We start from the raw sequence: 125,986 nt of genomic DNA, 5'->3' as shown, positions 1-125,986 counted from the left end.
CTGACAGAAGAACACCTAAGAGCCTTGGACCCTCTAGAGTGGTAAGTCCTTTTGTTGGCTAATGAGTTGACTTGTGGCTAAAAGCTCCCCTTCCTAGTAGTTCCAGGATGGGCAATGGCTGCCAGATGAACGAACCAGCGATGAGGGGGCTGAGGCTTCCAGATCTCCATGGAAAGGAGAAAGGCTAGAGATTGAGTTCAAACACCAATGACCAATGATTGAATCAATCATGTGTATCTAATGGAACTTCCATAAAAACTTTAACCAATAGGGCTTGGAAAGCTTCTTTGTCCATGTACCAATAAGATGGTGTACCTCAACTCCACAGCAGAAGCTCCTGTGCCAGGGACACTTTCATACCTTACCCCCACGTACCTCTTTGGCTGTTCCTTTATAATAAACTGTGTCTTTTATAATAAACTGGTAAATAAAGTGTTTTCCTGAGCGTCCCCTCCTCCCAGAGAATAGACTGGAAACTTACTCTCCAGACACAGAAAGAGCATGACCCTGCACTGAAGCTGGCCAGTCTTCTCTCCTGGCCAGAATGCTAGAAGCCAGGCTTTCTCCCTCTGTGAAAAGAAGGATCCTTCTCTGGGGGGCCTGACCATGCCAGGAGGATGTACTTGAGATTCTGACATTGGGGATTCTCTGATGAAACAACGCAGCCAGGTAGCCCTACAGGAAGCCCTTATCGAATAAGTCTGCTCATGGGCCACAGCTTCCACTTGATGTTTAGAAAATCAAGGATCAAGGGCTGGGGTCGTGGCTCAGTGATAGAGAGCTTGCCTGGTGTGTGTGGGGCCCTGGGCTTGATCCCTAGCACTGGGGGGTGGGGGGAAGCAAGAGGATCACTTAGCCCTAGCATTTCAAGACCAGCTTGGGCAATATAGCGAGATCCATCTAAAACAAAGAACAGGATGTGATAAGGCGTAAGTACTACAGAAGAACAAGGAAAAGAGCTCTTCAAGATGAAAGATACAGGCTGGGGCTGGGGTTGTGGCTCAGTGGTAGAGGGCTCACCTCGCACAGGTAAGGCACTGGGTTCGATCCTCAGAACCACATGAAAATAAATAAAGAAAAGAAAGGGAAGAAAGAAAAGAAAAAAGAAAAATACAGGCTGGGTGTGGTGACACATACCTGTATCCCAGTAGGTCAAGAGGATGGGATATGATTGAGAGTTCAAAGTCAGCCTCAGCAAAAACGAGGTGTTAGGGCTGGGGTTGCGGCTCAGTGGTAGAGCGCTTGCCTAGCAAGTGCAAGGTGCTGGGTTCAATCCTCAGCACCATATAAATATAGATAAATAAAACAAAAGTATTGTGTTCAACTACAACTAAAATATACACATATATATACATATACATATACATATACATACATATATATATATATATATATATATATATATTTTTTTTTTTTTTTTAAAGCAAGGCACTAAGCAACTCAGTGAGATCCTATCTCTCAATAAAACATAAAATAGGGCTGGGGATGTGGCTCAGTGTTTGGATTTCCCTGAGTTTAATTCCCAGTACCAAAAAAAAAAAAAAAAAAAAGATTAAAAATACAGGTGGAGCACCATGGCTCACGCACCTATAATCCCAGCTACTTGGGAGGCTAAGGCAAGAGCTTTTCAAGCTAAGGGGCCAGCCAGCTTTGGCAACTCAGTGAGAACCTGTCTCAAAAATTTAAAAAAAAAAAAAAAAAAAGAAGAAGAAGAAAGAAAGAAAGTGACCAGGGGACCAGGGATGTAGCTCAGTGGTAAATTACTCCTGGTTTTGATACACAATGCCACACCAAAAAAAAGGTAGATGCTAAACAGTTGAAAATGAAAGATATTTTTTAATATTCCAGAAAAGTAAACCACAAAGATGAGAGAGAAGGGAATTAAAGAACAATCTAGGAAGGTCAATTGCAGAGTTCCAGAAATAGAGAACAGAGAAAATTGAGTGAAACAATGATTCTGTAAAATTTCCAGAACTCCAGGACATACATTTTTATTTTATTTTTATTTATTTATTTATTTTTTTAAGAAGGGAGAGGTGTCCTCTTTCAAGGAAGGACATCTCTTTTTTTTTGTTTTTTAAAGAGAGAGAGAGAGAATTTTTTAATATTTATTTTTTTTTTTTTTTAGTTTTCAGTGGACACATCTTTGTTTGTATGTGATGCTGAGGATCCAACCCGGGCCGCATGCATGCCAGGCGAGCGCACTACCGCTTGAGCCACATCCCCAGCCCCAGGACATTCATTTTTAAACTGAAAAGGCCCAGTGAGTACCAAGGACAATATATGAAAATAATTTCACAGCAGAAACACATCACTGTGAAGTTTAAGAAAAATAAATACTAAAAGAAGATTCTGTAAATTTCCAGACAGAAGAAAAAAACAAGATAGATACAAAGAGGACAGAAGGAAAGTGACTTTAGACTTCTCCTCCTGCTCTTCATCTTCTTCTCCTTGTCCTTCCCCTTCTTCTTTTTTATACTGGGGCGAACACAGGAGTGCTTCTATTTTGAGACTAGGTCTCCTCGTGAAGTTGCTTAGGGTCACACTAAGTTGCTGAGGCTGGCTTTGAACTTTTTAAAAAAATTTTTTATTTGTTCTTTTTAGTTATACATGACAGTAGAATGTGTTTTGACATATTATACATATGTGGAGTATGACTTTCCATTTTTATGGTTGTACATGATGTGGAGTTACACTGGTCGTGAACATAGGAAAGTTTGGTCCAATTCATTCTACTGTCTTTCCCATTCCCATTACCCCTCCCTTCCCTTCATTCCCCCTGTACAATCTGGTGAACCCTCCCCCAGCCTATTGTGAGTCAGCATCCGTATATCAGAGAGAACATTCCCTCTTTGGGTTTTGGGATTGGCTTATTTCACTTAGCATGATAGTGTCTAGTCCAGTTCCATCCATTAACTGGCAAATGCCATAATTTCATTTTTCTTTATGGCTTAGTAATATTCTATTGTGTATATGTATTGCTTGGCTTTGAACTTTTGATCCTCTTGCCTCAGCCTCCTGACTTGCTAGGATTACAGGTGTGAACCACCACACCCAGCATAGACTTTTTAATTGTAATGCTGGAAACCAGATAATGAAGCAATGCCTTCAAAATCCTTTGGGAGCTGGGTACGGTAGCAGCTCATACCTTATAATCAGGAGGATCTCAAGTTCAAAGTCAGCCTCAGCAACAGCAAGGTGTTAAGCAACTCAGTGAGATCCTGTCTCTAAATAAAATATAAAATAAGGATGGGGATGTGTCTCAGTGTTCGAGTTTCCCTGAGTTCAATCCCTGGTACCAAAAATCCCTAGACACACACACACACACACACACACACACACAAAATTCTATGGGAAAATGATTTCCACCATAGAATTTTAGAATTTTCACTGAACCAAATTACTGAATATGTAGTATCATATTTTCAGCCATCCACTATCTAAAAAAATTCCTTCCATAACACTCTTCTTCAGAAGGCCTCCATGAAAAATGAGGAGTTCATCAAGAAAAAAGGAAGAGACAGGGTAATGGGAAACTAAAACTCAGCTAAAGAGAGGGAATGGGGATCCCAAGGGTTACTAACAAGGGGAAATCCAAGGAGTAAAGCAACAGATCTCAGTTGGATCAAGCCAAACAGTTCTGAGACACAATTCTTCAGTGAGAAAAATTGACAGCTATCTGGTATGTCTGAATGTATTGACAGGCCATTTAGGTCATTTTTTTTTAAATATGAGGTTGAATTATAATAAATTTGTAGAAAATGAAGCAAATGAAAAACCAAGACCACCACTAATCCCTAGGGAAACAGAAGTCATATAGGGAACGAGCAGTAGAAGCTAGTGTACTGTGTAGCTGACTTATGAATAGCATTCATATTGTCATGATATGGTAAGTGTTGAATGTTGATTTAACCAAACACATATTAGGGGCATATGGGAAGATGAGAAGACAGGAACAGGGACTTTGTGGCGTGAGAGTGGCAAGGGAGAAGGGAAAGCTAAATCTTTATCTTCCACAGTGGAAAACCAGATAATGTCAAAACTAGAAAAATCAGGAAGTAACAATACTGGAGTCATTCAGAGACTGAGAAATAAATATCTAAATCAGCTGAAATTTTTGAAAGTGATATAAAAAGGGGATTGAGGGTCCGCTGTTTTTCACAGCAAGCCTTGGAGAAGTATTTGATTCTTCAAACTATGTGAATTCATAACTTTGATACAAAGTAAAACTAAATTTAAAATGAAGAAAAAAATACATCAAAGCCAGTAGACTCTAAGCTGATTGTAATAAATGGGAGTCCAAAGCCTTTTTCCCTGTGAAGCAACTTTAGGATAGGACTGAGAGTGACCCCAAGGTCATCCTGTGCTCCTCCCAGGAGGCTATAGACTGATTCCAGCCAGAAAGGTAGGTCCCCACACTGAGTGCCCCAGGGTGAGCTGGATTAGTTCGCCCTCCCGTACTGTAGGTTATTGGTGCCAAGCTCTGCTTCCCTTCGTGTTGAAGTCTGAACATTAGAGAAGCACGCCGAGGCAAGCATATAAAGTAGGGTTAATTTAAAAAGGGGTAACATAGACTTCTCCCAGGAGGGAGAAGGGGGCCATAGCTGGTATCCTGGTATCCCCAGAAGTGAGGCCTTCTGCTCTTTTTGTCTTAGGCTTCCTTTACTCTCCTCCTCTCCTCCCCTTATGGCTCTCCTTCCTGAGTACGAGACTGGGCCCAGGAAGCTCAGTGGGCTGACCAAAATATGGGAAACTGGTGGACTGAAGGGGGAAGGGCAGGATGGTGCAGCCCGGGACACATTCATTAACAACCTTATAGCTCCCTGTAGGGAGGGGCAATTCATCCTTCAACAGGTAGGCCTGCCAAGCAGGCAGTCTCCTGGGACCTCTCTCCCCATTTCTTCCCCATGGTCCCTCAATTTCTGATGAGCAATGAACGGAATGCCAAGCGGCAGGCAGGCAGTGCCTGCCCAGCCTATCTACCATCCAACAAGACAGTAACTTCAGGTGCTTGGACAGGTTACCTTAGCAACAGATCAGGAGCGGGGCAGGTTCTAGACAATGGCAAAGGAAGGGCTCTGAAGGAATTAACATTTCAATCCCTCAGGGGACAGACTCCAGCTTCCTGGACTCCCTCAAATTGGCCTCCTTGATCAGACCTGACTCGATTTACCTATCTATACTGACTGCCTGTCCAATTTTGTCTTCACCTCCATCCCTCCTAACTGGGTAAGTTCCAGTTTCCTAGTTATTACACAGGCCCACTGCGTAGCCGAGAAGCCTTGTGTCACCCACCTCTGCCTGTATGGGGAGGGAGACAGAGTGACAGGAAGCAGAGGGACTTGGATGCCACACCTTATGGGGAGATGAGAAAGGTGGAATCCACCTCCCACATTGTTCATAGAAGAAAGTCTGACTCAGAGAGGGGAAGGGAACTGACCCACGGTCATACAGCAAGGTCACAGAGTCGAAAATGGCCCCTTGCAATACAGTGTGAGTGTTCAAAACGAAAGAATTCCCAAACAGCTCCAAAACAGCCAATTCCAAGGCTGAAGAAGGTGAATCTGAGTCATCTCCCCCTTCCCCACCACTCCAAACTCAAAGACTGCTGGGGTTTGTCAGAATGGCTCAGGAGCCGACTTGAAGGGTCAATTGCCACTCAAATACAGGTCAATGCCAGTCTTAAATAGAATCATTTATCTGCTCCTTTAGAGGAAACTGTAGTTCCAGTTGATGAGGAAACACTCTTTCCAGAACAATGGAAGTTTCTTGCATTGTTACAAAGGAAAAGGTAGAGTTTTAAAATTACCTTTTTTGTAACTCCTAGTGTAATAAGTGATCAGGAAAGGGTCATCAATGAAGGCCAAGGCCATGAAATGGAAACTTGGGGAGAACAGACTAGTCACTTACCAAAGTAGCAACCCAAAGCTCCTTGCTGCTTAAAAACAGGGAAAGGTGTTTTACAGTAGTATAAATAGTGCTGTTTTGCTATTGTCACTTTAAGCAGGTGGTCAAACAGCCTCATCAATGGCAGGACAACCTGACATGTGCCTCCAGATAGAATATGCTAATACCATTTAGCATCAGCTGGGTAATATTTTTGCCAAAGATTTAACCTGAATTTACCTTTAGGTCTGAGTTCCAATTTACAGTCAATACAGAGAGTAGAAGAACTTAAAATTTAAAAAATTGAATCATTGTAACATCGACACTGGTGGGGGGTGGGTTTCCTTACAGTATAGGCACAACATATGTTTAAACCACATTGAAATTTCTCAGCATCTATCAAAACTTGCCAGGGGTGGTGGTGCATACCTGTGATCCCAGTAACTTGGGAGACTGAGGCAGAAAGAGCTATTTTAAGGTCCATCTGTGTAACTTAGTAAGATCCTGTCTCAAAATAAAATAAAAAGGGCTGGGGATGTAGCTCGGTGGTAGAGTACCCCTAGGTTCAATTCTTAAGCTGAAAAACAAAACAATAAAATTGCCAAAAGTTTTCTTTTCTTTTTAATGCTATTAGGAATGAAACCCAGCAACTTGCATATGCTAGACAAATCCTGTACCATTAACAGTTGTCTTTCTTTTTGTGTGTGGTGCTGGGGCCTTGTGCATGCGAGGCAAGCACTCTACCAACTGAGTTATATCCCCAGCCCTTTTGATAGGGGAAAAAATTCCAGCTCTACCACTTACCATATATGTGATTGGCAAGTTATTTAATTTATCTGTATCTCAGTTTCCTTATCTGTAAAATTGGTATGCTAGTAAAACCTATCTCATCAGGTTATTCCAAAGATTAAATGAATACACACATGCCTGACACAGAAAAAGTGTGCAATAAATAAATAAAAGTTCAGTGATACAACTTTTTCTGCAAATTGTTAAATCTGAATCTAGGATCCTGCATACATGCAGAGGTTTGGAGCTGCCCAACAGAAACCAAGGGGACCTCATCCTCTCTGGACCTTTCTGGGAGTCTGGTCCCATGGTGTCCTCCCTACACTAGTCTAGGTGACTGCCTGAGCTCTAGGTCCCAGAAATATGGATTTCTTCCAGTTCATCCTGGGTGGGCCATGCAGGCAGTCTCCCGGGACCTCTCTCCCCAGTTCTTCTCCATGGTCCCTAAATTCCTGATGAGCAATGCCAAGCGGCAGGCAAGCAGTGCCTGCCAGCCTGTCTACCATCCAACAAGGCAGTAACTTCAGGTGTTGACTTCTTTATGGGGCCTTCTTGGACTCCAGTACACTTTGGTCATGAACAGGGACTGAAAAGCGGCTCTTTGCAGGGGTGGGGGAACAGGCCTGAGTTCCAGTCCTTTATTTGCTATACTTGTTCCAGGAAAATACACATCATTTCTCTTGGTCACTCATTCATTCATCCTTCAACAACTATTCATTGAGCATTTACTTGGTGCCAGGCACTATTCTAGGTGCTTGGGATACATAGCAACACATGGACATCCCTATCTATACAGAGTTACATCCTAGTGGCAGGAGACAAGCAAGTAATTTATATTGTGTTGGAGAATGTCAAGTGCTGTGGCAAAAAGAAAAAACACTGGTGGAGAAGGGGGCACCCGTATTTTATAGGGTGTTGGGTTGGACCTCACTGACAAGGTGAGATCTGAGTGCAGGCTTGAGGGGGTGAGTAGTTGACACATCCATGTCTGCAGGAAGAGTCCCCGACAGAAGGCAGGCCAGAGCTGTTCCTACGTGGGAACCTGCCTAGTTGTCTGAGGAGCAGTAAGGAGGCTGGGTGGCCACCAAGTGGTCTCTGATTTTACTCTGAGTGGAAGAGGGAGCCAGGGAAGGTTTTGAGCAAAGGAGAGCTGTTATCTGACTTGTGTATTTAAAGGATGGCTGGACTTGCTGCAATGAGAATCTGTTCAACTGGGGAAGATAATCCCCGGGGACTGCTGTGAAGGTCAGAGGGGAGACTGGCTGGGGAAACACTTTTTAAAAATGTATTTATTAGAGCTTTAGAGTTATACGTAGTAGTCGGGTTCATCCTGACAAACATGGAATTCCATTTCAATTCACCATTTCCCTTTTTCTCTCCCCTTTTCCCTCCATTCTCCCTCTCCTCCCCCCTCATTCTCCCCCCCCCCCGCTTTCCTTCCTCTATTCTGCTGAACATCCTTTCCTTGTCTATTTATATTTGATTGGTTCTTTTTACTTATACATAGAGGTATGAAATTCCCTGTGGTGTATTTATATATGCACCAGAACATGGTTTTTAAGAATTCATTGTGCACTGCCTCCCCTTTCCCAACCCTCTACCTCTGCACTACTGATCTGATCTTCTTTGTCTCTCTTTTTGATATTCTAGCCTTCCCTCCTTTTTTTTTTTTTTTTTTTTAGTACCAGGGATTGAACCCAGGGGCACTTAACTACTGAGCCACATACATCCCCAGCACTTCTTATGTTTTCTTTAGAGACAGGGTCTCACTGAGTTACTTAGGGCCCTGCTAAGTTGCTGAGGCTGGATTTGGACTTGCTCCATCCTCCTGCCTCAGCCTCCTGAGACACTGGGATTATAGGAGTGCGCCACACGCCAGGCTCCTCCTTTTTTATTTTATGCTGTCTTCTAGATATGGAAGAAAACATTCCACCTTTGAGTTTCTAAGTCTGGCTTTTTTCACTTAGCATCATGATGTTTTCCTTTTCCATCCATTTACTAGCAAATGCCATAAATTCATTCTTCTTTATGGCTGAGTACAACTCCATTGTGTATATATACCACAATTTCTTAATCCATTCATCTACTGACAAGCATCTTAGTTGATTCCATAATTTAGCTATTATGAATTGTGCTGCTGTAATACATATTGAAGTGCATTGCTAAAGTATGTTAATTTTAGTTCTTTTGGGAAAATACCAAGGAGTGGGATAGCTGGGTCATATAGTGGTTCTATGCCTCTTTTTCTTTTTCTTTCTTTCTTTTCTGTTCTTTTTTTTTTTTTTTTTTTTTGTGCTGGGGATTGAACCCAGGGTCTTGTGCATGCTAGGCAAGCACTCCACCAACTGAACTATATCCCCAGCCCTACCCCCTTGTTTTCTGAGGGATCTTTATACTGCTTGCCATGGTGGTTGGATCTACTAGTCTGAGGTCCCACCAACAATGTACAAGCGTACCTTTCCCCACTACCTTGCCAGTATTTTTTTTTTTGCCAGTATTTATTATTACTTGTATTCTTGATCATTGCCATTCTGACTAAAGTAAGATGAAATTTTAGTATAGTTTTGATTTGTATTTCCCTGTTTACTAGAGATGTTGAACATTTTTTTCACATATTTCTTGACCATTTGTGTCTTTCATTTTGTAGGCTTTCTCTTCACATTCTTAATTGGTTCCTTTGCTGTGCATAAGCTTTTTAATTTGATGGCAATCCATTTATTGACTCTTGGTTTTATTTTTTGAGGTTTAGGGGTCTTGTCAAGGAAGTCTATGCCTACACCTATGTGATGGAGTTAACCCTGTTTTTTTCTAGCAGTTGGAAGGTTTCTGGTCTAATTCCTAAGTCTTTGGTCCATTTCAATTTGACTTCTGTGCAGGGTGAGAGATAGGGATCTAGTATCATCTTTTGCTATCCAGTTTTGGGAAAGCACTTTGTAATAAAAGGCCCTATATGTAGTTACAATGTTCTGAGAAAAGAGGGGCTCTGCTCTTTCCCATCCTACTTAAGAGGCAATTGAGCTCCCGTTGAGTAGTACGGCTTTCACATCTGGGACTCCCCCAACTCTTCCCTAGGGTGAAGCACCATCTGGCAGGTAGGTAAAGGCATGGCTTTGGACAACTGCTGAGTGGGACTGAGTCCTGCCCCTGTGACTCATTCATTCAGCAATATTTATTAAGTAGCAGTTCAGTGTCAAGCAGGATCTGAACTGGGAGCTGGGGCAGAAGCATTTAGAGCCAGCCAGGGGTGGAGTGAGGATTGAGTCTGTGTGGGGATGGGGGTGGAGGTGTCAGATATTAGCTGAAGTGCAAGCTATCCATGGCTGGGGGAGGGGGTCAAGAGTCAAGCTGTGGCCAGGACAGGTTGCAACCTGAGGTGGCAGGCAGGGGGAGCAGCCTCCTGGCTGCAAGCTGGAAGGCCAGGCCTGATGGGGCTGCAGCCTTGAGTGTGGGGAAGAGGGAGGAAGAGTGAAAAGTCCAGAGGAAGAGTGGACACAGCTCAGCCCAACTGTACATGGAAAGAGGGCGGGACCAAGATGCCACTGAGACTTCACATGTGGGTGATGGAGAAGTGATGATGTTGTTCATAAAAACAGGAAGTTCTTGGCATATTTGAGGAACAGAAACAAGTACAGTGCGTTTGAGTGCAGCGAGCAAACAAGCGAGGGGAAGCCAGGAGAGGGGTTTCAAATATCACTGACGACACAGGCCTGGGCCAGACCATGCAGGCCTGGGCTTCTTGGGAATTATTCTAGACATGGTGGCCAGCCAGGGGAGGGCAGGGGGCAGGCAGATGCTGGCTCTGGCTCATTGAGGATTGATGTGAGGAAGGGTAGAGAATTAAGGGGGTCAGAGTGGGACTCTGGAAGTTAGTTAGGAGTCAAGGAGTTTAAAGAGTGGTGACTTCAGGTGGTGATGGAGATGGAGAGAAGGGGAAAGATTTGAAAGCTGTTTTGAAGGTGGAAATGTTAGGACTTGGAATGGGAGAGGGGAGAGAGAAGTAAAGATGGTACCCATGGTGGTGGCCACTGAGATGGGGAAGACTGTGAGAACACATCCTGAAATAGGTAGAACCCAGAGTTCTGTTCTGGCTGGGCTCTGCGGACGCCCACGTGCAGACATCAAGTAGACAGCTGAGGACACCACTCTGAAATTTAAAAAAAGCGAATATACATTTGCAAATGCTCAACAGGCAGACAGTATTTAAAGCCAGAAGATGAGGGCCATGCTCTGAGGAGCCTCTGTGTTTACAGATTGGTTGGAAGAGCCCTGAGCAGGGAGGATTCCATCTTCTACCTCAGTAAAGGCTTGGAGGAGGAAATGATCACCTGGGTCAAATACTGCTCAGAGGACAAGCCAAACAGGGAAATGCCCACTGCGCTTGGCCACATGGAGGTGATTGGCAACACTGACCAGAGTAGGTTTGCAAATTGATGTGGGGGGTGAGTGGAGCCGTATGTGAGGGGAGGCAGGGGCAGGGCAGCAGCTGGGAGGGGACATAGCACAGGCATGTGTGTGAGTGTGCTTGTCTGCCAGGGGAACAACACAGCAGGATGGAGAGGCCGATGAGGCTGCTGAGGGAAGGCACTAGGAGGGGTCCCTACACAGCCAGCCCTGTGAGCCCCACCGTAAACATGGGACAGAGGGAACAGGAATGGCTTCTGGCTAGGTCCTCTATTGCCTCTCTAAGAAGCCAAACCAACTGACACCCTCTGTTTTTCCTGCTCCCTAGGACTCAGACCATCCTCCTCGGCTTATTTCTTTCACTCTGTTACCACTTCCCCTACCCAGTGAGCTGGAGGGAGAGTGGAACTCCTGAATCACAGGCCTAGCTCCTGACTCTTGTGGGTCCTGGCAGAGCTCTAGTTACCTCCTCATTCATTCATTTATGTTTTTATTTGTTTGTTTGGTAGCAGGATTGAATCCAGGAGTGCTTAACCACTAAGCCACACCCCCAGTGCTTTTCTATTTTTTATTTTGAGGCAGGGTCTAATTTGCCCAGCCTGGCCTCAAACTTGAGATCCTCCTGCCTCAGCCTCCCAAGTAACTGAGATTAGAAGTGCTCATAGTTTTTTGATGGAGTGGAAATTATTCCCATGTGGTTTCTCACTTTTTTGTTGTGACAGCAACTAAGTGCTAGTAAGTAGTAACACTGGGATTTGAACCCAGGTCTGAGTGGCTGCAGAGCCCATTCTCTTAACTAAAATGCAGGTCACCTCCCACAGGTCCCTTACTTTGACCAGACTTAGTGAAGGTCATAGCTTTGGCAGCCTCTTCTGAAGGGGCTGGATCAGAAAGGCACTTGGGATTCCTTCCTAATCATTTTTCATATGGATAACGTTTTTTTTTTTTTTTTTTTTTTGGTACCAGGGATTGAACTCAGGAGTGCTTAATCACTGAGCCACATCCCCAACTTTATTTTTTAATGTTTCATTTTGAGATAGGCCCTCCCTAAATTACTGAGGCTGTCCTTGAACTTTCCATTCTCCTGCCTCAGCCTCCTGAGCTGCTGGGATTACAACTCATATGGATAACTTCTACCTCCATTACTCTCCAGACAGGCTTAATACAAATCCTACCCAGGATTGAAGGCTTTCGAGCATTTTCTTTTTTTTTTTTTTTTTTTTTTCGAGCATTTTCTCACATCTCTGATATTCTGCTTTCATGACTCTAGAGTCATGACTCTAGAGTCAGTATGCTTACTATTTCCATGAAGAAACCAAGGTAGTCAGTAGAACAGCAGAGCAGTTCAGTGCATGGATCTGATCCAAGTTGCTTTGGTTAAATTTTAACTCTGCTACCTACTAGCATCTTGTACCTCAGTTTCTTTATCTGCCAAATGGTAATAATAGCAGTATCTCCTTTTTTTTTTTTTTTATGCTGAGGATTGAACCCATGACCCATATCTCCAGCCCCAGCAACATCTTTTCCTAGTATGATTATGAGAATTAAATAAGATGCTACATTTTAGTTGCTTGGTGTTATGGTTTAAATCTGAAATGTCTCCAAAAGCCCATGCTCTGGGAGTATGGTCCCTAATGTATCAAGGTTTGGAGGTGGGGTTTTTAGGCAATGATTGAATCATGAGGGCTCTGACCTCATCAGTGGACTGATCCAATTGATGGATTAATACATGCATAGCTGGACTGACTACTAGGAACCTGTTTGGAGGACGTAGGCCACTGGGAGCATGCTCTGGAAGGGTTTATCTTCTCTCTGGCCCCCTCCTCTCATTCTTTGCTTCCTGGCTGCCATGAGCTGAGCAGTTTCCTCTGCAATGCCTCTCTGCCATGTTTCTGCCTTGGAGCCAGCTGATAATGGATTGAATCTTCTGAAACTATGAGGTATTTTGGTCACAGAGACAAAAGGCTAACACAGTAAAGGTTTAAAAAATTTACATCTACTAACATCATCAAAATCAATGTTATATTCCTGAGTAGAGCTATAACTTGCCTCCCATAACCATCACACTTTAAGTCTAGCCCACCCTCTCATTCACTTACCTGCAGGTTATTCTATTGTTCTGCATTTCTCAATTTTTGTTTTTTCCTGAAGCCAGGATTTTTAATCCAAGGTCAATTACTCATTGCACAAAGATGATTTTCCTAAGACCATTGTTTCTCCCTTACAGAGTCACTGATTGTTTCCCAAGCAGGCTCAGCTTTGTCAAACGCACAACTAGGGGTGGGAGCATGGTAGCTTTAAGGCCTGTGCTTCTGCCCTCACAGGCCTGTATATTGTATCCCCTAGATTTGGAATCTCTGTCAGTGGATCCCTTTGTTTATATACCCTAAGCATCTACTATTAGAGTAGGATTATATTATGATGAAGAGGCCAGCTTCTGGAGCCAAACAGCTAAGGTCAAATCCAGTGGTGTGATCTGGGCTGACAGTCTCCCAAAGCCTCAGTTTTCTCATCTGAAAAATGGGACTAACACTAATCTAGCCTATTTCATAGGGTACTGTGTGGAGTAAGAGAATGTGCGTAAAACACTCAGCATAGTACCTACCTCAATAAATATTTAGTATGAATATCTAGGGCTATGCTATTTAACATGGCAGCCATAGCCACATGTGGTGGTTGAGCTCTTTAATATATGGCTAGTCCAAACCAGACAATTTTTTTTTTTTTCAGTACTGGGGATTGAACCAGGGCCTTGCACATTCTGAATAAGTATTCTACACTGAGCTACAACACCAATCAGTTAGTCCAAATCAAGATACATGAAAGTATAAAATACACAGTGGATTTCAAATTTAGTACAAAAAGAGTAAAATATACTTATAATAGTTTCTTTATATTGATTACATGTCATAAAAATATTTTGGACATATTGGGTTAAATAAAATATTACTAAAATTAATGTTGTTTTTATGCTTTATTAATATGGCTACTACAAAATTTGAAATTACATATGTGGCTCATTTTGTGGCTTGCATTATATTTTTTTGGTGCTAATTCTAATGGGTTCTGCTGTTTTTCAGTAGGGGAGAAGAGAGATTTAAATTTTACTGATTGCAATTATCTGAGCTGCAAGGGCTCTTTGAATAGCATAGAGTCCAACCTCCTCTCTATAAAGTTAAGAAAAGGCCTAGAAGAAATGTGATATGCAAGCTGGACTTGGTGGTACATGTCTGTAATCCCAGTGAAATCAGAGGTTGAAGCAGGAGGATAGCAAGTGAAGTCCTCAGCAACTTAGCAAGACCCTGTCTCAAAAATGAAGCCATCCCTTCATTTTTGAAAAATGAAGAGGGCTGGGGACATGGTTCAGTGGTTAAGCACCCCTGGGTTCAATCTCCAGTCCCAAAACAACCACAACAACAACAAAAGAAATATGCAGGACTGGAGATATAGCTCAGTGGCAGAGCACTAGTCTAGCATGTGTGAGGGTTAGGATTCAATACCCAGCCCCCCCTCCCCCCCCCAAAAAAAGGAAACAGAATTAGAACCAATGCACCCACATGGCAGACAGTTCCTGCCACAACGATGCTGCCACCTCGTGGTCATCCATATATAATAGATGCAAACTCCCGTAGCAACTGGTCTCCCTTCAGATGCAGGACTCTGCTACCATCTACTTCTCAACCTCTGCAGACATGAGGACAGGAAAGGTCTGCCTCCTGTGACCCTTGGTAGCCTGACTGCTCTAGACAGTAGGGTGATTAAGAGCACAGTTTGTGGCTATAGGTGTGCACTGTTTCAGGTGCTGAGATACGTAGTGACCTCATTAGACAAGTCCAATAATTGCCCAGGCTAGGGCTCTAATGTGAGGTTTCTGGACCAATGTCAGCACTATTTGGGAACTTATTAGAAATGCAAATCTTCAAGCCTACATCAGAAACCATGGGATCTGAATCTGATGAGTGCTCGTGTTGGAGAAGCATTGGACTTGGTGATAAAGACATGTATCAGGTGGCATTAAGGGCTATAAATATAGCAGATTAAATGAATAACTGGAGAATGATGGCCAGAGGTGAGGGATGCTAATGATGGCCAGATCAGGGAAGATCTGGCTAATAAAATAACAAGTTCCAGCAAAGATCTGAAAGCGAATACCTGGAAGAAAGGGAAGAGGCAGGACATGATTCACTGCAAGATACTTCCTGTAAATCACACACACATACAACTCTGCCTACATCTCCTCACCTTACAGCCCAAAACTTAATCACATGAACCACTCCTAGTTGTCCAGGGAAGCTGAGAATTTGTAATTTTCTTTCTTTCTTTTTTTATTTTTAATTTTTTTTTCAGTACCAGGGATTGAACTCAGGGGCTCTTAACTACTGAGCCACATTCCAACCCTTTCTATTTCATTTTTTATTTTGAGATAGGGTCTCACTAAATTGCTGAGGCTGGCTTTGAACTTTTCAATCCTCTTGTCTCAGTCTCTTGGGCCACTGAGATTTCAGGAGTGAGCCACCATGCCTGACTGAGTATTGTAGTCTTTATTCTGATCAGTCATACATCCAGCTAAAAATTAAGATTCCTAATTACAATAGAAAATGAAGAGATTGTTTCTGCCACAAGGATTCTGGTGTAATCAGCTTAGGGGGGGATGTGGATCTTGTTTTTCATGTATATGCCTCCAATCATGGAGAGATTCCTACTCATGAAGTGGTTTTATTCTATTAGCAGCTGTTATAAAACTCTTCATTTGAGGCTCAATTCTATTTTTCACAACTCCTACCCACTGGCTGACTTCTATTCCTCCCTCCCTTTCCTTTCTTTTCCTTCCTCCCCTTCAGTACTGGGGACTAAACCCAGGGGCATTCTACCATTATTATATCCTCCTTTTTGTTTTGTTTTGTTTTTTTAAAGATAGGGTTTCATTAAGTTGCTCAGGCTGGCATCAAAATTGTGATCTTCCACCTCCATCTCCAAGTCACTGGGAGTAGAGGTGCATGCCACCGCACGCAGCAACTTCTACTACTTTAGAGCTATATCAACAAGTCTGCTGCCTCTTTCCCCAAGACACAACTTTGAGTCCCTCATATATCTTCTTTTTGGGCCACTTAAGGCCAACAATATTCCCCTGAATTTATATTTTGGAAAAGGTTTTACTGATCCTGCATAAAGAGACTGAATTGCGTCGATAGTACCTTCTCTGGGCAACAGGAGGCTACCACCCTGTGTACCTGGGTGAACATAGGTTCATTGGAAGACAGAAACATTCTAGTGAGGCTAATGTTCTCAGGAAGAATTCAGAGGAGGTCTTCCAGAAGTATATTTTGTTTCAGTCCTCTTGCAATTGTCTCTCTGTTCTGTAATTTCTTTAGATTTATTTTGGAGATCAGTAATTCTTCCTTCAGCTGCCATTTAACCTATCCACTGAGCATTTAATTTCAATAATTACATGTATTTTTCCAAGAAGTTTCTTTGGTCTTTTTCACATGTACTTAATTATTATTTATAGCTTTTGCCTGGTCTTTTTTTTTTATTCCACTGTGTATTTTCTTAAACATTTCATGCACAGTTGTTTTATATCTTAATACCTTAAGTCTTTAGGAGTATCTAAGTGTTTGATATTTCTCCTCTCTTGTTCTGGTAGCTTGTTTTCATGTGTACTGACTTCTTTGTAGTGGGAAACCGGAGGGCCTCAGTTGTGAATGGCTTTCAAAGATTGGCATTTGTTTCTGCCAAGAGTTTAGGAACACTACTCCTTGGGCCTACATTAGCCTAGAGATTCAGATTATTTCTGGCATCATGTGAATGTTGAGCTCCCTCACCTTGGTTTGGGGGTGTAGGGACAGAGCCTCAGCTCAACCCCCTGGCTAAGAAGCCCAATTTGCTCTCAGGGCTGGCTCAGCCTTCTTTGACTGAATCTTTCTGTTCCCTAATCCATTTCCATCTTGACATCCTGTATCTTTCTCATTTCTTTAAAGCCCTTGGAGATCTCCTTTGGAGCCCTGGAATACACATTTTGTTTTAATTTATCCAGGATCCAGAAAAGTCCTTCAAAGTACCACTTGGCTGAACCACAGAAGAGGGAAGTCTATTCATCCATCTTCCTACAATTCATCAATCTAACAATCTTTATTGAGCCCCTACTTTGTGCAAAATTGGCCAGGTGCTGGGTAGCAGACAATGAGCAAGGCATATTCCTTGCCCTCTCTGAGCCTATGTTAGTGGGAAAAAATAGGCTATTACACTAGAGGGTGGCCAATGGTGTCATGTGGGTATAGAGGTACTATGGGAATTCAGTGGAGGGGTATCCTGAGGGGCAGTGAGGAAAGAAACTCAGTGGGTGAGAAGAGCTGGTTCTCAGATGATCAGAAGACGACAATAAGGCTACATGAAAGTGAGTAAATGCCAAAGGAGACAAACTGAGGGTGGAGAGGCCAGGGAAGGACTGGGGAATTAGAAAAGGGAAAGGAACTGTTTGGCTTGGGCAGTGTGAGGGAAGGGTGAAGGGTGTGACCAGCTGGGACAGACAAAACACTGAGATTCCCTGAGGAGTCTGGATTCTATTCTGAATAGATCAGGGTGGGGCAGTGACTTAACAGAAGGGAACAGCAGTTAGCATTTACTTCCACAGTGCCCAGAATGGAAGCAGGGACCTCACGCTTGGCTCTACTGCAGAGCTTAGCCTCCCGCCCTGCAGTACGGCCCAAGGATAGGATGGGGCCAGAAAGAAGTCAGGAAGACTTGTAAGTGGTGGTGAAGTGGGGCCTGGTGGGGTTGCACTCATAGCCCTCACCTTCAGGTTATGTACTCAGGCTGGACTTTCAGGGTCTACAGGTTCAGTAGGCAACAGCCCCCGTCCAGTTCTTTCCCGCCTCAGCGGCTCATAGGCTGCCAAGTTCCAAACTGAGCTGCACCACAACTTACGAATTCTTGCAAACAAAACCCTGGCCCTGCTTCCAAAGACCTGGATGACTGCATTCCTGGTTACCAGGATACAGCAGAACAAGTTGCAATGTCCCATCACAGGAAATATAAAGAATGCTCCAGCAACTGCCAGCATTTTCCCACCAGGATTCCAGCCAGCTGTCCTTTATGCTGCTTGGCACAAGAACTGAAGAGGCATTAAGAATAGCAGCAGCTTCTTCAGTGCCAGGCACTGTGCTAAACACTTCCATCCTGTGATCCCCAGGCAGCCGTCATTGCAGGCGTTTTCACTAAATGGCTGACTCTGCCTAAGGTTGCAGGCTGAATCTGCGTACTAGGATTTTAATCCTTACATAGACACCTCTTGAGGGTCTCTGCCTGGGAAACAGACTGACAGGATGGAAGCACCCCATTGTTTCTCCTAACAATTTGATTTTGAAGAAATTTTTATATATCAAAAATTTACAAATGTACCACTCACCCGATTTCCTTACTGATAGCATCTTATCTGTATTTGTCAGAAGAAATAAATGTTGGTACTTTCTAAATTCCTTTGGTCTTTGTCCTTGATTTTCATGACTTGTGACAATTTAAGGAGTATCTTGTAGAATGTCTTCTAATCAGTTATGGGTCTTTAGGAAAAAACATCAGAGGTGAAATGCTCTTCCTACCATGTCAACCCAGAGGGCAAATATTGACATGATTTTTCACAAGTGATGCCAACTTTACTTTGGTTAAGTTAGTGTCAGTTTGCTCCCACAGTGAAGTTACTATTTTCCCTTTTTTTAATATTCTTTGGAAAGCGAGTCAACCAGTATCTACTTACATTTATTGGAATTCTAAGACTTATATCCCCTTAAAAATTTATTAAAATTTTTAAGATCAGTATGTGCCAGGTGCAGTGATGCACATCTATAATCTCAGTAACTCAAAGCTGAAGCAGAAGGATCCCAAGTTTGAACCCTAGTAACCTGAAACCCTTTCTAAAACAAACAAACACAAAAAGAACGGGGATGTAGCTCAGTAGTATAGTACCCCTGGGTCCAATTCCCAATAAAACACGAGAACAGATCAACCTGGAGTCACTATTTTATGTTTTATGCTTTGGGATTAACCACGTTTCATTTAAAAATGAAAAAAACAGATTTTTAGAATGATTTATTAAAACATCATGCCAAGGTTAACAAATTTAGAAGAGACCACATAATGTAGATTTCATTTATAGTGAGATCCTGTCTCAAAATAATAAAAAGGGCTGAGGATGTTGCTCAGTGGCTGAGTATCCTTGGGTTCAATCCCTGGTGCCAAAAACAAAACAAAAAAAACCAAACCACTGAATTGCATAAAGAGGTGATCTGTATGACTATTTCATAAGTGCAGCTTAAATCATTTTGGTGGTTCATACCTGTAATCCCACCAGTTCAGGAGACTGAGACAAGATGATTTCATCAGGCCAGCCTCAGGAAATTTGTCTCAAAATAAAAATGGCTGGATGTGGCCAGGCACGGTGGTACACACCTGTAATCCCAAAGGCTCAAGAGGCTGAAGAAGGAGAATCTAAGTTCAAAGGCAGCTTCAGCAAGACTATTTCTAAACAGAAAATATATGGGCCAGGGTTGTGGCTCACTGGTTAAAAATGCCCCCAGGTTCAGTTCCTAGTCAAAAAAAAAAAAAAAAAAAAAAATTGGGTGTACTTCCTATACTTATCTGGCATGCCTTAGGCCCTGGTACAGCAAAAACAAAAACAAAAAAGTGCAGCTCAGGAGTTTGACTTTTGCCAGGTTACTTTCTACACTGGTTTTTTTAGCAGTTATCATGGTTTTCCATCACTTTAGATCCAATGCTTAATTAAAATAGGGTCTGGCATGTAACTAATGTCCTTCCTCACAGTAATCCACTTGTGCCTCAGGTCAATCTTACTCCCTTTGCCTGAATGCATTGCTCAAAACATGCCATCAAGGGTAAACCCCAACAGCAGCATCTCATCAAGGTTTCCCCTCTTGCTGATCTCCTCATCCAGAACCACCTTGTGTTTTGGTATGCTCACCTCTCTAGTCCTGGACACAACATCCTCTCCTCTCCACTGGCCTGGCTAATCTCATTGCTTCATCAGTGGGCCCTGCCTCCCCAACACAGGGTCCCGTGGCAATCCCTTGCAGAACATTCAGCACCATCTGGTGCCACTGTGTCCTTGGAGCTGGAATCAAGCTTCCGGAAAAGCAAGAACTTTTCTTTTTATTGCTGATGAGAAAATAGGACTTGGTGTGTATTTGTGGGGTGGCTGAATCTTTATGTACTTTATGTACCGATGTGGAACAATCTCTAAGATCTGCCAAGTAAAGAAAAGCAAGGCACAGCAGAGTGAGCGGCGCATTTTGCACAGAAGGTGTGGGGGGAGATACACGCCCACTTGTGTTTATATATGGCTCAGGCCTGGAAGGCTCCTCTTCTGCTCAAGCTACACTTGGATCAACAGTTCCCACTCTGCTCTGGCTCTTTAAGAATTGGTTCATTTTTAGAACCAACATCTTCATTTTCAAAACAAGGTCTCCAAGGCCTTGATTTGCTTTAGGTGACTGAGGAAGCTTAACACCACAACAAGCAAGTATGGAAAAGACCCAAGTAAGCCCTAGTACCTCACCTCTTCCAGGAAGCCAGTGTGCAGAACCCAGGTTCACCTGTTCTACACCAAGGGCCCAAACAGTTCCACTTATGTTCCTGCATGATGTCTTTTACATCTTCTGAAGCAATATAATATTTTGTCACTGCCCCAAGAACCTCATGTCAGCTCATGCCCTCATCACACCTAGATAAGTGGAGGGAAATAAATACCCCCTGGGTGGCTCCTACACAAGAAAAGACTAGTGTTGAAATAGCTTACAAGGCATTTATTAACAGAAAATAATCTGAGGAGTCCTGTTCACAGACGGCGACCACGGCGACCCCCCTTCCTGCGGGTGCTGTCGGAGGGGATGGGGGTGACATCCTCTGTGGGGAGAAGAGAAAACATCAGTGCCTGGAGCTGGATGGGAAGAACCCCAGGCCTCCCTAGGCCAATGGTCTAACCATTCAGCAGTAGATCCTATTGTTCCCCAAATGTGTTCCTATTATCAACAGATGAATGGGGAATGGTCCCACCTTCCACATCCTCAAAATTCCCTGTCAATGTCTCAACCTCAAAATCAGGAAGACATTTAGAAATGACACTAGGCCATCCAAACGCAGATGGGAAGAACACCATGCAGCTCCTTTCAGCAAATGTAACTGCCAAGAGACACCAAACCAGGCTCTGTACAAAATAGGAGCGGTATATGATTTCTGGGATCAATAAATACCCCCTGGGTGGCTCCTACACAATAAGGTTTCATTACATTTCTTGGAATTCTGAGACTTATACCCCCTGGTCCCCATTTATTAAAAAAATTTAAGATCAGTAGGTGCCAGGTTAGTTTCAAAACTAACCTGTGTGTGTTTGTGAGGGGGAGACTTACCAATCCGCCCAATCTTCATTCCCGAACGAGCTAGGGCTCTGAGAGCTGACTGGGCCCCAGGTCCAGGGGTCTTGGTCCTAGGAAGTAGAAGTTCAAGTTAGACAAGTCAATGGTAATCTCCATAAGATCTCATAAATTTTCTAGTTCACAATTCTCTAATGACAAACCTCGTGTAAAGGGCCAGACAATAAATATTTTAGGCTTAGTGGGGTTACTATCACTTCTGTTGTATAGCCAACAAACAAAAATTCCTTTAACTATTATTAGAGTAATTTGTATAGACAGTACAAAAAAAGAACAGCAGGTCAACCTAGTCATAGGTCAGTTTGCCCTGCTCTGCCTGCAGCCAGGTAAAGCCCCCTCCCTTCATGCCACATGCTGTGACTCTTAAGTCTTCTTTGCTGCTCTGTCCAAGACACTACCACCTCTGCATGGGACCACTTGAACAGCTTTCTATCTGGTCTACACCCTACCTGGCAATCATTTATTCTAGCTTTCATGCCCAATAAAGCCCAAATTGTTGTCCTGTTCTATAAGACCAGCAAGGCTCCACCCCTACATCTCTCCAATCATACCTCATGATACTTTCCTCCTCATAGTTGCCCAAGCTCATCCTTACCCCAAGAACTTTTTCTTGCAACTGTATCTAGCTGGAATACCCTCCTTCTGTCTTGCTCTCTCTGAAAGACTTCTGGATATCATTTAGGCCTTAGTTGAAAATATGTTATCATACATTCTCTTCTTAGCGTTTGCCACAAATAGAGGTCACACATCCACTGCTGCTCTATTTGCTTAAAGTCTGACTCTCCTACAAGCCTAAGTTCCATACAAGGAGGTCAAAGTCATTATCTGCTTTCTTCCTTTACTTTTTTTCCCCTAGTTTTGGAAACATAGCGATTGGTATATAGTGGGCACTTGATAAGGGTGGGGTACATCCAGGAGCCAATTATATGTATATGCCTAAAATATCTTATTTCAGATTACAACAGAAAACCAAATCTCTCAAATCTAAGTGTTCTGGCACCTAAGTCCAGCTGTCTTACCACCACCCATCTCCAGCCTTATATACCTGTTTCCTCCTGTGGCCCGGAGTTTGATATGTAGGGCAGTGATGCCTAGCTCCTTGCACCTCTGGGCTACGTCCTGGGCAGCCAACATGGCAGCATATGGAGAAGATTCATCTCTGTCAGCCTTCACCTTCATCCCACCTGTCACACGACAGATGGTTTCCCTGGGGACAAAAGCAGAGTCATTCTTTTTCATCTCCCAACAATGATTCACTAAGTGATTATCATGTCTAACAAATAAAGACTGCCACAACTCAGGTATGGCAGAGCTTGAGTCAACTTGAGTATATATCCTGATCCTGGACAAGAGAGTCATGAGCTCTGACTTCATGGGGTTCAGTTTAGTGGGCTAAAAGACACAATACAGCTAAACTTTATATTTTACTTTTGCATTCAATCTTTAAAGATTAGTCTATGAGGTGTGTATTAATATCTTCATTTTATGTAGGAGAAAAATCAAAGAATGTCTCCTTTTAATTCCTAGAAAATTCTGCATTTTTGGACAAAACGAGCAAACACATTTCCTTACCTGGACAAAGCATTAATTCTTTAGACAGAACTTCCTAAACTAGGGACATTTCTTCCCTCAGCCTCTTGCCAGGTGGATTTTGTGCCTCTCCACCCAGGTACTCACTTGCCAGAAAGATCAGTGACGTGCACAAAGGTGTCATTGAAGGATGCAAAGATGTGGCAGACACCAAATACATTCTCTCCTTCAGCCACCTGAGGTCCAAGGCTGATGACCTGTTCTTCCTTCTTTTCCTTTCCCTTGCGAGGTGCCATTTCTGAATAAAAAGAACCTTAGTGTTAATGACAAGATTTCCATAGCTAGGTGTGATGGTGCATGCCTGAAATCTGAGCACAGCTCAGGGGGCTGAGGCAGAAGGATTATAAATTCAGGGCCAGCCTCAGAAACTTAGTGAGGCCCTGTCTCAAGATAAAAAAATGAAAAGGATCAGGGATATGGCTCAGCAATTAAGTGCCCTTGGGTTTAATCTCTGGCACGCAAGCAAGCGTGCACACGCACATACACGCACACAAACCAAACCACCCAGAATCTGCTGTTTGTAACTTTTAAAGAAATCCCAAATTTTGCTTCTTTTTGTCCCTGATTCCCTATACCTAGGACTATGGTGTACTTTCTCATCTGTGTCTCACTAAAACCCATTTTTTCCTGTACTTGGTTGATGTCAACTAGTGGCTAAAAAGCAATGTGCCATTAGGTAACCCTTCTCCAGAAACTACCAAAGCATAGCTACACAGAACCTTTAGGATAAGCCTACATTCTAGCAGCTGACCAAAAGTACCCCTAATTTCTACTCAAAATAAGGATAACACACGCTTAGGTCTCTGCAGACCCGAGTTCAACTGGCAATTTTATTTAACTGGGCGAATCAATTATGTTTTCAGAGGTACGAGGGATGGAACCCAAGGTCTTACACATGCTAGGCAAGTGCTCTACCACTGAGCTACATCCTCAGCTGGCAAATCAATTCTTTCTGACCCTTCTTGTTTCAAATATATTAAGATTAAAAAAAAAACCTTTTGTTTATTTATCCAGGGTAACATAGCAATTCAGTTGCAGAAATCAGAACCCGTTTAGATTAATTCTTGATCCACACACAGTACTGCTAGGAGTACTTCTAGGTTTCCTGGCCCTGGATACTATACACAGGCTAGACCCAAAGAAGCCTGAAATACTATATACTAAAAGGCAATGCCAAGGCTAATACCTATCTATGTATCAGCAATGGTGCTCCAAAGATTCTTTATTCAAATGGGGAAAATAAACTGGCCACATCTGAATTCTGAACCAATTCCTTAGCTTAGCATTCAGGGATCTTTTACCAATATGGCCCTCAACCCTCATTTCCTAATTCTATGCTCTACCTGTTCTCTCCCAAAGCCAATCTAAATCATCTTCGCCTACCAACTTATCTCCTTCTACTACTGCTTAGAACCAAGTCCTTAAACTTTACTAACACCAAATATTAAAGGCACTAAAACATGCCCACCAGAAAAAGACCCACTCCAGAAATCCAGTTGGTTCATGAAACCAAATAGCTCTAACCTGACATCGTCTATAATGTTAAGTGAAATCACAGGAACATAGGACTAGCAAAAAAGGCACACTGACAGGAAGATGAGGAGAATGGGCAAGGCTAGAAGGACTGCTTCCTGCCTAAAGCCCCAGGCCTTCTAACCCCTCTGAGGCTCAAACATCAGAACAATTTCTTAACGTTATCAGAAGACACCCAAACTATGAAGGGCTCAAATGAAATCAGGCTATAGCCTGCAGAAGGAGTTAAGACACCTAAGATCACCCCATTTCAGCCCTGTACTCTGGCCAGATCCTTCTACTTCACAATTACCCTAGATTTTAAAAGTCTGATTCCAGTGCTCCTGGATCTCTCTGGTGCCTTTCTTGTGTGCAAAACCACCTATTCCCACCTTCAAACTAGATAAACGAAATTGGTACTCAGTGGGTAAGTACTGTTAAGGAAGGTGCCACAGGAAATCTTACCTAAGCGAGTATTATATCCAGTGTCTACCTGCATTTCCCCTATCCTAAGGCCCTCAAGTGTTGAGGAAATGGTCACTCAGGGGTATTAACATACCTCAAACACTGATGTGCAGTTCCTACCATCAGCTTCTGAGTCGGGCCCCAAGGGCCCAGAACTAGCATCAAGAATCACCCTGATTCAGAAGCACCCAACACAGGCCCCGAGTCTTTCCTGCATCCTCTCCCTGAATTCTCACTACAACCGCACAGGACAGACGCTATTAGTCCTATTTTGCAAATCCTAACTTGAGATTAGACACGGGTCTGCAATCGCCCAGGAAGAAGCTAGCGGGGTAGGGTGGGAGGAGCCCACAGACCACGGTCTCTGGGTCCCGTAAGTCACGCTGTGCAGTCGCTGAAACGTGACTTAGTTCACGGCCAAGTCCTGGACTCGAGTTCGTGTCCACTTCACAGAAATAAGCCCCCCTCCCCCACTTTAAACCAGGCGACCTCCTTCCAAGACAAGGCGCGAAATTGATCCTAGACTGGCCGGGCTCGGAGTCTGCCGGTAGGGCGTCTCTTGCCCAGCACCTGACTTGGCTTCCGCGGAAAGACCCCACTACCACGTCCCGAGCCCCGCCGGGCCCTCTGGCCACAGGATGCCGCAAGATTATGGTGCCTGGGCCTCATACCTGCGCGTCGCCTCCAGACTCTGCCACCGGAAAGAGAGATTGGGAAGGGGCGGGGCGATGGGTCATTTCCGACTGCCGGAAGTATACCGCTGAGGTCACGGGGGCGAGGTCGGCTCCCGGAATTCGACGCTTTTATTGCTCACGAAAAGACTAAGACTCCGCCCTCGGGGAAGATAGTTTACTTAAGGGAGAGCGAAAAGAGGCACGGGGATGAGTGTTGCGCAAACGGGCTTGCCTACGGGACCGAACGAAGCGGATACACCCACGAGGTGAGGCGGGTTTATGTTCCAAGATGGCGGGGGGCCGCGACTAGATAGACTTCCGCCGTCCAAACCCGTAGCCTACCATCCTGGGAGTGGCAGCGCACCTAGTGTCACGGAGGGGAAGAACAACAAGAGACTTATTTTGTGCAGCTCCGAGCAAAATAAGAATGTTTATATGGCAGCCTGTGCTAAGCAATTTATATGCTTCATTTAATTCTCATATTTTCAAGCAGCCTTTTGGTTTCCCTTGTACAGATGAGGGATGTTAACAGAGACCACATAATTGTAGTGGATATGAGATTCTGATTTAAAACTTGTATGCTCAATAGCCATTTCCATATATCCCTTTAATAATAATATAGAAGGACCTTGAAGGACTGGAAGAATGTGTAGATGGAGATGTGGAAAGGGCCAATAAGTGTATCTAGCAGAACTGGGTAAACATGCATACATTGCATGCACAATATATATGAAATCTATATAATGAAATGTAGATATTGTGTATGTTGGAAAAAATGAGCTAGCATGAAGAATAGGATATGTCTGTATGAGCTGTTGACCACTTTGAAAGACTTCAGTTTATGTAGGCTTTTTTTTTTTGTACTCGGGATTGAACTCAGGGGCCATTATACTTGGCCAAAATTTTTCAAAAAATTTTCCACTTTATAAAAACAAGTAATTGCTGGGCATGGTTGTGCATGCCTGTAATCTCAGCAGCTCCAGAGGCTGAGGCAGGAGGATCATGAGTTCAAAGCCAGCCTCAGCAATTTAGTGAGGCCCTGAGTAACTCAGTGAGATCCTGCTTCTAAATAATATACAATAAAAAAAGAGATGGGGATGTGGCTCAGTGATTTAGTGCCCCTGGGTTCAATCCCTGGTATCAAAACAACAATAACAAAAGAAACAATTAATTACAGAAACATGAAAAGAACAAGAAAGAAAAAAGAAGTAACAGTCTTAATCACTGCTGTTCATAACTAGGCACATGTCCTTCCCAGGAATCACTTATGCATGTTCATACAGGAAAAGACTTTCTCCTTTTTAAATTTTTTTTTTGTAATTAGTTATACATGACAGTAGAATGCATTTTGACACATCATATATAAGTGGAATATAATTTCTCATTCTTCTGATTGTAAATGAGTGGAATCACACAGGTTGTGTAATCATATATGTACATAAGGTAATAATGTCAGATGGTTCCACTGTCCTTCCTACCCCCACTACCTAATCCAAAGTACCTCTCTTCCTCCCTAGCCCTGCCCCTTATTGTGTGTTAGTGTTGGAATATCAGAGAAAACATTTGGACTTAGGCTTTTGGGGATTGGCTTATTTCCCTAAGCATGATGTTCTCTAGCTCCATCCACTTACCAGCAAATGCCATAATTTCATTCTTCTTTAAGGCTGAAGGACTCTCTTTTTTAAGAAAAAAAAAAGAGCTTTACAATAATTTGCCTTTTATGGTTTAAAAAAAAAAGCTATGCTCATTATAAATAGTCCACACAATACAGAGAAGTATGTAGTAAAAAAGTAAAAATTGCCCCCCAAGTTTTCCTTTTAGAAATACACTATGACGAAATTAAAGTACGTCATTCCAGAAACATTTTATACCCACATGTATACCAATATCTTTAGTACATAATCTATAATTTTATGTAAAAGAAAATTATATTTTATTTGCTATTTTGCTTTTTTTCATCCAACATCATTGTAGATACCTTTCCATAACAACCAGTAGAAATCTGTGGCTTTTTATGTATTTATTTATTTCCTTGCTTGTTTATTTATTTAATTTTGCAGTACTGGGTATTAATCTAGGACCTCATGTACACTAAGCAATCACCCTACCACTGAGCTATATCCTTAGCCCTTTTGTTTCTAAATTTTATTTGAAACAGGGTCTCACTGAGTTGTCTAGGCTGATCTCAAACTTGAGATCCTCCTGCCTCAGCCTCCAGGGTAACTGGGATTACAGTTGTGAGCCACTATTCCTGGCCCTATAGCACTTTTTTAAAAAAATTTGTTTACTTTTTTTAGGTGTAGGTGGACACAACATCTTTATTTTATTTTTATGTTGTGCTGAGGATCGAACCCAGGGTCTCATGCATGCTAGATGAGCGCTCTACCTTTGAGCCATAACCCCAGCACCCTATAGCATTTTTAAAAGAAATATTTAATATTTGAATATAAAGTCATTCACAAACTTTTAAAAAAATATTTATTTTTTAGTTGTAGTTGGACATAATAGCTTTATTCTATTTATTTATGTGGTGCTGAGGATCAAATCCAGGGCCTTGCACGTGCTAGGCAAGTGCTCTAGTGCTGAGCCACAACCCCAGTCCCACACAAACATTTTTTTAAAGGTACCAAAAAGTATACCAAAGTCTCCCCCCAAAATTCATCTTTTCAACTGTGTTCCCAGAAATCCTCTTCCTTACTAGTTACCATATTGTGTCTTTTTAACTACTATTGGTATTACTTTGTATGGCTGTATAATTGCTTATTTAACCAGTTCTCTATCGATGGATGTTTAGATTAATCTCCAGAATTTTCAAATATAAAACTGTCAAGAACACACTTGTCCTGGATGTGGTGGCACAGCCTGTGGTGGTACCAGATGCCCAGGAGGCTGAGGCAGGAGGATTGCTTGAGCCCAGGAGTTTGGGGCCAGCCTGGGCAATGTAATGAGACCCCATTTCTTCAACCAAACAAAACAACAACAAAAATAACCCACTTCTGCTATCCCTTCCTCAAGGTAAATTGCTTGAAATCAAAGTGAACATGCATTTAAAAAAATTTTTTTTTTTGGTATCAGGGATTGAACCTAGGGGCATTTTACCAGTGAGCCATGTCTCCAGCCCTTTTTATTTTTGAGAAAGGCATTGCTATTCTTGCTTAGGGCCTCATGAAATTGCTGAGGCTGGCCTCAGACTTGTGATCCTCTTGCCTCAGCCTCCCGAATCACTGGGATTACAAACGTAATCCATTGTTTCTGGCATTAAACTTTGATATATGTTGTTAAATTTTTCTCCGAAAGTTTGTATCACTTCACTTCTATAAGCTGAGAAGCTAAGTACATCCTTGTTGCATCCCTTCTCTTCATGATTAGTGAAGTCAGACATCTTTCTGAATGTTTTGACCATTTACATCTCTTCTATTAATTGTCTCTCTGTGTTCTTTGAAGGCCAGGGCTTTTTGTTCCCAGGTAGTGTGTTCCCCAGCAGAGTCAGGATAGTGGTGGAGACTGGAGTATTGTGGGATGAGCTCCTGCTTTGAATCATCATTGTACTGAACAGAGACCTCTCCACCTGGCAGAGCGAAGGCTTTGTGGAGGGAGTGTGGCCAAAGGCAGCCCACACAGTTTCTTCAGGACAGATTTTTCCACAGAGAAATAAGAGAAGTCTTATTTCAGAAACTATAGTAGTTACTACTTCAAAACTCCTCTTGGATTATTTAATCAACACATTTGTGATTCTACAAATAGTTTTTAGCTGTGTATTCTTGAATAAAAATTAGAGCCTATCTAGGGATTAGTTTTCTCATATATAAAATGGTATAATAATAGTGCTTTTAAAAACATATTGATTCTAGGGCTGGGGATATAGCTCAGTTGGTAGAGTGCTTGCCTTGCATGCACAAGGCCCTGGGTTAGATCCCCAGCACCAAAAAACAAAACAAAACAAAAAAACATATTGATTCTGGCGTGGTGGCACATGCCTGTAATTCCAGTGACTTGGGAGGCTGAGACAGGAGGATTGCAAGTTTGAAGCCAGTCTCAGCAACTAAATGAGGCCCTGAGCAACTTAGACCTTGACTCAAAATAAAAAATAAGAAGGGCTGGGGATGTGGCTCAGTGGTAAAGTGCCTCTGGGTTCAATCCCTAGTACCAAAAAAAAAAAAAAAAAAAAAAAAAAATTGTTGAAAACATATATCTTTGTTGGACTCCTACTCTGTAGCCAAGCTCTAGAATACAATCATAATGGTGTTTAAACTAAGACTTGAAAGTAGAGTAGGGAAGCTGAAGCATGGAGTGGCACGTATCTGTAACCTCAGCTACTCCAGAGGCTAAGGCAGGAGGATCACAAGTTTGAAGCCAGCCTTGGAAACTTAGTAGGATCCTGTCTTAAAATAAAAATTAAGAAGGGCTGAGGTGGGCTGGGGTTGTGGCTCAGTGGTGAAGCGCTTGCCTTGCATGCATGAGGCCCTGGTTTTGAGCCTCATCACCACATAAAAATAAATAAATAAAAATGAAAATATTGTGTCCATCTACAACTAAAAAAAATATATTAAAAAAAAAAAAAAAGAAGGGCTGAGGATGTGGCTTACTGGTATAGTATCCCTGGGTTCAATACTCAGTAATGGAAAAATGAGTAAATATATGAAGTAGAAATTAGCTAAATTAAGACAGGAAGAATGGAAGAATGGTCTGAGTGTGGAGAATCATACGTGCAAAGGTCCTGAGGTAAGAATGTGTTTGGAGAGTTCAAATAATTAAAACTTAGCTGGTATGACTAGTGTACTGTGAAAAGGGGAGAGGGATGAGCGATCAGATTGGAGGAGCAGCAGAGCACTCCTGCAGTGTCTTGCCTCTTCTCTTTCTCATCCCACCCGACTCCATACACTGTCAGCACTGTGAGTACAGGAGTGTGCTCACCACTCACAGCTTAGTCATTCCATCAGTGAAGGCTGTGAGCATTGCGTATGTGTCTAGGTTCTTGACACTTGGGATACATTGATGACCAAATCAGACAATGATTCCCACCCTCTTAAAGTTGACATTCTGGAAGAAAGAGCAGCTGCAGCATCTGAGTAACTTTCCCATTATGTTAGTAGGCCGTCAGTCTAGGGAAGGAAGAAAAAGCCAGGCATGGAGACATGACCTTGCTTAGGAAGGGAAAGGGGTCGGGCAGGTGGCAGAATTCAATGCAGAAGGCGGGAGTCTGGAGGAGAGGTTTGAGCAGAGGCCTGAGGGAGATGCGGAAGGGAGTGTTGCCAGCATCTAGGGGAAGATCTTTTTGGGGCTCCTGGGCACGTGCGCATGCCCAAAGGCGGAAGTGGGGGGGCATATTCTGGGGGTGGTGGGAACCGGGGTGGTGGGAGCCAGTGTGGCTGGAATGGAGTGGCACTGGAGGGGGTGGTCAGAGAGGCAATGTAATGATCAGAGGTCATGTGGCCCCACAGGGCATTGTAAAGACTTTGGTTTTGCTCTGCGTGGAGCTGTTGAGGGTTTTGAGCAGAGGAGGGAGGTCTGGCTTGTTTTAATGGGTTCACTGTGGATGCTCTGTGCGGAGCCCACTCAGCCTCTGGAGGGGTGAGGGGCAGAAATAGAAGCAGGATCAGGGTTAAGAGGCTTTTGCAGTAAACCAAGTGAAATGTATTGATAGCCGAGACCAGGGGGGCCTCAGTGGAGGCAGAGAGAAGTGGTTCAAATCTGCCTGTAACTTTGAAAGTAGATCCAACAGGATTTCCTGCAGATGAGACGAGACATGGGCTGGAGGAAGAGCGCTGAGAGCCAACTCCCGCAGTCAGGGCTGGGGTACCTGAAGGGTGAAGCTGCAGCCGCCGGGCTGGGAGGCTGAGGGGGGTGAGGGCTCGGAGGGGAGACCCGAGTTGGTCTTAGGCCTGAGTTTGGGGTGTTATTACACACCAACTGGACATGTCCAGGAGGTTGTCAGGTTGGATGAACCTGGAATTGAGGAGTAGGCCTGGGCTGGTGTGTAAATCTGGGGTCTTGGACATAGGGGTGATATTTCAAATCGGGGACTGTGACAACTGAGGGCCGTGGTGTAGGTGGAAAAGAGCTCTAAGGATGGAGTGTCGAGAGCGTGGGGGGCTCTGTGGTGGAGTGCTTGCCTTGCGTGCACGGAGCCCTGGGATCCTTGCACATGTGCGGGTGCACGCGATGGAATAAGGAGGAGGCAGCGAGTGAGAAGGAAGTAGTGAGGGTGAGATTGGGGACTCCACGAAAGTGTTCCAGGAAGTCACATGAAGACACAGTCGGGAAGGGGAGTGGGCAGCTGTGTTGGGGCACTGAGAGGTCCGTAGGATGGGCGCCGAGAGTGACCACCAGGGACCATGATACGAGCAGGTTTCATGGGATGGGGGAGCTGGAGGAATGGCGAAAGCTTGAAGTGAGTATATTTAAGAGAGAAAGAGGGAGGTGTAGATAGCTTTTGAGTTTGTTGCAAAGGGGCAGATGGAGAATGGGGAAATTTCTTTCTTTCTTTCTTTTTTTTTTTTTTTTAATTGATATCAGGGATTGGGTGCTAAACCTCTGACCCACATCCCCAGCCCTTTTTATATTTTAGTTAAGAGACAGGGTCTTGCTCAGTTGCTTAGGGCCTCACTAAGTTGCTGAGGCTGGCTTTGAACTTGCAATCCTCTTTTGCCTCAGCCTCCCAAACCACTGGGACTATAGGCATGCGCCACTGTATCCAGCAGAAATTTCTTTTTTAGAGATTCTGTTCTTAGCAGATGTCTGTTTCGGGGTGGGATGGTCCAATAGAGAGTAGAAAGCTGGAGTGGAGACTTGACCTTGCTTGGGTGAGAAGTGAGGGGCTCTAGGGCTCAGGTGAGAGGATAGGCTTTGGTAGGAGAGAGAATGTGTCCTCAGTGCCATCAGCAGGAAGGTGGGAGGGTGGGCATGTGGCAGGAGGGCTTTGGGAGACTCTCTACAGGGAAGTGGCAGCAGCCAGCTCTAAGTTGAACGTGCTGGGTAGGAGAAGGCTTGACACCAAGGCTGGAGAAATCGAATGGAGTTCCTGAGCATCCTAGGGTCGGTCCTCTCGAGGTTAGTGTGGGGTGCTTTCTCCAGCCGGCATGGCTTCCCAGATGCAGGCACGGAGTGGGATTTAACTTGCAGAGCATTGGATTTAACCAGGGTTGTGATTTTGCCAAGAGAGGACAGCTTAAGAGAGGGCCAGGGGAGCCGAGGGTGAAAGGAAGTATGATGTGTCCACGTGTGGCGCTGAGGTGGATAGCTGGAGTAGTCAAGTGTCCACACTGGCAGGGACAGTGTGTACAGGGTGGAGCGAGGGACTAGAGGTCCCAGTGTAGTCAGGGATGACTGAAATCAACATGCCAGCTGGTGTCTTCAAGCTGATGATCAAGGACGAGGGGGCATTATGGAGATGATGGTTTAGGGAGGAGTCCCAGGTATTGGTCACAACCATGGGGACAAGTGGCAGAGATGGTCAGGAAGACAAGATGGTTAGATAAAAATATGTCGAGAGACTGGAGGCTAGAGTAGTAGAAGCATCATCCATGAGACCATTGAAATGCCAAGAATTGAGACACCGATTGACTGAGGGTGACCATGAGTCCAGGGCAGAGCATCCAAGATGGCAGGGTGGACACAGGGGCTGGGAGACCCTGTGCGAAGGTGGGCTGATGTTGGGTGCCTCTCAGGATGTGACGTGGAATTAAAGCTGGGTCTTTTGGGGAGGAAGGCATGAGAATAGCCTGGACGTGGCAGTGAGAAGCAGGAGTGTTCCCTGTCTTCTGCCCCCTCCTTCTCTCACTCCATAGGTTGTGGAAGGAAGAAGGAGAGCCCTCAAGAGGCCTGTGAGGGGCAGCAACCCCAGGGGAGTGCTGCATTTCCTAGGACAAAATGGGACTATGCAGAGAAAAGACTAGGGACCGAGGAGGTTCTGCTGCAGACCTTCTAGAATTCCTGGGGGCAGCAGAAGGCCTTGAGGAGGTGTGTAAGGAAGGGACTGAGGACAGGGACTAGAGGACCGTGGACAAGGCATGCCTGTGTGTATGTGGGTAGATAAGACCAAAATATGACTAGGACACAAGTGACTGACACTCCATTGTTCAGTGGTGATAATGGCCTTAATTGGACACTTGGAACATGCCAGGCTCTGTGCTCAGTGAGTTGAATGTCTCATGTCCTTGATTCCGCTCAATAACCATAGAAAGTAGAGAAACTGTATTCCCCTCACGCTGCAACCAAGGAAACAAGTTTTTATCTATAAGTGGGACACCAGGATTTGGGCCTAAGCAGTCTGATTGCAGAGCCCCAATATTTCTGACAACCAGTCTGGTTGTCTTCTAATTGTCTGTTGATTGGGTGAATGAAGAGTGGGTAATAGGCCTTGAGAAAGCAAACCTGGGCCCTTTCCTGGACCCCCAAGCCCAGCCTGGAAGACTCGCACTCCCTGCTCTTAGAAACAGTTTATACTTTAATTTGCCCATAGGCTCATCTTCTCCTCCCCCTGGAGAAGTTTTTCAAACGTGAGAGAGGAAGGGGTGGAGACAAGGCCCAGAGAGGGTAACTTAGTTCATCCTGACACACAGCTAGCAGTCAGACACCAACTACAGCCCTGGGACTTGGAAGGACCTTCACAAGTGTTGGTCCCTAGCTGGGCGTGGTGGTGGTGCATGTCTCCTCCCAGCAGCTCAGGAGGCTGAGGCAGGAGGATCGCAAGTTTAAAGCAACTTAGTGGGCCTGGGCAATTTAGTGATTTAGCAAAATAAAATATAAAAGGGCTGGGAATGTGGTTCAGTGGTAAAGCGCCCCTGGTTCAATCCCCGGTACAAAAAAAAAAAAGTGTCCTTCCCTGTGAAGCTGTCCTGATGTCACTGTGGTTCTGGGTTTGGTCTGAGCCCCAGAACCCACAGGAACTCTGGTCTCTGTCTGAGTGTGGGGAACAAGGTGAGGAGGGGGCTGTGTGAGCAGGGTCACGCCAGTGCACACCCTCCAGGGGGAGATGGCGCAGGCTGAGGCAATGTCAGGCCCCCTTTCTGGAGGTCTCACGGGCGGCCTCTCCTGCTCCGAAGCACACAGCACTGTCTGTGAGACACTGCAGTGTCTCATAGAGCTCCCTTGTGGGCCCAGGACCTCTCCCTCCTTACCACACCCACATGAATGTGCCAGGACCCCTGCTAAGGACTCTCTAATGAGTAATATGAACAAGAAACATGATATCCATGTGTGTGTGTGTGTGTGTGTGTGTGTGTGTGTGTGTGTGTGTATTGTGGGCCGGGTCAGCCAGACAGGGAGGAGGTGGTGGAGGAGAGTCCTGAAGCCCAACAGCCAGTGGAGGTCTGGAGTCATAGGGAACTTGGAGCTTTCAGATTTGGGAGAAGGGCTGTGTGGCTAAGGGGAGGGAGTTGGGGAGTTGAGATCAAAGATTGGGACTGGGCCTAAATGGCCCTGGGGTAGGACTTTAGTCTAGGGGGCTCAGAGGAAGCTCTGCCAGGTGGGGAAGTCAGGGCGGGTCCCAGGCAGCTGCCCTACAGACCGCGCGATTGCCTGCTTCTGCCGAAGGGCCCGCTAGATGGCGCCTGATCCTTGCTGCTCAGGGAAAGCCTTGGCTGTTGCCCACGTTCTTGTAGATTCTGAGTCCAGAAGTTGGTGTGTGTGTGTGTGTGTGTTTGTGTTTATCTGCACTTCAGACAAGACATTCTCCCTAGAACAGGGCTGTGATGCGACCAGGTCTTGGTGTGCACACTTCCTTTGTGCCTCAGCACACTGCAGGGGCTTGGATGATTATCCTTGTTTTACAGAGCAGGAGAAGAGAAGGTGACGCCCAGTCATTCGGGGGTTCAGGGAAAAATTGTGTCCAGCCTCTGGAGTGCCCCAGGCTGGCTTGTGAGGGCCTCCTCTGAGTTCCCTCATATGGAAAAACTGGACCCACTGACTTGGCACCACAGGGATAGATCCTGGGTCAGCAGACTGGTTGGTGCCTCGTATCTGCAGGTACTGGTGAGTGATGAAGCCGTGAATGAAGGCCAGGCACAGGGCTTGTACCCCAGCCACTTAGGAGGCTGAGGCAGGTGGATCACAATTTCAAATTGAGCCTGGGCAACTTAGCGAGACCCTGTTTCAAAATAAAAAGTAAAAAGGGCTAGGGATGGAGTTCAGTGGTAGAACACTCCTGGATTCAATCTTCAGCACCAAAGAAGGAAAAACAAAACAAAACCAAAAAACCAAAAACAGCACTGGATAAGGTAAGACTTGGGTCCTCTAATGTGGAAACAGGTAGACATTATACATGTAGACCAGCAATAACTTCATCATTGTGAGTGTGTGAAGGGAAAGGACTGACCTGTGTGGATTACAGGACTGGGTTCACTCTTAGAGGGCAAAAGCTGCCAAGGCCAGGAAGTTCCAAAGAACTGCAAGGAGGCAGGGATGACAGGGGAGGGTAATGCTGCGAGGTCACCCAGGAGGGCAGAGGGCCAGTGGAGTATATTCTCCATGTCACGGAAAGCCAGTGAAGAGCTTTAAATGGGGAGCAGAATGTTCTAATTGGTGTATTTTAAAGTCCACTCTGGCCAGGCGTGGTGGCACATGCCTGTAATCCCAGTGACCTGGGTGACTGAGGCAGGAGGGTAGCACATTAGAGGCCAGCCTAGGCAACTTAATAAGACCTTGTCTCAAAATAATATTGGCTGGGGCTGTAGCTCAGTGGTGGTGAAGTGCCTCTGGGTTCAGTCCTGGTACTGCAACAACAAAAAAAAAAAAAAAAAAGAAAGAAAAATCAACTCTGGTTTTGTTTGGAGGGTCAGTGGGAGGGGAGCAGGAGTGGAAACAGGAGTGGGGAAGATGGTTATATAAGTGATGGACAAGGGGGAGGTAGACCACGGTGGCAGCTATGAAGATGAAGAAATGCAGATGATGGAGAGACTTTGGAAGCAGAATCTGTAGCATTTTCAGATGAATTGGAACAGGGGTGAGGATGATTCTGGGTTCAGGCTTGAGACCCCTACCAAGAAGGGGAAGCTGGGGGATGTTATGCTTGCGTGGAAGATGGCAGTTAACAGGTAATCAGGCCCTGTTATATTTGGAATCACTTGTGTGATGTCCTAGTAAAGGTGGCACAAGCAGTTGGAGCTCATTGGAAAGACCAGGGCTTCTGACGTGACTCCAGGAGCCAAGAGACTGGATAAGGTCACTGCAAGCACCCGCCCTGCAAGTCTGAGCAGCTTGGCAGGTGGAGGTGGTGAGGGCCCCATCTCTGTGCAGGAGAGAGTGGTTGGTGTCAGCCACGGCTTTGAGAGGAGGCCTCTTTGAGGGAAGATAATATGATATAGAACCTGAGGATACCAGAGTCCACGGCCAGGGTGACCCTGGGGCAGTGAGGAGGAGCTGGCCTTGCTGACTCTGTCTCTTTGGTTAGATCCTCCTTTCCCAGGGGCGCCCTCCCCCTACTGCCATCTGGCAGGGCCCAGAGGCTCACGGTCCCTGGGGTAGAGTGGGGGTGGGGGGCAGCCTTGGGAATGGGGGCAGGGCTCCTGAGTTTCAACCACTTGGTGTAGGGTTCCTCTTTTTTGTCACCTCCCTTATGACTTTCTGGGCTGCCAGCCCCACCTGCCAACTGCAGTTCCTCGTGTTTTCTTCTGAGGAAGGCCAGGCCCAGAGAGCAGTGGCCTGTTGGTCCCACCTGGAAAGGCATTGAATCAGGTGACACAGCATGCTTAGGGTGAGGGGTAATTGGAGGGGCTACCAAGCTTAATTGGTGGTTAGGAAGCCCTGGAACCTGTGTGAGAGGCCCCCGGCCTTTCATGTTTGCAGCCTCCCGCCAGCCTGGATGAAAGGGCCAGGTATTAATAGTAATTATTAGTTTCACTAGTAAAGTAAGGAAATGGGATCATCACCAAGCTCAGCTTGTTGTCCCGACTCTGTCTACTTCTTTCCTTCTAGTTGGCTCCTTTCTCTTTCCTTCTTTTGCCCTGGGCCTTGCCACTGTGGTCTGTCCTTTAGGGCCTTGGGATCTGCTTTCCTCTCTTGGTGCCGTCCACCGGCTATCTGTATTGGCGTGCCCTGGGTGCCAGACTGTTTGGAGAACACCCTGTGCTAGTCTAGGGTGCAGGGTGAGAGAGGGGAGATGTAGTGGCAGGAGGGTGTGTGTTCTGGTGTGTGTCCACTCATTCATTCATTCACTTATTCACTCTTTTACGAAGTTATTGAACTCATTCTGTGCACCAAGCCCTGGGTTGGGCACTAGGGACTCAGTGACATGGGTCTTGTCCACGTAAGTTGACATTCTAGCAGGGAAGATGGACAATATATAGTAACCTGACAGACATGAAAGGTAACAGGGTGTGGTCCATATTATGAAGGGTGTAAATACAGTTCTGATGAAAGCTATGTGGATGGCTACTTTTGACTGGGGGGCCAGGCAGGTAATATTCAGGCAGATTCCTAAATGATGAGAAGAACCCAGTTTTGAGGGAGATTGGGAAAAGAGTTCTTGACAAGAAGAACAGCCCTTGCAAAAAAACCCCAGATGGGAAAGAACTTAGCATGTCTGTAAAAGAGGATGAAGTAGCAGGTGGGGGCACTGGAGGGAGGAGGAGGAGACAGGGTGGGGATGGAGCTGGTGGCATGGCTTGCAAGCTGTACAGTTGCACGGGTCCCCATGCTCTTTTGTCACTGTCCTGAAATTCTTAATTTTTGAACAAGGGCTTCTGCGTTTTCATTTTGCACTGCACCTTGCAAATTATATAGGTGGCTGGTCCTGGTTGGGGAGATTGGCAAAATAAGTGGATTTCTGTGTGTAGACATACAAGGGCCGTTTGGCTGGTATTGGTGAGTAAATGAGTTAGTGGCAAGTGACTCTGCCCACGTGGGGAGCTCGTCTTTGAGGTCATCAGAGGGTTACATTTGCCTAGATCAGGGGCTACTGCTATGTGGAGAGTGTTCACTCACAGATGTGGTCCCACACCCTGCAGTGCCTGATACATTGTCCACAGCATGCTGCTTGCAAGCTTCCCAGGAACTTTGAGCTGTTGGGTGGGGCCACACTTGTCCTGAGTCCTGCTTTGGGAAACAGTGAAGACTCTGTGCCAGGTTGGGGGTTGCCCTATCTTCCCTATGAGGCCTGAGACTTTGGAGCCAGACAGATGTGAGTTCATATTTGACTTTGACACTCTGACTAGTAGATGTGACTAAGTGGACTTTGTGCATGTGACTTGTTTCTTTGAGCCTCAGTTTGCTCATCTGTGAAATGGGACTCACAACTTAACAATTGTTGAGAGGATTAAATCAGGTAATGAAAGGAAAACTCTTGGCTGAGTTAGAGCTATTTGCAACAGTAACTATTTGCAGCAGTAGTAATTATCATAATTATTCCATAGACTCTGAAGCTTGGGGAGACATTGGCTGCTGCTCTTAAATGTCTGCATAGTCACGAGCATTATGATGCTTGTGGATCTTGGTTTTCACTTCTGTTAGATTCGAATTTTGGCAGTCTAACCCATCTCTAACCTGGATGGTCAGGAGGATCCAACATAGTCACTATGGAGAATCTTTATTAGTTGTGCACATGTGAGTTGCTTGCACACTCCCAATCCCTATCTTTCCCATCTAGGGTAGGTTTCCTCCAAATCTGTTCACTCAGAAAGAAAAGCATCCTCCATTCCTTGGCTATGTAGAGAACCCAGTCTCTGGATTCCCAGCCTTAACTTGTTGCTCTCATTTTGGAAAGTGTGTTTGGGAGTGAACTTCAAGTTCAAGGTCCATGGTCGGGTAAGAAAGAGGAAGATCCAGAAATCAGGGCAGGGAGTGGGAGGATGGGCTGAGGGAGGGCAAAGATGCTGGAGCCAGAATTCCTGGTGGCCTTGTTTCCTGCCTTACTTTGGAGCAGGAAGCAGCTGGAAAGCTGCAGAGAATTAGTCTCTGAAAAAGGGCCCACTTCATCTCCCACATGCACTCTCCAGTGGCTGATTTGCAGGAGCCTCCAAAACTCTTGGAAACCCGAGGATCACCACCTCAAGGAGGGGAGCCTCATCCCCCACAGTAGTCCTTTCTTGAGAAACCTGAAAAAGGAGGCTAAAAGGACCCTCAGTGCCATTCAGAGTGGAGAACATGAGCTCTGGGGTCAGCCGTTTAGTTCCAAGTGTAGGCTCAGCTCTAATGAGACCCTGGGACTACTTAGCCTCTCTGCATCTCAATTTCCTCACCTGGAATATGGGGATAATAATCATGCCTTGTCATAGCGCTGCTGGGAGAACTGAGTGCTCTCAAGTTATTAGCATGTCTGACAACGTAGTGGATGCTTTAAGAGGGTTCAATATTGTCATATTGTTTTCAAAACAAATCTGTCAGATCTCCTGATTGACTAGTTCAGTGCCTTCCCCTATATTTTGTTGCATTTTTGGCTGGCAGCATTCATTCATTCATTCATTCATTTTTTATTCAATAAATATTTATGGGGCATATAGCAGCAAAGAGTAGCAGATGAAACCAGACGGTTTCCCAGAGGCCATGTGAGTGAGAACTAGCACCTATGGGCTTGGCTACATGCACTCAGATCCTTACTTCCCTGGTTGTGAATGGGCATGTGCAGTTAACAGAAGGGAGCCCAGGTGGAGCCCAGACCCAAGATCACATGCCTCCCAAGGAGCATGTCTGGGTACTAGAATCCAGGCTCACTTCACTCCAGTGTTTGCACTTTTCCAAATCTAGATTCCAGGTCCACATTCCTGCTGGACCCCCATTTTCCTCCCCCAGCTCTGCTTTGGCAGAACCAGATCCCTAGAGGCCCAAGTTGCACTGTTTTCATTGCCTTCTGCAGCAGGATCTTTGTCATTTCCTCTTTGGTTCTGACCATGAGGAACAACCTTGGGGCTTTCCTCAGAGGGGAAACCCAGCCTGGAAGCAGCCCATGGAAAATGTGGCTGTGAGTGACTCCTGATGTTTGTCTCAGCTACAGGGCACCTGGATGTCTCAGGGCAGAGAGTGGTGAAGGTTTCCTTGATGGGTGCTGAGCCAGTGACTCCCAGAAGCCTAACCTCCTGGCTCTATAGACTGAGTCAAGTCATAGCTCTGCCCTCAAAGCTTCAGTGCTGGCCCTTTGTGTGATATTAAGGCAGTGAGTTATGTGCTCAAGGGGAGCCTGGGGCAAGGCTCTGTAATCAGGACATTTCTGGGCCTGGCATGAGTATTCTGCTATGATCTGAAGATTTATGTGTCACCAGCCAAGGGAGCCTGGCACCATGGCACAGTCCTGTAATCTCAGCAATTCTGGAGGCCGAGGCAGGAAGATCACAAGTTCAAAACCAGCTTCGGCAACTTAATGAGGTCCTGAGCAATTTAGTGAGGCCCTGTTTCAAAATAAAAAATCAAAAGGTCTGGGGATATGGCTCAGTGGTTCAATCCCTGGTACCAAAAAAAAAAAAAAAAAAAAAAAAAAAGTAGGCCAAGGGAACTCATTTGCCCCTTCTACCAGGAGGACACAGCAGTAAAGCACCTTCTAGGAAACAGTGGCCTTCATCAGATACAGAATCTGCTGGAGCCTTGATTGGACTTCTGTCCTCTAGAATTGAGAAAAACAAATTTCTGTGCTTTAGCCATCCATTCTATGATATTTTGTTATGGCAACCCAAATGCACTAAGATATATCCCAAAGTCAAGAAGGCAGCCACCCGGATGCAAACCCTTCCTGTGGCCTCCTTGACATTTTGCTCCTTGTTTTTTCCCGCAGATGGAGATGGGAAAGAGAACTGGGAAGCAGGAAAAGGAGACTTCTGGCTAACCAGAAGTTCCTTTTGGCAGAGTGTGACACTCACCTTGGTCCTAACTTGAGAAAGCCCTTCTGCTCTTGGTTCTCAGTTTCCCCCTCTGCACTATGAAGGCAGATGTGATACTCAGAGAGGCCTTTTGGCTCTCTAACCCCTGACTGAGGGCCTCTCACTTTTGCCCTCCCAGGTCTCTAGGCTCTAGCCTTGGGGGATTCTATCTGAGGTTTCAATTTTCCATGTCCATCTGTTGTAGCACCCCCACCCCATGTTGTCCAGAGTGGCTAGAAACTAGAGGGATGCAGGGCCACACCCCCTCCCCAGGAAGACTCAAAGGCAGGAGTCTCACTTCCAGGCTAGTGCACATGGATGGAGAGATGAGCTGGAAGGATGGTGGGGGAGGCAGCTCCACATGGAGAGTCATGCCTACCCCCTCTCCCACAGGCTGGCCAGGTGGTCGGGGCAGCCAAGGGGAGGGCTCTTAGTCTCCACCTTCCCCCTGGGCTCTGCACGGATACAGATTTGTTTCCATACAAAAGACATGTGGGGAAAAGCCTTCTCCACAGCAGACTTAGGGCTCATAAGACATTTTAATCTGGTGGAATCCCAGTTGTAGCATTAAAAAAACCGTAGTATGCTGCAGAATTCTAGAATCCAGAGGCCTAACATCCTGGAATGTTAGAAAAGTGAGTCATAGGATTTTTGGTTGTTAAATCATGCTCTCCAACACTATGGCTACTAGCCATGTGTGGTTTTGGAGCACTTAGAATGGGACTAGTTTGAATTGAGGTGTGCTAATGTACATTTTGAACACTTAGTAGATTTTTTTAGTTTGTGGTGATTTAAATATTTCTTTCTTTCTTTCTTTCTTTTTTTTTTTTTTTTTACACAGTAGATTTTGAACACTTAGTATGGAAGAAAGAATATAAGACATCTTATTGATGATTTCTTCATATTGATGAAGGAACTACCCTGGTGGCAGCTTTCCTGACCTTGAGTTCTGGAGGTCTGGACTCAGCCATCTGGCCCTGCTCTTGGGGACCTTGAAGCCTCTTGCTGAAAACAGTCACCTAGAAACCACCAGTGCATGGGAGTATTTTTCCCTTGTGTGCTAGTTGGTGCATCAGAATGAACTCAGAAATATGGGAAATTAACTGATTTCCATTAGTTTGCAATAACCATTATCTTCTCTGTGTGAGGAGTTTAAAGATGTTTCTCATTCTCTTTCCCAGTTATCTTGGGCATGTTAAACCCTCCAGGGACTTGTAAGAACTCTGAAGATCTGTGTTTAGCCCCAGGTTGGCTCTGTTGCATACTGAAGGGATCTCCTGCAGGTTAGCCAAACCTTCATTTTTTTAATTCTGAAAAATAGGGGTGAAAAATCTCCACCATGTCTACCTTTCAGGACTGCTGTGGGGTCCCCAGGAACTGGTGCACAGAATGGGAAAACGCTATGTAAAAACCAGAAAAAGTGCTACATGTGAATCTGAGGACCATTTTTTCCTTGGTGGCAGCTCCTGGGAGTGATAGTTGGTCTGGGGAAGACCTGACATGCATGCTTAGGCTCTGCCTGATACAGGGGACCTGGTCTCCCAAGATGGGACTGCTTTGGGAACCAGCTGGTACACTCTTCAAATAGTAGCTTGTTGCTGAAGGTGATGTATAACATTGAAGGGCTGAGGGGATGCCTCAGGAGTGAGGAAAGGAAACACTAAACCCAGTGGTCTTAGATGATTGAGGGGTTTATGAACGCTGGGCACTTCGGCATAAGTAGTGAAAAAGACTTAGTCTTTAGTTGAATGGCCCTAGACTTGAAGCCTCTTCTGCCATACCTGTCTGTGTGACCGTGGGGAAGTTACTTCATATCTCTGAGCTTCATGCTTTCTGGGTGGCCAGAAGTAGTAATAAAAGAGAAAGGGTGGCATGCATGAGTAATTAATTTGCTGTTAATTGCCCCCATCCCCTATCTCAGATACACTTTGCTTACCAGAAGGTTTTACATCTGTTGTCCATCTGAAGCACGGATAACTTCCCCTTTTTACAGATTGCCTCCCTTTATTGTTTAATGGAGGCTGGTAGATATAACTCAGTTGGTAGAGTACTTGCCTTGCATGTACAAAGCTCTGGATTTGATCCCCAGCACCAAAAAAAAAAAAAAAAAAAATGTTTGTTTAATGTATATCAAGCTGTATCTGTAAGCAAAAAGTCCTTGTCCCTAAAGAGCTCACTCTGTGTGTGTGTGTGTGTGTGTGTGTGTGTGTGTGTGAGAGAGAGAGAGAGAGGAAACTGTTACACTATGTGGTCAATGCTGTAATTATGGTGACCATGTTCTCCAAACCACAAATCAGATCACATGGTATGATAGAGACTATTTTCTGCCTCCACTGAAGTCCAAACATGAAATCACATGTAGTTATATATTCATTGAGAATCACTTTTTTTTTTTCCCCCAAAGAAGCAAATGACATGAAATCTGGATTATCCTTAACAAGTTCCACTGTATTCCCAGAAAATCACCAGAGTTGTGACTACCCATACAGACCTCTGCAAGCAAGGTCTCCTGGGCAGGTACTGCTTAAGTGAGGCTTTGAAGACTGAATAGGAGGTCTGCAAACAGAGAAGGAAGGGATGGTCTGAATGAACTTGGGATAGGATCTATTCTCCATGCTTTAAAGACAGCCCTGCTGGGCTGGGCGCAGTGGTGCATGCCTATAATTCCAGCAACTTTGGGGGCTGAGGCAGGAGGATAGTAAGTTAGAGGCCAGCCTCAGCAATTTAGCAAGACCCTCAGTGAGACCCAATTCTTTAAAAAAAGGATCAGGAATGTAGCTCAGTGGTAAAGTGTCCCTGGTTCAAGCCTCAGTACTAAAAAAGAAAAGAGACAGACTTGCTGGTAACTGGTGATGCTGGCAAAGAAGATAATAATGTTTTGGTTTTTCTTTTCCACTTTATTTTTATTGTTCCAAAGACTACCCTAGCCTCCCAGGCAGGGAAATGTTATAAACCATTAAAATAATATTGTTATATTGTATTGTATCTTCCTATGTATCCACATGTCTGTCTCTGCAGTACATTCCCCACAGGACCGCAGCTGTCTTGTTCAACCCTGTGTCCCACACCCCCCCAATCTCCAGAATGGTGTGAAGACTCTAGAAGTACTAATGTCAATGAGTGAATGAAGTACCATTGATGAGCATTTTTTTTTTTTTTAAACCATGCTGGGAATAGAACCCAGGTCCTTACACATGCTAGGCAAGTGCTCTGCCACTGAGCCACATCCCAGCCCTGATGGCTGATGGAGACATATATATATATATATATAAAATTTTATTTATTTATTTATTTATTTATTTGGTACCAGGGATTGAACTCAGGGGCACTTGGCCACTGAGCCACATCCCCAGCCCTATTTTTGTATTTTATTTAGAGACAGGGTCTCACTGTGTTGCTTACCACCTTGTCATTGCTGAGGCTGATTTTGAACTCGAGTTCCTTGTATCTCAGCCTCCCAAGTTGCTACGATTACAGGTGTGCGCCACTGCGCCCGGCTGATGGGCATTTTGTAGGTAGGCAGTGTCCTCTATTTTGTGATGAACCTAATCACTTTTATATTGTTTATACCACAAATGTATTCTGGTTGCCTGCTTGCCATGTGTTCAGTGGTGTCTGTGACAAACTCAGTCCTTCCACATAGAGTTTGCATTCTGGAAGAAGAGATGGGCAGCTGACAAGGAAGTACAAAGGCAGCGCTGAGGGAGAGGTGAAGTGTATTCCAGTAGGCTTTGTCTGTGCTAGGGGCTTAGGGAGAGCCTGGGAGGAAGTCAAGGTTGACCTGAGACCTACAGGATCACACTGTCTCACTTAACTAACTTTTACATAGTGCTTATATTGTTACAGATACTACACTAAGGGCTTTACTTATTTAACCTGTTTAATTCTCACAACAGCCCAGGGAAGTACAAACTATTATTACCATACTGGAGAGATGAGGAAACAGCACAGAAAGGCTGAGGAACTGAACAAGGTCACAGTTTAATGTGGCAGAGCCAGGATTCAAACCCAGGAAGTCTGGCTCAAGTCCACATCCTTGAAGAGGATAATGGGGAAGGTGGGGATTTATAAATGTTCACTTAGGACAAAGAATTGATGAAACTGGACACCAAGGCAGAGCACTTATCTTGGGTGCAATGAGAAGCCATTGGTGATTTTCAGTAAAAAATGGGCATGTTGAGGTTGCAATAAATGCTGAGAGAGAGGGGGGAGGAGGGGGGGAGGAGGGAGGGGCGGTGTAGGGAGAGGGTAGCAGTGAAGAGGCTGCAGAGCTGATGAGGGCTTAGTCCTGGAGGGTGGTGGAGAAGGAAAAATGGGATTGAGTGAGAGAAAAAAAAAAAAAACACACTGAAGTCAGAACCAATAGAATGGGCTCTTAGGTGGGGTGTTGGGGCAAAGAGGGTGTCAGGTCTCTTAACATGGGGATTGGGTACACAGGTGGGGAGAAACAGAAATGGACAGAAGACAGTAAGTTCAGCCTTTGTTTTTTTTGTGGGTTTTTTTTTTTTTGGTACTGGGGATTGAATTTAGGGACACTTGACCACTGAACCACATCCCCAGCCCTATTTTCTATTTTATTTAGAGACAAGGTCTCACTGAGTTGCTTAGGGCCTCACTTTTTGGTGAGGATGTTTTGTTTTTTTTTTTTGTTTTTGTTTTTAGTTATAGGTGGGCACAATATCTTTATTTTATTTTTATGTGGTGCTGAGGATGGAACCCAGTGCCTCACGCATGGTAGGTGAGCGCTCTACTTCTGAGCCACAACACCCCCCACCCCCCACCCCCACCCCCCACCCATCCCCAGGCTGGTTTTGAACTTGCAATCCTCCTGTCTTAGCCCCCAAGCCTATGGGATTACAAGAGTGTGCCATTGTACCTGATTGAGTTCAGCCTTTGACTTGTTGGGTTGAGCCTGACTTTGGGGCAGTCAAGTGAGCAGTGGGGTTATGTGGGTGTGAGGAGGGGACCTTATAGAGGTCCCCTAGGCATGAAGAAGGTCCCAAAGGAAGGAAGGAGCAGGGAAGCTCAAGGGCAGTGTTCCTCAAGACTTGGAGTGAGGTTAGAAGTGCAGGTCCTTCGTTTCATCTATATTTATGTGGCCCACTCCCTGGTTGGGGCCTGGGGCCTCGTTGTCAGACTCTTCAGGTGATAGCAAGCTGAAGGCTTCTGGTACTGCTCGTTAACAATAAGTGCATTTGAAGACTCCAGAAGAGCAAGAGTACTCTAGAAGACTAGACCTCAACTCACAGGCTGCTCCCACATGCTGAGGACGAGCTCCTTCAGAGGTGCTGGTCAAAGACTGGCTCTTGTTCAGTGTGCCTGGAGCATGGCTCCTTGACCTAACTGACTGCTTCACCTCTGACCCTTCCTCCCCTTCCATGCCTCTGCAGGTTACTCTGCTTGTAGCCCTCTCACTCTGCCAGGCCTCAGGATAAGTTTCAGTCCACGGAGTCACATAAGGTCACTCATCATCTGCTCCTGACCCCTGTTCAGTTTTCTTGCTCATTCTTTCCTTCCTGCTTCCTCCATTTACTTCCTAAGCAACACTCAGCTTTTCCTGAGCCCTTCCACATGGCCTTTGGACCGGTTGTTCTCTTTACTAGGACTGTCCATCTCCCCAACCCAATCCTACCCATTCTTCCTGGTCCTGTTCAGATACTGCCTCCCCTTAAAACTTCTCATTTTCTCCCCTCTTCCTGTGAATCATAGCACTTGTCCTGTACCTCCCCATCAGGCTCAATTTGGCCAGATTCTGGACACAAAGGAGGGACATGCAGGTCATCTCTGAACAAGTTTGGATATCCCCCCCACCCCCCAACCCTGGCCTGGTGCTTTTTTGGCACTGAGAATTTAACCCAGGGTGCTTTACCACTGAGCTATATCCCCAGCCCTCTTTAATTTATTTTTTGAGATAGAGGCTTGCTAAGTTGTTAAAGTTGGCCTCAAATTTGAAATCCTCCATTTTAGGTGTGTGTCACTGTACCCGGAAAGCCTGGACACTTTTTTTTTTTAAATGTTTTTTTTTAAGTTGTAGGTGGACACAATGCCTTTATTTTTATTTACTTATTTTTATGTGGTGCTGAGGATTGAATCCAGTGACTCACCTGCACTAGGCGAGCACTCTACCACTGAGCCATAACCCCATCCTAAGCCTGGACACTTCTTGAGAGAGTAGACCCTTGTCTCTCTCAAATTTCTGCATTTCCTTGCCAGAAATTCCTAGAACAGAGGAGATGCTCACAGGGCCACATGCAGATAGAAAGGTCTTTTAAAAGCAGAGGTTAACGTGAATAAGGTTCTAGGAACTTGTTCAACCTGTCCAAGACTTAGGCCATCTTTTAAGTATTCCAGGTTGCCTGCCTCAGGAACCCAGATCACCAAGAATTTGCTGGTCTATGCTGCTTCCCCTGGCTAATCTGGTGGTGCCTGGAGAGGTGCATTTTGGATTGTAGCCATCATCCTTAGGCCAAGGCCTATGTGAGAATATCCCACCCAGAGATATTACATAGGTACCTGTGAGAATCAGAAGCCTGGTCTCATTCATTCCCCTGCATCTCTCAGTGTTCAGGCCTCAACACTTTTCCCCATGGGAGATATGAAGAGGCTGACAGAAAGCCCCCTCCTCCCAGAACAAGGAGGCTACACTTAAGGGAAAACAGGACGGGTCTATCTGATCTTCACATGGCTACCTTGCCTTCTCTATGCTCATCTGTTTTGCTCTGATTGTGCTTATATTTTTTGAGCTTTGTTCCCACAGTTGATAATTTTGAGCCTCAGAAGGACCTTATGATCCTCCAATCCACTATTTTCCAAATTTGCCCCAGGCTTACCCAAGACCCACAGAATCAGAATCTCCAGGGGAGGAAAGTCTGGCAAAGGGCATTTTTAGCAAGGTCCTTAAGGGATTCACAGTCAACATTCCTGTCCCCATCCACCCCTCAGTTTACAAGATGGCTTATTAATGGCTGAAAGCTCTGGGCTGGGGAGCAGTTAGATGTCATTACCAACTTGGATTCTTAGCTACATAGACTCCTCCAAAATCTTATCTCTGGGCCTCAGTGTTTTCATATATTTAATGGGGACAACCATTGTCATCTTGCCTTACTTTCAGGGTCCTTGGGATGATGGAATAGCACTGGGGGTGGGAAATAGACTCATTGAGAGGAGAAATTTGTACAAGGTCATCAAGTTCTTCATCTGCCAGTTATATGCCAGATGAGATTCAGCTGAGAACAACTTGTTGAGGGAGATGACAGTCTCGTAAACAATGAAACCAGTAAGTGAAGCCAGTAATCATGGTAAAGGAAATAAAAGGGGTTTGCCAGTCAGGGCAAGAGTGTGAGTGTGCAGGGAGGGAAGGTCCTGCCCAGGAGGGGTCACTCCGGAGAGACCTGGTTGTCGGGAGCTGTTGGAGGAGGCCCTAGAGGGTTGTCACAAGCCCAGCAGTGGCAGAGCTAGGAGGACCCGTGGGCCAGCCCGGGCGTTCCTAAGGCCCTCCAAGGCGCGGCGGGCGCGGGTCTTTGTCTCCCTGGTTCTCTCTGCCGCCTTTCCCGACCCCCAGCGCTGTTCCCTCTCTGACCCCAAATAACTTGTTGGTTTCCCTTGGGCTTTGTTTCTCCGAGGTCATCGCCTCCGGGACCTTCGGCAGCCGCCCAGCTCTCGTGGGTCCCGCGTCTGACACCCCTCCTCTGGCCCCCGCCCCCTACCCGTTCCAAGACAGGGGTCAAAGGCAGCTCGCGTCACGTGGTCGCCGAGCAGCACCGAATCGGCCGGGAGAGCCGAGGGAGAATCCGGGTGGAAGCCGAGAAATCCAGCCCCGATAGCAGTGCCCGGTCCCGCCCCGGCCCCCGCCCCGGGGCGCTCGCCGCACGCCCGCCGGCTGCCCTGGCCTCTGCAGCGGATCTCCGACCCGCACCCACGCGCCACCGCCGGATCGAACCCCGCTCGCAGCGGCAGCGATTCGGGAAGGTAGGCGCGGGGCTGGAGCGCTTTAATGGGAGACGGGCCGGGGAGCCCTGGGCGCGCGGGGGAGTCCCCTTGTGCTCCTCGGGCCTGAGCGGGCGAGGCAGCGCGCCCCAACTTCCAGGCTTCAGGGAGAGTCCCCTCCCCACCGCGGGATCCAAGGCGGCTGCGAGCTGCCCCAGCGCAGTGCCGGGCCGGGACTGGGGGCTGGGCACCGGGAGGGAGGGGTGGGGAGGAGGGCAAGCGGGAGGCGGGGCGGGCGGCGGCGGCGGCGGCGGCTGCGGCGTGGAGCGGGGGTGGGAGCGGCGAGAGGCGGCCGCGAAGGGGTTAACCCGGCCCGGGCCGGAGCCCAGCGGCTCACGCACTGCCCGGGGGACCCGGCGCCCGGCGCCTGGCCAGGAGCGTCCCTTTCCCCGGCGGCGCCCCAGCCGTGGCAGGTAAGAGGCCGGGAGGGCCGGGTCTGGCCAGTCCCCTGTCGCCGAGCCGGCGGGGCCCGAACCGGGTTTGCAGGCCGCGCGGGGCCCAAGCTGCAGCCGGCGCAAGTTTGGTACGCGCGGGCGCCGTGCGGGCGGGTGGAGCCTGCGGGGCCCCGCGCGCGGGGGTGGGAGGACAAAGGGGTGGGGGGCCGCTCGGGGGCCGGGGGCAGGCCGGGGTGCGGGCGAGGGCAGCGCGGCAGCTGTAGGTCACGGATAATGTCACTCACGAGGAATGCCCCCTCCCCCTCCCCTGCTCCCGAACAGGGGAAACTTTTGTCTAGCAAGGGAGGGGGTTAGAGGCCGGGTCCCGGCTTCAGGGAAGGGTTAGGCGGCCAGACCGGTTTTCTCTGGGCTCTGAGCGGCCTGGTCTTTAACTTCCCTCCTCCCTGAGGTTCTGGGAGCGGGGAGTCCCCCGCCTTTGAACGCTGTCTTTAATGCCTTGGACAGAAGCGGGGAAGGGACGTCCGTAGGACGCTTGGGCTCTGGGATCTGCCAGGAATCGGAGGAATCGCCACCTGGCTCTTTAGTGCCAGAAACCGTGCCAGGATACATAGCACCACCCCGTCATGCCCCATTGTCTGTCCTCCCCATGCCTCCAGGAGAGCTTTCGGAATGTCCTGGGGCAGTTTTGCCCCTTGGTCTGTGGGTCTGACAGACCTGGGCGTTTGTGCCTTCAGCTGTGTGGCCTGTGCAGATTCCTTACTTTGACCTACCCGCAGTTTCCTCACCTATAAAATGGGAAAAATAAAGTTATCTTTGAAAGTGAGGATGTGAAATGAGTCTGGTCCCTCAGTAAATGTTGGCATGCTTATATTCAACAAGTATTTACTGCATGTTTACTCTGTGCCAGGCTCTGGGCTGATTAATTGTTTTACATACATCATCCAACTTATTTCTCCCACATTACTATTAGCTACATTTTACAGAGGCACAGAATGGTAAAGGTCACACAGGTAGGAAGTGCAGCTGGGGATTTGACCCCTTCTCCCAGCCCTATGTTTCACTATAGGTCTCTACAAGGTCTTGCTGTGACTGTGCTGTCAGTTTCATTTTCAGTTTAAATTATATGAACTCCTGCCCCTCCTCCCCCATCACCCTTACCCCCTGAGTGATGCTCCCTTCTGTCTGACACTTGCTGGGGTGAGATCTTGTGCCCTGGCTCATGTTAGTGTGGCCAGCTGGAACAGGAGGGAGGTCAGTTGGAGTCTTGGCCTGGAGCTCCCTAATGGTCCAAGTTCTGTTGCTGGCTGGGTTGGTAGCAGGAGTGATCTACCCATGTGGGTGGTGCAGGGAGGAGCTGGTCTCCTTGGCTCTGACTGGGGACAGCTGGGGCTTTGTCAACAGACCTTTCCTCAGCACCCAGGGGGCGGCAAAGTCTTTCATCTTGGTTCAGACCCTGTCACTTTGAGATCAGCAGGGGGCAGAGATAGAGCCCAGAAATGGAGCCCTTAAGGCAGATGAGAGACTTGAGGCCAAGGGATTTATATCCCAAGTGTATTCTTGTGTGACATGGCCCTTGTGATAGTAGGGTCTTCATTGCTAAGGAACAAGTCTCTGTGCTCCAGCCCTGATGGTCCTTGAGGCTAGTAATGGGGGGTGGGGGGACTATGAGCTAGTGTCAGGATTGCAGAATCCTAGTGGAAAATATATGTATTTACAGGTTCCTTTCCTAGCCAGCATAGTGTTGGGCCCCCTGTATGTCCTCAGGAAATCTTCCATAGAGTGAATGTGTGGGGTGACTCAGACTCCACTGGCTTTCCTACTCAGGACTGGCCCTATCTTTTGGTGGGGTGACATCTCATGACTACCAATCAGTCTCTGATAGGGGGCATTAATTATTTTAAAAATGGTGAGTAAATTGCCATTAGAACCTGGGACTGAGGGAGAGGTTAGGGTAGATGATGAAAGAAATTCTTGGGGGAGGAAAGTTTGTGCATTATACTCTACCAGCTCCAAGGGCTGAAGAGAGAGTGAAATTTGCACGTTTTGTAGGCTTTTTTTGGGGCCCTGGGAATAGGGAGCCCTCCTGGATGGACAGTTCACTTCCTGCTTGTAGGAATAGAAGTGGAAATTCCACTATTTAGCTGGATATTGAGAGGGCTCAGGCAACAAATTGAGTGATAGAGTGAAAGGGGTCCTGAGTGCTAGGGCTGTCCCTTGTCATGTGTCAGACTCTTCTTGTTAATGTGGGCAGAGCAGGAGGAGAGGCCTCTGGGAAAATCAACAGAAGAAGGGAGGGAGTCAGCAAGCAAGAAAAGATGGGTAGTAAACCTCTTGACACAAGGGCAACGGTTTTGCAATCATAGATTGAAGATGTGGTCAGGAATGAGAAATCATAGGCAGGGTTGGCTTAGGAGCCAACTGAGAAACTGCATCCGAGAAACTTAGAAATGGGCTGTGGTCTTAGCAGCCCAAAGCTCTCTCTGTCTCGGCTTGGGACTTGCTAGCCCATGCATTGGACCACGTGTCCATGCTTTGGGACCAAAGCCAGGCCTCCTAGTCTCTGGAGACTGGGCAGACTTCTACTGGATTGGAATTTGGTTTTGAGTATAGCTTGAAATATCTGGACTGTTTGGAGGACTTGGACATTCTTGACTTGAAATGGAACGTTAAGATAGTTTGTTAAATATGTATGGAAAATGCCTGTGACCAGGGTGACAGGGGACATGGAATGGGGTGAGGTGCTGCTAGATTTTGACTGGCGAGGCTCCTGATCTGATGGGGGAAGCTGGAGGATCCAAGTGATGACTTTCAGGCAGGAGTTGATTGTGATCAGTGATAGACAGGCTCTGTAATGCCGGTGGTACGGAAAGTTCTCTGGTTGTTAATGTCAGTGAGGCTTCCTGAAAGAGGACATGTTTGTGAGGCTGCAGACTGTGGGAAGGGGCAATGGGGACAAGATTGGATTGTGGGGAGCCTGCAGCGTCCTGCTCCGGAGTTTTATTTTGTAACTGACAGAGAGGACAGAGGGTTGTAAGCAGCTCGTTGAGTCGCTGCCTGTTACTGTGCCTTGTGTCAGGCACTATGCCAGGCTCTTTACAGACACCCCATTGAAGTCTCACAATACTCTGCAAAGTAGCTGCTGCTGCTGCTGGTAACCCCACCCCCACCCTAATTTCATATGGGGAAATGGAGGCTCGGAGGGGTGGAGTCACTTATAGAGCTGGAATTTGAACCCATGCCTGGTCTGTTTCCATCCTTTGTGCTGTTTTTCTCAGGGGTCATTTGGCCAAAGTTGGTTGGTGGGTTGATACCAGCCCAGAGATGCTCATCATGGACTAGCAGAGAGCTGACCAAAGTCTGACTCAGGCAGTGGGACTGAGAGGGAGGAAGGGGGACCACAGGACTTTGTAGCTGCTTTGGGAATTGGAGTCATCATATATGGCCTAAGGTTGGGGAAGGACCCTTAAGAAGCAGCATCACTGCTTTCAAATCTGTGACAGGCTCACTGTGGGCAAAGGGCATAGTCTTGTACTGTGGGGCTTTTAAGGACAGAGGCAGTACCAAAGTGACAGGCCCAGGGAATATCACTCAGGAACAAGCTGCTTGGGGTGGAGGTGTGGGCCCCATTGCTAAAGGAGTGTGGAGAGACTGGAGAGAGAGTAAGGGCGAGGGAGTGGGTATGGTAGGGTCGGGCCTGGGTGACTTCTCTCAGTTCCCTTTTTACCCAAGAATCTAGCATCTGGGTGGTGCTCGGCCCACTTCCAGCCCTTGCTTTTCTTATGGCTTTTGGAGCTGCCCTTCCTGTGCGACTTGGGAAGTTCCATACCCACCGGCCTGCAGAGCTCCGCCTGGGAAGAGTCCTGTGTCTTGGAATGCTCTCAGCCCCTCTAGGATGTCTGGAGCAGCGGCCAGGGCCTGGGCTGCGGAAGTCTGTGGTTTCACAGAGGACTTGAACCTCTGCTTTTGTGTCCCTGTGAAATGGGGTCTTTTTCTCTGTCCTCAACTATGAGTAGATAAGGCTGAATCATGAATTAGGCTGAAAGGTCAGTACAGGTTGGGGAAAACAGCTGGTGGGTTCAGGGGTGTGAAAATGAGAAGTGGGGGGTGGGATGACAGGGCTGCTTCCCTCCTTTCCTGTAGTAGAGGTGAAAGGAGGGTCTCCGTCTCCAGAGTTCACCAGCAAAGGTGTTTTTTCCTGCCTGTGGGGCCATTAACAAAGCTCAGCTCATCAATTTGAGTCTTGGAGGTCAGTGGAAGGGTGGACAGGTCTTGGAATGCATGTGCTGGGGAATAGAGTCAGGCTGCCGGCGAAGCTCTTTTCCAGGTGGAGGAGGCTTTGTGCTAAGTTGCCTCCTGGTTTTGTTTTTTTTTTTTTTTTTATGGTAACTGCCTTTTTTTTTTTTTTGGATATAGGTTGGATGAATTTAAACTTAAGTTGTGCTTGACAAATGAATGGTTGTTTATTTGAGGGCCAGGTTGTAGAAGTGGTCCGATATGTGATGGTGGCACCTAATGTCCTTTTCCCTCAACCCTTAAGCAGAGCCGGCTTCTTCCCCTCCCTGGCTGTGTCCTGTCTCCTCCTGCCTTTACATCTCTGCTCACGATGAGGAGGCCGTACCCCCTCACTTCCCCTCACCCACCCCAAATCCTCCTAGCTTTGCACAACTCTGGTGTCACTTCTTCCATGCAGTCACTCATAATTTTCCAGTGCTGGCATTGTCTGTGCTTTTCTTTACATGTGTAGTACCTGTTATGCAGAAGGGACCTCTCATGTGCTCTTCCACTCTTGGCTTTGAACTCGGAATCCTTCAAGTGCTATCTCTCATCTCTTCTAGGCTCTGTGATCCACAGGCAGGAGTTGCATGTGACTTACTTCTAGAGGAGGTTGGCAGCATTGCAGCGTGGAGTACAGAGTCCTGAGTTCAAGTCCCAGATCTGTCATTGTTAGCTGTGTGGTGTAGGGCAAAATACCTAAATCTCCTTGGGCATTGGTTTCCTCAGCTGTAAAATGGGGATAGTAATAGTCCTGTTTTGGCAGGGAGGTTGAACAGCTGGTGCCTGAGGCATGGTTAGAGTCTAGTATGTAGGAACTGTTTCCAGATACCAGTGGTTTCTGTTGTTTATGGCTAGGAAGTGATCTGTCCTTTTACGGAGAGAGGAAAGAATCTCTAGAATCTGAGGAAAATCTGGAGGCAGGGACAGAATCCAGGAATTCATTTATGATTAAGATGGGATAGGCCTGGGCATGGTGGCACATGCCTGTAATCCTAGCAACTCAGGAGGCTGAAGAAGGAGGATCACAGGTTTGAGGCCAGTCTCAGCAACTTAGTGGGACTCTGTCTCAGAATAAATAATAAAAAGAACAAGGGATGTAGCTCAGTGGTGGAGTGCCCCTGGTTCAAGACCTAGTACCAAAAAAAAAAAAAAAAAAAAAAAAAGTGGTAGGGACATGACAAATTATGAATTTTCTGCCCAATGGCCAGAGAAGTCTTGTGCTGATGAGGAAACTGAGGCCTGGAGAGAGAGGGGGCAGTTGCATGGCATGCAGTAGCTACTGGTCACATCCAGGCAGCCTGGCTAGAATTTCTCCCTTGTTATGCCTCAGTTAAGATGGTCCAGTTCTAAAGGTTTAATCTCCTTCCTGGTGGCCAGCGTGAGTGGTATCTAAGCTTTCACCAGATGAGTTGGGCTGGTAGCCTTGTGGCTACCCTCATCATCAGGGACCCATCCTCATATTGCATAGACTTTGGGCTGGAGCTTTGTGAATCCTTCTGCCCAGCCTCCCGTGCCTGGAAGGGACGAGTAGATGGTGTCAGGGAAAGGTGACCTGGAATTGATCTTGGGATAGTGAGTAGGAGATCTAGACAGAGCCAAGGATGGAAACGAGATTCAGAGCCAGACAGGCTGGGGTCATATCCCTCCTCGGACACTTTCTGCTTATAGGACTTTGGGCAAACAGTTTAGTTCTTCATCTGCACCAAAGGGATAATGATTGTCCCATTTTGCAGCATTTAGAAAGATAAGGCAGGGCAGAGCTTAGCTACAACCTCAGTTCAGGTTAGTTATGATTATTGTTGTGGCTGGCGTTTGTTGCTGTAGTTATTTTGTTTTTGTTTTTGTGGTGCTAGGGATAAACCCAGGGCCTCACACATTCTAAGCAAGCTCTCTACCACTGAGCTATTTCCCCAGCCTGGTATTGTTAGTCGTTGTCTTTTTTTTTTCCCCCAGGTATGATCTTTCATTGCAATTTTAACATACTTCTGAATTCATTTCCAACTGTCTTATCAGAATTATAATCAAGATTGCATATAGAGAGTTATAGGTCTACGTGTTTCCTTCTAATGCTGTTAGTGTTGGTTAAGGAGCTCGTGTAACCCTCACAGCAGCAGTAGGAGATATGTACTGCTACTATTCCCTTTTAACAGATGGGTCAGCTAAGGCTTAGTGAAGTGGGTGGCTCAACCTGGGGAAGTTTAGACCTAGGGGATTAAATCCAGGGTTCCTGATTTATGAGGGGCTGCTATGACCTGTCCCTGGTTCTAGGAGGCACTGGGAGGCAGATTCAATGGGTGGATGTGTCAGGGCAGACTGACTTCAACTTGGTCGAATAAAGAAACAACAAAATCTCAGAGTGGGCCAAAATGGTGGGGCTATGTCTAGAGGGATTGAGCTCCCTGTTTTTGGAGGTGGGAACAGAATCCTGGAGCTCATGTGATTCAGATATGGTGGGGATTTTGGTCTCGTTCAGACCTGTGGTCTGGTTCCCTGAGGGAGGGTTTGAATTCTCAGCATCCCAGGCTGGCCAAGGATTGACTTGTCTGGGCAGGTCCCAGGTGGTGGTGGGTGGAGATTTGCTGTAGTCATTGCTGAGTGGCATCCACCTATGATTTGCACCCCCAGCCTTGCACATAGAGCTACCTGCCCAGGCAGAGGCCACTTGAGGAGAAGCGAATGTTGTCATAGCAGGGCCTTTCTCCATGCCTGCATACCCTTCCTCCTTACACCTGCTTGTATAGGAGTGGAAGTGTTGTCTACTCACCCTGCTTCACCTGTAGGTTAAGTCAGCAGTTCTCAAAGTTGGACTGTGAATCAGCAGCATCAGCATCATCTGGAAACTAGTTAAAAGTGCAAATAAATTATCTGGCCATACCCCAGACCTACCAAGTCAGATACTGTGGCAGGTGGGGCCCAACCATCTTCAAGTGATTCTGATTCATGCTAAAGTTTGAGAACCACTGGGTTGTCATAAAATAAAAATTAAGAAAATCAATGCCCTTTTTCTGAGGCTTTTCAGCTTCTAGCATATTCAGATACCTAGCAAATGTGAGCAATGAACTGGGAGTGGTGGTGCACACCTGTAATCCTAGGGGCTCAGAAGGCTGAGGCAGGAGGATCTCAAGTTCAAAGCCAGCCTCAGAAACTTAGCAAGGCCTTAAGCAATTTGGTGAGAACCTATATCTAAGTAAAATATATTTTTAAAAAGCTTAACCACTGAGCCATATTCCCAGCCTCATCCCTGGCTTTTTAAGCCCCTTGATATCCTGGGGTTCAATCTCTAATTACCCTCTCCCCTCAAAAACGTAGGGGATGCAGAGTAAAGCCCAGTTTCTCTCTATCTTCTTCAAGGAGCCACCATCTTAGAATATCTCCCTATTCCCCAGGAGACAATCTTGTGACATAGAAGTGAGGTACAGCTCTACCCCAACATGATTACAGGATACAGTGCTGGGGCAACTTGAGGAAGACAGGATTGGGGATGGAAGAGTAGGGAGTTCTGTGGGTGACATGGGTGGGTGCCAGGAACAAGCTATCTGGCTATGTTCCAGGGCTGGGGCCAGGCAGAGAGTGTGGGTCCTGCCTTAGAGGACGGTGTGTGCTTAGGTGTGTGCACATGTGGACATGCACATGAATGGGTTGCAGTGGCCACATGTAGGCTGTGAGGGCTAAGGGACCTGAACCATCACCAGGCCAGTGCTTTTAAGCATCTCAGTAACTGAAGCAATGATCATAATTGTTGCTCACATTTTTGACAGCTTATCAATGTTTGCTAAGCACCTCCATGTTACCTACTCTGGAGTAATTCCCAGAATAATACTATAAGTTAGGTAGGAACTGTTATTGTCTCCATTTTATAGATGAAAATACCAAGGCCATTTAGCTCTAAGGGGCTAGATATAGGAATTCTATAGTTCTATAGAGGCACTTAGAAGCATGATCTCATTGGAAGAAGGACAGTAGGGAATTGTCCTAGAGTATTTGTGTTGCATAATTTAGATTGATTTTCTAAAGATGTCTCCAAGTATGTATTCTAGCAAAAGAGTGAGTGAGGCATGGGGAAGGGCTGGTGGGACTTGTTTGGGGTAGCTGCAGCCTCTCCTATAGACATTGTTATCCTCCCTGTTTTGTAGATGGGCCATAAAACTCAGAGGATCTGAGGCTCAGAGACTGAGTAGTGAGTTCAAGGTCCGTAGTTAGGATGAGATGAAATCAGAGAGATTAAAGTGGGTCTCCTTTGGTTCTAGCAGAAGGGTGTGGGAGGGTTAGGATCTGTCTATTATTTCTTCTGCTGTTCTTTCCTCCTTAGTGTCCCAAAGGTACTTCCCAGGAGTCCAAGGGCTTCCCTCACAGTTATAGGGTTCCTTCCATCTTGTTTAGGGGATTAAAGCCCAGAGAGGAGCATGGACTTGCCCACACTGGGCAGAGTCACTGTTGGGGTCAGATCACAGAATTATCTTTGTCCCAAGCAGGGAAGGGTTTTCTTCCCACAACTCTCCATACCCCACTCTGTATTTGGCAGACTGGGTAGCTGTAGCCCTCAGGGTGGCTCAGGACACTGCTGGGGTGTCCTGTGAGAAGGCTGCCAGCGAGGGGTAGGGCGGCTTCCAAGAGGAAGAACACCAAGCCCAAACCCTAGTCGGAAATCAAATGTATTTTCTAGGTCCTTAGAGGATATTTGGAACAATGGAGGTGGGATGGGGGAAGCTGGACTATAAAAAGGACTTCTTGATATCCTTAAAAAAAAGTAGTCTTTAGGTTTAACATTTGTTTCTCTGAAGGATGTTTATGGAACTTGCTGAAAGCAGGATCTCAGCGCTTTGTGATGTTGTCAGGTGCTGCTGTTGATAGCCTCAGGCTGTGGACTCTAGGCAGGACCATTGGGAAGTCTTCCCATTTTTTAGTTGGTGAAACAAGGCTGAGGTGGGAGGGGCCTGCACTGTGGCATAGAGAGGCGGCAGAGGACTTGGGCTAGAACTGGGTCTTCCTGCACCCTACAAGGGTTTTCTGTTTTGCCTTACCACCCTGGGGCTCCAGCTGGCATGGGGACTGGGCAGGGATTGAAATGTGCCTTACTGCTGGGGAGCTGCCAGTCTACAGCAAGGTGGCCCATGGGTGGAGGAAAGGCTGGACGGTGTGCCTGGTGATACCACCCCCATCCAGATGCCAGGCCCAGCTGTGCTCTGTCTGCCCAGCAGCTGTGAGTCACACACAGTGGGTGCAGAGGAGCAGGCCATTGTGTGTTGTGATTCATTCTGTCCTCCCAGCCTGAAGGGATGAGTAGGCCCTGAACCCCGATTCCTGCCCACGCCTGTGGATGAAGGGCTCTGAGTTTGGAGGTAGAAGAGCCTGGCAGGGCCTGGGTGCCTCCTTTCCCTCTGCCACCTCCTGTCTCAAGTACTGCATGATCTTGACTCGCCCTCCCACCAGTGCAGGGACTGTGAGCCCCTGAAATCAGGTACATTTTATCAGTTGTGATGTGATCCTGTATATTCTTAAGAAAAAGTCTCATCAGTTTCATCAGGTTTGCAGAAGGCTGGGTGTCTCTGTGAAGTGCCAACAGAAGGGCAGGGGCCACATGCATTGCAGACTTGAGAGACTTGCGGCTTTGGTGGGGTGCAGGCAGAAAGCAGCCCAGGGGCAGTGTAGTCCTGGGAGTCAGTGTGACCTTAGAGTCAGCTGTCAGGTTCTGAGACAGCTCCTCCACTTAAAGCTAGCTGTGTGACCTTGGGTAAGTTATCTAGTCTGTTTCAGTTTTCTTATGTGGAAAATGGCAGTAGTTAAGGATATTTATCTCATGATGTTATCATTGGACTTAAGATAGTGCAATAAAGGACTTACTCCAGTGCTTGGTACAAAGTAATCACTTGGTGAAAGGGTAAGAGTTTGCTCTTGGTGTTGGTCTCGCTGCTAAGTTGTGATGTCATGCTGTACATTTCTTATCTTGGAGTCTTGGTCTCCTCTCCCAGCTCTGCACTCCCTGTTGGGCTTTATGGGAGCAGCAGGGCAAGGCTGGAGCGCAGTGGTGGACTGGGAGGGAGGCATCTCTCTCCACATTCTGGGAGGACCGGGCAGGGTGTCCTGAGTCCTGGCTTTGTCCTAAGGCAGGATTATGTAACAGCGGGGGCCTGGCCAGGCAGGACACATTCTCAGCTTCGTTTTGTCCCTCCATTGTCTCTTTCTCTCCCTTCCCCCACAGAGCTGTTGTTTGCTGGCCTTCCTCAGGCTTCAGGTTTGAAATCGGACCCCTGCTAGTCTGCCACTGATAGATTGAGTCCTGAAGGTTTGCTGGGCCCAAGGCCCCTCCTCCTACCACCTGGGGACAGAACCGAGCTGAAGTCTCTGTGCCTGCTTTGGGGGCAGTGACAGGCATTCTTCTTTTGGGAGGGTGGCGAGACAGGCTGCCTGAGTGGCTTAGGTCCCTGTTGGCCTGCCAGGTGGCTTCTGCTTGAGGCCTGGTGGTTCCAGTGGCAATGTAAGCCCTTCTTCAGTAGGATTACCTCCCCCAGAGCCTCCCCATTCCTGCAGCCCAGTACCGATCTCCTCCCCCAGGAAGCCTTCCCAGCTACCTCAGCCACAGAACAGGGGCCTCTGTTAAGCTCCACAGTGTGTTCTCTGTCCCTTTTAAGAAAACAGAGGTCACAAACTGGCAGGCCACATCTGCCCCATGGGCAAGTTTTGTTTGGTTCATGCCAAATATTGAGCGAATTGCTGACAAAGAGATTTTACATAAAAATCCAGACTTCTGGCTTTACTTCAAAAATTGGAAGATTGAAAAACCTTGAGCCTACATTCTCCAGTGGCAGGCGCCCCATTCCTGGCTGGCTGCTTCATGTACTTCCATGATCTTTGTGATCCCTGCAGGCATGAGTTGCTTGGCCTGTCCTTAAGGCATGAGGACTTTCCCTGTGTATTGTAGTGAGGGCCTTATCTAGGGCTGCCTGATCTGTGTGTCCCTCAAAGCATTGTGCGTAGGCTCAGGACTTTGTATGCAGCAGGAGCATAACAAGTGTTTCTTATGGGAAGAAAGGCATGGCAGTGGTAGGTCGCTACCAGTGGTCTGGGTTCCATTTGGTAGAGGCTCTGGATCATCTTGCCCTGTAGCCCTGGAATCCTCCCCCCAGATAAGCTCTGGCTCCGTAGCCACTGAGTAGCCACTGTCCCAGGCAGCATCTTAAGCTGCAGATGACAGCCCCAGAGCACAACAGGAGAGGAGCCCTCTGCCTGCTATCCTTCCCCTTCCTTACTCACACCCCCACAGGAACTTGGGGAATTTGGGGAAGGAATGGCCCAGCAGTCCTGGGGGCTTCCTGGGTGGAGGGTTCAGGTATTTGCTGGGCTTCCCCTTTATCTGCTTCATGCTCCTTCTAGAGTGTGTTGCATTGTTTATTGCTCCCTTGTCCCTCTGTATTTCCATTCAAGAAATTCTCAAGGCCAGTTAAGATGTCTTCTCCTGGAAGAGGTCTTAGCTGAGAGGTTGCAGTGGTTTGGGTATAAGAAAAACCTGGGAAGTTTGCTAAAAAGGCATGCAGATCTCTGCCCTCCCCTCACCCCAGTCCTCTGCTCTGATTCATTCTGCCTGGGATACAGTCTCCCCTCCTCAGAAGATCCAGACATGGGGGTCTTTAGAGCACACCTTGGGGACTGTGTCTTAGTACATGGAGCCCAGGGCTGCTAGGGAGGACTGTGGGTGACAGTTGGGCCTTGTGACTTCCATATGCCTCTTTTTGTCTGTGGGCTGCACATTCATTCTCTGCATGAACATGCTGGGTTCCTCCCAGTCTTTGTGCCTTGTGAACTACCCTAGAGAGAGTAACACAGAGATCATCAGGCAGGTGTGTGGCAAGTAGGATAAAGAGGCTTGGCCTCACCCTGGCCAGGCCCACAGGGTTTCATTCACATCAGGCAATAGTTCAGGAGAGTGCTGTGATCACAGGTGGAAGCAGGCTGGAGGACTGGGTTGGAGCAGGCAGGTGCTGAGCCTCTGGTGTAGGCCCTTGCACGGAGGGCAGAGCCTGGGTGGCCTAGTGACCTGGCCACAGGTTGAGGGTCCCTCACTGTGTGGTTCTGTGACATACAGGTTGAAACATCAAATGAACAGGCCATTTATAGCTGGGTAAGCTGAGGCACATAGAGGTAGGAGGCTCTCCTAATGTCACACATGAGTGGACAGCTGGACTGGAGCCCCAGATCTCCTGATTCTATCCCCTCTGCTTCTGCAGGTTAGTGCAGCTCACCCAGCTAGGACAATCATCTGATTGTCTATGAGGACCTAGAAGTGAGGTTCTGGAAAATGAACCATGGTCGCTGCACCCTGGAGGCATGGAACCGGTTGGGTGTGTGAGTGACCCCTCACACATCCTCCATCCCACTTCTTTGTTTTTCCCTGAACTCTCTGATGGGCCAGCTGTCTCTGCCCATTTCCGCCTGGCACTGGCTTCTTGCTCTTTCTTCTGAGAACAAAGTTTCCTTCTGACAGTCTTCCTGCTGACAAGAGGAACAGGGCAGGCGTGGTGCTGGGCCTCCTTCCTCCGCCTTATTTGCTGGGAGCATGGGGCAGCACTGATGGGCTGAGGAGGCCAACTGCAGCCCCAGCCCGCCCATGTCAGGACCCAGAAGTTCTTCCTCAGTGGCTGAAAAGATACTTAGAGGCACCAGTCAGGGACAGATGTAAAGGCCTGTCCATTGATTCATGTGATCAGTTGTCCCAACGCTGTACTGGGGATTTGCTCAGGATCTGGTTGTGTGAAACCTCTTCCTCAGGGTTTTACCCGGCACAGGTGTGGTATTAGCCTCCTGGTCTCCTGGGGGCTGCCGAGAATAAAAGGTGTGTCCAAGTGGGGGAGGTAATAGCTCCTCATTGGACACATTTTTATTATACATCTACTTTGTTTCAGGCCCTTTTCCAGGAACTGTGATGCTGTGGTGAACAAAACAGACCAAGTCCCTGTTTTGGAGGTGGAGTTGCTGGTGGATAGAGTGAACAAGCCACCAAATACCCACAATGTCCAGGCAACAAGAAATGTCTGAAAGAAAAATTAAGCTGGCTTGGGGGTGGAAAGTATGACTTTGGGACATATCTCTACCTTGTTGGTCAGTGTCTCCAGCAAGGTTCTGCAGACTCCCAGAGTGAAGTAGGGAGCCACAGGAAATCTGGGGAGGATCATTCTGGGAGGGGAGCAGTCATCTAGGCTGTGTGGCAGGGGTGCAGAGCATGGGTAAAGAACAGGCAGGAGGCCTGCTGAGCAGAGAATGAGTGGCCTGGGACAGGCAGATAGGGTTCTGCTTCTTGGCCCACAGGAGGACTTTGCTCTTTTAAATTTGAGGAAGGGGAACATGCTGGAGGGCTTGGGGTAGGACTGATTGCTTTGCCCTATTCTTATTTATTTATTGTGATATTGGGGATTGAACCCAGGGATGCTTTACCACTGAGCTATATCCCCAGCCTATTTCATTTTTTAATTTTGAGACATGGTCTCACTAAATTGCCAAGATTGGCCTCAAGTTTGGGACCTTCCTACCTCAGCCTCCCTAGTCACTGGGATTACAGGTGTGCACTACTGAGCCTGGCTTTGCCCTATATTTAGAGGGATCATGTGGACTGTTGTGTGGAGAAGACACTGGAGGGTGGGGAGAGATTGGTGGGGGATGAAGGACACCTGGTCAGGAGGTGGCTGGGATCATGCAGATGAAAGAGGAAGGTGGCTGGGCTATGGTGGGGGAGTGGAGGGGTGGGTGTCAGGGGTTTCTGGATTCATTTTGCAGGATGAGCTGACAGGATTTGCTGAGGGATTAGCTGTGGGGTATGAAAGGAGAGAGTGTTGACTACCAGGATTCTGACTGGAAGAACTAAAAAGATGGTGTTGTAATTGAGAAGGGAAAGGTTGCAGGACAAGCAGGTTTTGGGAGAGAGGTAGCAGTCAGCTGTGCTAAATATGGGCACATGCTGTTGGGGGTCCTGTGGGTGTAAATAAATGCATGCTCCTGTTTCTGTCGGGGTGAGGGATGCCTCAGCTTTGAGACTCTTCTATGAGAATGCATGTTTCCTGACTCCTTCACATTCTTCTCCCTCTCTGCAGACTTTCTCCTACTTTTCCCATCCTTCTGGACAGAAGGGACTTGTTGTCATGGTGGAGGTCCCAGCCTTCCCACTTGGCATACCTGCTGAGTGGGAGTTCTTCTGGGGTGAGACAGCTGGAGGTAGAAGGGGAGGCTGGAGAGAGCTCTGTTGGTTGGCCCTTGGTTTACTCTCTTGTGCATAGAAGTGTTGAGCTGGCCCCAAAATTCTAAGGGTGGCAGGGAACGTTTCAAGAGATGATATAATACAGTTGTTAGGAATCTGGACTTGGAATCAGTCAGGCATGAGTGCCATGTGGCTGTGACTCTGGGCAAATAACATAACCTTTCTGATCCCCAGTTTGTCATCTACGAAAATGGGCTAATCATAGCACCTGTTTCACAGAGTACTGCAATGGTTAAGTGAGAAATGAACAGAAAACACCAAGCAGAGTCTCAGGCACACACTACACCCAGTTAATAGAGGCTGTTAGCAATGACTTGTGTGGTTCATCTGCTTAAGGAGCTTTGCCTAGTTGGTGGTGGTACTCATGGGAGGTTATTGAGCAGAAACATTTTATGCATATGATTTGACAGGGCAGCTATGAGAGCTGCGAGTACAGAGTACTTGAGTCCTTTTAGCAAGTCCCTGCCCCTTCCACCTTCCAGAGTAAGAATTGAGGCTGGCCTTGTTGGACTCTCTGCCCATTCCTTAGCTAAAGGTCTACATTGACTTGACATGACAGCCTCTGATTTGCACAGTCCTTTGGGGAGGAGGGTAGCCATTTTCTCTGTGGCTTCCAATAGGACTTCTTATCTCTCTATCCCAGTGGTGAGCCTTAGGGAAATGTTAGTGAGGGTCTTTGAAGGGTGGGTGATATTGAGTGGACTTAGTGACATATAAGGTTCTGGAGTGAGGCATGGTGGCCATAGTCATAGCTGTTCTAGAGGTTGGGGCAGGAGGATTGCTTAAGCCCCAAAGCTCAAGGCCAGTCTTTACAATACAAGCGGCACCCCCTACACACACACCACACACACACACACAAAAAAGTGTCATATGGGTCTGAACAGGGTTGACAGGGCAGGGCAGGGCCTGGAGAGGCATTCCACTGGGCACTTGGATGTGACCTCGGCTCCTGGGCTGAGTCCAGGCTGGGTGGTACCTCTTCCAGTGGAGCCATGGAGAAGTTGACAATGGGTGGAATGTACCCCCTAAGGACCCACACTTCACTGGTGCCCAGGCATGCCAGCCAAGCCCTTTGCATCTGCAAGCCTGTTTTCCAGCAGCTGAGCTGGCCAGGACAGCCAAGGACATTTCAGAGTCCCTGAGTCTCGTAGCCAGGGTGTCACTGGGACTTGCTTGTTTTCCCAAGGTCCAAGGGTCTTTGGATAGCAGGGCCTCTGGAGATATTCCAAGGACTTTCCTTAACACCTGGGTAAATCAAGGTTCAGAGAGAGCAAGGCATTAGAGCAAGGTCTCCCCCTCATATCTTACCTCCTTCTGTTCCCATGTCCCTTACTCAGATTCCTGGCCTGCTGCCCAGCCAGATGTTTATACCAGCCTCCCTCTTGTGGACTCCCCAAGAGCTTTGTTTGTCCTCCTGTTATCATAATCTTACCATACCCTACCAGGCACTCAAGTGTTTGATGTGTCTGGCCTCCATTCCCTTCAAGGGACTGCTTGGGATGGAGCCTCCCAGGCAGAGCCATGCAGCATAGAGGTTTAGGCCTCAGGCTTTGGAACCAGACGACTTGTGTTTGAATGCCAGCTCTCCCCTTCATAGCTTGGCCCACCTAGGCATGATGGCCTACCATTCTGAGCCTCAGCACTTCCCATCTGCTCAATGAAAGCAGAGCAACACTGATTTACAGGATGTCAGGATAGGTAGCTGAGGTAACGTGTGATGTGCTGGCATGGAATATGCTCTTCGAAGTAGTCACTGTTACGAAGGCCCATCGAGGCTGAGGCTGTTGGGCTGGTTGGAGTAGACCCAGCCCTGCACAGGGAGGCAAAGGAGGTGGGCTCCAAGTTTACTTTCAGAAACTGCCTTCCTGTATTTCTTGTGAGAAGTCACTCATTCTCTGGGAGCACCACTTTCCTCTCCTGAGAAAGTGGTAAGAAATTCCCGCTCTGCTTGTATAAAGCTGTCATTGGATGCCAGAGCAATGCTTATTATGAAAGAGCTTTGCAAGTGTGTAATGACTTAAATATGGCAGATGGTAGCTGTGGTGTGCTGATGATGGTGATGAGAACATGATAACCACAGTGTTGGACAACTGGTCAATCTGCAGAATGTCCAGCACCCACATGGACTTCCCCATCCCATCTCCCTGCTCCTGGCTGCCTGGCACATTAGCCCCAGCATTATATTCTAGAAAATGTGGACAGTGCAAAGACCTGATGGCACTTTCCAGGCTCTGGTGGGTTTGGGGTTCTCTGTGGCTGATGCCTGGGAATGTGGGATTAAGAGCCAGACAGATGCAACTTCGGATCTCAGGTGAGCATTTCCCATTGGGGAGCTTTTGAGTAAGTTGCTTCACCTCCACAAACCATCATTTTCATATTTGTAAAACGAGGCTCTGGTGGGGAAGGCCAAACAATCAGCAAAGAACCCAGCACCTTGTGGTATAGGGTACTTGTACAATGTGACTGTGGCATGGTGAGCTGTGGGGTTATGGATGGTGGGGAGCTGTGGCCCTTGCATCTATTTCTGAGGACTTCCTGTGGAGGTCACTTATGCTTCCTACAGAATTTCCCAGCTTAGTGTTAGGAGGGTCTGTGTGGTCATCTGCTGCTATTCCATTTTACAGGTAAACAAAGCAAGGCCCAGAAAGGAGCCAGTGCCAGACTGGGACCCAGGGTAAGGCAGGAGGTGCACCCAGGTGCAGTCTCAGGAGGAGGGACTCCTCTGGCAGGCTATGGGGAGTAGGGGCCCTCGCTAGCATTACTTGAGCTCTGCCGTGGTTAGTGCTTAATTTAGGACTCATTCTTAGGGACATCTAGAGGTACCTTCTAGAAGCACCTCACAGAAGCCCCTGATCACTTTTTTAAAGGGGACCTGTGTGAAGTAGGTCACCTGGCGCTTTGCTTTTGGCGCTGCTGTTTCCCGCCTCTGGCTGGCTGAGTTCTAGCGGCAGCCAGGACCTCCCGCCCACCAGTCCCACCCCCTGCCCCTCCCCCCCTGCCAGTTGTGCCTTCTGTGAGTGTGCTGAGCCCCCTCCCACCCAGGAGTGTTGTCAGCAGGCGCTTGTTGTGGCGACAAGCCCCAGCAAGTCTGTAGGAACAGGCTGCTTTCATGTGTGCCCTCGGTGAAGCCTCCCTGGACTCAGCAGGCCCTGTGTTGGGCCCACCAGGCCTCTAGGAGATTAGGGGGCTTCTGTGGCTCCAGGCATCTCAGAGCTTTTCCCTTCCTCTGTCGTTCAGCCCACCTGGCTTACCTCTGCTCTGGGCACCCGCCTGGAGGCTTTTCAGTTTTCCCAAGGCTTTGGCATCTTGCAGAGCCAGCTGGTCTTGGGGTGCCCTTCTGGGTCAGGCTCCCTGTCTCCATTGCTGGGACTGCCTGCCGGGCCTCAGGTGACTTCTTAAGATGTGGCCATGACTGTCAATCCCTGCAAGGGGTTCCTAGGATTTACCTGTGGCTGGTAGGACCTCAGCCACCTTCATGGTATGACATGAGAGGCTGGAAGGTTGGCCTATACATGTATGGACACACCGTCTTTTTTGTTCTACTGCTGCTCTTGGGGCCTGAGATTCCGCCATCAGCAAAGTGCCTTGTGCTGTCCTTTGGTGTCCTCTGAGAAGTTAAACACCTTTTCAAGTGGACACTTAGAAATGCTTGCTGCCAAGAATTGAACCCAGGCTGCCCTGACTTTTTCTAGCTTATTGTGTGACCACAGCTGAGTTGCTTCTCCTTTCTGGACCTTGGCTTCAAAAGTCCCTTTTCAGAGGCAGGGAGGGAGAGAGAGGGAGTGTTGGGGAGTGATATTGTCCAAAGTATAGTTACATTGTGTGCATGTATGAATATGTAACAACAAATCCCATTATCACTAACCACTATAATGTACCAATAAAAAATATGGAAGAAAAAATATATAGGAAAGGAAAAAAAAGAAAAATCTTTTTTTCTTTTTTAAATATATATATTTATTTATTTTTATGTGGTGCTGAGGATTGAACCCAATGCCTCAGATGAGTGAGGCAGGTGCTCTGCCACTGAACTACAGCCCCAGCCCCCAAAAGTCCTTTTTTCAACTCTAACATTTTGACTCTGGCAAAGACTAGCACTGTCCACACCTCTGCCAGTTGTCCTTCTTGCTCCTCTGCAGGGCAGGGCAACAGGAAGGGCCTGACAATTGAGCCGAGTGGAGGCAGGATCCCAAAACCAATGTCATGAACACTGTAATCATCAGCTGGTTCCAAGAGGAGATATCAGTCTTCTTCTTCTTGTTAGGACTGGTGGGAAAACAGGAGTGGAGGTGAAGGGGCTTGTCTGAGGTCATGTGGGAAGTTAGGCAGAGCTGAAACCCAGTTATTCTCATTGCCAAAGAGGGCTTCTTCTACTCTTCACTGCCTCTTCTTTACAGAAACCAGAGGGTTCACTGGCATGAGGGTTGGTGACATGAGGGTTGGAGGGCATCTCTAGATGGGCCCTTTGCCTGCTTTGGGGATCTCTGATGCTGGGGCAGACTGGGAGAGGGCAGGAGGTAGGGGCTGGCAGCCCTGGCAAGGGAGGTGACATTGGGGGGGAGGGTTTCCAGGAATGTGGTTGGTGGCTCAGGTGCCCTAGGGACACCTCCTTCCCTCCCTCCTGGGGAGGGGACTGGACTGACAGTAATGCCATTTGTCCTGCCCTGGGATTAGGTGCAGCCGTGTTAGTGAGGAGTGTGGAGCCATGGAGAGGACATAGCCAAGAGCAGAGGGGCCTGGTCTGGAACTCTGGAGCTCTGGTGGGTCTTGTCCTTCTCTCTGGCTCCCCTTGTCTATGCTGGTCTCCCTGGACTCTCCAACCACTGTTCCTAGTCCCCTGCCCTGTCTAGTTCTTCTCGTCTGTCTGAACATGTGTGTGCATGTGCCGAGTGTGTGTACCCATGCAGAAGGGCTGGTGCCTGAGCCTGGAGCACAGCTCTGTCTACAGTCAGAATCAGAAGCAGGTTCCTCAAGTGTGTCAGCTCCCAGGGCTGTCCCAAGAGCAGATTACACAAGTGTAATGATTAAAAAATGGCAGGTGGTGGCTGCAGTGTGCTGATGGCGACAAGGACTTGGTATCTACAGTGGTGGACAGGTGGCTGAGGGAAGAAGAGGAGAAGGCTGGGGATGAGAAAACAGGGCTCAGTTTCTCTTACAGCTTTTCAGGACAGCTAGGCAAGTCCACAGTTCCATCTGAGGACAACAGGTTCAAGAGTTAAAGATTTATTTCAGGGTCCTGGGGAAGCTGGAAAGGTGAGCCCCAAGGTGCTAGGATGTGATATTTGTGACTTCAGTCTTGTTTAGATCATGAGAGCTGGGATTGTCAAAGACAAGGCACCCCTGAAGAAATTCTTGGTTCTCTTGGACTAGACAGGACAAGGTACCCCTGCAGAGTTTCCATGGTCATAAATTGGCTATTGACTTAGTTGCATCTGAATATGTGTGTCTGAGGAGAGAATCTGCTAGCAGCCGCCATTAGCTTCTCAAAAGGTTCTGTAATCCCCTAAAGGTGAAAACTTCGGATCTGATCCACACATCTTTTTGTGTAGTTGAGGAAGCAAAGGCTCAGAGAAGGGAAGGGACTTCCCAGGACTCACAGAGAGTGTTGGAGGTGCTGAGTTTTCTCCTCTTTTCTGCCAGCACTCTGTCCTTAGCTCCTAGCCTCCAGGGCTGGGGAAGCCTGACTCACTGTGGGTGGGGGGCACTAGCATCTCATCTCTAGCTCTTGAATATTCAGAGCCTGGGAGAAGTGGGGACTTTGATGTGAATTGTACAAAGAGTGTGGCTCCCACATCCATGAACTGGCCCCTTAGTAAATCTGCTGCTCAGACTCTGGATGTCTGGCAGCCTGGAGCTGAGCATGTGAGAGGGTAGGGGGACAACAGTTCCTGGCTCCTCTGCCAGGGAGGTGGACAGGGGAGAAGCCCAAGGTGCAAAGTTATCTTTACTTCATTGGGAATAACTGACAAATAACTGAGGCAATGATTGGAAGTGCTTGGTATGAGTCCTGACTTGTACAAAGTCCGGGAGATGTGATGGTCATTATTGTCCCTCGTGTTGTCCTGTAGCTGGGATTGCCTGCTATGACCCTCACTCCTTCTTTTCTCCTCTTGAGGGAGGAGGCTGCTGACTGGGGCACGCAGGCAGCTCCCTTTTCTCATGTGGGGCCCCTGAGCAGGAGAAGGTGCAAACCTTTCTGGAGACCATGGCCCCCCACTACCTGTGCAACTTTCCCCAGGGTTGAAGCTCACTATTACTAGAGAAGCTGGCTCAGCAGCCCTTGGACTGGCCCCTGCAGGAGGCTGTGGAGTGTGGGCAGCAGGATCCTGTAGGGGCTCCAGGGTGGGCTGGGAGGGGCCACTCTAGCTCCATCTCTGCCTAGCCATGTTTTGAGTCAGTAGCTTCCCCTCTCCAGCCTCTGTTTCCTTGTTTGTGGAGTGATGCCCAGGGACACCCTCTCAGAGTGTGAGGTTTAGGGTGGGGAAGTGAGCCCAGCCCTAGGGAGTGAGCAGGAGCTCAGTCCATGTTGGCTGCTGTCAAAGAGGGAGGTTGTGACATTGGTAAGGAAGTGCTCTTTTCCTTTTGAGTGTCTCTGATCAGAACCTAAGACAAAAAAATCTGGGGATGGATCAGACTGTCCTAGACAGACTTGAGGGGTGGGCAGAGCCCTTTTTAGAGAAGCTTTGTGGGCAATCACTATCCTTTTCTCTTGGCCTTAGTCTGCAGAGAGCCTCTGTGGGACTGGAGGGAGCTGGTCCTGGGCAGTGGCCCAGGGCTGCCTTGTCCCTCACACCCTCCCCCAGGCCATCTGGTTTGTTTGCCTGGTAAACCTTTTCTTCATAGCAGGTACAAAGGTAAGCTCTCAACTCAGATCCAGTGGGAGGAAAGACAGATTCCCAACAAGTGGGATCTAAGTTCCTGAGGTTTTTCTCTGAGGCCTTCCCTGCCTGCCAGGGAACCCAGAGTCCCAAGCTGAGAACCAGGGAGTGAACCTGCGCCTCGTGCTGTGTGTGCTCACTGATTGATGCAGGTTGGTTGGGTTGTTTCCAGGAGGGATCATTAGCTGCTGCTTGTGAAGTTGAAACAGAGACAGAATGGACGGAAACAAAACCATGAAGGGAACTAGACAAAGGAAGCAGAGAATGGGATGTGCAGGGCACCTGGCAAGCGCTTGCTGTGCCAGGTGAACAGAGGTGCCGGGAGCTGAGAGAGCCCAGGCTTCTAGCTGTATTTCCTAGTGACCCACTACTCGTCAGTGTTCTGGACCTCTCTGGCCTCAGTTTATAATCTGTGAAATAAGGGGGATCTAGGTTAGGGTGCTGCTGTAGGGAAGAAATATTCGCATGTGTTATGGACACAAAAGGTCTAGAAATGCACATTACTATTAGCAATGCATTTAGCTTAGAGATTCTCTGTAGCAGATTCATTTATTTTATTTTAAAATTCTTTTTAGATATACTTGACAGTAGAGTATATTTTGACATATACATACATGGACTATAACTCATTCTTCTTGTAGTAGATTCATAAAGGGGAAGGTTATTGTCAAGGGCACACGGATCTAGCACCTACTATGGTAGGAGGCTTCTTTGCCTTGGGAGGAAGCTCTTCTGGAGTTGGGAGGTGGTGTTCTAGTTGGGAAGCAGCTAAGCTGGGCATGGCATGGGGGGAGTGGGGAGGCAGAAGGAGCTCAGCAGGACTTTTGAAATCCACAGTGAGCAAAATCTGATTCTCAGCTAAAACTGGCCTTGGAGGAGGATGGACAGGGTTTTAATGGACAAGAAAAGGGGCCAAGGTAGGTGGGAGTGAGGCAGTGCTGGCTGGTGCAACACCAGAGTCCTTTCCCTTTTCTCTGGCCTTAGTGTCCCTGAGTGCCCACTGCAGGGTGGACTTTGCTTTCTGTGGCCCTATGATTCTGAGCCAAATCACTGACATCCCCTGCTGGTGGCAGCCCTGGTAGTGGTGGGGTGACTGACAGGCAGCAGCTTGGCCCCTGGCCAGGCAGCACTGCAGGGGTGGTGGGGGATGGGGCACGCAGCAGGCAGCAGATTCCAGCAGAGGAAGGGATTTACTTCTGGTTTCTGCCTCCCAGGGGTGTAATTGCCCCTAGAAACTCCTGCACAGCTGGGAAGCAAATGTGAAGGATTTTCTTCTCTGCACTGGATGTGATGGGTGGGGCTGGTCTTGTCAGGGTGGTTGGTGGAACTGGGTGGCTTGGGGTGGGGCTGGGCTGTGGGTGGTGGTATGACTGTGCTGGGGGTGTGACAGGCTGGGAGGGGCTGGGGCAGCTGTGGGGAGTGGCTCTGGGTAAGTGTAGAGTGTAGAGCTATCAGTACCTGGCCTGCAGCCACACTACCTTCCCCTGCCCCAGTCCTGCCCCAGCCCTGGTACCCATTCACATATGTGTGTTTCCAGAGAGGGTCTGGCTAAGTTACCCAGTCTGCCAGCTTGCCACCCCCCAGCTTCTCCCATTCACTCACTTTTGAGCCTGCCTGCAGTTTCTTCCCACACTGACCTCTTCTCGGCTTCCCCTCCCTCCTCCCAGTGTCCACGTGGCTGGGATGCCCATGATGGCACCTTTCGGGCACGTCAGTACTGTGTGCGTTTGCTTGTGCATTCATGTGCACGTGAGTTAGGCGGGTGTGTGGGAAGGGTGGGTGAGCCCTGGGGGCTGCAGGGACCTGTCCCCATTTGGCTGGCAGCAGCATCACACAAGATGCCCAAGGGGCCTTTAGAAATCCTAGTTTGAGGGTCTGAGTCACCACTTCCTTTTTAGTGCCTGAGACTGTGCTCGGCACCTTATATACAGACCCAGGGAGCAGGGAACCACCATCATTCCTAGCTTCCAGGGTGATATCCCATCTGACGCTTCTTCCTGGAGCCTATTCTCTTTCTCCTTTCTTCTGGCCTGACTTGCTATCTTCTCTTTTTGGGTCTACTCTAATTTTGATATGTGACCTTGGGCCAGTGCCTTCCCGAGTCTCAGTTTTCAAATCTGTTGAATGGACAGTCAGTTTATTAGCCTGTATTATCTATCATGTGCCAGGCACTCAACTGAGCATTATACACGTATCATCTCTCTTAGTTGTGGCAACTGCCCCTCAAGATAGATAATAGTACAAACCCTATTTTGTAGTCTCAGAGGTGATGAAAGAATTGTGCCAAAGTCACAGGCTGATAGAAAATGGAGCTGAGATTCCACTTCCGGCAGCTGGCTCTGGACTAAGCCTTACTGAATTGCTAGCGGCCACGCACTCCATTTTCCAGGCTGTTAGGGTGAAATGGGATGAGCACACAGCTTTTCCCTAGGGACTGGTGGCATGCAGTAGGCGCCACACACACGTGAGTTGAGCTATTGGACACACCTCACCATCAGAGGCTAAGCTAGCTCAGTGTCTGTGCCTGCTCTCAGGGAGCTCTTGTCTCCCCACTGGAGCCCACCCGATTGTCCAGGGCCTGAGCCAGGACCCCTTCCCTGCTTGATCTGTAAAAAGGCTCTCTTCCGGGCTGGGGCTGGGGCTCAGTGGTAGGGCACTTGCCTGGCATGCGCAAGGCATTGGGTTCAATCCTCAGCACCATATAAAAATGAGATAAAGGTATTATCCACCTACAACTAAAAAAATTCACATTAAAAAAAAAAAAAAAAAAGAGGCTCCCTTCCCTTAGGGATCCTGAGGAGGACTGTGAGGACCAAAGCACTTTTGGGTAGGGAGGTGGGGTAAGGAATGACTTTCAACTCTTAGAGCAGTGGCCACAGTTACCGTGGTATTTCCCGAAAGTGCAGCGTTGCCATGGTGTCTCCATGACAACCAGAGCATCTCATTCATTATCCCCAGCACCTTGGCAGGGAAAGCTGGGGCTAGGTCTGGGAGAGCACAGTGGGAGCCTGACCAAGGCCTGGAGGCCTTGGTGGCTAAGGTCCCCCTCATACTCCCCAGCTAAGGTCTCTCATAGTCTCTGGAGTGCTCCCTTTCATGTGGTCTGGGCTTAAATTTAAGCTCTGTGTGATCTTGGACAAATGACTTAACCTCTCTGGGTCTCATTTTCCTTAGCTGTAGATGTAGATAATGGCAATATAAGTTGTAAGGAAAGAGATAAGGTGTGAAAAATACATAGCATAGTGCCAGGCTCATAGTTAATGATCAGGTATGATGTCAGTATTAATAATGATGATAATTATAATGGCACTGTTGTTATTTTATTATAGAAACTCCTGAGTGTCATGGAGGAATAAAAGACCAAACTCAAAAGTCAGAAAGGAAACCTGTTTGAATCAAGATTTAGCTGATTCCATGTGACCCTGGCAAGTCACTTTACCTTGGAGCTTTCTTCTCCTTATCTGGAAATTGGGAGTAACAACAGCTACTACTTCATTCACATCCCCAGTCCTCAGTAAGGACCTGGCTCTAGGGTAAGTGGAAGCTTCCATGATGAACCAGATTTGGTTCCTGTCCTTGAGTGGCACCCAAGGCTTGGGGGAGAGGGAAGAAAGCAAAAGTTGTTTGCCCAGGGCCTCTGTATACCAGGTACTGGGCAGGGCCCATCTGTGCAGGGATCAGTAGGTCCTGGGCCTGCCTGTGGGTGTGCATGTATAGGGGCAGGGTGGAATAAAATTGCTCCCCCTGTTCTGCACAGATCACAGGCTCTGGTGCCCCAGACACTGGCAGGAGGCAGTGAGAGCAGGAGGTTGGCTGGTGACTGTGCTGGCTGCAGGGTGCATGGCCCTTGAGGAGGGCACCGCACATGCCTCGGCGGATAGTGGCTGGTTGTGATGTGTGCTCAGTGTCACTAGAATGTGATGTTTTAAAAGAGAAGTTCTGTGAAATCTCCTGATTTTAAAATGTTGATAACTAGGGCTGGGGCTGTAGCTCAGTAGCAGAGCACTCGCCTAGCATGCATGAGGCACTGGGTTCGATTCTCAGTACCACATAAAAAACAAACAAAAGACATTCTGTTCATCTATAACTACAAAAAAAATTTTTTTAAAATGTTGATAACTAATCCCAAATTAAAGAAAAACACTGTGCAAGCCAAAGACCACACATCTGCATTCTGTTTAGGCCCAAGGGTCCTGGTTCCCAGCCTCTCATGGTAAATGGGGTAGGTGGGGGCTGGACATGACTTCAGAGAGGTGGTGACATTGGAACTGGGTGGTGAAGGATGAGTAAGTGTCCCATGCGGCTGGAGGAGGCATTCCTGGCCATGGGAACTTCACCAGCAAAGGCCTGGATGCTTGACTAAGCTGGTGGTGGCCTGGGCCCAGCTGTGGTTAGGGGAGGGGTGGTGAGGGTGTGTGGCCTGTGTGTTAGGAGGGCGTTGAGGTCCCAGCCCCAGCTCTCCTTGAGGCCTTGGTGGCCAGGGGGATGAAAAGCCCCCGGACTTTACCTCAGAGTCACGGGACTCCATAACTCCTGGTGGACTGGGAGGAGGGCCTCTGAGTGGATGGTGGTGAGGCCGTGCGAGGCCCCTGCCAGCACGCTGGGTGGTCGACACTTTGTTTACAAGGCAGCTGGCTCACATCAGGCCCAGGGCACTTGGCTTTCTCCAGAGGCAGGGCTTCTTTTGCCCTCTCTGGCCTGGGTTTTGCAATGGCCTTATCCCAGCCTCCCTGGAAAGGCCAAGGCCTCCAAGGGCCAGGCATTCTTCTCAGGTGTGCAGTGAGAGGAGGAAGCAGGGGCCACTTGGGGGCTGCAAGGAAGACCTCTCCAGGTGCAGGGCAGGCAGCATCAGCATTCGCTACAGAGTGGCCCCCTTGCTACATTTGATGAACCACATGGACATGTCACTGTCACCCAGCTCTCTTAGTGGACAGTAGGGTTTGCTCTTGATGTTGTGCATTCCATGGGCTTAGACAAGTGCATGATGACACGTACCCACCACCCAGCATCCTCCAGAGTGGCGTAACAGCCCTCTGCGCTCCCCACTCATCTCTCCACCCCTAACCCCTGGCAGCCACGTTCATTTTTAAAATGTGCATATTTTTTAATATCTGAGAAATGTTGCCAGATTCCCACAAGGGTCCATGACCCCCAGATGCCTGAGATTCTGTGAACTGCATCGTTAACTTGCTGAGAGACTGTTAATGTGCTGGAGGGTCAGTGGCCATGGCTCAGCCTCTCCTCCTCTATCGTGGGTTGGACTTCTGCGTGAGCAGGGCACCATCAGGGCATCCTGCCTTCCAACCCCACTCTGCCTCTGCCCTGGCCATAGGCCAAAGGTGGGGGCTTGGCTGCGACTGCAGGTGGTCCTCATCAGTGGTAAATGGAACACTAGTGCACTCTGGGCATGAACAGGACTAGCCACTGCAGCCTTCCTGGCTCTGCCTAGAATACCTGCCCTTTCTTGCCTTGTTCTCACCTAGAATTGCACAGAGTCCCCTAGAAAGTGCACACAATCCCTTATCTTCAGGTTGCAGTGAAGGCCATTCTTTCTCCACGTCCCTGGCCAGCCTGCCCTTGTTCTGGCCAGTTCTGGTGCCTCCAGAAATTTTTTTCCTGCTCCTGCTCTCCCTCTCTGGAGAGGTTAAGTACCCCTCTGGTCTCCCAAATGCCTTTCCTCGTCCCCGCTACCACACCCGTCCCGCCGCATCATGGATACCTGCTTTCCTGGTGCCTCAGGTTCCCCGCGGTGCTGACACATAGTGAGGACTACAGTGTAGAGCAGCAGAGGTGGGAGAACCCCAGAAACCATCTGACCGAAGCTCCCTCTAAGAGGCAGGAAGCCTAGAGAGGGATAGGGTGTGCTGGGCATCTCACAGTGTGTCCTGGCACAGCTGGGGCCAAACTTGCTGCCCCCTCTTCTCTCCATTTCACAGACGAAAAAACAGTAATTACCCAGAGGTAATTACTGTTAAGGTTTTTTTTTCTTTTGCACTTAGTACCAGTTTCTAGCCTATGCATAAAAATATTTAACAAAAATATGACCACACATATAAACTGTTTTATAAATGTTTCCCACTTCAACAATATATATGGTAAATGTCAGTAAATGTCTTTCTTGGAGATACTATAAATGGCTGCCTAGGATTCTGTCACATGCTTGCATTATAGTTTCTATAATGATAGTCCCCCATTATTGAGCAATTGCCATTATAAACAGCCCTGGGATTTGTATTCTTGTGGAGAAATCTTCACACGCTCCTGCAGTTACTACTTCTAGGAATTTATCCTAGAAGTGCAACTGTTGGGTCTCTTGTAGGCAGGATCCCTGCAAGCACAGCATATAGTCTGGGGCTGGGAGGGACTTCAAAGGCCTTCACCCTCAAGGCCACACCTGGGACTCCAGTTCCCTCACTGACTGCCTCAGCCCATGCTCTCACACTTGCTTTCTGGCTTGGCGTTATCTCCTGCCGCCTCTTAGTAAGTGTGGCTGATAGAAAGTAGCTCCTTAAATCACTAGGAAATCTCACTCTTCTTGGAGGCTTCCACTCGTGTTCAGGGGACACCGGAGGGCTGTGTTGGGATTGCTATTGGGGCAAGGGAATTGTCGTCTTTGCACAGTGTGTGTGGGTCTTTGTGTACTCTTTCTTCCCACTGAAATGGGGCAGTGAGGTGGCCGGGGTGAGCATTTCAGGCTGGAGGAGGAGGAGGCTGGAACCCCAGGTTCTGGCTGTCTGGGTACACAGACCCAGTGTAGGGGAAGCCTCCCGTCTCCTGGCAACCTGGGATCCCCAGGCAGGGGATGTGGTCATCTGGTGTCCAGAGTCATGGTGAGCACTGTTAGCCTGTATCCCTAGGGCAAGGAACGCGTGGCTGCATTAGGAGCATGTGGTGACAGCTGCCCTTTCTGAGTGTGTCCTGTGTCAAGTCCCGTGGACACGTTTACCCAGATGAGCTTGCTGGTGCTTGAGAGGTGCAGTGATTCACCTGGGCCTTCTGGCACCACCAAGGCATGGGACCCCCACATCCCTGCCTGAATCCTGCTGTGGCTGCTTCTGCTGGAGACAGTCTTGTCATCTGCTGCATGGGCTTCTGTGGTCACTCGGAGAAATGGGGGGGCAAGGGAGGGGAAGAGAAGGGAAGGTTCTGGTTAGAGTCCTACCACTTGCTCTTACACTTTGCAACTGTTCAATGATTCACTTTGTTCTTTGTGCTTCTGAATTTTTCTTGGCCCGGTCTTAGACTCTGATAATGATGAAAAAGAACAGTTACTGTTTATAGACACGGTGCGTTAAGTACTGCTTTATGTGATTTATATATATATCATTGGACTTCATATCTGCAACCCCTTGTGAGATGGGCGCTGCTTACTGTCTGCCCATTTCACACACGGGGAAACGGAGGCCCAGAGAAGCTAAACAGCTCCGTTGTCTCATTTTTTTCCATCAGGTTTGGCAGCAAAACTCAAACTATGATGACCTTGTCAGGACCTGTGTGTCTGATGGATTCCTCTTCTCTCCACAGCCTCAGCCCCGTGGGCCCTACCAAGGGAGCAGCATGCGACACCCCTGGGCCAGCCTAATGTCCTCTGGCCTGCTGCCCAGTCCCCAAAGGAGGCCCTGACGCCCTGGGGCACTTCTGCTCTGTGCAGGACCAAGTGGGGGTTTGCCATGGTGACATAAAGGGGCGCAGAGGAAGGAAGGAGCGAGACCAGCCTCTAGACTGCGCCCCTGGCTGGGAGGAAGGGCTGGGGACCCGGATCCTCCACTCCTGCTGCCCACTGAGGGCCTCGCCTCCTAAGTCTCTGTGAATTTCTTGGTGGGTCGACAACTCTCGTGTCTCCTGCGTGGGGCCTTGGGGTGGCCAGGGCAGGGCAGGCCTCCGGTGGCCAAGGTCTTGGGGGCCAGGATGCCTGCCCTGGCATGCCTCCGGAGATTGTGTCGGCATGTGTCCCCCCAAGCTGTCCTTTTCCTGCTGTTCATCTTCTGCCTGTTCAGTGTGTTTGTCTCAGCCTACTACCTATATGGCTGGAAGCGGGGTCTGGAGCCCTCTGCAGATGCCCCTGAGTCTGACTGTGGGGACCCGCCACCTGTGGCCCCCAGCCGCCTGCTGCCCCTCAAGCCTGTGCAGGTGGTCACCCCTTCCCGCACTGACCCGCTGGTGCTGGTGTTCGTCGAGAGTCTCTACTCACAGCTGGGTCAGGAGGTCGTGGCCATTCTGGAGTCTAGCCGCTTCAAGTATCGCACCGAGATTGCACCAGGCAAGGGGGACATGCCCACACTCACTGACAAGGGCCGTGGCCGCTTCGCCCTCATCATCTATGAGAACATCCTCAAGTACGTCAATTTGGACGCCTGGAACCGCGAGCTGCTGGACAAGTACTGTGTGGCTTACGGCGTGGGCATCATTGGCTTCTTCAAGGTAGGCAGAGAGCAGGGCCCTGAGCCCTTCCCGCCCTGATCTCTGTGCTCACTAGCAGAGCACTGGACTTTTCTCATTTGTATAATGCATGTAGTGGTCATATCTACTCCCAGGCTTGTCATGAAGCTTAGGTGGGAGCAGGCCTTGTGCCCAGTGTGTACTTTATGCGTTTTAGGGGTGCTTGGCAGGGGGACTTCCTGACACACAGTGGATTCAGTACATAGAAGGCATTTGCCCCGGAAAATCCCTGGGAATGGGTGCAGGGTTGGAGAGAGCATTTTCTGCTTGGGACTCTGAAACCTGTCATGGCAATCCTCCCAATGGAGGCGACTTGTTCCCATTTTGCAGATGAGAAAATCAAGGCTTGAGGAGTTGGGTTACCTATTTGAGGCTCCCAGTCTAAGTGGGGAGCTGAGATTGGAACCCATACTTGGGCAACTTACGCTCTATCCCTTGCTCTTTACTCCTGGCTGCAGTGGGGTATGGAATTTATGCACCTGCCAGACCAGAGCTGTTTTGCATTGGGAGATAGGAGAAAGAAATCCCAGTGGATGGGTGGGTGGGTAGGGAGCTATTCTGGTTTTGATGGAGCTCTCAAAATGACCACTAAGATTGGGATCCTTGCTGAGAAGGAGAATCTACCCTGGGAAGGGGAGGTTGGGAACAGTGGATGCAGGTTCCAAGGGTGTGGTCAGGCAAGATGAAGAGAGATGCTGACAGGACTCTGGTTGGGTGCTTTGGGGAACATTTGCTTCTTCATTGAGCAAATAGGTACCAGCCACTTCAGCGTTCTGAGTCCTGTGCTAGGCGTTGGACAGAGTGGTCATGGGAATGGACAAAGCCCCTGCTCTAGGGAGCTGACGTGCTAGCGCAGTAGGAATGGGTGGGGGGCTGGTACTGGGCAAACATACTTAGCATGTGGCAGTGAGAAGTGCACCAGGAGCAGAGCAGGGAGCAGCCCAGAGGGTTCTGGTGTGGGCTGTTGGCAGCACTCTCACAGTAGGCCAGAGAGGTCATCTTTGGTAAAACCAACTATGGGAAGTGAGGGAAGGCTCTGGGGGGCTTTCAGTATGAAGAGCCCTTCTGAAGGAAGGGACAGTAAGTGTACGGGTCCTATGCAGGCTCTTGCTTGGCGTGAGTCAGGAGGGGAGGCGTAGGAGATGATCAGAGGTGGCTGTGTCCCAGGCCTCCCTAGCGCATTGTGTTCTGGGCCTACCTTCAGTGCGGGAGGACTGGTCTGGCTGAGCGTTTCCCATGGTATGTTCTTTCAAGCACTAATACAGCAGGAGGCTCTGCCACTGAAAAGGCATTGTAAGCCCCGAAATGCAAGGTCCTTAGAAGTCCTGCCGCAGAGCAAGCCGGTGAGATTCGTCCCCCACTGGCTTGAGCTCGTTCACAGAGCACCCTCTGGGGAGCACTGGCCTGGTTTATGGCTTTACAGAAGCACAAAGTCAGACTGTCTCCATTATCTGTGTTTTTTGCCTTTTCTCTTGGATTCTGTACCCTTTCCTGCCATGAACTTCATTAAGTTTGATTCAGAGCCGCAGGCCTGAAAATCATCAGAATGGCTGACGTTTATTGAGAGCCTGCTTGGAGCAGTGCACTGCCCACATGCTCCTCGTAAATGAACTCCCTGCATTCTGATAAGCCATCTACCCAGGCAGGCAGATAGTGTCCTTATTTAAGAGAGAAGGAAACTGAGGCAAAGAGATTAAGAAAAGTGCCCAAGCTCACACCTCCAGTTAGTTAGTATTCTCTAGGATTTGAAGCCCAGCAGTCCAGCTCCAGAGGCCTTGGTCTTAACGACAGTGTGGCAAGTCCGAGAGTCCCGCTACCGTTTATTTAGTAGAAGTCTGCATCAGAGGCCACGTGCAGTGCACAGAGCTCTCAGTCTCACTACCAGGCAGTGGGCACAGGACATTGGGTACAGCTGGTGCAGCAGAGTTTGTATCCTATCTACCTGCGGTTCCTTGCTTTACAGAAGGGGAACTTGAGGCCCGGGAAGGGGTTTGTGCAGCGTTCCACTGCGGAGTCAGTGGCAGTTCTAGGTTTTCCTACTCTTCCTACATTATTGCACATGACAAGTGCATATGACAGGCCTGTTATTTTTCAGCTCAAACTCATGCCCCCTGGTAGTCGAGGCACATCTCTTGGCCCTTTCTGCAAGGTGGGCTTCAGCACTGTGCCTTGGACTTGTCAAGCCCTGAGCAACCTGTGGACTGTGGGGCTCTGGAGATGCTTGTGCTTCTGTTCCCACCAAGGCTGGACTCCTAGGGCAGTGTGAGAGCAGGGACTTAAAGCTCCATGTCCTGGGTTAAATCTTTCTGGTACTTAAAAGCAGAGTGACCTTGGGCAGGATGCTCAATCCATTTGTAAAGTGGGACTAATTATAGCTCCTGCCTCGCTGGTCTGTGTTGGAGATAAAACAAGACAATGGGCGGGAAGCACTGAGCACTCTGCCTGGGACCCAGAGCCACAAAATAAATGGCGGCTCTCTTGTTTTGTCATTCTAAGTTCAGCCGTAGTAGTGGTGGCATTGTCTTGTGGCTTTGGCCAGTGTGCTCCTGTGAGGTCCTGGAGGGTGGAGTCCAGTTTCCTCCTCTGTAGCCCTAGTTCCTGGCACTGTCTTGCCCCATCTTTGTGACTCCAGATGCTCTGGCCCTGAACACACCTGGCAGAGGCCTGGCAGGGGCTACCTGGCCTCTTGGATTAAGCACTTACATGTTCCAGACACTGAGCTCATTGCTTCTCAGGCATTATCATGTTTAATTTTCACAGCTGCCTTGTGAAGTGGGCACTTTATTTTCAGATAAGAACCTGAGGCTGAAAAAGTTAAATGGCTTTACCAGAGCAACATAGCTAGTAAGTCGTAGAGCCAGGATTTGACAACTAAGCTTGTTGCTTCTAATCTGACCACGGGATACCATGTAAGAAGAAACTGGCTAATGGGGGATCTGAGCCCAGAGAGGGGACTTGGGGTCCCCAGGGCACCAACCAGTTAATGCTTAAGTCTGTGAGGCCTCTGCCTTCCCATCCCTGGCTCAGGGCTCTTCCTGCCTGTGCCTGGATGACCCCATTGGAAGAGCTAGTGTCTCCTGAGAGGGTCCTCAGAGCTGGGGAACAAAAGCTTTTACTCCTGGGGGTGCAGCCTGAAGTGGGGCCAGGCGGCAATGCCAGGCCAGCCACTTTGTTCCCTTCTCTGGCAGGTTCCTGTCATTGCCGACCAGGGTCAGTTATCAGCAACTTGGCTTTCTCTCTCTGTCTGGGCAGTGGGCTGAGCTGCCAGCACCTGGCAGTCAGCTCAGGGTCGGAACTTTGAAATGGGATCCTCAGCCCTCGTGTCCTGTGTGGCTTCCCAGGCCTTGGGACATATGAAGAGGGTCTCTGGCCCCCACATAGCTGAAGCAGTTACATCCTTGGCCAGAGCTGATTTGGGCTGTGGGAAGCCTGGAGCTGGGGAAGGTAGCTTCTGAGGACGGGGCTTGATGGGGCTTAGCATGGGACCACCTCTGCCGCTGGCTCAGGGTGCTGCAGGGTGGAGTTGGCAGCTATCCCTGTGTGTGGAGCAACCAGTGTAGGCTCTTTATCGCGTTTTACAAGGCCAGGGTCCCAAAGAACTGTTGTAGAAATGGGAAAAAAGCAGTGTCTATGGAGGAGACCAGTGCAGGGGACCTTTCTGGGTAGGCACGATTTCACACTGGGGCACAGGGCTCAGCTGGGACTCACTGCTTGGCTGTGTGCCCAGATTGGTGCCCACCCGTGCAGCCCTGATGGCACCTGCACATGAGTCTGTCTCCCTCCCCAAATTCTTCATATACTTTTTGTTCACTCATGATTTGCCTGACCCCACTCTTTCTCCACACTCATTCTCCACAAGACAGTCACATAGACCTTTTCAAGATAGATTGGAACCTGTCATCCCTGTGGATACTGTTTGATGTGGTCTTTGTTGGCTTCCTGCTGCTCTTTTTAGCCTCCCGGGTCCTTCAGGTCTGGCCTCAGCAGAACATTCGGCCTCATCTCCTCCTCTCCCTCTTGATTGAACCTCTACTACCTCAGGGCTTTTGCACTTTTGCACTTTCCTGGGACGTGGCTCCCGCCTTTCCCCTAGTTGATAACTCTTTCTTTAAATATTACCTCAGAAATCCCTTTCTCTGGAAGGCTCTCTGAGCCAGCTGACTGTGCTGCTTGTCTATAACTGTGAATCTCCTCTTTGTAGCATGTACCATGATGAAGCAGGAGCCATGGGCTTAGGGAGGAGGTGATGGAGTGATGTGGCTGTATGTAGACCCCCGGGGAGCTGGGTAGCCCCAGAGACCTCACCACGCTGGCAGAGATTGGTGGGCATGGGAGCTGGACTGCTATAAGAGGGTGGCCTCAGGGGTGCTGCCAGTGTAAGGGAGGTTGGGAGTGCTGTGTAGCAGAGTATCTTTGCTTCCCCCCCGCAGACAGTTCCTCTTCTCTGGCCTGGAGAAGAGTCATAACTGGCCAAGGCCAGGCAGTTTTGTAGCAGAATCCTTGCTGTCTACTGCTGGACTTTCCCCTGGTGATTTGGCTTTTCTGGGCCTCCATCTCTTTATGTGTAAAATGGTCTGGTCTGACAGCACCTCCACTGTGGGGTCACTGGGAGGATTAGCGGCATTCCAGCGTGCACAGTTCACGGACCCCCTGCCTAGTTTTGGTAAGCTAATCAGAAGTGTTCACTAGTGTTCTATTGTAGACAGAGGAGAGGGTAGACGGTTGAGCCGGGGCATGGCGAGCCTGCCCTTGAATGTTATGAATATTGTTGATGTTACAGTTTGGGGTGCATATCTGAGTTCCACGTCCCTTGGAGTTCCAGATCTGACAGCTGTTCCCCTTCCCTCCTGCCCGACTGTAGGCCAATGAGAACAGCCTGCTGAGCGCACAGCTCAAGGGCTTCCCCCTGTTCCTGCACTCTAACCTGGGCCTGAAGGACTGCAGCATCAACCCCAAATCCCCACTGCTGTACGTGACACGGCCCAGCGAGGTGGAGAAGGGCGTGCTGCCTGGCGAGGACTGGACGGTGTTCCAGTCCAACCACTCCACCTATGAGCCTGTGCTTCTGGCCAAGACGCGCTCGTCCGAGTCCATCCCGCACCTGGGAGCTGATGCGGGCCTGCATGCTGCACTGCATGCCACGGTGGTCCAGGACCTGGGCCTCCATGATGGCATCCAGCGTGTGCTGTTTGGCAACAACCTCAACTTCTGGCTGCATAAGCTGGTCTTCGTTGATGCTGTGGCCTTCCTCACGGGTAAGCGCCTCTCGCTGCCTCTGGACCGCTACATCCTGGTGGACATCGACGATATCTTCGTGGGCAAGGAGGGCACACGCATGAAGGTGGAGGACGTGAAGGTAAGGCGGGCCTTGTGGATTCCAATCCTCGTGGCCCCCATGTGACTCCCTATCTGCACTTCCCCTGTGCTGTTATTCAAAATAAAGTCCTCCGACCCCACCACTAAGTTTATATTAATTCTTGTGTTCAAAGCAAGTGCCATTTAAAATTTTGTTGAAGTATTTAAACATAGGACTTTTTCTTTTTTTTGTGGGGGGGGTGGGGTACCAGGGATTGAACCCAGGGGCACTCAGCCACTGAGCCACATCTCCAGCTCTTTTTAAATATTTTATCTAGAGACAAGATCTCACTGAATTGCTTAGGGCCTTGCTAAGTTGCTTAGGCTGGCTTTGATTTCGAAATCTTCCTGCCTCAGCCTCCTGAGCTGCTGGTATTACAGGCATGTGCCACTGTGCCTGGCAGACACAGAAGACCTTTGCATCTTAGTGTAGAGTTGTGTGTGGAGGAAGAGATCCAGTCATCAGAACATGAAAGTGGGAACCGCAGTGTCAGCCATCTGCCTTTTCATCTAGATATGATTTTAAACTCTTAAAAATGTTTGTGTCAATATCAGAGTGCCCATAAAATTCTTAAAACAAAAATGGAGAGCTCAGATTACCATATGGCATATTTTAACTTAGGTCTATGGAGAGAGTAAATGCATGCATTGAATTCCAAAAGTGTTTATCCAACAGAGCTGTGTGTAAAGACACTTTTGCAAACCACAAGATTTTACACACGTAAGCTGTCACCGTGAAGGAGAAGCCTACGAATTAAGACCACTAAACAGTCTTAAAATGCAGTTTTCAGGTTACTTGCAAAGGAGATGACATCCTAGTGTTAACGGAATCCTAGTCGGTTGCTGGGAGTGGAGAGCACCATAACAATAAATCCAATGAAAACAAAACAGGGGATTAAATTCTGAGAGATGCGGCTGCCTGCTGACCGGTGTCCTCTCTCACAGGAGATTAGCGAGTGTTAGAAACATATTAGCACCAAACCAGGGCTCTCTTTGATGCTCCCAGGAGGCTTTAAAGAGACCTATGAGAGGCTCACAACTCTCCCTGAACAGATCTGCCTGGTGAACTGTGTTCTCTGTCCACCTGAAATCTCTGCTAGGGTGGCCTGGGGTCTGCAAGGTCGGACCCTAGTAGGGTCTGTGCCCTTTTCTTGGTCAGGAGTACACTTTGAGCTTTTCTGTATAACCCTGAAGGAGAAGAATAGAGTGGATTGTGTTGAGGAGTGGTTATCCTGTAGGGATTTGAGATCAATTTGAGTCCCAGTGTGACCCTGGTTGACCAGGTGACACATGTCAGTCCTGTCCCACCACTGAGCCTCCCCTGTGAAATGAAGAGATGGAGTGATAGGGGATTTTAGGCTGTTTCACAGCACTCCCAGAGGCTTCTCAGGGGTGCCCCACGAGCTGGGTGGAGTGAGGGTCATGTTCTGATGGCCAGACTCCATCCTCCATGCCTCCTGTGGAGCTGGACAGGGCAGCATGGCTTTGATTGTGTTTCTCCCTGGTATTTCATTTCTTGGAGGGCTGTCCTGTTGAAGAAAAATTGAAGATGACCTCTGCGGAGTCTTTGCTCTAAACATCTTCATATGCAGCCACAGTGGACCAACCTCTAGCAGAGTAGATTGCTCTGTTCCCTACTTGGGATGCTCTTTCCATGGCCCAGCCCTACTGTCTCCTGCTTGGACCAGGCCCTTGCTACTGTGCAGGGGAGCCCTGTGAAACTGTGGGCCAGGACTGGGCTCCAGGGTCGAGCCCACGGGGAAGTCAGTGTGTCTTCCAGTGAGCTCTGGATCGTGTACTTAAGTTTCTTATTCTCCCCATTTCTAAAGTGAAAAGCATGATAACAGTTTGGAGCAATTTCTGTGGAAGAATATAAATCGAGGTGCCCTCTCCTGTGCTCTCAGCTCAGAGCAACCTGCAAAGTGCTTCTCCAGTGCGGGTCTCATTACCCCTAAACATCCTAGTTAGTAGGAAAGGGCAGAGCAGTTTCTTCTTTAATCTGAACACAGGTGACCACTGTGGCCTTCTTTCATAGATGTACATGTCACCTTGTTAACTCCGCAGCACAGTTGACAAAATACCAACAGAAGCTGTTTATGTGGGTGCTGCACTGTGCACAGCCCCTTCTGTGCACTGCCTCATTTGGTCCTCACGGTGGCCTGGCAAAGAGGGTGTTGTTTTGAGTCCTATTTTTCAGAGATAGGGCACCGAGACTCAAAGAAGTGAAGAAGCCACATGACTGGAACATGCATGTCTAGCAGGCAGTGCTCAGCCTTGGTCAAGTGGTGACAGTACTGTCCTAAGAGAGCCAGGACTTTTATTTTGCAGCATGTCCTGAAAGCAGGGTTTGGGAGGTTTCCTGGCAGCCTGTGAACCCTGCAGTCCTGGCCTTAGAGTGTGACAGCACATCTGTTTCCCAAGGGCCAGCAGCCCTTGACTGACCTGTAGAGAGCTGCGCGTGCCAGGCATGGGAACGCCATGGTGCTGGGCACATAGCATGTCCTTGGACAGGTCATGATCCTTTGACATCAGCCACCAAAGGGGAGAAAGCCTTCCCATGTAGATACTGAGGCTTTCAGTGGCAGTGACCACAGATGTTGTGATGGCCCCCATTTTTCATCACTTAACCAAACATCAGGCAGTTCTTTTTTTTTTCTTTTTTTTTAAATTTTTTTAAGAGAGAGTGAGAGAGGAGAGAGAGAGAGAGAGAGAGAGAGAGAGAGAGAGAGAGAGAGAGAATTTTTTAATATTTATTTTTTAGTTATCGGCGGACACAACATCTTTGTACGTGGTGCTGAGAATCGAACCCGGGCCGCACGCATGCAAGGCGAGCGCGCTACCACTTGAGCCACATCCCCAGCCCCCTTTCTTTTTTTCTTTTTAGTACTGGGATTGAACTCTGGGCACTCGACCACTGAGCCACATCCCCAGCCCTATTTTATATTTTATTAGAGACGGGGTCTCACTGAGTTGCTTAGCACTTTGCTAAGTTGCTGAGGCTGGCTTTGAACTCACGATCCTTCTGCCTCAGCCTCCTGAGCCATTGGGATTACAGGGGTGCGCCACCACACCCAGCAGGCAGTTTTATATACAGCATTTCACTTAATTCTCCCATGAGGGAGAAAGAGACCATCTTCATTGTGCAGTTGAAGAAACAGACCTAGAGGCATCACAAAGCTTTTTGAGGACACATGACAGAGTCTGACTGGAGTCCAGGTCTTTTCGTGCTGGAGGCCTGGTGAAGCCAGTGCAGGCCAGTGTGCAGCCCATGTCGTCCTTCAGAGCCCTGTGCTACAAGGGGCTCAGACATAGTGCAATGCTCTGCTGTTAGCCCCTGTTCTTAGTTACTTTTGCATAAAGGTCCCAGGTTTTCACACAATGCTAGGGATCAAACCCAGGGCCTTGTGTGGCAGCGGAGCCCTACCACAGAGCCACACCCGCAGCCTTGCATTTGCATTTTTATTGGGCCCTGTCAGCTTTGCAGCTGGTCTTGCTGGAAACTTGGTCTCTGGAAGGAAGGGAGCTTCTGACTTCCTCTCTTGCCTTCCTTTCTCCTCTGCTGTCCCAGGCCCTGTTTGATACACAGAATGAACTACGCACACACATCCCAAACTTCACCTTTAACCTGGGATACTCAGGGAAATTCTTCCACACAGGTACGTAAGCCTACCCTGCCCCCTCTTGGGACTTCCAGGGCTGTGCACACCCACAACCTTGGAGTCCTCTGCCATGACGCAGCAGCCGGGCTTGCCCATACTAAGGGCAAGTCTGCTAGGACCAGTAGGCCACAAGAGTAGTGAGAATCCCAGGCAGGGGTCATTTGGGGACAAAATTGACAACAGTTTCCATACCTCACTCCCTGACCTTCGGCTGTGCTGTCCTAGGTGGGACATCTTCCCTTCCACTCCTCCTGCCTCATACTTTTAAAATTATTTGTGTTATTTCTGCTTGTAAGAAAAACTAGTTGAATTTTAAGAACATTACAGAAATATGTAGCATCGAAAATGAAGGTACCCTGTACTTGTACCTCCCCAGCATGTCCAAGTTCTAAGTTCAGTTTGGAGTCAAAAGGATTGAATTTGAGGGCAGTAGGCCGCTTGGTTCGTGCCTGCCTGCCTTCCTCTTCTGAGCCTTTCAAGTTCCTCCCATACTGCTCTTCTGGAACTAGGCAAGAGGGAACAGCCCCTGAACTGGTCATCTGTAGTAGCCTTGCCCTCTGTCTTCTGCTCAGGTCACAGCAAGGACAGCTTCTCCTGCATTCTAGGAGAACATGTTGGTCAATGACGCAGGGTGGGGTGGGTAGAGGGGCAGGATGTGCAACACAGCCCCCAAGACAAACAGGAGTGATGCTGCTGGGCCTCTGCATTTTGAGGTGTTGCTGGAGAACCCTCCATCTCTGAGATGTGTCTCCAGCCCTTTCTTTGCAAATTTTGTTGCGAGGCAGGCTATTACTGAGTTGTCCAGGTGGCCTTGAGTGTGTGATCCTCCTGCCTCAGCTCCTGGTTGCTGGCTTCAGAGCCACGCACTGCCACACTCAGCTCTGCATTTTTTCTTAATCTTCAGTCTACCAGTGGTGGTTGTGGTAATACATACAAGACAGGGGTTAACCATCCTGTGAATACACAGAGCCCTTCTACAATCCAGTAGAAGACAAATGACCTGTGTTCCCTGTTGGAACAGGGTCAGGGCAGACATGTCAGAGGTGGAGGAAACCCTTGAGGCAGCTTGGCCAAAGTCACTCCTGAGTTAAGGACACACTCTAGATCAGAAGCCAGGGCTCTGGGACTCCATCTTCTCCTGCATTGTAGCTCATGGCAGCCTCTGGATGGGCTATGCCTGCCCATCCCAGGCCTGGACCAGCTTGGAGGGCCTCATGGCTCTGTGGGCCAGGCTGAGCTGTGTGCTGGGATTGCAGGTACTGATGCTGAGGATGCTGGGGATGACCTGCTGCTGTCGTATGTGAAGGAGTTCTGGTGGTTCCCCCACATGTGGAGCCACATGCAGCCTCACCTTTTCCACAATCAGTCGGTGTTGGCGGAGCAGATGGCCCTGAACAAGAAGTTCGCTGTCGTGAGTAAGATTCCCTAAAGGGCAGAGCTGGGTGGGCTTGGGGCTGGGCCTGGGGTCCTGGCTGCTGGTATCATATTGCTTTTGCATTTTAGTCGATGGACTCCCACCAACATCTGTGTGCCGCACTGGGGCCTGGGGGCAGGGCAGGGGAGCTGGTTCTATAGAGAAGAGCCCCACTTTGTAGACAGGAACAGAGGCTCAGGGAGGTCATCCCAGGACTTAAGCCCAGAGCTGTGTGTGCCCTAGGCCGAAGCTACTACCTCCCGGCTGGGGTGGGAGGTACCAGCCTGGGTTCACTGGCCAACCAGAGGCAAGAGAAGGCAGGAAAGATCTCCACCTTATCTCTCGCTGTGGGGTACATGAGGCCTCTGAACTCCACCAAGAGTTGGGAGACCTGGGCTGTAGTCTCAGCTCTGCCTGTGACTCTGACTCAGAGATTCTGAGCCCCTCCCCTGCCTCCCAGGCCTCAGCTTCTCCATCTGTGCCAGGAGGGCTTGGACCAACGGCCCTGCCATCTTGGCCTCTGATTTTTCTCTTATGTTCTACCAAGTGGGAATAAGACCCAAAGGGGAAAGACCCCCGTGCTCATCCTGCCCTGGTCATCCCCTTCCCAGGAGCATGGCATTCCCACAGACATGGGGTACGCGGTGGCCCCCCACCACTCGGGCGTGTATCCCGTGCATGTGCAGCTGTACGAGGCCTGGAAGCAGGTGTGGAACATCCGAGTGACCAGCACAGAGGAGTACCCCCATCTGAAGCCAGCCCGCTACCGCCGCGGCTTCATCCACAACGGCATCATGGCAAGTGTAGCAAGTGGGCCATGGCAGTGTGGGGGTGGGGCGGGCGTGTGCTGTCCTGGGAGGCAGGGCTGTGGCTGGCCAGCTTCGGGCTCCAGACCAGCCCTTGCTGCTACTGTGGCTTGAGGCTCCGTCCCTGGGAAGGTGGGCTGCCAGTCTGGCTCCTCTCATGAGCTCCGGAGGGGATTAAGGAGTGGGCATTCTTCAAAGGGGTTCCTGAGGAGGATGTAGGACTCATTCATTTGCTCGTTAAGAACTTCTCTTGAGCTTCTACTTGGGTCTTTCCTTTTTTCAGGCATTAGGGACACAGAACTGCTTAAAACCCAGAAAGGTTCCTGTTCTTATAGACTTGATGTCCTAGCGGCAGAAAAAAAATGTGTAAAGTATATAACAATCAGTCGGTGATAAGTGCCCTTCAGAGAATCAACGAGGAAGGGAGATGAGGGAGGCAATTTTCAATAAATGTTAGGAGGGACCTTCCTGGGATGAGCCATGCTGCTATATGTGGAAGAGTGTTCAAGTTAGCGAAAACAGCAAGTGCAAAGGCCCTGAGGCTTTGTGCTGGGTGTGTTTGAGGACCAAGTAGGAGGCCAGCATGGCTGGAGGGGAGCAAGTTAGAGGCTGATGGTAGAGAATGTCAGGAGTTGGGGGCAGGATGCTATGGGGTCATGTAAGGCTTATCATCAAGGCACTTTAGCTTTTAGTTAGAGATGGGAAGATTTTGAAGAAGCATGACATCATTCATACTTGCAAAGGTTTTTATCATTTCTTGTTGTGTGAAATGGAGAATATAGGGTACCAAAGAGGCAGACAGACCAATTAGGGGCCACTGCCATCTTCTAGCCAAAGATGGTGGTTGCTTGGAGTGGGGTCAAGAAAGTGATCATCTGCCCCAGTTTGGCTGGGCACAAAATCATGAGCCACTCAAGCAGGAACAAACTTTATTTCCAAAACTCCCGCGAATGCCACACACGCAGCCTTCTCCCGGGACACACCACACCAACTGCAAATCTCTCCTCTGGAAATCCCTCCTACCGCACTTCCCCAACCAATGGGAACTCTCCGGGAGTCCCCACAAGAGCTCCAAAGTAGCAGGCCGAGGAGGACAGCAGGGGTCTAATATCCAATTGAATGCACATCTTAACATAATCATTATCATCTCAATGGCTTTGTCACCTTTCAACCAAAAATGCCATGCGTCATTCCTACTCGGTTATGGCTTTCAGCAGTCATCTATTGGACTTGTTAGAAGTTTCTTCCATTGAGATCTGCTGATCAGTTGGCTATAGGATGTAGGAGAAAGAAGAGTCCAGGCTGACCTCAGGGCTTCCAGCCTGAGACACTGGAAAAACGAGCTATCATCAGTTGAGATGGGGCAGCTGTGGGAAGACAAGATTTGTGCATTTGTCTGTGAATCTCCCTGACCATTTGTCCATCCCTCCATACACCTTCTCAGTACCAGGGACTCATTTTAACTCTGGGATGAGGTGGTGACAGGCTAGACCCATTCCCTGTTCCCTCAGAGCCTGTTTCCTTAGGGGAGATCATAGTGAACAGTTAAGCCAGTGCATGACTATGAGTGTGACCAGATGGGGCTCTGGTGTTGTGAGAGGGCTTTCCAAGTGCCACTGGAAGAGTTGCTTTGGAGGGTCAAGGATCCTTACTGCAAATGGCCCAAGTTTCCAGAAATGTTCTTACTCTGTTATTTTGGGTCCTACTTATTATTTTGTGTGGAAAATAGTAATGGAGTCTAAAATGTCAAGGGCCTGTGGTTCACCTAGGGGAATATCACATGCTACTGGGTCTTTGGGACCAAGTACCTACCAGGATTGGTGGCCACACAGGAGGCTGCCTTTCTGTGGAGATACCCCACCCCATCTCCCACTGCCATCCATGCCAGAGGTACCATAGCTCCTTTCCTCATCCCCTCCCAGGTCCTCCCACGGCAGACCTGTGGCCTCTTCACCCACACCATCTTCTACAACGAGTACCCTGGGGGCTCCAGTGAACTGGACAAGATCATCAATGGGGGCGAGCTCTTCCTCACTGTGCTCCTCAATCCTGTGAGTGCTCCATGGTCTGCAGCAGATGGGAAGCGAGGCTGCAGGGCGGCCTGTCCTTGGCTGCAGGGACCTCCCTGGCTGGGAAAGACCGGAGAGGCTGCCTTGAGAACCTGGAGGTTGGGACACCTGCTCCCCAGCCCTGGCACTGTCAGAGTCACTGTGTGACCTTGACTAATGGATTGGAGCTTTCTTTTTCTTTCGTTTTGCTCTTTTGTTGTTGTTGTTCTTTTTAGATATACATGCTTTTTCTTTCTTTCCTAATCCTGCACTTTAATACTGGCGTGTTTGCATTTTTGTGTTTGTTCTCTTTCCAGTCTTTGTTCCTGTGTGTATATGTGCATGTGTGCATGCACACGCACATGTGCACACACACACACACACACCCCACGCACACACACAAAACCTTTTTGCTCGAGCTTTCGGGGCATTTCTTTCCTTATCTTCAAAATGGAAATAATCGCCTGTACTTTAATACTATTAAATAAATGTCAAGTGGTTGTTTTGTTCAGTTCTCTGAGCTTAGTACCTTTTTTCCACACCTCTCCTTGTGATTACCAAGACAAAACACAGAGCTCCCGCTTCAGGTCAGCCTCCCACCTTAGGGTTGAAATGCTTGGGGGTCAGTCAGACCTGGATTCATCCCTGTCTGTACTCAGCCCATACATTGAGTTGGTGGCCTTGGGGTATCTTGCCCTGGTCATCAGGTGGCCCTGCAAAGTGAGGCAGAGGTGAGGTCGGAGGTGGGGGTAAGGTGGCTCAGATACTGACCCGCCTGCTCCCTTCCTCTCTCCCTCCCTGGAGCAGATCAGCATCTTCATGACGCATTTGTCCAACTACGGGAACGACCGGCTGGGCCTGTACACCTTCAAGCACCTGGTGCGCTTTCTGCACTCCTGGACCAACCTGCGACTGCAGACGCTGCCGCCTGTGCAGCTGGCCCAGAAGTACTTCCAGATATTCTCTGAGGAGAAGGACCCACTGTGGCAGGTGGGGACAGGGAGACCTCGTGCCTCGTTGCAGGGGTGGAAAGTCTTCTGCTCATAGGCTCATGCTCAGGGCTGTGAGGGCTCAGCCTTCATATCTTCACACTCTCTCCCCAAGGGAACCGCAGGTGTTCGTTTGCTTGCCAGTGTAGGCACGCTCCCTCTCGGGAACATGTATGTGCACGCATATGAACATGTGCACCTCCCCACAGACCTGTACACATCCATACTCATACACAGCCTTGGAAAGAACAACTTTAAAAAAACCTGTGGAGCTGGGTGTGGTGGCACACACCTGTAATCACAACCCCTTGAGAAGCTGAGACAGGAGGATCACAAGTTCGAGGGCTTTTATAAGGTCCTCAGCAACGAGACCTGCCTCAAAATAAAAAGGGCTGGGGATGTGGCTCAGTGATCAAGCTCCCCTGAGTTAAATTCGCAATACACATACACACGCACACACAAAGCCCTCAGTAAAAAGCCCCCCAAGCCCTGTGGGTGAACATAGAGCAGGGAGCATGGGCAGCACCTGCCCTGCCTTGGTCAGACTCAGGTCATCTCCCAGCCTCTTTAACTACAGCAGGCTCTGAGCCACCGGGGAGGGAGCTCATGGGGAGGGTTTGGGGGAAACAGTTCTTGGGAAAGCTGGCACCTGGGGGTTGTTAAAAACAGAAAGCAAGACCTGAGAATGGTGGCAGTTTCAACAGTTCAGACCCGAGGTCCCCAAACCTTGATTTGTGGGCCAATTCCAGCCTGTGGTCTGCTTTTGTAAAGACAGTTTTCCTGGCACACAGCCACACTCGTTCTTGTGAGTGTTCTCTGTGGCTGCTTTCATGCCCTCGCAGCCGAGTTGAGAAGTTGCAGCAGAAGCTGGACGGTACCCAAAGCCCACGATATTTACCAAACACTAACCAAGAGATTTACCAACTTCGCAGGGAGAGTTTGCAGACCCCTGGTCCAGACACTGCTTGCCCAGTTCAATTCAAGTGCTTGTGAGTTCCCATTATGTGTCCAGCATACAGCTGGGCATTTCGCCAGACTCTGTGGGACACGTGAGACTAACCAGAAATGGTCCTGCCTGTTGCAGCCCAAGTGTCTGGGGGTGAGAGGTGGCAAGGCCACATGCAGACACTATGCCTGTTGGTCAGCACTGGAAGGGCCACATGGTCCTGGGAGCCTCTTCACTGGGTTCTGGGCTTCCCTCACATCCTCCCAATGTTGTTTTAGGACCCCTGCGAAGACAAACGCCACAAGGACATCTGGTCCAAGGAGAAGACATGTGACCGCTTCCCAAAGCTCCTCATCATTGGTCCCCAGAAAACAGGTAGGTCTCCCCACCCTTCACCTATCCTCTCTCAACACCTGCCATCTCAGCCACAGACTTCTAGGGACCACATTCCCTTGGTCCCACTCCTCAGGAGTCTACCCACTCCTTCCCCAGAAGCGAGAGTAAAATTTTGGGGAATGTGAATCGCCCATCAGTGTGGACATGGAACGGGGATGGATGGGATGCGCATGGCATTCTCTTGGTTGTCCTGAACTGCAGCCTCAGGGACCTCTCTGTGTGTCCTGGCAGCTTATCTGCAAGTTTAAGCAGTGCCTGGTACAACTGGCTCAGTGCAGGATGGGCTGTGGCCAGTCAGCCGTGTCTAGCAGAGGTGCAGGGAGGGAGCAGTGACATGATCGTCGGGCATTTGCCACCCACGTGAGTCTGTAAGACCACTCCCAGTTTACAGCTCAGAGAGGTTGAGTTTTCCCTAACACAGCACGTTAGGAAATGACAGTGCCACACTCTGATCTCTGTGACCCCAAAGCTCATATTCTCAATCACCAGACTCTATGGCCTCCTCTTCTGGATGCTTCTGTAGATATGAACCATGGAAACATGCCATAGGGAATGAATGAGGAGTCTTTCTAGGGAGGAGGGAGGAGCGGAGCTGGAATAGGAGGCATCAGAGCCAGAACTTGTGGGTCTTCAGAGTTCCACGTTAACACAGGGAGGGCCTGGGCGGGGGCTTTTCCCAAGTGCCAGGGGACAGAGGTCTCGAGCAGAAAAGGCCAGCAGAAAGCATCTAGTTCTAATTCTAAGGAGACAGCAGTCAGTGGGACGTGGCTGTCGGAGTGCTGTGAGGAGGAGTCAGAGGACAAGCCCTTGTTTAGGAATGAAGAAGGCTGTAATAGATGAGTGATATCTGCAGGGTACAGGTGTTGGGGTGTCCACATGCAGGCCCTGTATTTGCCATCCAGGATGTAGTGCAGTTCCTTGTACAGACAAGAAGACCAAGACCCAGAGAAAGGCAGGAATTTTCCCAGGTCCTTGTAGAGAAAAGGGGGAGCGAGGCCCAGAACCCAGGCTCCATCCTTGAGTTGGGGGTTTGGGTGTGGGCTCAGCTGCCTCCCATCCCTACAGGCACCACAGCCCTCTACTTGTTCCTGGGCATGCACCCGGACCTAAGCAGCAACTACCCCAGCTCAGAGACCTTCGAGGAGATCCAGTTTTTTAATGGCCACAACTATCACAGAGGCATTGACTGGTGAGTGAGCCTCTCGATCTATAGCAGGACAGGAAGGCCATTCCAGAGGTGGTGGGGAGGGCACTGTGGCCACAGCAGGAAGCAGCTGCTGCTTGTTCACACACAGCTACAGTTCCTATAAACAGGGACAAGGCACAGTGACCCTTGAGTCATGGTGGGAGTGTTGTCACAGGCAGGGTGCTCCGTGAGGAAGCCCTTTGCCCCTTTGCATTGTCGCCTGGGACAGAGACTGCTGAAGGCAGGGTCGAGTCCCTCCCTGGCTTGTACAAAACATCCTGAGTCCCAGAGGAGGGGAGGAACTCACACAAGGTCCCAAGGTCTGCTGGTGACAGAGCAGGGACTAAAATCCAAGTGCTCTGGCTGACAACTGGCCCTTCCCACCATGTGTGGCCAACTGTGGAGAGAAGATGTTCCTGTGGGCCTTTGGAAGCACTGGCTGAGTTCTAGGGGGCACTTGGGGAGGTAGTTAAAGTGGAGGCTGCCCACCAGAACCTTCTACAGAGGTGACCGTCAGATAGCTGGGGCTGGTTCTACTCTCCAGTTTCTCAGTTTGCATCTTTCCCTGCTATTGCCTTTTTAAACCTTGTATGTACGGGTGTGACCATGATGTAGTGTTGTTATGATGACAGATTGCCTGGAGGGAGAGATTGTGTGCCTTCCCTTTGCTCTTTGGTGTTTTTCTCTCTTTGATCTACCTATCTTCTCACTGTCCATCTGTCTGTCTATTTGTGTGTCCATTCAGCCATCCATCCATCTTTCTACATCTCTTAACATGTCTAGTCTCTTACCTAAAACCCTATGTGACTAGATATATTATTGGAAGTTAGTGTTGTGTTTTGTCTTAATAAAGGTAATATGGTGCAAGCCATGTAGGTAGCAGTCTTCCGTAGGGCTTGGGGGGAGCACCCACAGCAGTACATTAGCATGTCTGCAGTAAGTGTGGCTGTTTATTACCAGGTAAAGTAGAAAAGCCAAGTTGGCTGCCAAATGTCTTTGCTATAGCTTAGGAAGCAAAAACTTCTGTTTTCTGAGCTTTCTCAAAGTAGGTATCACAATCAAGATATAGAAAAGTGAGAGAGGGAGATTCTATGACCCCATTCCCAAGATTTTGATTCTGTAGGTAGGTCTTAGGTGGGGCACAGGAACCTAAAAAGCTCTAGGCAATCTGTAAAGGGGTCCTCGGGCCCCCTCGAGAAACCCCATTTTATGGGATGGAAAACCTATACCCTTAATTAGGGAATATTTGGCTTCCTGTGAATCCCCAATTGCACCCTGATTCTACATGAGTAGGTGCTCTTGGGGGAGTCTGGGCAGTTTGTTTAGTCATCACTGTGGCCAGGATATGGGACAATATTCTCAAAAATTGTGCTTAGCAGACTGGGGAGGGTGGCAGGTGACCCTCCCCTTTGTCTCCAGGTCCCTAGAGACAGACTGGACATCATCCCAGGTCAGGAAAAAAGCTCCAGAGGGCAGCCATCCCCTTCGGGCTGGTCCTGTGTGGGCTAAGAGGGGAACCACTTTGAGCCCCATCCTGTCCCCTAGAGGCAGAGTTAGGGCCTGCCAGTTGTGCTGTGGGAGCCTCCACTGGAGAAGGATATGAGTTTAGGATAAAGGACACAACCACTACCCCATGCCTGCAACCCCATCACACCCACAAATCCTCAGATCCTCCTGATCCCACAGCCTCCACTGAAAAGGCACGGATTTGACTAGGGAGACTGCCAGGTGACCATTCTCTCTAGAATCAGCGAGTCCTGGTTTGGCTGGAGCAGTGTGCCCTGCTTGCTTTCTGAGGATGCTGTACCCACTGGGACACTCGCTCTCACACTGTTCTCCTGGGGCCCCTTCCTCATGAGTCTTGCCTGTGAGCACCCCTCTCTGGGCTTCCTGCAGGTACATGGAGTTCTTCCCTATCCCTTCCAATACCACCTCCGACTTCTACTTTGAGAAAAGCGCCAATTACTTTGATTCGGAAGTGGCGCCCCGGCGTGCAGCTGCCCTGTTGCCCAAGGCCAAGATCCTCACCATCCTCATCAACCCAGCTGACCGGGCCTATTCCTGGTACCAGGTGAGAGCATGGTAGAGGTCCTGGGGGCTGGGATCTGTCTGATGCTCATTCGCTCAGCGAGTGCTGATCAGATGCTGCTGTGTGCCAGCCCTGAGCAGTGTGGATGTGGCGATGGGTAAGAATAGAGCCTGTCTTCATGATGCCTCTAGCCTGGTGCAGGTGACTGGCAGAAGTTGATGCTGAAGGGCAGCACCAGTTACTGGTCCACCCCTGAGCTTCAGAGGGTCCCGCTTGTGACTCTGACATGGACATGACTTGGAGGCTGATTAGACCTTGATGCAGCCTAGATTTGCAAACAGTGGTCGGGCCACGCTGACTGCGTCTTCTCTGCTGGACACTAGTGGGGCAGGAGTGGGAACTAGAGGACAAGACACAGGACCTGCCTTTTTCAGAGGGAGAGTCCTAGGGATTGAACCCAGGGCTTCCTGCATGCCTAGCAAGTGCTCTGCCACTGAGCCACAAGCCCAGCATTTAAAAATTTTTATTTTGAGACAGGGTCTGGCTCAATTTATGTTGCTAAGGCTGGCCTTGAACTTGTGATCCTCCTGCTTTAGCCTCCTAAGTAGCTGGAATTTCAGCTACTTAGGTGTGTGCCAGTGTGCCTAGCTCAGGTCCTGCCATTCCTAGTGGGTGTCTGATCAGGGACAGCAGTTACCTGGACTGCAGGACATCTCGAGAGGGATGAGTCTTAGTCTCTACTGGAGACATGTTAAATGGCAGAGCTTTCTTTCATTTCTATGACCTGATTGAATTCCTTAAGTGCAGTCTTCTGGGCTTATAGAAATGCTTATAGACCTGTCCCCTGGGCTCTGGGGACAGGCCCGTCCCTCCTTTGCTTGCCAGTCTTTCTGGGATTATGCCATGCTGCCAAGTGCTTTGATTCAGAAGTACCTTTAGTGAGTGGCCAACGCCAGGATCCTGACCACCCTCATCAGGCCAGCAGACCAGATCTATTTGTGGTGTCAGGGGACCCCTGGGCCTTAGCGTGTGGTTATGGGGGAGGTGTCCATTATTCCAGCCAGGAAGCTGTCTTTCCAATCTGGCCACTTTGGGTGGCTCTCTGCCACCCTTTGGTCCACTTCCCTTGGTTGCTTCTGTACCGCTTCATTGGGCTGTGCTGTGTCCTTTGCTCAGGCTCCATGTCCTCCCTGTTCCAAGTCCCTCAGACCTCTTGCCTCTCTTCCCCTTCCTGAGCCCTCTGTGCTTCTTGTCCCCAGATTTGCCCTGATTCTGCCTTTCCTGTGGTCTGACTCTTCAGGGGAAAGTCCCACCAATACAGTAGGCCACATCCCCATCCTGCTGCGCCTGTGCTCCCACCTCCTGGCAAGGAGCAGGGCGCTGGCTGGCCACTTTCATGGGGGACATTAGGGTGTCAGAGGTGAAGCTAGTCCCATGCTAGTGACAATGCTTGACTTCTGCCACCTTACTGGAGCTTCACAGGAGTTTCTAGGAAGCAGAGGAAGGCTTCGTGTGTGTGTGTGTGTGTGTGTGTGTGTGTGTGTGTGTTTGTGTGTGTGTGTGTGTGTTCCCTTCACACAGAAGAGTAAACTAACACTCAGCAAGGTTCATGTGATGGCATTTTGAACCCAGATGTTGTCAATCTAAGACCTGGTTTTCTCTGTCCATGATGAAGGCGGGTAATGGAGACTAATTTATACTAGGAGGATCTAAAAAGGAGCCAGGGGAGGGCAGGCTGGTGTCTGGGAGGTCTGGTGAGCAGGAAGCTGCTCTGCACCATCACTGCGGCTCCTGCCCTAGGCTGCCTGTGGTGCTCGTCAGGCCCAGGGCTGTGAGCGTCGCCTGGTGAGCAGTCCCCACGCTCTGGACTCAGAGTTCTGCAGATGCTGATGGCCCACTGGAGTTATTTGAGCTGGCTCAGATCTGGCATTTTCTTTTTCAGTTTTACTCAGTTCTTCTGGTCTCCTTGAAAGAGAGTGCTCAGTTTGGCGCAGGTGTCTCACATCCTTCCTAAAACAGCCACACTCTGCTTACAACAGCATGAGGATCAGGGACCTCAGCAGACATCTGTGTTTGCCTCCAGTTTAGGAACTTTGCTTTATTTTTATTGTGTTTATCAATGGTTGCCTTCTATATGTAATCATTGATTCTAATTTTCCGTTTTTGGAAGTGTTATTTAGTTTTCTTGAAATAAATATATGTGAGAAAGAAAAGTGAGTTGATGTAAAGGAAACGGCGTGGCCTCTTGCCCAGCAGGGCTCAGGGACCACATGGGAATGACCAACGTTGGAAACTTGATCTTGTTCAAAGATGGCGAAACTAGGACTCTGGGGCCAGTACTTCCCAGGGGCCAGCCAATGAGGAGAGGCAGACTCAGGACTTGGGCACAGGCCTCTTGCTTCCAGCTAGAATCTTCCAGCACCATGTCCCATCTGCTATCCCACAAAGGCCTCCTCCTTGGTTCTCCCTGTGACATGCTCACCTCCCCCCTTTGCCTGCAGCACCAGCGAGCCCATGACGACCCATTGGCCCTGAAGTACACCTTCCACGAGGTGATCACAGCTGGCCCTGCTGCGTCCGCAAAGCTGCGTGCCCTCCAGAGCCGCTGCCTGGTCCCTGGCTGGTATGCCACCCACATCGAGCGCTGGCTTAGTGCCTTTCACGCCAACCAGGTAATTCCCTGCCCCTGCCCTTTGGGAGGGTGAGTTCTGCCACGGTGGCAGCTGGGACGAGGAGGCTAGGGTGTGCTGGGAGAAGCGAGAGCCTGGCTGGAGAGGGGCACAGGTCAGATTCCATGAGGCCTTTTAGAGAACCCCCCTGAAGTCTGGAGCTGGAGATTGGGGTGTGGGCTGGAAGCTTGTTGAGAGGTGGAAGAGGGGGGTTACAGGGATACAAAGAGTAGGCCGGGTTGTTCTGTGTGGCACTGGGAATTGAACCCAGGGGTGCTTTACCTCTGAACTACATCCCCAACCACCCCTCCCCTGCCTTTTTTTCTTGGTACTGGGGATTGAACCCAGAGGCACTTAACCACTGAGCCACATCCTCAACCCTTTTTATGTTTTGAGACAGGGTCTCTCTAAGCTGCTTGGGGCCTTGCTAATTGCTGAGGCTGACTTTGAACTCATGATCCTCCTGCCTCAGCCTCCCGAGTCTGAAATCACAGGCATGTGCCACCATGCCTGGCATCTCCAATCCTTTTTATTTTTTATTTTGAGACAGGGTCTTACTAAGTTGTCAAGAATAGGCTTGAACTTGCAGCCCACCTGCATTGGCCTCCCTGGTAGCAGGCGTGCATCACTGCACCTGGAGTAAGCAAGGTTTTTTTGATCATTTAAGTTCTAGGAAAGATTGACATGGGCCAAGGGAAATTGGCAGAGAGCAAGTAGTTAGACCACAAAGGACTGAGTCTTGGGGACATCTGCCATTCAGAGCTGGAGGCAGAGGCAGATTAGAAAGCACAGACCCCACACCCACAGCCAGGCCACTCCTGCTGCCGAGGCCTCTGATCCTGTTTTGCCCTTTAGGTAAAAGCAAGTCCGGATCACCTTTCTTCCTTTCGTTCTTTCTAGATTCTGGTCTTGGATGGCAAACTGCTGAGAACAGAACCTGCCAAAGTGATGGACATAGTGCAGAAATTCCTTGGGGTGACCAATACCATTGACTACCACAAAACCTTGGCGTGAGTACTGTATTGACCATTCAGCAGGGTGATTTCTCTGTTTTTTGGCACCTGGGCCAAAAAAAGACAAAGGCTTGAATAATAATGGGGGGACACAACTTGATTAGAGTTGGCAAGTTTGAGAAAGTATGCAGCACTGCCCTGATGGCCATTGAGCAAGAAAGCTAATATCAATATGTTATTTTAATTAAAAATCATATTAATAAAAGTACTAACTTAAGGAAAAGGGAGGTGATGAATCTGTTGTGCTCCAGTCAGCCCACCCTGGAGAATCCTCTTCAGTTCAGTTCTGTCTGGGCTGAACATTTTCAGAGTGTTAAACCCAATTTCCACAAGAGTTTCCTAACATTAGACTTTGACTTATAATATGATTTCAGGAAAAGGAAACTAGAACTATTGTTGTCGGTGGCCAGTAACCCCACTCACCCAGAACCTGGTGCAAGTGCACCAGGAATGCCTTCTCACGGTGAGGAAGGGCCACCCTGTGCCACCAGGTGGGGGGTTGGGGGAGAGGCTGCCTCCAGAGCTGTGTCATAGAGAAAGGACACACTTGGCTGGAGGAGGGGCCCCAAGAGAAGGTGGAATAAAGCCCCCTGCCTGGCGCTTTCTTGGGAAATCTTACAGCAAGAATATTTCCTCCTAGCCAGGCTGGGTGGAGCATACCTATAATCCTAGCGGCTTGAGAGGCTGAGACTGGAGGATCGCGAGTTCAAAGCCAGCCTCATCAACGGCCAGGTGCTAAGTGTCTCTAAATAAAATACAAAATAGGGCTGCGAATGCGGCTCAGTGGTCGAGTGCCCCTGAGTTCAATCCCTAGTACAAAAAAAAAAAAAAAAGGAATATTCCCTTCTTTCCTCACTGGGCTGGAGGTTGAAAGTGGAGAAGGGAAGGGAAGTCAGATCTTCATGTCAGAACAGAAAGCAGCGGCAGCCCCAGGGGTGAGCCCTGGTGTTGAAGAGGCCTGCTCAGGACCGCAGACCCATCCTTAGCTCTGACCCTGGATGAGTCCCTTAGCCCGGGGCTTGGCTTCCCTCACCTGTAAGATGGGGTTAAGGAATATGACTCCTCCCTCCTGAGGGCTCCTGAATTGGATGAGAGCATGAGTGTGGCGCTCTTGGCTCAGAGCTAGATGGTGCTGACTGCTAGTGTTATTGTCATTGTCATCGTCATCTTATGCCTACCCCGTCACCGTGCGGAATTCTTTACCTCTCTTCCCTGCCACATTGTGTTCTGCTTGCCTGATGCCCTCAGGCTCAAGACCCTCTGAAGGCTCCTGAGCTTCAGCGCACATTGGGTCCCCGAAGGCACCATGATGTCACACACGGGAGTTAGTCCTGTACTGTCATTTCTGAAAGTTACTCCAAAATTTGAAACTCTCCAGTGCCAATGCCTTAGCATTTCTTAATTAAGATACAAGGTATTTAAAAGCAAAAATCTTACACTAAACCTTTTCCCTACCCTTTTTTCACTTGAAGTTGGGACAGGTAAGAAGACTTCTTTTTTTTTTTTTTTTTTTTTTAAGAAAGGGAGAGGGAATCTTTTTTGTAGATGGACACTACACAATGCCTTTATTTATTTATTTTTTTAATGTGGTGCTGAGTATCGAACCCAGGTCCCGCCCGTGCTAGGCGAGTGTTCTACCACTGAGCCACAATCCCAGCCCCAAAGAAGACTTCTTGACTTAAAAAAAAAATAATAATAATGCTTAGAAAACTCTTCCCTGATCATGCAGGATGGGAATGAGTCCATGTTATGGATTGCTGGAGGAACTGGGGCTGCTCAGCCCCAACAAAAGAAGACGCAGAACATGGGACCGCCCTCATGGGGAGAAGTGAGCATGTGTTTAGTGTAGTGCAAGGGCAAAACTTGAGCCAAGTGATGGCATATATCAGCTCCACAGTGGGTTTGGGTGCAAGCATGTGTACAAGGGGGTGGACTTCCTTAGCTCCTGGGTGCTTGTCTTCCTAGGTCTGTGCACAAAGCCTTGGAGTGGGGAAGGGATAGCTGGGCCAATTCCATCCAATCTTTCCTCACTTCTACAGGTTTGATCCAAAGAAAGGATTTTGGTGCCAGCTGCTTGAAGGAGGAAAAACCAAGTGTCTGGGCAAAAGCAAAGGCCGGAAGTATCCAGAAATGGATTTGGACGTAAGTGGCAGAAACCCCACCTGTGGCAGCTGGACAGGTGGGGAGCTGTCCCTATAATGGATAGAGCCTCTATCTCCTTTGTCTTCCTCTGACACATCGCCAGTTCATTTCATTTTTTATTTTGAGATAAGGTTTTTCTAAGTTGCTGGGTGTCTCTCTAAGTTGCTGAGGCTGGCCTGTAACTTGTGATCCTCCTGCTGGTATTATAGGCATGCAGTATTCTTAAGGGGGAAGAAGACAGTCTCGGCCATGGTGGACCAGAACAGATCTATTAAAACAAGTTTTCAGTACCCTACCCTTCTGCTAAGGGCTGTGCTGTGAGGTTTTAAGGATAGCAGACAGGTCCTCACCTTCAAGGACGCCTAGTCCAGGGGGAGATGAGTCACATATAGGGCTAGAATAACAGCAGGGAGAGCTTTCTGCAGGAAGAGGTGCATCCTATGCTATGGGCATTCAGGATGGGGTGCGCTAGAAGCTGGCGTTGGGAGGGGAAGAAGGCTTCCAGAGGATGGGCAAGGGTCTCTGGAGTTGGATTCCATGCCACAAGATTTGGAGCCATGGAATGGAAGGATGGGCCATTCTCACAGGAGAGGACTGCATAAGATGGGGGTGCAGACTGCATCTCATGGTATCTCCTTAGCCTGTGGCTTGAAGAGTTCTCTCTCCTCCCTATCATGAGAATTCTGACCTTGTGGGCAAGAGTTTGCTGCTCCTGTGCCAGGGCTTTCTGGGGAGCCTGCTATCTGTAAGAGGATGGTGTGGGCCAGTAGGGCAGCAAGGCAGGGCCCATGCCCACCTCAGCTCATTGCCCCATCCGAGCTTTCCTTCCTGTTACAGTCCCGAGCCTTCCTGAAGGACTACTACCGGGACCACAATGTCGAGCTTTCCAAGCTGCTGTACAAGATGGGCCAGACACTGCCCACCTGGCTGCGGGAGGACCTCCAGAACACCAGGTAGCTGCAGCCACCACAGCCAGACTGAACGTTGGCGGGATGTCCCGCCCTGCGCTGAGCCAGACTGACCTGCAGAGAGGGGAGCGGGCCAGGCAGCGTTCTATGAGCAATACTCTGCTGAGGCCCACGTGGGGCCAGGAGAAGCCAGGCGGGCCCACAAGCACCTCCGAGCATCCACTGCTGGGTCTGTGACCTACAGGACCACCCTCCACCAGAGGTCCATTCTGTGCACAGCCTGTGCTGGGAGGCTGCTTCCTGTTGGTGGAAGGCCACTTCCTGGTAGAGGGAGTCTGTGAGACTCTTTTCTGGCCCTCACTGTGCTCTACTGACCACCCCCTCTTCCTGCCTCCACCACCCCTGCTACAGCAGGGCATCTCCTCAGTATTAGCTGCCACATCTTCCCTGTTCTCCAGACAGGAAGGGAGAAGAGCCCAGCTGGGCCTTTCACCAACCCTGGGGGAGAGACTGAACATGGCTCTGAGTGTTTTGAGGCAGGCCTTTCACAGGGGTCAGCTGGGTACCCAAAGGCAGTCTCTAGGCTGCATGTAAGGGCAGCCACCTTGGAAGAATGCTGATCTGCCACATTCGGGTCAGTACCTTCACGTCTCACCTTCCCTTTTTGGGGAATGAATCTGGTTCCTCCAGTATCCACCCAGTCCTCAAGGCCTCCTGCAGGGCCTGGGGCACTGCCATGCCATGTGGGCCCAGAGACTCTGGCTCGACCCCGCCCCCTGGCTGCACCCTGGGTAATGACAAGCGTGGTTTCCTGTGGTAAAAGACGGAGGCTGTTGAGGAGTCTGCAGTATACACGTTCCCCTGTACATACCTTGTCCCCACACTACCACCTCGGCCCCGGCAGACATGGCAGAGCTCGCAAGACTGCCGCCCGCTGCTTTGCCCCAGACACCTGTGGCCGAGGGTTCTCAGAGACCCCTTAACCTCTCAAATACTAAGAAGCTAAAGTATTTTAATATTTGGGTTTTGTTTTCTTGGTGCCAGAGTTTATACCCTGGGTGCTGGGGTCGCACTGTGTTTTATATATATATATATATATATAATGTGTATATATATATATTATATTTTTTTTGGTTGGGTTTGTTTTTAATTCAGTCGTACACAATGGTGGTAAGCCCCAGCCTCAAAGGATGTCATATCTTAGTGCTAGAGAATAAGATGGAAGGGAGGGAGGGTGTGTCTTCACGTGTCTGGGGACTCAAGGAGACCGTATGGAGGTGCCCTTGGAGAGGTCTCTGTTCCCTCTCTCAAGTGCCACAGCTGTCCTAGGCCTGCCCTAGGGGGACAGTGGTGGTGACATGGACAGGGAAGACTAACTCTAGGATATCTGGCTTCATGAAGCCCAGGAGTCTGGGGGTGGGGTTGTGGCCAAAGGAAACAGCCAGGGCTAGGGTGGGAGACCTGGGGCCCCAAACTGGCCTGTCCCTCTCCCCTCACATGGTGCTAGATTGGGAGCTGCCCTGGGAGCAGGGGTGCCCACTGGGTCTCACAGAGTGTCTCCAGGCCCCCTGCAGACCTGGGATTTCTGGGCTGCTTTCTGCTTGGGTTCTGCTCCTGCCCCCCTTCTTTTAACAATGTGAAGTGACTGAGGCACCCAGGGAGATGCCTCTCCCTGGCCCCTCAACTGCCAATTCAGCTTCCACCTGACACCCGGGAAGTTCTTTCTGGAGAGCCTGGTCTTATTCAGAAGATTCTGGCATCTTGAGGTTGGAAGGGTCCTTCAGCAGGAAGGGGTCCAGGAAGCAGATGACCTGCTTGGCGATGTCACAGGGCTAGTTGGAAGCAGGGCCAAGAATTGAACTCAGGGACCCAAATCTGAGTCCAGTGCTCTTCTTCCAGTGCCACACTGCCTCTGAGCCCACCCTTGGGACGCTACTCTGTGCCAGGTTCCTTTCCCTCCCTCAGTCACAACTGTGGTCATTCCAGGATATGGGGACAAACCACTCCTTCCCAGCCAGGTGCCTTTGAGCCTTCTCATCCCCAGATCTGCATTCACTTCCCTGCCTTGTTCTCTCTATCTCGGGAGGACTTTCCCCATCCTGTGGCCCCATCAATCTTTGTTCTGAGTTGATTCCCTCTTCTCGAATTTTCCACAGGGTAGAGAAGGAAGTGGGACACTGGGCAGACCCGCTATGTGGTGGTTTTAGTGTGGACATGTTTCTCATTGGGGCCCATGAGCTGGAGAATCCTGGCCCCTGTCGGTCCCGCAGGGCTGAGGAGCACAGTGCCTGGGGACAGGGTGGCTTGTCTACTCCTGTACTCCTGTGTTCCCAGGGACAAGCTGGAACTGGACCCTCAGTGGGGCAGTGGCTTCCACCAATGCCAGCCTTGATCCTCACTCCCCAACTGTCCATGAGTAATTTGGCCCGTGATCTGGGAGGCTCCACACCCTTTGGGCTGGAGGCCTGCTCTCAGCTGAAGCTCAGCAAGCTGAGCTGGGCTGGCCTGGCCTGGAGTGGCCCTGGTGGGGTGGGAGGCTCCACTTCTGTCTTCTTCTGGCCTCAGGTAGGAGCAGGCAAATTGAAACCCGTGAGAGCAGAGAAGATATTCTGGAGTTTGGCTTAGATCTTTCTGGAAGCCTGGAACTGGACCTGCCCCTGTTCTAAATTTCTGTGTTAGTGACTGCCACGTCCCTCCCACTAACAAGCCTTTCTCAAGGACCTGCCAGGCCAGACACAGCCGGGACTTGTAGCTATTGGGTAAGGACAGGGAAATGAGTTGTCTTAGGGGCTCTCAGCTAATAGGCGTTGATCCCCCTTATGAGAAGACAGAACCAGGGTGAGCAAATGCAGCATCACCAGTCTTCATTGTCCAATGTAAGCATTTGGCAAAACATAAAAATAAAGAGAGAGAAAAATAGCTTAAATTATGCTGGTAACTCTGTCATCCAGTTTGCAGTCCCTCTGCCAGCTTTTGCCCTAGGGTGGGTGCAGGTGGAGTGGCGTTCAGAGTTCGAAAGAATTTTCTGTTTGGAGCATCTTACTGCATTTAAAGTTCAGAGGAGGGGCTGGGGATGTGGCTCAAGCGGTAGCGCGCTTGTCTGGCATGCGTGCGGCCCGGGTTCGGTCCTCAGCACCACATACAAACAAAGATGTTGTGTCCGCCAAATACTAAAAAATAAATATTAAAAAAAAAATAAAATTCAGAGGAGTCCGACCTTTAAAGATGGACCTTTTCTGAGCCCCTGCCTACAAGCAGCCACTGCTCTGGGTCATGCTTACGAGGTGGCCACCCAGCTCCCAGCAAAGGAAAACTGTTAGCCTGACCCACTAAGGCTGAGGTCCCAACATGGAGCCATCCCACAGGTGTTAGTGGGAAGAGCAAGGTCAAAAATATTTTACCAGACATTGGTCATGAATGCCCACTGCCGAGCATTGAGAACTGAAATGATTAACATTTTGCCACATTGGCTTTTTTTCTCTCTCTCTACATATGTGTATTTTTCTGACCTAGTTTGAAAGTAAGTTGCAAGCATCGTGAGACTTTGCCCCCAGATGCTTCTGCCCGCATCACCCAAGTCAGAGCCTTCTCCTACACACTGGCCAATACCACAGCCAAGAAATGAACATTTCCTGACAGTCTGCTGTCCCCAGTTGTCCCCCAAATAACGGACCTGGTTTTGCACTTGCATCCAATCAAGGTGCACATGATGCATTTTGTCACTGTGTTTTTCAAATCTCTCGGAATGCCGAAAAGTCTTCCTTCTGCCCATCTGGTTTTTTAAGTGACATCCTTTTGGGGGCCAGCAGGCCTGCTGTCAGGTCACACTGTCACACTGTCCGGATCCGTCTGATGTTTCCCCATCTCCTGTACTCTCAAGGGTGGTTTTGCCTTCTTTTGTGCTAACTTGGCAGTGCCCTCCTGCCTAATTCGCACCTCCACCATCACCTGTAGCAAGTGCCAAACCAGCAGAGGGGCCATGGGAGCCACAGGAGCGCCAGGGAGGGGTGCCCCATGGACACAGCAGCACATGCTGGCCTGGGAGGAGAGAACGGAGGGCATGCAGAAGTGACTGCACCATGGATGCCAGCCAGGCATGTGGCCTGTTAGGATGAGACGTCTCTGGCTTGGAAGAGCCTGGCTGCTCCTTTGACTCTGGGATGCACCTCAGGGTCCCAGACTATAGCATCCATCTCTCTGTTCTGTGGTCCCAGGGTTTTCACTTCTTGGAGGCCCATGGTCTTAGGCACTGGAGCAGAGCTAGGCCTCTGGCCCGTACCAGGAATGTCCTTGGGGGAAATTCCTCCCTAAGTTGTGGTATGAGGACTGAGTACTGGGCTGGAGCAGAGCTGTGAGATAGTATCCTAACTGCTTCCATTGGATGCCTGCATGACAGTCTTCCTCCCAGGGTCTCAGTTTCCCCACCTCTAGAATGAGCCCATGGGGGCTACAGCAGGGGTTTTGAAACACAGGTGCAGGAAGCAGCTCTGCTTGAGTTGAAGTGCAGATGGGGTCCAGGCCCACCCCCAGGCCTCTGGGCAGTGTGGGGTTTACCCTCCTGGTCTGGAGGCTCTCCTGCTTAGAGGACCGGCAAGTTTCCAGCTCCCCTGACGGACCGGTGTGGGCTTGGTGTATAGTCAGTGCCAAGGACCTGGGGAAGACCTCAGCTGTGCTCTCTCCTGCACTTACTCCTCTCTGCCCTGGAGGAGGGTGAGGCCGGGGCATCTTGGGCCAGCCTGGCTGATGCCCCGGCTTCTCTCATCCACAAGAGGGCTCCTTTTGTAACGTGTGCATGAAATTCATGTTGTTCCCTGGGGACAGGAGAGGGCTGACTGGAGTGGGTGGGGGGCACATTAGGGAGCAGGCAGAGGTTTTCTTCCCTTGTGGGGGTGGGGAGAGGGTAGGCCAGGGAATGCTACCTGGCTCACCTGACGAGGGCTCTCGAACCAGCCGTTTTGGGTTGTGTTAAAAGTGGGATCCTTCCTCCATTAATGTACAATCTCGAACTAACTGCTAATAAAGTGGGGTTCTGTTTGTACACATTGTTCCTGTCTGTCTTTCTGAAATCTTTGTAAGACCTGAAGGGAGGGTAGAGTTAGGGATGTTTGCATGGATAGCCCAAATATTTGCCCAACACACACACAGACACAGAGGGGCCTGACCAAAGCAGATAGTCTCCACTGGATTAGAAATTGAAGTCTTTTCAAATACAGCAGAGGCCTATCCCAGGGCAGCCACGTGGGGCATCTCAGATGACCAAGAGCCTGCAGACACTTTGGATTGTCAAAGAGTTCTGAGGAGTTGACACTCAGCTAAGAGGAGACTCAGAGGCTAGGCCATTTCTACTACAAATGTGTATCATGACTGGGGACAATTCACTTTTTTTTTTTTTTGGTACCAGAGATTGAACTCAGAGGGGCACTTGACCACTGAGCCACCTCCCCAGCCCTATTTTTTATTTTACTTAGAGACAGGGTCTTACTGAGCTGCTAAGCATCTCACCATTGCTGAGGCTGGCTTTGAACTCGCGATCCTCCTGCCTCAGCCTCCTGAGTCGCTGGGATTACAGGCATGCACCACAGCGCTTGACCTCACTTTTAATTTTGATCCTCAGTTTCTCTTGTCTGTTGGGGATGTGGAGGGAGTTTGTTTACCCAGAGAATGTGCCTGAGCTGCAGATTCCCAGACCTCACTTGCAGTGATTCAGCTCCTGCAGAAGTGGGTGAGCCTTTTGAACAAGCTCTCTAGCACAGAGAAGGCTCCACTTTGGGAAATCCTGGCTGGCTGAAAGTTCCTCCAGGTTTTAATTAATGCAGAGAGCCCCACTGTCCAGGAAAACTTTAGGTAGAATAAGTGACTTTCTAGACTTCCTCACCTCATAAAGGGCCAGATTCGAGACTTGCTAGGGAAGGGACAGAGCCCAGCCAAGCCGGCTGTCTTCAGGGCAGAAATCTGAATCTCCTCCTAGAATCCCCTTGGGAAACTTTAAAAATACATATTCCTGGGCTGCCCCCAAATCCGCTCATTCAGAACCTATTTGAGTGGGACCTAGCAATGTGTATTTAACGATCTCTCTGATACCAAGTGTGAGTCCATGTACAACTCTGCAGGGGTAGAGGAGGGGTGTGCTAGGGATGTAGCTGCAGTCCTGGATCCTAGGACCCAAGAGAGAAGACTAAAAACACACCAAGATGCCAATCCTGATGGCACAGGGCAGCACCTGCAGACGCCTCTCTTGAGTTTGCCACTGGGAGCCTAGTACGGGTCATGTGGTGTCACCAATACCATTGGAACTAGAGGCTGCACTGCCAGAAGCAAATCCAGATGACATGGTACAGAAGGGACACCCGAGCCAGCTATGGGTCAGACCCAATCAGAGGTTTCTGGATTTGAAAATAGCTGAAAAAAAAAAATTGTTCAAAGACTGAATAGAAAAACCAGATAAAGACCAGGGTACTCTTGCTGGGGTAGGGGTGAGGGTCTCACTAGCTCAGCTCCTTCTCTTCTTCCCTGCTATCTTGGAACCCTAAGATTCCTTGAAACACATGATGGGAACCTAGCCCAGGTGCTCACAGAAGTCCTGCTCACAGGAATCTTAAAATTCTAATAGGTTCCAGGAATAAAAGTCCATCGGGCCCTCCTCGTCCCCTTGGGTGAGGAGTTGATGGAGGGACTCTGCTACCTCAAAAGTGGTCCAGGCTTCTAGAGGTAGGAAATTCCCTCAGAGAAGCCCATGATCATGTGTATTTGCTGAAAGGTGTCATAACAGCAAAATGATGACAACAACCTAAATGTCCATCAATAGGGGATCAGCTAAATGACCTCGTGTATATCTACATGTTGGAAAATGATGATGCAATAAAAAATAATTCATTTCTAAATCCTGCCAAAGAAATTTCTATAATATGGAATTATACAGTGTTACCGTTTGTGGGGTATAAATATAAATATCCTACATTGTTATGGTTTGAATGTGAAGTGTCCCCCAAAAGCTTCTGTGTGAGACAATGCAAGGAGATTCAGAGGTGAAATTATTGGGTTATGAGAGTCTTAACCCAATCAGTGAACTAATCCCCTGATGGGATTAACTGAGTGGTAATTGAGAGCAGGTAGGGTGTGGCTGGAGGAGGTAGGCATTAGGGGTGTGCCTTTGGGATATATATTTTAATCTGGCAAGTGGAGATACTTTCTGCTTCCTTGGCATGTCCTCTGCCTCTTTCCTTCACACACTTTTCCACCACAATGTTCTGCCTCACCTTGAGTCCCAAGGAATGGAGCCGGTTGTCTGTGGACTCAGACCTCTGAAACCATGAGCCCCCAAATAAACTTTTTCCCTTTTAATTGTTGTTGTCAGGTCTTTTTAATGACACAGTGAAAAAGCTGGCTAAAACACATAGCAAACTAAAAAATATGGTTACTTCTGGAGAATCTGGAGACCTGGAAGATGGAATTTTCAAAGAAGATATTAGTCTTGGTGAACACTTAAAAAAAAAAAAAGGGTAATGTAATCACATACCATTTGTGGAATAAAAAGTATTAATAGGGGCCTGGGGTTGTAGCTCAGTGGCAGAACACTTGCCTAGCACGTGTAAGGCACTGGGTTTGATTCTTAGCATCACATATAAATAAATAAAGGTCCATTGACAACTAAAAACTGTTTTTCTTAAAAAAAAAAAAAGGAATGGATGAAGTAGAAAGGGACACTCCAGATAACCAGGCTGGTCAGGATGGCGTCATCAGGGCCAGTGCTTTATCCTGAGCTGGGGAGCCTGGCCTTTGAGGCAAGTCTCAGCTCCTCTTTAGTTTCTCCAATCTCACCGACAGGATGGTGAGATCAGTACCAGTATTGGGACAAACTGACATCATGTGCCCCGTGCTGTGACCCTGAGGACCCAGGAAAACAGGGATCCTGAATGGAGCTGAGAGGAAATGGCATTATAAAAGGGACATTTTGCCAAATAACTGACCTGGATGTTAACAAGGTCAAGGTCATGAAAGATACAGAAAGGCTGGGAAATGGCTTGGCATTAAAGGATAGCAGAGATAGCTGGTAATCAGAGGCCACAGAGACCCTGGTGGGGTCTTGGACCAGGAAGCAATGAGCTATGAAAGACACTGGAGGGATGACCCGCAACGTGAGTATGGACTGTGGGGACTAGAGAACGGTATTCTCTAGATGTTGAAATTTCTCTTTTTGATTATCATGCTGTTCTGTAGGGGTATATCATTGTTTTTAAGAAGTAAACATTGAAATATCGAGGGGTAACAGAAGAAATGGAACTAAATTTTGCTTTTCTATGGAAGGTTAGATTGGCACTTACCCAGTGCAGTCTAGAATGTGTCCACCAGGGGGCGCTCTCACCCCAGTCTCTCTCTGACCTGTCGGCCCACGGAGACTGGGCTTGTAGTTGATGGGGGGGTGGGGTAAAGCTATTCTAATAATAACATCAATACATTAAGTCAACAGGAATAAATAAAAAGTATTTCTCAGTGTGCATCATTCAGGCACTCTGCTGGCCTAGGGCTTTCTCTGCGGGAGGCATTTCCATCTTCGTACTGTGCGGAAGTCTGAGATGCAGAGGGGCCAAGGAGCTGCTAGGATTACATAGCCAGAGTCCCTGGTCCTTCACCCACAGCCTGACGTCCTCTTGAGTCTGAGGCTGGGTGTGAGCCCTGGCATTTTGAGCTGAGACCCCATGCCCCAAGGTAGAGAGGGCCAACGCCCTGAGCCCCACCCTGCCCCTCTCAGGGATGTCAGGCACTTAAAAGTATATGTATCCACTAATCTAAAGCCCCCCCTCCCGCAATTAAAAAAAAAAAGTTTTGCAGGACATAAGTCTCCTTCCAGCCCCTGACCTTTGTCCCCAGTTCACCTCTTCAGAGGACACTACCACTACCAAGTTTTATGAACCCTTCCAGAAATTATTTTACATATATGAGCAACTATTCCATGAAGGTTTGTAACCTTCATGCCCTGGGCAAAGGTGGAGGGTTATTTGCTGCTTTGTGAGACAACAAATGGAAGCTGTCTTCTGCCTTAAGTACTTGGAGGGTGGGGGGCGGGGCGGGCTTAGCGAAGTTGGAGCTTGAAATACTCAGCCTTTGTCCCTTACCCTTGGAAAGGATGAGGCTATATATAGCATAGTTGTCAAAGTACCCACAGATGGGCCAATCTGGTCTCAAATAAAGGCTCAGATTGGCTGTGTGACCTTGGATAGGTTCCTTAGGTCTCTGAGCCTTAGTCTCTCCATTTGTGAAATGGGGATGGTAGTAGCACCCAGGAGACAGGGCTGTTGTGAGGAGTCAGGAGTCAGTGCCTGGAAAGCCCAAGGCAGGAGCCTGCTGCACAGTGAGTAACCTGTAAAGTCTTCTCTGGTTCTTGGTGTCACACTCAAGTAATCCCCATGACAGAGCCCAAACCTGGGGCACCACTACCACCTTGTCCTGAGAGTGATGAGGATGAGGATGAGAGGCTGAGAGGCCCACCAGTTATAGACATTCATCACATCTGATGGCTCCTCCTGAGACCCTTGGGATGGAAGTAGTTGGGTGACCTGGGACACTGAGAACCACCCTTCAGTATCCACATACAATCACCCACTTCACAGAAATGATCATGCGTTTAAGATGCTACCGTGGAGGACTACACACACAAGCAGGATGACCTAGATGAAATGGATGAGTTCCTAGAGGTACAAAAGCTATCAAAACTGACTCAAAAAGAAATAGAAAATCTGAATAGACCTATAACAAGTCAGGAGATTGAATCAGTCAGTAATCAAATAACTTCCAGCAAAGAATAATCCAGCACCAGATGGCTTCATTGGTGAATTCTACCAAACATCTAAGGGAGAATTACACGAGAATTAATTCTGAAGGGGAGGGACACTTCCTAAATCATTCTACAAGGCCATTGTTACCCGGATCTTAAAGCTTGAGAACACTGATTGTAAGCAGTACCCCCCTTATGATTATAAATGCAAAAATCTGTTAAGAAAATATTAGAAAACCAAATTCTAAACAATCATACTAAACAATCATATGTCATGATCAAGTAGATTTCATCCTAAGAATGGGTGGTTCAGCATATGACAATCAATCAAGATAATAAGTGAAGTTAGCCAACCCCAAAAAACCAAATGTCAAATATTTTCTTTGATACAAGGAGGCTGATTCATAGTGGGATAGGGAGCGGGAGATGGGAGGAATAGACGAACTCTAGATAGGACAGAGGGGTTGGAGGGGAAGGGAGGGGGCAGGGGGTAATTAATGATGGCGGAATGCCATGATCATTACTATCCAAAGTACATGTATGAAGACACGAATTGGTGTGAATACACTATGTATACAACCAGAGATATGAAAAATTGTGCTCTATATATGTAATAAGAATTGTAATGCATTCCATTGTCACATATAAATTAAAAAAATACATACAAAATATGCTACATTAATGTCAGGGGGAAATTATCATCTCAATTGAAGCAGAAAAAGCTCTTGACAAAATCCAACATTGTTTTGTGATAAAAAATATTATATATACTTAATATCCTAGCAGTGGAAGAAAAGTTGCTCAAATGACAAAAGTCATATGTGAAAAGCCCACGGCTGACACCATTCTTGATGGTAAAATATGGAAAGCTTTTCCCTGGGGTTCAGGAACAAGACAAGGATGACTGCTTTCATCATTTCTGTGTGGGAACTTCTATCTAACATGACATGGGAAGTTCTAGCCAGAGCAATTAGCACAAAAGTGAAATCAAAGGCATCCAATATGGAAAAGAAAAAGTGAAACTCTCTAGTCACACACCACATGATCTCACGTCTAGGAAAAAACCCTAAAGAATCTGTACACACACAGAAAAATATTAGAGCTGATGAATTTAGCCAAGTTGTATAATATAAAATCAGCATACAAAAAATCAGTTGTATTTCTATACACTGCTAATGAACAACCCCAAAAGGAAATTAAGAAAATAATTCCATTTGTACTAGTATCAAAAATAATAAAAGAGGTATCAATAAATTTAATGAAGAAGGTAAAAGTCTTACATTCTGAAAACGACTAAGCATTGCTTAAAGTATACCTGAATAAATAGAAGGGAAGCCCATATTTACTGATTAAAAAATTATATTGTTAAAATAAAAATACTGGGAAAAAAGAAATACTGGGGGATGATATTAACCAAATTATACTGTTACATTAGACACATGTATGAACATCCAACAATGAATTCCACTATTATGTACAATTGTAAAGAACTCACAGAGGCTGGGGTGTGGCTCAGTGGTAGAGTGTTTGCCTAGCATGTATGAGGCATTGGGTTGGATTCTAAGCACTGCCTGTAAATAAATAAATGAAAGTCATAAATAAATGAAGTCCATCAACATCTAAAATAATATTTTTTTAAAAAACAATAAAAGATGAAAAAAATGGGCTGGGTTGTGGCTCAGTGGCAGAGCACTTGCCTGGCATGTGTGAGGCACTGGGTTTCTCAGCACCACATATAAACAAATAAACAAATAAAGGTCCATCAATTACTAATAAAATTTCTTTAAAAATGGAAAAAAATGACAATACTACCCAAAGGAATATACAGATACAATGTAATATTTATCAAAATCCCAACAGGTTTTTTTTAACCCCCAAAGTAAAAATATCCACCCTAATATTGATATGGAATTTTAAGAAACCCCCAAATAGGCAAAACAATATTAAAAAAGAACAGAGTTGGGCCTGGGTTGTGGGGCAGTGGTAGAGCGCTTGCCTAGCATGTGTGAGGCTCTAGGTTCAATTTTCAGCACCACATAAAAATAAATAAAATAAAGGTCCATTAATAACTAAAAAATATTTTTAAAAAAACAAAAAAGAACAGAGTTGAGGATGATTCACAATTTCTGATCTCAAAACTTACTATAAATGTACAGTAATTTAAATGGTGTGGTACTAACATAGTATAGATACACAGATCATGGGATAGAGTTGGAACAAATCTTTACTCCCACCCTCATTTTTTTTTTTTTTTTTTAAACAAACAGAGCCTTGCTATGCTCTCCAGGCCAGTGTTGAACTACTGGGCTCAAGTGATTCTCCTTCTTCCGCCTCCCCAGTAGCTGGGACTACAGGCATCTTTTGACAAGAATGCTAAGACCACTTTCTGGGGAAAGATCAGACTTTTGAACAAAATCTGAAAAAAATGGTACTTCAAAACTTGGATATCACATGCAAAAGGAGATAGTTGGGATTTTACTTTACAACCCTCTTGTACATCAAAGGACACTATAAAGATAGTGATAAAAACACACAGAATGAGAGAAAATATTTACAAATCATATTTAATACAGGCTGAATGTCAAAAACATATAAAGAACTTCTAACAATAAAAAGATAAGCAACTCAACTTAAAAATGGGCAGAAGACTTGACTCGACTTCTCCAATGGCCAATTAGCATGGGAGGCGGTGCTCAACATTAGTCATTGGGGAAATGCTGATTAAACCTTCACACCTTCTGGGATGGCTGTGCCTTATTTTTTCTTTTAAAGGCAGGGATGTGAAGAAATCAGAATGCTCCTACGTTGCTGGTGGGAATGTAAAACGGCGATGCTCCTATGGGAAAGGATCGGGTGCTTCCTCAAAAAGCTAAGCATTGGATGCAATAGCTCAAAGCTGGGAACAACTCAAGTGCCCCCAAATAGATGAACGCATACACGAAATGAGGTGGATACATACCAAGGAATGTTTTCCAGCCAGAAAAGAAATGAAGTTTTGATATATGGTGCAACCTGAATTAAGCTTGAAATCATTAGGCCAAGTGAAGCAAGCCAGACACTCGAGGATATTGGACGATTCCATTTACATGAAATATCTACAAGAGGCAGGTTCATAGAGGAAACAGATGATCCCTAATCAGGGCTGAAGGGAGGGGGAGGATGGGAGTTATTGCTTTAATGGGCTCTGAGTTTCTGCTTGGGGTGATGGAGATGTTGGAAACAGAAAGTAGTGACGGTTACTCAATGCTGACTGTACCTACGCCCACTGAATCGTATACTTAAGAATGGTTAAAACGACAAATTCCGTAAGTATCTTACCACAGTAAAAATAAACATGTAGGATTATACAGAAATCAAGTAAGCTCTGTATTTAAAAATCAATTTATAATTCACACACATAACATGATGCTTTAAAGCATCTTTTGGTGGCTTTTTGGTGCACCATCCCACTATCTAATTCCAGAACATTTCATAACCTCAGGAAGAGACCTCCTCTCCAGTGGCAGTCATTCCCCATTCTTCCTCCCTCCCAGCCCCTGGCCAACACTAAGCGACTTCCTGTTTCTAGAGGTTACTCTTTGTGGACTTCTCACACTAGTGGAATCCCACAACACGTAGCCTTTGGTGTCTGGTGTCTTTCACTTAGCACCGTGCTTTCAAAGTTCCCCCATTTCGTAGGGTCCGTCAAGACCTCATTTTTGTGGCTGAATAATGTTCCATGGTCTGGTGTAGTTTATCAGTGCATAGCTGATAGGCAGTGGGATATTGTGCATAGCTGATAGGCAGAGGGATATTGTGAATGGTGCTGCTGTGAGCATTCATGTACTAGCATCTGTTTGAAATTTTTTTTGGTTTGTACTCAGGAGAGGAATTGCTGGGTCCCAAGGTAATTCTATGTTTAACTTTTTGGGGAACCACCACAGTGTTTTCCCTAGCAATTGAATCAATTTACTTTCCCACCAGCAATGTAGGAAAGTTCTAATTTCTCCATATCCTCACCCAAAGTGGTTATTTTCCACTTTTTTGGGTATCACAACCATCCTCATGGGTGCGAAGTAGAATTTTATTATGGTGTTTATTTGCATTTTCCTAATAACTAATGATGTTTTTTCATCTTTTTGTGTATTGGTTGTTCATTTGTGTATCTCTTTGGAGAAATGTTTATTCAGGCTCTTTGCTCTTCTGTGAGTTGAGCTGTTTGTCTTTCTGTTGTAGAGATTTTTTTTTTCCTTCCAGTAATGGGGATGGAACTCACTGCTCCTCTACCACTGACCTACATCCCAGGCTCCTTTTCTGAGGCAGGATCTCACTAAATTGCCCAGGCTGGCCTTGAACTTGAGACACTCATGCATTGGCCCCCCTTAGTTCCTAGGATTATAGGCATTAACCACTGTGCCTAGCTCTGTTGTAGAGTCAGATCTTTGATCCATTTTGAGTCAAAGTGTGTGTGTGTGTGTGTGTGTGTGTGTGTGTGTGTGTGAGAGAGAGAGAGAGAGAGAGAGAGAGAGAGAGAGAGAGAGATGATGAGGATTAACCCAGGACCTCTAACTTGAGATAAATTTTTTTTGGGGGGCGGTACTGGGGATTGAACTCCGGGGCACTCAATCACTGAGCCACATCCCCAGCCCTATTTTTTTGTATTTTATTTAGAGACAGGGTCTCACTGAGTTACTTAGCGCCTCGCTCTTGCTGAGGCTGGCTTTGAACTCTCGATCTTCCTGCCTCGGCCTCCCGAGCTGCTGGGATTACAGGCATGTGCCACCATGCTAGGCTTGAGATAATTTTGGGGTATGGTGTAAGGTAGGGGCCTAGCCTTCCTTCTTTTGTACATGGATATCCAGTATCCCAGCACCATTAAATAAGAGGACTATTCTTTTGCCCCACGAATTGTCATGATGCTCTAGTAAAAAAAAAAAAAAAAAAATTGACTTTAGATATAAATATGTAAATAAACTCTCGATTGTCTTCCATTGGTCTATTTGTCTAAGCGCACGCCAGTTTTTCCGTCTTGAGTACTGAAAAAGTACAAAAGTACTTGAGTCGTAATTATTGAAACTGGGTTGGGTGAGTCCTTTAGATTTCTTCTTCCTTTTCAAGGTGGTTCTGGGTATTTGGGGTTCCTTGCATTTCCATGTGAACCTCAGAATCAGCTTGTCAATTTATGCCCAGAAGGTAGCTGGAATTTTGATAGGGAAGGCAATAAATCTATAAATCAATTTGGGGGAGAATTGCCATCTTAACAATACTGTCTCCCACGATCCGGGAACAGGGGATGTCTTTCCAGGTATTCATGTCATCTTTACTTGTTTTCAAGGAGTCTTCGTAGCTTCAAGTGTCCCCAGTCTGGCGCTGCTGTTTTTTATAATAACATAGGAAATGTTTTTGGTGTGACAAAGGGATGCGGATAGGAAGGCAACTGGAACTGAGTTGGCCTGGGGAGATGTGACCTGGGTCAAGCATGGCTTGGCCTCGGGGACCCTTCTGAAAAAGGAGATTTTGACACTGGAGACAGGAATTTGCCACTCCCCCCTGCCCTGTGGGATTGTAGGCGGGAGAAACTGGGAAGTCACATGGCCAGGCCTGGAGTGAGGGGAGAAATCCACAGGCAGGTGGGGGAGCCCCGGGTCTGGGTTTCCAGCAGCTGCCTGTGATAAGGGGGTGTGCTGCTTGGCCCTGGGCCCTGTGCTGTCCAGTGCCTTGTACTCAGTGCCCAGAGGGGAGAGCCCCTGGCAAACTATGTGGCCAGAAAGGAGCCCTGACATTTTTCCCCCTCTACTGGATCTCCACTTTTCCTCTTCAGCCACGTGGCGTAGATCCTTCCCATCTTTCAGGGTACCTTCTCCAGGAAGCCTTCTGTGGTCCTTCTGTTTGTTTGTTTGCTGGTGTTTTTGCAGTGCCGGGGATCCAATCCTGGGTCCGGTGATGCTCTGTGGCTGGACTGCACCCCGCCCTCGGTGGCCCCTCGGTGGCCCCTCGGTGGCCCCTCCTACTCCTGTTCTCAGGGGAAGATCTCCCTGCCTCAACTCCTCCAGCACCCCCTCTCTGGGCTATGATGCCAGGAAGACCCCAACCTCCAGCACGGAGCTCAGATGACTGACTCGGGGGGATTTGCAGCCCTCATTAGCTGACGAGCTTCCCCGGGGTCCCATACCCTGCCAGGCACCCTGCTTCCCCAGGGTCCAAGCCTAGGGTGGCACCTGGCTGCCTGGCAAGGACTGTGCCCTGTAGTTGGGTGATCAGACACACGGCAGGGTGTGAAAATCATGGGGGACCCCTTACCCCACATCCTATCCATGGCCCTGGGCCAGGGCTTCTCCAACACTCACCTGTTTCTGAATTCTAGGCTCAGAATTCGCCATACAATTATCAAACATTCAGATGGGCCCTGCTGCCCTTGATTCTGATTGGGGAGTTCTGATAAGAGCCCGGAGTCTATCAAGTTTGCCAGGGGATCTCTTGTGTAGCCAAGTTTAGGAGCTATAAATGGACTTATAAGTCTTGGTCATCTTACTCCCTTATACTTGATGACCACCCACCCAAGCAGTCCTGGAAATTTCCTTACTTGCAGTCCCCCCCTTCCCCTCCACTAAGACCTTTTTGGAGGCTCATTTTCCCTGTTAAACTCATGACCCTTAAATCTTCCTTCCTACGGAGAAGTCTTCCTGGCTTGCCTCACATACTCTCTGATCACGGGTACCCAGAGATGGTCATTACAAAATACAGAAAAACCGTAATCAAGAGTATGAGTGGATAATATAGAATATGTATGGCTTATATACAGATGATTTTATTATAACATATACATGTTATCAGATGGTATATAGTTTTATTATATTGTAGAACTATATTATAAGCATTGAGGCTCAGTGCATAGCAAATTAATCATGTTGTGGAAGAGCTGAGAAGTCCCATCAGTCCATTTCTTCCTGACTTCCCCATTTTACAGACAGGTAAATTGAGGTCCAGGTATAAAGGTAATGGGGCTCAGGTGATTAAGAACCCTTGGCCCCCACAGCCCTGGACCCTTGGATATGAGCTCACCCAGATTTGTTCAGGCCTCTCCAGTCCCCCCAGTTCTCTAACTCATTGTGCCTGTCCTGATCATGGCAGCTCATGTTTTAAGGAGGGGAGGCAGAGGGTGACTCTCAGTGGCCAGTGCAGTCCCCCACTGTTCCCAGTGGGAACATGGGCCAGGGCCCATCCGCACAGCTGGAGCTGGTTACCCAGCTGTTTATGGGTCTCTGCCTCTGGTGTTTATAGTTCCGCCTTTGGATGGGCTTCAAGTCCCCTCTAATTGGAACAATACCCCAGGAGGTGGCGTGGGGTGGTGGGGGACCACTGGATGGCCCGTGCCCTGGCTTCTGCCTTGCCTGGTTCCAGCAAGGACTTCAGGCCTTTTACAAGGACACAGGAAGGACAGCAAGATGGCGCAAATTAAAAGCGGGTGAGAAAACAGACACACGTGGGTGGGGAGAGTGGAGGCCGGGAAAAGGCTAAAAGTGCAGTCGGTGGGGCCTTAGGCGCTTAGTACTGGAAGAAATGGGGGCCACATCTTTCTTTTTTCTTTTTGGGATACTAGGATTGAACTCAGGGCACTCTACCACTGAGCTCCATCCCCAACCCCTTTTATTTTTATTTTGAGAGAGTGTCTCCTTAAGTTGCCCAGGCTGTTCTTGAACTTGCGATCCTCCTGCTTTAGCCTCCCGAGAGCCTGGCATTACAGACCTGCACCACAGGGCTTGGCCATATATTTTCTTTTAAGAATATACATACACACACTCACACACCCACATACACACGAACACATGCACACACACACATATACACGTATGCTGTGATTGACATATGTGCGTGTGTCTATGTACGTGAGTGTTTTTTCATTCATTCACTCATTCATTGTGGAAAACTTAGAACACATGTAAATGTCTATATCCCACCGTTTTAGGACTTTTGCTTTCTATCTGTTATATATAAAGTTGTTTTTGTAGAAAGGAGACTATATGGACAAATGTGTGTGTGTGTGTGTGTGTGTGTGTGTGTGTGTGTATGTTACTGGGGATTGAATCCAGGAGCATTCTACCACTGAGAGTCCTTCTTATTTTCATTCTGAGACAGAGTCTCCCTAAGTTCCATTTTGTCTCCTAATACTAGCTTAGTTTGAAAGAATTGCAATTATGAGTAAAGGTAACAGAACCTAAAGCACAAGTGTCCCCCTGTCCCCACTCCTGGGGTAACACTTCTTTGGTGGGAATCCCTCAGACATTGTCCTTGCACACTAAGGTATGTGGTATAGCTGTGTCATAGTTTATTTAAATGGTACCTTCACACTGAGCACTGAGGCTAGGTGCACAGCTGCAACTTGAAGCCCACAGGCAGCCAGTGTGTGACTAGGGAAAATGTTCTGATAACAAGATCGGATCACGATTTCTCCCCCCAGAATCTCATTGGGGCAACATAACCAGCAGTGTCCTCCAAAACATGTGGTCAGGAAACACAGGAATGAGTGCCACTGGGTTGTTTCCTTACAGAACCATGTTTGCTTTTATTTTTTAAGATTAATACAAGTAATACACAGTCATTGCAGACAATTCTAAAAATACAAATAAGCAAATCTAAGAAAACGGAAATCACCCATGATATGGAAATAAGCACGGCCCACATTTGGTGTATTAACAGGGTTCAGTCTGTGCCTCCTACACTGTGCTCAGTGTCAGTACATGTCAATAGGCACAAGAGTGTTCCCAATTTGCAGGTGGCGAATGGCGCAGTGTCTTGCTCTGAAAGGGCAGGCTCTCCTGGGGCCCCGGGGCTCCACTGTGAGCACTACCTGCTCCACAGCCCTCTGCCTCTTTTACAGAGCTGCCTGGAGGTTTTCCTCTTTCAACATAATATTTTACAATCTGTTTTTTTCACTTACAGATAAAATTGTGATGTAAATATCCTTCAGGGGGTTCAGTTTTACCAAGGTCCCCCACTTTAACTGTAGAGTATGTGGATCATTTTAGATTTCTTAGTAGCATAAACAAAGGTGTGCTGAACATTTTTGTGGCCTGACCTTTGAGCATGTCATAGTTATTTTCACAGTGCTGTTTTCCCCAGTGGCCTTCACTGACCCATTCTACCAAAGGGCAAGGGAGTCAGGCTGGCTCTGGAGCAGACCCAGTCAGATGGGCTCAGCTGGGCTGGCTCAGCTTGAGGGGGACTTTCCCGGCTAGGGAGAAGACAGCAGGATGGCTTGTTCTTCAAATGGGCCCCCAGAAACAGTCTCTCAGCTGAGTTCAGAGAAGCCCCAAAAGCTGGGAGCTAGGAATGACCCTTATACAGATGACACCATGGTGACATGCCAGTACCCCCACGACTCTACAGGCTGTGGGTTAGAAGAGGAACAAGAACAAACCAATCTGAAAAGGTGGCATCAGTCCTCAGCAGAGGGGAGAGAAAGCAGCTTTTGCCCCTGCAGAGATGGATTCTGAATTTGAGGCAACTCCCAGAAGCCCCAGGGCTTTGCTCCCGGAAGTGCTGGGGCGGAGGCTCAGGAGCCCAGGAGCAAAGGGGCCTGACCCAGTCAGACAAAGCAGGCATCCTGGCACACAGGGTGCTGGGGGCTGGGCTGGGGTAGGGAGGGGGACTCAGCAGGGGAAGCATGAGCAAGCCTGGAGGTGGAAGCTAGAAGGCATGGACAGCCAGACCCTAACCACTCAGTCTGCCCAGGAAAGGTGGGAGAGGACCTAGGGAGAGGTGCAAGGAACCAGGGACTTTTGCTGAACTGGAGTCCTGTAGGGCCTAGTGCAGGGGATAGGAGCCTATGCAGGATCTCCCTGGTCCAGCAAGGAGAGGTGGTGAGGTCTGGCCTTCCCCGGACATCCCTTTCCTCTCTTCATTCTATTCTCAACGCCCAGCAGCCCCTTCTCTGTGCTGGGTGGGGGGATGCTCAGGTCGGGGCGAGGAGGAGGACATGGGTCCTGGGCCTTGGCATGAGCTTATGGAAGCTTTGTGGGTGGGAAAGGAAGCTGGGCAGGGGTGCTGGTGTGCAAAACAGCCCTGTCCACGGGAGGCCCACAGGGAAGTCACCCTGAGCTCTCTCAGGCAAGCCGCCCTCAGGTGGGACATGATGGCCTCATAAAAGGCAAGGTGCTCCCACCTGAGGCCACCCTCAGGTGCCGCAGGTGGGACATGGTGCTCCCTGGAAAGGCAAGAGGTATAGAGGCAAGGTCGGGAGCTCTGGAGCGGCACCCATGTGGCTTCACAGCCCAGGTCCTCCTCCCCAGAGCTGCGAGGCCTGGCTGACCTTTCTGACTCGGAAGTTTGCTGTGTGTAAATGGGAACAAAAACAAAAGAAGGAAGTTACTTGAGTCAAGGCCTGAGGTGCCTACGGGGCAGCACCCAGTGAATGCTGGGGGACATCAGTTGCTGCTGCCTGAAGCTCTGGCTGTCACTGAGTGGGAGGCCGAGGGCCCTCAGGTGCTGAGGTCTCTCCTGATGCTCAGGTGAGACTCCTTTGAGGTGAGGAAGGGGCAGCAGAGGCCCAGGCCCCAGGAGCTGATGAAACCCCCGAGCCAACTGTAGCCTCCCTCTCTTCAGAAATGCCACCCCCTGGCTCCTGGAGGCCAGCTCCCTTGCTCCTATCTGGGTCCTCTGCTGTCCCAGTAAATCTGGTTTGGGAGTTTCCTGCCACTGCCCCACACAGGTTGGGCGGGACTCCAGGTGTGAAGTGCAGTGTGTGCCAAATGTCCCCTCACTGAGTCCTCACAGGCCCCATCGGGAGCTCTGTGACCACCCTTGTGTACTGAGGGTGGACCCAAGGCTCAGAGCGGTCCACTCAGTTGCCTAGACTCAGACTGTGAGTGGCAGGGCCAGGACCCGCCCCTCTCTGTCTGACCACAGGCCTTGGCTCATAACT

At 48.4% G+C, this 125,986-nt stretch overlaps 2 protein-coding genes across 14 annotated transcripts; one reads left to right on the top strand and one right to left on the bottom strand.

The window, feature by feature from the left end:
- Positions 1–20,867: 20,867 nt before the first annotated feature.
- Rps14 (ribosomal protein S14) lies at positions 20,868–25,857 on the bottom strand. Its single transcript, XM_076856715.1, has 5 exons — positions 25,754–25,857; positions 23,193–23,343; positions 22,561–22,722; positions 21,492–21,568; positions 20,868–20,988 (listed from the first exon to the last, which is right to left on the bottom strand). Exons 2-5 carry the CDS (start codon positions 23,339–23,341, stop codon positions 20,921–20,923), a joined length of 456 nt encoding a protein of 151 aa, XP_076712830.1. The 5' UTR covers positions 23,342–23,343; positions 25,754–25,857; the 3' UTR covers positions 20,868–20,920.
- On the top strand, positions 25,851–110,352 carry Ndst1 (N-deacetylase and N-sulfotransferase 1). 13 transcript variants are annotated; one of them, XM_076856704.1, is made up of 17 exons: positions 48,997–49,506; positions 69,112–69,197; positions 74,645–74,848; positions 78,765–79,736; positions 84,616–85,110; positions 88,678–88,765; positions 90,025–90,179; positions 90,794–90,979; positions 92,911–93,039; positions 93,844–94,026; positions 95,250–95,346; positions 96,433–96,556; positions 98,450–98,624; positions 101,084–101,254; positions 102,152–102,261; positions 104,304–104,406; positions 105,244–110,352. In XM_076856704.1, exons 4-17 carry the CDS (start codon positions 79,224–79,226, stop codon positions 105,361–105,363), a joined length of 2,649 nt encoding a protein of 882 aa, XP_076712819.1. In that variant the 5' UTR covers positions 48,997–49,506; positions 69,112–69,197; positions 74,645–74,848; positions 78,765–79,223; the 3' UTR covers positions 105,364–110,352. The 13 variants fall into 13 exon arrangements, with proteins under 13 accessions (XP_076712826.1, XP_076712819.1, XP_076712817.1 ...); XM_076856705.1 differs by lacking the exon at positions 48,997–49,506 and adding an exon at positions 49,792–49,937; XM_076856707.1 differs by lacking the exons at positions 48,997–49,506; positions 69,112–69,197 and adding exons at positions 49,792–49,937; positions 63,092–63,152.
- Positions 110,353–125,986: the final 15,634 nt, after the last annotated feature.

This window comes from Callospermophilus lateralis, chromosome 5, assembly GCF_048772815.1.
Source record: "Callospermophilus lateralis isolate mCalLat2 chromosome 5, mCalLat2.hap1, whole genome shotgun sequence".
NCBI classification, from domain to species: domain Eukaryota; kingdom Metazoa; phylum Chordata; class Mammalia; order Rodentia; family Sciuridae; genus Callospermophilus; species Callospermophilus lateralis.
This window is presented reverse-complemented; position numbering and strand designations above follow the sequence as displayed.

Bases quoted from the DNA above. Each gene is read 5' to 3' on its own strand.
- Ndst1 (XM_076856711.1), top strand. From the start codon at position 79,224: ATGCCTGCCCTGGCATGCCTCCGGAGATTGTGTCGGCATGTGTCCCCC. The intron at 95,347-96,432 runs GTAGGTCTCCCC...CCATCCCTACAG, and splicing joins CATTGGTCCCCAGAAAACAG to GCACCACAGCCCTCTACTTG. The intron at 104,407-105,243 runs GTAAGTGGCAGA...TTCCTGTTACAG, and splicing joins ATCCAGAAATGGATTTGGAC to TCCCGAGCCTTCCTGAAGGA.
- Rps14 (XM_076856715.1), bottom strand. From the start codon at position 23,341: ATGGCACCTCGCAAGGGAAAGGAAAAGAAGGAAGAACAGGTCATCAGC. The intron at 21,569-22,560 runs GTATATAAGGCT...TCTACTTCCTAG, and splicing joins CGGGCCACAGGAGGAAACAG to GACCAAGACCCCTGGACCTG. The intron at 20,989-21,491 runs GTAAGTCTCCCC...TTCTCCCCACAG, and splicing joins AATGAAGATTGGGCGGATTG to AGGATGTCACCCCCATCCCC.